General features: G+C 59.1%; 8 protein-coding genes and 1 long non-coding RNA gene across 31 annotated transcripts in view; 6 read left to right on the forward strand and 3 right to left on the reverse strand.

Moving 5' to 3' along the window:
• The first annotated feature begins 1,530 nt into the window (after positions 1 to 1,530).
• Positions 1,531 to 10,664, forward strand: IRAK1 (interleukin 1 receptor associated kinase 1). 3 transcript variants are annotated; one of them, XM_077889487.1, is made up of 14 exons: positions 1,531 to 1,690; positions 1,772 to 1,939; positions 2,050 to 2,184; positions 2,298 to 2,401; positions 2,570 to 2,758; positions 2,984 to 3,048; positions 3,247 to 3,361; positions 4,139 to 4,257; positions 4,787 to 5,054; positions 5,481 to 5,546; positions 7,226 to 7,462; positions 8,056 to 8,476; positions 8,858 to 9,001; positions 9,534 to 10,664. In XM_077889487.1, exons 1-14 carry the CDS (start codon positions 1,555 to 1,557, stop codon positions 9,593 to 9,595), a joined length of 2,229 nt encoding a protein of 742 aa, XP_077745613.1. In that variant the 5' UTR covers positions 1,531 to 1,554; the 3' UTR covers positions 9,596 to 10,664. The 3 variants fall into 3 exon arrangements, with proteins under 3 accessions (XP_077745613.1, XP_077745614.1, XP_077745612.1); XM_077889488.1 differs by having other exon boundaries at positions 4,847 to 5,054; XM_077889486.1 differs by having other exon boundaries at positions 1,538 to 1,939; positions 4,847 to 5,054.
• A 31,710-nt stretch (positions 10,665 to 42,374) lies between these two features.
• Positions 42,375 to 47,276, reverse strand: TMEM187 (transmembrane protein 187). Of its 8 annotated transcripts, none has more exons than XM_077887831.1 (4): positions 47,081 to 47,256; positions 45,527 to 45,641; positions 43,565 to 43,710; positions 42,375 to 43,530 (listed from the first exon to the last, which is right to left on the reverse strand). In XM_077887831.1, exon 4 carries the CDS (start codon positions 43,460 to 43,462, stop codon positions 42,662 to 42,664), a length of 801 nt encoding a protein of 266 aa, XP_077743957.1. In that variant the 5' UTR covers positions 43,463 to 43,530; positions 43,565 to 43,710; positions 45,527 to 45,641; positions 47,081 to 47,256; the 3' UTR covers positions 42,375 to 42,661. The 8 variants fall into 8 exon arrangements, with proteins under 8 accessions (XP_077743957.1, XP_077743958.1, XP_077743960.1 ...); XM_077887832.1 differs by having other exon boundaries at positions 45,527 to 45,697; XM_077887834.1 differs by lacking the exon at positions 45,527 to 45,641 and adding an exon at positions 45,718 to 45,891.
• Positions 47,277 to 47,955: 679 nt separating this feature from the next.
• On the forward strand, positions 47,956 to 72,972 carry HCFC1 (host cell factor C1). Of its 7 annotated transcripts, none has more exons than XM_077887825.1 (26): positions 47,956 to 49,247; positions 55,110 to 55,258; positions 55,477 to 55,637; positions 56,259 to 56,467; positions 57,635 to 57,719; positions 58,222 to 58,328; positions 59,506 to 59,685; positions 59,788 to 60,147; positions 60,413 to 60,573; positions 61,101 to 61,298; positions 61,670 to 61,894; positions 62,037 to 62,141; positions 62,375 to 62,594; positions 63,060 to 63,202; positions 63,354 to 63,492; positions 63,674 to 63,894; positions 64,524 to 66,051; positions 66,266 to 66,429; positions 66,953 to 67,526; positions 67,982 to 68,302; positions 68,477 to 68,595; positions 68,681 to 68,818; positions 69,002 to 69,187; positions 69,738 to 70,038; positions 70,599 to 70,662; positions 70,856 to 72,972. In XM_077887825.1, exons 1-26 carry the CDS (start codon positions 49,055 to 49,057, stop codon positions 70,893 to 70,895), a joined length of 6,291 nt encoding a protein of 2,096 aa, XP_077743951.1. In that variant the 5' UTR covers positions 47,956 to 49,054; the 3' UTR covers positions 70,896 to 72,972. The 7 variants fall into 7 exon arrangements, with proteins under 7 accessions (XP_077743951.1, XP_077743949.1, XP_077743950.1 ...); XM_077887823.1 differs by having other exon boundaries at positions 47,958 to 49,247; positions 66,950 to 67,526; XM_077887824.1 differs by having other exon boundaries at positions 47,958 to 49,247; positions 67,979 to 68,302.
• Positions 72,973 to 74,581: 1,609 nt separating this feature from the next.
• On the forward strand, positions 74,582 to 81,124 carry RENBP (renin binding protein). Its single transcript, XM_077887829.1, has 11 exons — positions 74,582 to 74,737; positions 75,012 to 75,121; positions 75,281 to 75,356; positions 75,557 to 75,632; positions 75,809 to 75,981; positions 76,575 to 76,799; positions 77,537 to 77,618; positions 77,959 to 78,134; positions 78,801 to 78,932; positions 80,795 to 80,882; positions 80,975 to 81,124. Exons 1-11 carry the CDS (start codon positions 74,711 to 74,713, stop codon positions 81,106 to 81,108), a joined length of 1,299 nt encoding a protein of 432 aa, XP_077743955.1. The 5' UTR covers positions 74,582 to 74,710; the 3' UTR covers positions 81,109 to 81,124.
• On the reverse strand, positions 77,150 to 81,211 carry LOC144307815 (uncharacterized). Its single transcript, XR_013374516.1, has 3 exons — positions 80,588 to 81,211; positions 77,956 to 79,986; positions 77,150 to 77,596 (listed from the first exon to the last, which is right to left on the reverse strand). It is a non-coding gene; the product is annotated as an uncharacterized LOC144307815 (long non-coding RNA).
• Positions 81,212 to 81,365: 154 nt separating this feature from the next.
• NAA10 (N-alpha-acetyltransferase 10, NatA catalytic subunit) lies at positions 81,366 to 85,872 on the forward strand. 3 transcript variants are annotated; one of them, XM_077890334.1, is made up of 8 exons: positions 81,366 to 81,542; positions 81,950 to 82,048; positions 82,306 to 82,346; positions 83,187 to 83,232; positions 83,318 to 83,433; positions 83,632 to 83,676; positions 84,964 to 85,048; positions 85,551 to 85,872. In XM_077890334.1, exons 1-8 carry the CDS (start codon positions 81,522 to 81,524, stop codon positions 85,785 to 85,787), a joined length of 690 nt encoding a protein of 229 aa, XP_077746460.1. In that variant the 5' UTR covers positions 81,366 to 81,521; the 3' UTR covers positions 85,788 to 85,872. The 3 variants fall into 3 exon arrangements, with proteins under 3 accessions (XP_077746460.1, XP_077746459.1, XP_077746461.1); XM_077890333.1 differs by having other exon boundaries at positions 81,367 to 81,542; positions 82,306 to 82,364; XM_077890335.1 differs by lacking the exon at positions 81,366 to 81,542 and adding an exon at positions 81,592 to 81,676 and having other exon boundaries at positions 82,306 to 82,364.
• Positions 85,873 to 91,284: 5,412 nt separating this feature from the next.
• Positions 91,285 to 108,499, forward strand: ARHGAP4 (Rho GTPase activating protein 4). Of its 5 annotated transcripts, none has more exons than XM_077887336.1 (23): positions 91,285 to 91,415; positions 92,400 to 92,963; positions 95,766 to 95,973; positions 96,049 to 96,211; positions 96,369 to 96,431; positions 96,675 to 96,875; positions 97,582 to 97,710; positions 97,791 to 98,012; positions 102,780 to 102,881; positions 103,032 to 103,223; positions 103,314 to 103,398; positions 103,605 to 103,632; positions 104,031 to 104,133; positions 104,754 to 104,814; positions 104,925 to 105,002; positions 105,085 to 105,219; positions 105,325 to 105,430; positions 105,525 to 105,758; positions 105,839 to 105,912; positions 105,999 to 106,182; positions 106,352 to 106,444; positions 106,712 to 106,826; positions 108,015 to 108,499. In XM_077887336.1, the coding sequence occupies exons 3-23, from the start codon at positions 95,768 to 95,770 to the stop codon at positions 108,243 to 108,245; spliced, it is 2,805 nt and encodes a 934-aa protein (XP_077743462.1). In that variant the 5' UTR covers positions 91,285 to 91,415; positions 92,400 to 92,963; positions 95,766 to 95,767; the 3' UTR covers positions 108,246 to 108,499. The 5 variants fall into 5 exon arrangements, with proteins under 5 accessions (XP_077743462.1, XP_077743459.1, XP_077743460.1 ...); XM_077887334.1 differs by having other exon boundaries at positions 91,287 to 91,415; positions 92,001 to 92,963; XM_077887335.1 differs by lacking the exon at positions 91,285 to 91,415 and adding an exon at positions 91,820 to 92,211.
• A 193-nt stretch (positions 108,500 to 108,692) lies between these two features.
• On the reverse strand, positions 108,693 to 111,682 carry AVPR2 (arginine vasopressin receptor 2). 2 transcript variants are annotated; one of them, XM_077888017.1, is made up of 4 exons: positions 111,457 to 111,682; positions 110,627 to 110,680; positions 109,387 to 110,268; positions 108,693 to 109,233 (listed from the first exon to the last, which is right to left on the reverse strand). In XM_077888017.1, exons 2-4 carry the CDS (start codon positions 110,649 to 110,651, stop codon positions 109,028 to 109,030), a joined length of 1,113 nt encoding a protein of 370 aa, XP_077744143.1. In that variant the 5' UTR covers positions 110,652 to 110,680; positions 111,457 to 111,682; the 3' UTR covers positions 108,693 to 109,027. The 2 variants fall into 2 exon arrangements, with proteins under 2 accessions (XP_077744143.1, XP_077744141.1); XM_077888015.1 differs by lacking the exon at positions 111,457 to 111,682 and adding an exon at positions 111,074 to 111,191.
• A 19,150-nt stretch (positions 111,683 to 130,832) lies between these two features.
• The window catches only part of L1CAM (L1 cell adhesion molecule), a 23,713-nt gene continuing 20,956 nt past the window's right edge, over positions 130,833 to 133,589 (forward strand). The window contains exon 1 of the mRNA XM_077889490.1: positions 130,833 to 130,850. The gene's annotated coding sequence lies outside the window, so the exon portion shown is untranslated. The remainder of the gene's footprint in view (positions 130,851 to 133,589) is intronic.

Raw genomic sequence — 133,589 nt, forward strand, 5'->3', positions numbered from 1 at the left:
TCTGCCCGCCGTGCCCCCAGGTCCAGAGGCCAGCGGGCCGCAGGCCTTCCACACAGCAGCCCGAATTCCCTGCTCCCGTGGGCCATGGCAGGGGCACGTCGTCTGTCTTCTGTCCAGGTGCTTTTGGAAACAGCAGCCATCCCCCAGCTGTGGCTCCTCCTGGGCCTGTGGCCCGAGACCTTCTTCGCATGGGCTCTGCTCACCCGGCTCCCTGCCACTGTCATCACCGTGGGGTCTGCAGGCCTTCTGCAAACCTGGCACTCAGGAGCTGTCCGCCCCACCACAGCTGTTGTCGCCGGGCTGTTGCTGGGCTGGAGGGAACAACTGCTCAGAGTCCAGCTTCACATGCACGTAAATGTGGGCGCAGCTGCTAGAAGGTGCATTCGAATGTCCTGGCCTTGAAGGTTCAAACGAAGGGCTGAAATTCGACCTGTGCGTGTTGAGCATCTCGTGTGCCGGGCCTGGCCTGGGAGCCGCTGTCCAGCAGCGCGAGGAGGACCAGGCTGTTCCCGAGCTCGGTGTGTGCGTGCATGCTAACTTCCCGTACCAGTCCGCAGCCTCTGTGACGGCCGTGGTCGTGAGAAGCCACTGGGGCCCAGGGTGTGGCTGGCAATGGCTGTGGCTTCTTGGCGGGGGGGCCCCGTGGAGGCCCCAGTTGGGAGCACAGCCTGGAGGGGAGCCCTCTGGTGTCAGGACGGAGGGGGGCAGGCCGGTGACCAGTTGCCTGGCCAGCGGTCCTGCAACTGGAGAGACAAAGGAGGAAGGCGGCGCTGCTGCCTGGGGGGTCTTCCCCCACGTAGCGGGGAGGCAGACAAGGGCATGCCCCAGGGCGCGGGGCTCCCCGGGGAGGCGGCGGGCCTGGGGGCCGAAGTGGCCTGCGGGCGCCTTCAGGGAAATGAGCAGGGAGCAGGGGCGGCCGGAACGGGGGCGCGCGGCACAGCCGACGGAGTGCGCAGCTGCGGAGCCCGGGGGCACGGGGGCACGGGCCCGAGTCCCGCGGGGAGACCTGCGCGCGGCCGGACCGAGCCGGGCGCCCGGGGACGCTGCGCCGTGGCCTCGTCACTCGGGGGCCTGCCCGGTGGGCCGGAAGCACGGAGGCAGCGGGAGGGGGCGCTCGGAGCCCGCCGCCCCACTGCGGCCGCACGTCCCCAAGGGGCCCTCCCGTGCCGCTCCCGAGCGCCGGCGCTAGCCCCTCGCCAGGGCCCCGGCACGGCCCTGCACCCCTCGGGGCCCCACTCGGGCGGCCGCCGCCCCCGCCTCCGGGAAGCCCGCCTCGCCGCCTCTTGGCCCAGGGGCGCGGCCGCCCCGCGCACGGCCTGCCCGCGGCGCCCCCGTGTGGCCGAGGCCCGAGGCGGCGGCGGCGGCGGCGGCGGGCAAGATGGCGGCGGGCCCGGGCCCCGCCCCTTCCGCCCCGCCGGGCGCCGCACGAGGCCGGCTTAAAGGGGAAGTGAGTCAGTGTCCGCGGACCCGCCGGCCAAGGCCCGCGCCCGCCGCGGCCTCGAGAGGCCCCAGGAGGCCCGGCCGGCGGCGGCGGCGGCGGCGGCGGCGGCGGCCATGGCCGGTGGGCCGGGCCCGGGGGACCCCGCGGCCCCCGGCGCCCAGCACTTCTTGTACGAGGTGCCGCCCTGGGTCATGTGCCGCTTCTACAAAGTGATGGACGCGCTGGAGCCCGCCGACTGGTGCCAGTTCGGTGGGTGGCGGCGGGCGGGCGACGCCGGGGCGGGAGGCGCGCGGGCCCCGGGCGCCGGGCCTGACGCCTGCCGCCCCGCAGCCGCCCTGATCGTGCGCGACCAGACCGAGCTGCGGCTGTGCGAGCGCTCCGGGCAGCGCACGGCCAGCGTCCTGTGGCCCTGGATCAACCGCAACGCCCGCGTGGCCGACCTCGTGAGCATCCTCACGCACCTGCAGCTGCTCCGCGCCCGGGACATCATCACGGCCTGTGAGCGCGCGGCCCGGCCCCCGCGACCCCGGCCCCCGGGCGCCTCCCACGGGGCTCCTCCTCCTCCCGCCGCCCGGGCCTAACCGCCCTTTCCCTCCCCGGCGTCCCAGGGCACCCGCCCGCCCCCCTCCTGCCCCCCAGCACCAGCGCCCCGAGGCCCAGCAGCCCCCCTGCGCCCTGTGAGGCCGACGTCCCCCGCCCCCGGAAGCTGCCGACGGCGTCGGCGTCCACACTCCCGTCCCCAGGTAAGAGGGCCCGGGTGTCGGGCTTGACGGACCTTCGCGAAGGGCCGCCCTGACCGTCGCCGCTGCCGGAGACCGTCGCGGCCCGCCTGCCTCTCACTGGTGTGTTTGTGAAGCTTTTCCAGGCTCCCAGACCCATTCTGGGGCTGAGCTCGGTCCTGTCCACAGCCCTGGCATCCTGCAGCCGCCACCGCCACGTCCAGCCCCTTCCTCTACCAAGGTAAGTGGGTCCCACCCCCAGGGGACAGTCAACACGAGCAAAAAAATGCTGCTGGGGACCCCAGGCAGCTCAGGAGGGCCGGCCAGGAGGCAGCTGGGCAGGGGGCGCTTGTGACTCTCCGGGGACGGGCACAGAGGCCCCCGCCTGCTCCTCCATCTCCTCCCACAGCCCAGCGCAGAGAGCCCAGCGTCGCTCCTGCAGGGAGCCCACCCCTCTCCGTTCTGCTGGCCCCTCAGTGAGATCTCCCAGGGCACCCACAACTTCTCGGACAAGCTGAAGATCGGGGAGGGCGGCTTCGGCTGCGTGTACCGGGCGGTGATGAGGAACACGCTGTACGCGGTGAAGAGGCTGAAGGAGGTGGGTGTAGCAGTGCCCCCCACACGCGCACGGAGGCCCTGGCAGCTTGTCCGCACACCCTCACCTCCCCGTGGCCCTCCTTCAGCCCTCTGATTCTCCAGTTCAGGGTCTCCCAGCACCTTGGTTGCGCTGGGCCCAGGACGGGTGGCAGCGAGAGTGGCCATCGAGCCTGGCCGCACGAGCTTCACGCTGCCTCCCCGCCCTCGTTTTCCTTGGGGGCTGCAGGGGGCAGACCTGGAGTGGACCACAGTGAAGCAGAGCTTCCTGACCGAAGTGGAACAACTGTCACGGTGAGCTGGGGGCACCCCTCCTGGCTGGGGGCGCGGGGAGAGTCAGCTGGGGGTTCCAGTGGCCTCCAGGACCACCGAGCATGCTACCAGGCTCCCTCAGGCCCTCAGAGCTTGTCAGGCCCAGCCCACCCCCACGACGTCCACATGGAAAGCGTGGTGGAGGCCGGGGGCCAGAGCGGGTCGCACTCTTTCAAGCAGGTTTCGTCACCCAAACATTGTGGACTTTGCTGGCTACTGTGCCGAGAGTGGCTTCTACTGCCTCGTCTACGGCTTCCTGCCCAATGGCTCCCTGGAAGACCGCCTGCACTTCCAGGTAGACTTCCCTGGCCCGGCACGCCTCCCCGGACCCGCGGCACCCGGAGCACCCGGGCGAAGCAGGGGGCACACAGCCCCAGGCTCTCTGGGCAGGTCCCACCAGCAGGCGAGGTCTGGGCTCAGGCTGTGGGCCCTGGCGGGCCCCCAGTTTCCCTGGCACCGCTCCCTGTGCTCTGTCCCTGGCCGTTCCTGCGGGCCAGGGCGCCTGGGTCATGGCGCCTCTAAGAAGGGGGTGACTGACCCAGTGCCCTGACTCACGCTTGTCCCTGTTGCAAGCAGAGTGGCTGAAGGGTCTGGTCAGCATCGCCCTTGAATAAAGGCGGCCTGGGGCGGCAGACTGCACCGTCTGGATCTGCAGCTGGCCCTCCTCTTGTGACACCCCCAGGACACACGGGGCACGTCCGCTCCCAGGACGAGCACGCCGTGCTGGGGGAGGTGGGGCCAGTGCCCCTGACCACATCCCGGTCACCCCAGGAACGAGGGGTGAACGCCAAGCACGGAGGAGCGCCCAGTTGGATGATGGCTCCGGGAAGCACGTCCCCGGCCACGGGCCCCTCCTCGGCGTGCCTTACAAAGCACTAGAATAGCTTAGTCTCGACCTTCTGGTGAAGTACCTCGTGGAGATTTTGCTCCTTGTTTTCCAGAAGGGGACACAGGCCCAGAGAGTGGAGTGGCTTCTCTAGATGCCACAGTGACAGGCGGAGGGGCGCTTGGGGTCAAGGCACAGTGGCCTCCCAGCCTCTCCTGTGCCCCTTTGCTCCCTCTGCCTCTCTAGACCGAGGCCTGCGCCCCTCTCTCCTGGCCTCAGCGACTGAACATCCTTCTGGGCACAGCACGGGCCATTCAGTTTTTACATCAGGACAGCCCCAGCCTCATCCACGGAGACATCAAAAGGTGAGGGCAGGGGCAGCCCAGGTGGCTCAGCGGTTTAGCGCCGCCTGCAGCCCAGGGCGTGATCCTGGAGACCCTGGGTCGAGTCCCGCGTCGGGCTCCCTGCATGAAGCCTGCTTCTTCCTCTGCCTGGGTCTCTGCTTCTTTCTCTCTCTGCATCTATGAATAAATAAATAAAATCTTTAAAAAAAAAAAAAGGTGAGGGCGGGACACAGCCAGGCCCCTGGGGCCTCCAAGAGCGGTAAGAGCAGAGACTCTGGCAAGGGAATGATGTTCCTGAATCTTCTGCCAGCAGGCAGCAGTGCCACTTGCTCTCTGAGGCCCAAGGGGCCCTGGGTCACTGAGTACCTGGCCCGCTGGGACAGGTGTGGAAGTAGAGGCCAAGGTGGGCCCCGCTGATGAGCGGGGACCAGACTGTGTGAGGGAGCCCCCCCACCGCACCCTGCGGCCGGGCCACCAGGCGGCGCCAGCCACTTTCCATGGGCCAGGTGCAGGCCGGCGGCAGCCCCAAGTCCAGTTTTGTCGGTGCCAGGCGACTGTGGGGTGCGGCGCTGGCCCGGGCCCACCCGACACCGCTCCTTCCCTCCGCAAGTTCCAACGTCCTCCTGGATGACAGACTGATGCCCAAACTGGGAGACTTTGGCCTGGCCCGTCTCAGCCGTTTTGCAGGGGCCAACCCCGGCCAGAGCAGCACAGTGGCCCGGACGCGGACGGTGCGCGGCACCCTGGCCTACCTGCCCGAGGAGTACGTCAAGACGGGGAGACTGGCCGTGGACACGGATACCTTCAGCTTCGGCGTGGTGAGCCACCGGCCCCTTTCCTGGCTTGGGGTGCGGGCGCTATGGCCAAGCAAAGGCAGGAGGGCCCGGGTGGTGCCCTCCGAGGCCAGAGAGCGAGCTGGCAGGAAGCTGACTGCGGCGTCAGCTCCAGGGCCCCTCCGTCCCCGACACCGGCCCCCACCGCGGCCCCGCATCTCGGCCCTTCCCTGCAAGTGGCCCTCCAAACCGCCGAAGCGTCAGCCCCATGACGCGTGGCTTCATCTTTGCTGGCAGCCAGTCCTCGGCGGCCCGTCCAAGGGCCGGGCCCCCGTCAGCCTCGGCCGCCTCGTTGGGCTGGGCGCCCCCGTCCACCCCACAAGCCCCGCCGCACATGGCCCTCCCTGCCAAGGCCCTGGGGCAGCACCATCCCAGGAGGCACTGCGACACTCTCCATCCTGCCCTCTCCAGGTTGTGCTGGAGACCCTGGCTGGCCAGAGGGCTGTGAGGACGCAGGGTGCCAAGACCAAGTATCTGGTGAGCGTTCTGAGCTGGGGCAGGGAAGGACGGAGAGAGGCAGAGGGGAGGCAGGGAAGCGCCACTCCTGATAACCAACAGGTGCAGCCCTGGAGGGTGGAATGATCTGGAGTGCAGTGCCCCACAGAAGCCAGCCCCTGCTACTGCTGACTCATCTCTGGAAGTAGGCAGGGCTCCAGACAGCTTCCCTTGACCTTGCTGAGGAAAAACCTGTCTTTCTTCTGCAGATGCTATGGGCCTTTCCAGCTCCCACCTGGGCTGGGAGTGGGGAAGGGGAGATCCCAGTGGGGCCAGAAGCGCAGGGGAGAAGAGAACACAGGGCCCTGGGGGAGGCTGCGGTGGGAAGTCAGGCGAGCTGAGGAGCGCTGCATACTGGGAGGGAGCTGCCCGGTTCTGTCTGGCTCGGTCTGGCTCACTGTGCGCTGGGACGGGGCCAGGAGGCGGGAGGCCTGGGTTCCGGTCCCGGCCCGACAGTGGTCTTGGAGCAGAGCCCTGCTGGTCGTCGCGGGGCCCATGGCCCCACATGCTAAGAGGCTTCATGCACCTGCCGTGCTCAGATGATTCCAGGGCCCGGAATGCGTTCGGTCAACGTTTGTTCTTTACGTTTTGGGGCTGGTTTACCTCCTGCTGCCCCTGATCCGGGCTTGGGGCTGTCTCTGTCCGTTAGCGAGGCTCGGAGGGTCAGGGCTGGAACTGGGGAGCCCCTCGGGAGCGCTTCCTTCACCTTCTCCATCCATCAGCACATCCCATTGGCACAGTGGGTGGAGCCAGGCAGGCTCCCCGGGGATCCTTCTCTGGTCTTCTTTGGACCCTTCCTCTTTGTTCTCCGTGCCAGGGCCTAAGCGAAGTTGCAAAACAAACAAGAGATAGTGTGGAAGGCTCTTTGCCTTCCCCCTGGGCTTGGGGCGGAGGCCCGATCCCTTAACCACAACTCCCTGGGTCCCGCCATCACCAGTGTCCTCTGTCCTCCAAGCTCAGCTAGCCCTGCTGCCTGCCCCAGCACCTTGGTTCGAGCCTTTCCTCCTGCCCAAAAGGTCCCTTCCCACCCAGGTGCTTCCTCCTGGTCCTTCCAGTCTCAAAACACAAGATGGCCTGCAGTCCCGGCTGCACCCCTGGGTACCTCTCTGTGGGGTGCTCCCCCCCGCCCCCCCTGCCGCTCGCCTCTGACCTCTGGCCAATTTGTGCCTTCAGATCCCGGCGCCCAGGTTCCTACGTGCTACTTGCTCAGGCCCTGATCAAAGCACCGTGGGCCTCTCCATGGAAGTTTTCTTTCTTTTTCTTTTTGAGATTTTATCGATTTATTTGAGAGGGAGAGTGAGCGAGAGAGGGGCAGGGTGATGAGCAGGGGGAGGCAGAGAGAAGCGGACTTCCCGCTGAGCAGGGAGCCGGGCGTGGGCCTCGATCCCAGCATCGAAGGCAGCCGCCCAGGCGCCCCTTCCTCGAAGCTTCCCGTTGGTTTCCAGGCTTGTTGGTGTCTCTTCCGCTCCAGGAGGTCAGCTCCGTGAAGGTGGGCCCAGGGTGCTCCGTCGCTGCACCCCTCAGGCCTGGGGCAGTGCTGGGCACGCCATGGGTGCTTAATCAGTGTCCAAAAAGCCCTCAGGAGTCAGTGATGAGAGCCCGGGGAATGGGGTGAAGGCGCGGCCCCGTCAGCGGCCACGCTCACAGTGTCTGTCCCACAGAAGGACCTGGTGGAAGAGGAGGCCGAGGAGGCCGGGGTGACCCTCAGAAGCACCCAGAGCACACTCCAAGCAGGCCTGGCCACGGATGCCTGGGCCGCCCCGATTGCCAGCCAGATCTGTAAGAAGCACCTGGACCCCAGGCCCGGGCCGTGCCCGCCGGAGCTGGGCTTGGTCCTGGGCCAGCTGGCTTGCTGCTGCCTGCACCGCCGGGCCAAGAGGAGGCCCCCCATGACCCAGGTAGCCCGGGGGGAGCACTGGTGACTGGCTGGCGGCCCCCGGGGCGGGGGGTGGCCCATCAGACACGGCGCCGCCCTGCAGCGAGCCCTGCGTGGCACCTGCCAGGCCTCTTTCTGGGGACAGCGTCTCCAGACGTTTTTCCACTTGCCCTTCAGTTCTGCTGGGGCGGCCCGAGCCCACCCGGCGGGGCGCGCAGGGAAAGGGCCTCGACGGCGCCCCGTGCTGGGTGCGCTGCGCCACTGCACCTGCGTCTCCTGCCCCTCACCTCTGTCCCCTGCCGTCGAGAATGCAGAGGCCCCTGTGAGGGCAGCAGGGCCGTGAGCTTAGCTTCCCAGGGGACAGAGAAGAGCCCTTCTCCGGCCCTGGTTTGAGCGGCCGTGACTGCTCGGCATTCCTCGTGACAGGGCTAAACAGGCGAGGGATGGAGCTTCCCCGGCTGCAGGGTAGGCCGGCCGCGCGGTCCCTGGGGCCCCCGGAAGCCCAAGCCCCGACACAGGCCACAGGTGACCCGGAGCGGCCCTGTGCCCCGACCGGGGGTGCCGGGGGAGCCCCGCTTGGGCCTGGCGCCCTGAGAGCCCCGTCTCCCCCTGCAGGTGTACGAGCGTCTGGAGAAGCTGCAGGTGGCGGTGGCAGTGGCAGGAGCAGAGGCTGCCCACCACGGCCCCCCGTCCCCGCAGGAGAACTCGTACGTGTCCGTCCCCAGCAGCGGCGCCAGCCCACGGCAGCCCCTGGCGGCTCCGTCGGGAGCACCGGCCCAGGCCACGGAGTGGCTCCAGAAAGGCCCCAACCAGCCCGTGGAGAGCGACGAGAGTGTGTCCGGCCTGTCCGCCGCCCTGTGTTCCTGGCACATGAGCCCCAGCTGCCCCCCGGGCCTGGCCTTGCCGGGCAGCCCTGCGCAGGGGGCCACCCTGGGGGCCGCAGCCCCCCTCGGGCAGGCCGGCAGTGCTCGGGGGGGCGCCAGCCAGGAGCCGAGCTGGGGCGGTGGCCCAGGGCCCCAGCTGACAGCTGTGGAAGGTACCTGGGTGCGGGGACCCGGGAGAGGGACCCCCAGCCTTTCGGGAGGAGAGCCCCAGGCGCCCACTCTCCATCTCACTCTGTCCATAGTCGGTTCCCAGCCCTGACCTCCAGGTGGGTGAGACGAGGCCAGGAGCTGACTTCCTGAAAGCCGGGAACAAGGAAGGCTTTATGCGGGACTGGCTTCCTGGCCTAGCCAGGAGCTGGGGCGACAGCCCGGCCCCTCCCAGGCCCTTCCTTCACCGATGGCACTGAGGACTCCTGTCCCAAGGGGGCCAGGAGCTAAGCTGGGGGTGGGAAGAGTGCTGAGGCCAGAAGCGTCACTGAGGACTTCCCAGGGACAGTGGCTGCTGCAGCTGAGAGGGCTACCCCCCCCGCCAGGATCACTGTTGAGCAGCTCCGCGTCATCGCAGCCACCGCAGATCGTCATCAACCCGGCCCGACAGAAGATGGTGCAGAAGCTGGCCTTGTACGAGGACGGGGTCCTGGACAGCCTGCAGCTGCTGTCCTCTAGCTCCCTCCCAGGTAGCTGGCCCCGGCCCCTCTGGGGCCCCTGCTGCTGCGACGTGCTGCAGCTGGATGGCCGGCCTCCAGGGCCGCTCAGGCATGCGTCCTCGTGCCAGCCCCAAACAGCGGAGGGTTTGTTCCAGCCGGGCCTGCACAAGGCCCCTGCTCCCCGAGGGTGTGGGATGGCTCAGAGGCAGGCCACCCCATCTAACGATGGCTAGAAGCCCAGCCTGCCCCCCACGCCTCCCTTCGGGAAGCTGTGTATTCTGGACGAGGCCTTGTGCGAGCGCCCTCACGTCCCCCTGACAGCAACGCCTCCCCTTAGCCTGGGGCTGCCAGCTGCCCCCGCCCCCTGCTTCCAGAACACACAAAGCCCCAGCGGGTATTTTCCCTCCCGGGGACTAGTGGAAGCAGTGCTGCTTAGGAAGAGAAAGCCCTAATTCCCGAGAATGCCCAGGAGCTGAGAAGGAAGCGCGGCCGGCCCTCGAGCCAGGCCTCCCGGCAGCCGGGGGCGCCCCCGTTTCCTAACTGGCATTTCCCCCCTTTGCAGACCTAGGAGGGGAGCACCAGCACAGGCCGCGGCCCGAGGAGAGTGATGAATTCCAGAGCTGATCTGCGCACCTGGCACATTCCCTAAACCTGGAAGTCAAAGTTCTCATAGTCGGAAGTTCTCATGGCTCTCGAATCCTCAGCAGCCCGTGGGCGGTGGGGGGTGGGGGCCGCCTCCTCACAGGGAGAGCAGGTGCTGGAGCCCCCCAGCTGCTCCAGGGGCGTGGGCACGGGCCGGGCTCGGAGCCACCCCGGCCGGCTGCTGGAAGCTGTCAGTAGGGCAGGACAGGTCGTAAGGCCCGCCGTCATTCCATCATTTGGGGGACAGGAAAGCCGTGATCGTCGGAGGGGTGCCGGGGTGTGGGAGGAATGCACGTGTGGGGCTGCGGGCCGCCCGGCCGGGGAGGAGACGTGAGCGGGGTTGCCGGCACGGAGCGGAGCAGGGAGCTGGCTCCCCCAAGAGCTGCGCGGGGCCCACCTTTGCCCTTCTCTTTGCACTTGGCCGGAGCCCTGGGGACAAGTGGCCGCTCTGTAGAGCAGAGCAAACGAGGCCCGGGGCCCTCCCGGCCCCTCATAATTTGGAAAAGTAAGGTGTGGCCATCCCATGGTTCAGCTCACCGGCTCGAGTGACAGTTGTAGGACACCGCAGAGAGGCCAGCAGTGCCCCGTCCCCTCTCACCAGGCCACTGTCTGCGGGCTGCACCAGGGACCCGGGAGCTAAGGCTAACGTGACCGCCTGCTGGCCAGGCCACCCCTGGGTGCGCCCACCGACGGCCGCCAAGCCAGGGTAGGCCCCGGAGGCCACTGGCTCGGTGTCAGGCCCAGGCACTGATTGTGACAGAGGAGCCACGACCCAAGGTGGGGCTAGGCCCAGACCTCGTGCTACCCAGACCGCGCGAAGTCCCAGGAAGTCGGGCAGGTGGAAAGCCGGACGGGGCGGGGGGGGGGGCAGGAAACAAGACGGGACTCACGCGTGCAAAGCAAGTCCACTTTTGTGCAATTGAGCGTGTTCGAAGGTAGCACAGGCTTACGATGATTTCGTGTCCGCAGTCATGAGTCACACTACATGCCCACGAAGCTAGGCGTTGGTGAAGTCCAAGCTGTCCTAGAGGAATAAAAGCTTACGTTTCAATCTGCGGCTGTGCTTTTGGAGTTTGTTGCACTGAAGGGCCTGAGTGTTTCCGATGCTTTTCAGCTCGGGGTCCTTAACCACGGGGCCCCAGCCACCCCCACCCGCACACAACTGAAAAAAAAAGTCTTCTGGAGGCTCTTGTTTCCACCCCCATGTATTTTACGGGCTTTGATGCTATGGTGAATGGGATCTTTATTCCATTTTCTTTCCTTCTTTCTGGGTAGGGGGGGCAGGAGGAGAGGGAGAGAGAGAGTCTTAAGCAGGCGCTGTGCCCAGCGCGTGAGCCCAACTCGAGGCTCGATCTCACAACCCTGAGATCGTGACCTGAGCCAAGATCAAGAGTCCAACGCTCGACTGACTGAGCCACCCAGGTGCCCCTATTTCATTTTCTAATTGATCATCGATAGTTTCTGGAAATGTAATTGAGTTTTTAAAATTTATTTATTTTTCTATGAAGATTTTATTTATTTGACGGACCACAAGTGGGGCGGGGGGGCGGCAGTCAGAGGGAGAAGCAGATTCAGGCTCCCTGCAGAGTGGGGACGCCCAACAGGGCTCGATCCCAGGACCATGAGATCATGACGTGAGCAGAAGGCAGATGCCTACCTGACTGAGCCACCCAGGCGCCCCTGCAATTGAGTTTTTAATAACGGCTTTGCATGCGGTAGCTTCCCTTAGATTCCTTTGTTAGCTCCAGCAGGTTTTTGTTTTCAGGGTTTGGTGCCAAAATCAAGGAATGAACCAAGCTCTGGTGGTTTTTCACTTTTGTTTCTTTGGGTTTTGTTTGTTTGGGGTTAACACCTTGGAATAGTTTACATACACGGTCATTTCTTCTGGAAATAAAGGCAGTTACCACTTCTCCAATCTGTATGCCCTTCAGTTCTTTTTCTTGCTTTTTTTAAATTATTATTCATGAGGGACACAGAGAGAGGGACAGAGGCAGGGACACAGGCAGAGGGAGAAGCAGGCTCCATGCAGGGAGCCCGACGTGGGACTCGATCCCGGGACTCCAGGATCATGCCCTGGGCCAAAGGCAGGCGCCAAACCGCTGAGCCACCCAGGGATCCCCCTTTTTCTTGCTTTATTGCGATGGCTAGAGCCTCTAACCAAATGTTGACTAGAAGCGGTGAGAATGCACATCCTTGCCTTGTTCTCAAACTTGGATGCAAAATTGTCTTTCATGCTGTCTTTCGCCATTGCTAATATCTCTTGGGGATTTTTGCATCTGTGTCCATGAGGGGTGTTGACCTATAGGTTTCTGGTAATGTCTATCTGGTTTTGGTATCAGGGCCCCCATGAAACAAATTGGGAATTTTTCCCTTCTCTTATGTTCTTATAGGACTTCTGTATGCTTGGCATCACTTTTAATATTTGATGAGTTCCCAGTGAAGCCACTTCGAGTCGGAGTTTTCTTTGGGGGAAGATGTTTAGTTACAAATTCAGTACCTTTAGGGATGCCTGCCTGGCTCAGTTGGTAGTGCATGCAACTGTTGATCCTGGTTCTAAGTTTGAGCCCCGTGTTCGGTTCAGAAACTATGTAAAAATAAAAATTTTAAAGTAAATTCTTTCAGATATTTGGGCCATTTGGATTTTCTCTCTTCATGTGTCTGTTTCAGTAATTTGTGTCTTTCAAGGAATTTGCCTGTTGTATCTAAGTTGACATAAAGTTAATAATACCCCTTTATCATCCCTTTATAGGATCTTCACTCCTGTCCCCTGTCATTCCTTCTATTGGTATTTTCTGTCTTTCCTTTTGTCTTGATCAGCCTAGATAGAGGCTTATCGACTTTATTGGTTTTTCTAAAGAATCAAGTTTTTTTTAAGATTTTATTTATTTATTCATGAGAGACACAGAGAGAGAGAGAGAGAGAGAGAGAGAGGCAGAGACACAGGCAGAGGGAGAAGCAGGCTCCACGCAGGGAGCCCGATGTGGGACTTGATCCCGGAACTCCAGGATCAAGCCCTGGGCCAAAGACAGGTGCCAAACCGCTGAGCCACCCACGGATCCCAAGAATCAAGTTTTTGTTTCACTGATTTTTCTCCATCATTTATCCATTTTTCTATTGATGGTTTCCACCCTTTATCCTTTACTTATTTTGGAGTAATAAAACTTATTTGCGGGGCATCTGGGTGGCTCAGTGGTTGAGCATCTGCCTTTGGCTCAGGGTGTGACCCCGGGGTCCTGGGATCCAGTCCCACATTGGACTCCCTGCAGGGAGCCTGCTGCTCCCTCTGCCTGTGTCTCTACCTCTTTCTCTGTCTCTCATGAATAAATAAAACCATTAAAAAAAGAGAAGTCATGCATTTTTTAAAGATTTTACTTTAAAATAAAAATATATAAAGGGGATCCCTGGGTGGCTCAGTGCTTTAGCACCTGCCTTTGGCCCAGGGCGTGATCCTGGAGTCCCGGGATCGAGTCCCACATTGGGCTCCCTGCATGGTGCCTGCTTCTCCCTCTGCCTGGGTCTCTGACTCTCTCTTTCTCTCTCTCTCTCTCTCTCTCTCTCTCTGTCTCTCTCTCTCCTTTCTGTCTGTCATGAATAAATAAATAAAATATTTAAATAAAAAAAAATAAAACTTATTTGGGGCTTAATTTCCTCATCTTTTCCAACTTCTTAAAGTATAACCTTAAATCATTTATTTTATTTTACTTTTTTAAGGATATTTTACTTATTTATTCATGAGAGACACACAGAGAGAGGCAGAGACCCAGGCAGAAGGAGAGGCAGGCTCCATGCAGGGAGCCTGATGTGGGACACGATCCTGGGACCTCAGGATCACGCCCTGAGCTGAAGGTAGACGCTCAACCGCTGAGCCACCCAGGTGTTCCCAAATCATTTATTTTAAATCTTTTTCTTGGGGTGCCTGGCTGCCTCGGGCAGGGGAGCATGTGACTCTTGAGCTCAGGGTCATGAGCTCAAGCCCCACATTGGGCATGGAGACGACTTAAAATCTAAAAAAATAAACCTTTCTTTTTCTAACATAAGCATTTAAAGCTATAAATCGCTTTTGAGAACATCTTTAGCTTCATTCTATGCATTTGGATATGTTCTATTTTCATTATCATTGAGTTCATAATGTTTTCTGATTTCCCTTGTGATGACGTCTTTAAGCAATGACTTCCTTAGAAGTGCATTTAATTTCCAAATATTTGTAGATTTTGCCTCTATCTTTCTGCTGTGTGTATGTGTGTTGTTGTTTTTTTTATATTGTAGTACAGGGAATTTACTTGGTCTGATTTCATTTCTTTTAAAATTATTGAGACTTGTTTTATGGCTTAGCATATGGTCTGGCTTGGTGGATGTTCCATGTTTATTGGAAGAGTGGGTATTCTGAGTTGGGTGGTGTATTCTATAAAAGTCGATTTGCTCAAGGTGGTTGAGAGAGTTGTTCACGTCTTCGGTATCTTTACTGATTTTCTCTTCCAGGTCTCTCTGGCAGACTGAGAGAGAAGTATCACAGTCTCCAAATGTGGTTGTGGATTTGTCTTTCTCCTTCTGATCCTGTCAGATTTTGCTGCATCAAATTTGAAGATCTCGTGTGTGCATACACATTTGGGACTGTTGTGTGGCTTTTTTTTTTAAAGATTTTATTAATTAGGAAGAGAGAGGGTGAGAGAGCACAAGCAGGGGGAGTGGCAGGGGAAGAGGGAGAAGCAGGCTCCCCGCTGAGTGGGGAAACACAACGCTGGGCTTGATCCCAGGACCCTGAGGTCACGACCCGAGCTGAAGTCCCACATCTAACTGACTGACTCTACCACCCAAGTGCCCTGGACCATTGCGTTTTCTTCATAGATTGAGTCTTTTTTTAATCTGGAAATATTTCTCTCTATCTCGGGTAATGATCCTTCTTTTGACATCTGCTTTGTCTGGTACAGCCACTCCAACTTCCTTATGCTTAGTTTATTTCTTGATGGAACTTTTTTTCCATTCTGTTCTTTTAACTGGTCTGTGCCTTTTTTTAAAGATTTTTTAAATGCATTTATCCATGAGAGAGGCAGAGACCCAGGCAGAGGGAGAAGCAGGCTCTGTGGGGAGCCCGATGCGGGACTCGATCCAGGGACCCCGGGGTCACACCCTGGGCCGAAGGCAGACGCTCAACCGCTGAGCCCCCCAGGCGGACCTTTGTCTGTGTCTTTATCTGAAATGCATCTATCGACAGCATGAGGTTTGGTCTTTTTTAATCTCTGCCTTTTAATTGGTCTCTTTAATTCATTTACATTTAATGGTTGGGTTTAAGTCTACCATCTTGCTATTTGTTTTCTGTTCATCCCATCTGTTCTCTGTTCCTTTTCTCCTCCATCCCTGACTTCTTCTGGGTTAATCACATGTTTCTGGTCTTCTATTTGTTTCCTCCACTATTGGCTTGTTAGCTCTAATAACGGAGACCACTGATTCTCCTCAGGAGACTCCTTCCTGTACCATGATCTGAAAAGTGCCTTGAGGCAGAAGTCCAGGCTGCTCACTGGGGTCACTACATTTACTTTCCTTCTCATCACAGCCTGGCACTGCCAGTTGTTTTCAAAATTTTGCCTAGTATTTGAGTTGTTCACAAGCAGAAGGCTATTCTGGTATTTGTTATCTCACCGTGACCAGAATGCCAGGTTTGTCTGTTCTGAGCGATTCTTCACTCCTCAGGTCACTTCATCTTTCTCCTGCATCATCAGGCATGTCCCAGTAGCATCCATTCTTGAAGAACTCCTTTGACCCAATACCTCTCCCCAGTCACAACCCCGATTCTTTGTTCCTCTTGAAACTGTTTTATTTTATTTTGGGGGAGAGGGAGGGGCAGAGGGAAAGGGAGACAGAGAGACTCTGAAGCGGACTCTATGCCCAGTATGATGCCCAACGTGGGGCTCTATCTCACGACCTTGAGATCATGACCTGAGCCAAAATCAAGAGTTGGATACTAGGGGCACCTGGGTGGCTCAGAGGGTTAGGCGTCTAACTTTGGCTCAGACCATGATCCTGGGATCGAGCCCCATGTAAGGCTCCACACTCAATGGGGAGTCTGCTTCTCCCTCTGCCCCTCCCCACACCTGTGCAGTTGCTCTCTCTCACTCATTCTCTCTCTCTCTCAAATAAATAAATAAAATCTTAAAAAAGAGGGACGCCTGGTGGCTCTGTGGTTAAGCATCTGCCTGGAGTCCCTGGATCAAGCCCCTCATCGGGCTCCTTGTGTGGAGCCTGCTGCTCCCTCTGCCTGTGTCTCTGCCTCTGTGTGTGTGTGTGTGTCTCTCATGAATAAATAAATAAAATCTTTAAAAAAAAAGTGTTGGATGCTTAACGGACTGAGCTACCCAGGCACCCCGTCCCTCTTTATAGCTAAATTTCTCAAAATAGTTGTTTCCTTCTCCACATTGTCTCTTCAACTCATTTAAAAAAAAAAAAAAAACACATACACACATAAAGATTTATTTATTTATTTATTTATTTATTTATTTATTTATTTGAGAGTGAGAGCATGAGTGGAGAGGAGGGGCAGAGGGAGAGGGAAAAGCAGACTCCCCACTGAGCAGGGGGCCCAATGTGGGGCCCAGTGCCCGGGATCATGACTTGAGCCCAAAGCGACACTTAACTGACTGAGCCAGCCACGTGCCCCTCTTCAACTCCTTCCAGTCTGGCTCCACCCCACCCCTCCACCAGAGTGGTATGTCAAGGACACCAGTAATCATGTTGCCAAATCAAGTGGCCCCTTTGACTTCATGGTCAAAATGGGGGTCAGCCGGCCCTCCTCTTGCGACCTCTGCAACAGTCCCCCCTGTTTGTAGAGGAGTCCCCGGGGGAGCACCCTGGGCCCACTCAGCCCTGTGCTGACCTCACTCATTCTCAGGGCTCTAAACACCACCTGTTTGGGTCATTCCCAAATGACATCCCCAACAATGAACTCTCCCCTGAGCTTTCCTCCCAGACTTCCAGCTGCGTACCAGACACGTCCTCTTCGATGTCCCGCAGCTATCACAAGCCGAAATGAGACAATGGAAAGTTGGATTCCCAGTCGCCGGAAGCTTCCTGTCTCAGTGGGTGGCAGCACCGTCACCGTCCACCTTCCCATCCAAGCCAGATCCTCAGAAGTTAGGCTTTTGCGATAGACGTCATTAAGCAGGTACAACTGAAAAGTCGAGAAGTTCACAAACTGTACCTGCACAGCTCAGTGACTTTTCCTGTGCGTAGACAGCCGTCGGCAGGCACTGGGTAGACTGCGCAGTTGTCTATCGCTATGTACCACTCCGCCCCAAAACTTAGGGGCTGAAACAATGACGTTTATTTGGCCCACAAACCTGCAATGTGGGCAGGGCTCGGACAGGATGGCTCATCGGCTAAAAAAAATAAAAAATAAAAATAAATAAAAATAAATTTAAAAAAAAATTAAAAGGATGGCTCATCGGTTCCACTCCATGGCGGCTGGGGTGGTCTGAAGGCTGGGGGCTGGAACCATCCAGAAGCTCCCCACACATGTCTGGTAGTTGATGCTGGCTGTCAGCTGAGGACCCTGCTGGGGCTAAGACACCTAAACATACCAGGTGGCCTCTTCCCAGCACGGGAGCTGGTTCTAAGGGTGTCTTGAGAGAGCCTGGGAGGGGCTGCGTCACCTTTCGTGGCCTGCATTCTGCCGCGCTCTTCCTTAGAAGCTGGCTGCTCAGGCCAGTCCGTACTCTAGGGGAAAGGCAGTACAGTCCAACTCTTGGTGGGAGGCGTGCCAGAGAACACATGGGCATGTTTAAAACCAGTACAAGGGCACTTCTGACATTCCAGAAAGATCCCTCACACAAAAGAGCCACATACATACATCAGTTTTGCATGGTTTTTTAAAAGATTTTATTTATTTATTCTTGAGAGAGAGAGAGACCCAGGCAGAGGGAGAAGCAGGGTCCATGCAGGGAGCCCAATGCGGGACTCGATCCCGGGTCTCCCAGGATCAGGCCCTGGGCCGAAGGTGGTGCTAAACCACTGGGCCACCCGGGCGGCCCTGTCCCTTCTCCCGTCAATGGACGTCAGGGTTGCATTCAGTTTGGGGCTGGGGTCAATAAAGCTGCCATGGACACGCATGCCCTGGTGACGTGAGCCCCCATTCCTCTTGGGTGTTGCACCGGCCTCGGTCTGCGAGGTAGACCCGCCACAGGGCAGAGGGTAATCGTGCAGGTGACACCTGTGTCACCATATCCATGAGCTGATGGCGCGGGTGGTCTGCAGAGCCAGGGTGCGCCCTTCATCACGAACTCGTAGGACACCTGGCCTGGAACGAGGAGGTCGGCCCCTGCTCCTGGTGGGCACGTGGCCCCCAGCAGCCATCAGGGCATAACAAGTGCCTACTACCTCACTCCCACTCACCAGACCCCACGCACGTTAGTCCTGTGGCCGGACATGGGCAGCTGTGTACGTGGCAGGAGTGGGCACGCCGGGTCAGCGGTCACCGGGGTGGCCTCCCGGACGGTATCGGAAGCGGCTGGGCCCCTTTCCTCCCCCGGCGGTGTGCGGAGCTCTAGATGCTGCACGTCCTCGGCAACACTTGACCTGGTCAGCGTGTTCGACCTGCGGCCACTCGGACAGGGTGACGGGCCGTGTCGCCGCGGTGACCCCACATTTCCGCCACGACCGATGACATTGAATGCCGCGTCCTTTGCTCACTGGCCCTGTGTGTGCGGGAGGCGCGTGCACGTCCCTGACGCTGCACGGGGGGGGGGGGGGGTCGTCCCTCTTGTTAGCGGGTCGGACCTCAGTGAGTGGCCAGGACATGGCTCCTGGGTGACCCGTGTGCCACGGACGCCAGATTTCGCCTTTTCCCTCTCCTAGCGCGGCCTTCCGATGAATCGTCCTTGATTTCAGTGGGGCCCACCCTACCAGCCTTCTGCCCCCCATTTAAGAGAGGTTTGCCGGGCGGCCCGGGCGGCCCAGAGGTTTGGTGCTGCCTTCGGCCCAGGCTGTGATCCTGGGGTCCCGGGATCGAGTCCCCCTTCGGGCTCCCTGCAGGGAGCCTGCTTCTCCCTCTGCCTGGGTCCCTGCCTCTCTCTTTATGTCTCTTTGTGAATAAATAAATAAAATATTTTAACAAATGAATAAATAAATAAAATTTTTTTAAAAAAAGATGTTTGCCTACGCCAACGTCTTGAAGATAGTGTCCTTTGACTTCTAGATGCTTCGCTGCTTGAGCTTTTAAATGTAGGTCTATGCTAGGTGTCCAAGTGACTTCTGTCTCTGGCGCAGGCTCACATTGGACGCCCTCCTCCACGTGCCACAGCGGGTGGGCAACACTGTCTTGCCCCACGAACCAGAGAACCTTCTGGGCTCAGTCCTGCCGCACGCACACCACGAGCTTTGGTACTGTGACCCTACGGGAGGTCTGGGGTCTTCCCCATGACCACCTCGGGCAGTTCGGGTGGACAGACTTACATGCTGCCCTATAGACCTGGGCCCCTGGACACCCCCCCCACGCGCCCCGTGTCAGGTGGTTCCCCGCTCCGGAGACCGTGGGGCAGCGCAGTACCCCGGGCGGCGACCGGCCTGTAGGACGCACCTCGCCATCCACACAAAGTGGTCGCAGGGGCTCTGGGCACAACACCAGACGGCGGCAGCCACCCCAGTGCACAGGAGGCGCCCGGACGAGCAAGGATGTGTCCGCACAGCGGAGGACCACTCAGCAGTGGGGGGGGACGCCCCGCGGTCACAGTGACCACTCAGGGTGACAGCAGCGCGTCCCCACCCGCAGCTCTGGGCTGTGCAGACTTCTCTCTTGGGACACAAAGCTGCTCAGCAGCTGCCTGGGGGGGTCGGGGGCTGCAGGGAGGGGCTCCCCAGAGCCAGGAGGAAACCAGGAGGAAACTTGGGGGGATGATGCTTTCCCAGACCCCCCCTCACAGTGTGCACTTTAAGCACCAGCGCGGTTTTTCTATATCAGTTCTACCTCGAGCAACTGTTTTTGTTTGTTTGTTTTTTTAAGATTTATTTATTTATTGGGCAGCCCCGGTGGTGCAGTGGTTTAGCGCCGCCTGCAGCCCAGGGCCTGATCCCGGAGACACGGGATCGAGTCCCACACCCGGTTCCCCCCAGGGAACCTGCTTCTCCCTCGGCCCGTGTCTCTGCCTCTCTCTCTCTGTCTCTATGAATAAATAAATTAAAAAGTCTTAAAAAAATAAATAAAATCATCTTTAAAAAAAAGATTTATATATTTATTCATGAGAGACACACAGAGAGAAAGACAGTGACACAGGCAGAGGGAGAAGCAGGCTCCATGCAGGGAGCCCGATGTGGGACTCGATCCCGGGTCTCCGGGATCACGCCCTGGGCCGAAGGCGGCGCTAAACGCTGAGCCCCCCAGGCTGTCCCTCCATCAACTGTTTTTGAAAAATACAGTATCTCAAAAAAATAGGCCGCATCTTCTAAGCAGCATTTTGTTGGGGTTTTTTTCCCCCTTCAATCCAGCCTTGCGATCCTCGTTTGTCCATTGACATTTTATTTATTTATTTTTTTTCCATTGACATTTTAATGTATTTACCAATATGGGTGTGTGCGCGTGTGCGCGCGTGTGTGCCTATTGTAGCCAAATACACATGACAATACCCATCATTGGAATGTTTTGGATACAATTCAGCAGCACTAAATATTCACAGTGCGGCACAGCCACCAGCACCCTCCACCCCAGAACTTTTCCGTCCTCCCAGCAGGAGCTCTGGGCCCCATCTGCTCCTGGTTCCCCGCCTTCCTCCTTTTCCCGTCTCGGTGTCCCTGTGTGATGACTGCAGGGTGACCATCATGCAGCCCTGCGTTTCCCTCTCCCCCTTGCCTTTGACACTGTTCTTTTCATATATTTCAAACCCCCAGAGGCGTTACCCTGTTATTTTATTTTATTTATTTATTTATTTATTTTTTATTTTTTATTTTTTATTTTTTTTACCCCTGTTATTTTAAACAGTCCATTTTTACTTCCATTTACTCACATATATTCCTCGGGTCGGTTCTTCCATCCTGGGTCCCTCCCTCCTTCCCCCCCTTTCATCCCCAGATCGCTTCATTTCTTGGCAGAAAATTGGGTCAAGAAAAGCAGCACCGCTCTAGGAGACCTTAATGAACCTTCTGACCTCGGCTGCCCCTGTGGACTCTGCCAGAGCCCCTCTCCGGGTCCCACCACGTGGACATCAGCGTATTTCAAGTCACACGTGCGTGACGAGCGCGCTCCGGGGCACACGTGCGTGTCCTTCCTGAATTCCTCAGGAGGGCCGAGGGCACCTGCGAGGCTGTTGAGCAGCTCCATGAAGATATGCTCCGTCCCACCAGCACCGCGAAGAGGCCCGACTTCCCCTGTTGTCACCGCCGCTCGGCACTGTGCATCCAACTGATGACAGCCACCTAGTGCACGGCCCTAGGGACCGATGGTGCAGCATCCTTTCAGGTGTAGGGCCATTCCCCTCATCCTGAGGAACACCCGCAGCCCCATCCTTGGCCGGAAACCTATTTCTTTTGCTTCTATGTATGCATGTATTTATTCACTTATTTTTTTTTTATTATTTTTGCCTTCATTTGGAGAGGCCACTCCTCTGGGTACAGACGTCCACGCTGGCGCCTTTCTGTTCCAGCCCCTGAGGGACACTGTGCCGTCCATCACCTGTTGGCCTTTGCGCTGGGAGGGCGGCCGGGGCTCACCGGCCTGTCACCGGCTCCCTTGGCCGGTCCTTCCCCGTCCGAGACTCTCCGCGCCTTACCTGCGAGGTGCCTGCCTGTCATTTGCTCCACGGCTGTGCTGTTCAATGTCTGTAATGCTGTGACCTCCTCGAATCTGGGGTTTCGGAATATCCTCGGCCACGATCTCTCCAAGTATTTCTTCCGCCCTCACCTCGGGTCATGCCTTCGCTTCCTGTTCTCCAAAATGTACATTTTGTCCAACTTTTTAGAGCTATTTTCTCTAAGGATTAGTCTCCTGTGCCCTCTCGGGGCCAGGATCCGATTCTCCCCCCCACCCCACGCACAGCCAACACCAAAGAACCAACACATCTTGCCTTCTTCCTTGCGTATCTCTCTCCCATTTGCCCGGTGCCATCTGCGCGGCCCGTACTGGGCCCAGGCCACTGTCATCTGTCATCGCACCGCAGGCACCCACCCCTGCCTCGCCCTGCGGCCTCCTCTGCGGCCCTGCAGGGAGCTCCGCACGGTGCAGCCTCTGGGCCCTCGGTTCTGTCAACATGAGCACAGCAGGGGCGCTTCACACGCAAAAATAATAATAAGATGTTGATCGGTGCCATTGGTTCACCCTCGTTTAGGACAGATGTGTGCCCAGGCCGTGAAAGAAGTCGCTTCCCACCTGTGTCCCTTAGCCTCTCTCTCGCCTGGTCAACGAGCCATATTCGGTTCCACCACTAGTGGCGGGTGGGTTGTTTTGGTTTGCTTTCGTTTTTTTCTAAATATCTCCCAGAGCCAAGCTCCTGGTGGATCCGCCACCAGTTGCTGTAGCAACCTTGGGGAAGCTTTACACTGGCAGCAGGAGGGTCTCGAATGAAGGCTGTGTACTAAGCAGAGCCAAAGGACAGGCTGGCACAGAGACGGGGACCGTGGTGTCCTCGGCACAGGACGACAGAGAAACGGTGCTCGCCTTGGGAGCACCTGGGGAGGGGGTCGACTGCTCTCCCCCCTGCATCTTGCATGACCTCACCAGGCTTCAAATGTGACGCCACAAGTCCTCCCCCGCTGTTGTTTTTGCAGAAGAGAACGAAAGTCAGCAGTGAATGGAGACCTCCCTCTTGGGTTGGCTGTTCTGCTGAGTCACTGCCTTCATGGCTACCCGAGATAACTGACTCCCCCACTTTTAGCTGGTTTCTAAGGCAACCAGTGAGCAGGCTGGGAGCGAAGCCAACCTGGGATCACAGGGAGTCCCATTCCCGGCCACCATGTGGCCATTTGTTTTTTCTAGCCAGAACATTTTTAGAGTCCTTTTTTTTTAAAAAAAAACAACAACTTTTCCTTTTAAAAATACCTGTGCATTACAAAGACGTCCAAACAGTACAGAAGAAGAAAAACCCTCTCTCCCTTTCCCAGCCTGGACTCTCCCCCAGCAAGAGTGGCCACACGAGCCTTCACCGTCGCCTCCCATGACTCAGGCCACACTCACAATCCTGCACCTTCCAGGCTCTACTGAGGCTGTTCCCCGTGGCACAGATGAACCTTACTTTTGTCCTCCGGCAGAGCAGATGCTGTGTGAATGCAGCATATATAGATTCGACCGGTACCCTGCGGAGGGTCAGGTCCTTTTCAGTTTTTCTTTTTTTTTTTAATTTTTAAAGATTTTATTTATTTGTTCATGAGAGACACAGAGAGAGAGAGAGGCAGACACACAGGCAGAGGGAGAAGCAGGCCCCATGCAGGACTCGATCCCGGGTCTCCAGGGTCACGCCCTGGGCTGAAGGCAGCGCTAAACCAGGACACCAGGGCTGCCCCCTTTCCAGTTTTTCTGTTTGTGCTTTTGCCATCCTAAACCATCCAGGAGCTCCGGGCGTGTATTTTTGCACACTTAAGCAAGGGCATCTCTAGCTGAGAATTCTAGAAGCCGGATTACTCAGTCATTTTGCTGGATATAGCCGAAAAGGCCTCTGAAACACTGGGTTTGGGCCAAAGTTTCACCTTTGTAACTCGAATCCATGAAATAGCATAGTTTGCTTTTTACTTGCATTTCTTTCAGTACGAAAGAGGTTATGCACGCCTTCACTGTCTTCACCGGACTTCGAAGCTGCTTTCTCTCTTTGTAAAGAATTATTTATTTGAGAAAGAGCACGTGTGCACACATGCGAGGGGGCGGGGTGCAGAGGGAGAAACTCAAGCAGGTTCCCTGCTCAGCACGGAGCATGACGTGGAGCTCGATCTCATGACCCTGAGATCATATCCTGAGCCGAAGCAAAGAGTCAGACATTCAACCGACTAAGTCACCCGGGAGCCCCGAAGTTCCTTTCTGGGCACAATCTAGTCATTTCTGTGGTCAGATTTCCACAACATTTTCTTTTTTTTTTTTTTTTAAGATTCTTAAAATTTATTCATGAGAGACACACAGAGAGAGAGAGAGAGGCAGAGACCCAGGCAGAGGGAGAAGCAGGCCCCATGCAGGGAGCCAGATGTAGGACTCGATCCTGGGACCCCAGGATCACACCCTGAGTCAAAGGCAGATGCCCCACCACTGAGCCCCCAGCTGCCCCTCCACAACTTTTCCTTATTGGTAGGGAGAGTTCTTTCCATACTCGGGAGCATAACCTTGATTTGTGCACACATGGGTTGTGCATATTCTATCCCGGCTTGTGATGTGTCTTTGACTTTGGTTGTGGTGGTTTCCATGCAAAAATTTACTAATCTGTTTCTTTACGGCTTCTGGCTTGCGATATCAGGCTTCAAAAGGCTTTTCCCAGTTCAAGATCATTTTGAAAGGTCATCCGTGTTTTGTTATGAGTTTATCTTTTAACGTTTAAATGTTTTAGGTAAAAGACTAACGTTGAAAAAAAAAAAAGACCAACGTTGATCCGATACACAGAGAATTGTACCCAACGAACAGAGAATACACGCTTTTCAAGCATACACATAACAGTCGGAAAAATACCACGCTGTTTGCCACCGAGAAAATGTTACCCGATTCCAAGATATGGAAATGCGACATGTCACCGACTGCAATGCAAAGAAATTAGGATGAACCGGGAAAAGATAGTACCTCCTTCCTGCGGAATCTCCAACTGGAAATTTTTTTAAAAATATTTTATTTACTTTAAGTAGGCTCTGCATCCAGTGGGGATGCTCAAACTCACAACCTCGAGGTGAAGAGTGGCATGCTCTTCCCACTCAGGCAACCAGGCACCCCTTCAACTGGAACTTTTAAAACATCCTTGTAAATAAAGTTTGGGTTGAGGAAGAAATTCAAATAAGGGATCCCTGGGTGGCGCAGCGGTTGAGCACATGCCTTCGGCCCAGGGCGTGATCCTGGGGTCCCGGGTTACGTGCACGGAGCCTGCTTCTCCCTCTGCCAGTGTCTCTGCCTCTCTCTGTGTGTCTCTCATGAATAAATAAATAAAATCTTAAAAAAATAAAAAATAAAAAAATAAAGGGCCAGACAGGCACAACCCATGGTCGAGTTAAATAAATGGTTCTCGGCTTGCAGAGAGGCAGTGACTCCAGGTGGCGAGCCCGGGAAGCCTCGAGTGTTAGAAGAACCGACTCTTCCGACACCCGGAGGCCCTGCCCTGGCTTTGGACCTTACTCTGCATCTTTGGCTAATTAACTTGGGAACCAAACACAACCGACTTTGAGGACGTATATGGTGTCTTTCTACCTTGTGCACAGCCACCAGAGCCACCAGAGCCATCAGAGGTCATAAAGGGGGTCCCCGCCTCATTTTCCGGTTGTACCTATTGGCCATGGGGCCCCTGAAATGACCACCGGAAAAACCTGTTGATCAAGCCAGGCTGAGTTTCTCGGACTCTCTGCAATGAGGAAGAACACCGCCTCGACAGAGGGAAGGACAAGAAACGCTCAGAGCCGTAGAGTCCGGGGTTATGACATCATCACAGTGGCTTGGTGGACGCAGCCTAGAGCATGAGTCAGCAGGCGCTCCAGAAGCGTTGGGCCGCAGGCTTATCTTCCGGGAATGAGCGTGTCCTGGCGCCAGAAGCCAGTTTACTTTGCTCTCACCCATTTTGACGACGGCATGAGAAGGGACACCTGTCCTGGACGTGTTCCTCACGGGGACAGGAAGCCACGTCTGCTGCCACCGTGGTTTAACACAGGCCTAGGAGAGGATGGTGGTTTCAGATCTCTCAACTGAGCCCCCTGGGCCCGTGCTGGCTCCCGCTCCCCTAGAGGCCAAGCAAAATCAAGCTTCTTGGAAGTGTGAGGTCAAGGGTGGGGTGTCTCTAATTAGGGCTGTTGGGCCTGGTTTAAGGTGGCAGCTTCCATGAGCGCACGTGATGGGCACTGGGAGAAGCTGTCCCAGATGGGTGGACGCTTCAAGGCACGGGCCCTCTGAAAACCCCACTGGGCGAGCCCGTGTTCTCCTGTGGGACGCCAGGGTATTACCCTGATGAGGGCTAGTTGAATAATTTCATGTTTGGATAAATGGATTTTGGGGAAGTTCCTGAAATAAACAATCAAGTTATTTTCAACTTCCTCTTCCCAGACGAGAATTTCCTGGCCTGGTGAAGGCATGTGAGTACTGGGAGACCAGAGGCTGGGTGATCATCTACGGTTTCAGTTCTTGGCCGGGTAGCTCACATTCTGAGGTCAAAAGCTGCTGCGTTTGGGGGGGCACCTCTGCTTGGAGCTAGCTGAGGGGTGTAACGGAGCAGAACTGGCCCTCCCGACACCACCAGCTGTCACACGCGCATCCTGACAATGAGGGGCGTCAGCTGGTGTGACTTTGAGGGGAGTGAATGGGGAGCTTGCCCCCTGCTCGAGTCCCCCTGACTCATGCAGGCGTGGGAGAGCTCCCAGGGCCAGGGGGCTGCAGCCATCAGCGGCCCCGGAGGGCCCAGCCCCCGTTTGGCAGGAGGTGGTGGGTTTCAAGTGCTTGTCTCGCCGGCTCCTACCCACGAGGATCCCCTACTGAAGGGCCACCAGCAGCAAGGACTGTGGGGTAGGCAGGGCCGAGGGGTGAGGCAGGGGAGTGCTTTGCACTGGGTACAAGGGTCATGTTTGAAAACAAACACCAAAAAAAAAAAAAAAAAAAAAAAAGAACACCACTACAATTAAGAACCAGAATGAGAATAACTACAGGATCCTGAAAAGCAGTGGATGTGGCCTCTGTTATCTTAGGGGGGATCATAACCGAAGGGAGGGGCAATTAATCGCCGGTAAAACTTAAATCATCACATGTGTCTGCTTCTACAGAGTTGAGAGTCCTCCCAAGACTGGGTAAAGGGGCCAACCCGGTGCCACCATCCCACAACCCTGGAGAGCAAGTGGGGTCCAGTCTCAAGTTAGGCCCAGTGGAGAGACGGGAGCCCAGGCTGGCAAGATGGTTCTAGCACATGGGACCACGGGACCCTGCCCTGGCTGATAAGGGGCGCCCGCCGGGCTCAGTGCCACCACAGTCAGAGCTGGGGCAGGGGACGAGCCCCTTCCACGGGGTCACCGACTGACATCTCACCCAATGGCACTTGATCACATACAAACCTCAGCTCTCTTGCGTACTGGTTGGTTTTTCTCGTTGGTGGTGTTGCTACAGGAAATGGGTACAGAATGGGGTCCTCTGCTACATTTTCTAACTTTTTTTAAAGAATTTATTTATTTATTCATGAGACACACACACAGAGAGAGAGAGAGAGAGGCAGAGACCCAGGCAGAGGGAGAAGAGGCCCCATGCAGGGAGCCCGACGCGGGACTCGATCCCAGGACCCCGGGGTCACGCCCTGAGCCGAAGGCAGGCGCTCAACCGCGGAGCCACCCAGGGGCCCTGAAATATATATTCCTGAAAAAAATATGGCTGGGACGTCATCAAGTCTCCTTGACCCTGGGCGGGCCTCTCTGTGCCTTGGCTACATGGAGTCTGGCCAAAGGGACACTAGTGACTTCCAAGGCCGGATCCTCTCACGGGCCGCTCTCCCTTGGAGGGGAACACGGTGCTGTGAGGAAGGCCACATGGAAAGGCGCATGTGCCCCCCACCTTGAGCCCCGGCTGAGCGCCGGCCGACATCCAGCACTTCTTGGCGACGGCAGCTGCGGCCCTCTGGGAGCTGGGCCCGGCTGTGCCACCCACGGCAACAGGAGCCCTGCTCACTCTGTACATTCGCAAGCGTAACAAAGACTTGGCGTTGTTTTAAGCCGCTGTTTGGGGGGGGGTTGTTGCAGCAATAGTCACATCACTGATTCCTACATTGTTAAGAGAAGCGAATTTCATCAAATACCTTTTTCTTCTGTTTTGTTATTGGGAGAAAATATGCATGTAAAATTGCCTACTTGCACCATGTGGAGCTGTACGGGTCAGCGGCATTGAAGTTCGGGTCATTCACCTGGTCGCGTGACCATCCCCACCATCCGTTCCCTCAATGCTTGCATCTTCCCAAACTGAAATCTGGCCCCATTAGACATCTGCTCCCCACCCCCGGCCCCCGCCCCAGCCGGGCACCCACCGTCCTAGGTTGCCTACTGCAGGCACCTCACAGAATGCAAGTGCACACTGCGCGTCCTTCGGTATCTTGGCTTCTTTCACTTAGTATGTTTTCGAGGCTCATCCCTGTTGAAACGTGTATCAGAATTCTATTCCTTTTTGGGGGCCCTTGTTGGCTCAGTCCGTAGAGCACATGACTCTTGATCTCCGGCTTGGGAGTTCGAGCCCCACATTGGGTGTAGAGATTACTTTAAAATAAAATCTAAAAAAATAATAATAATAAAATAAAATCTAAAAAATAAAAAATAAAATAAAATAAAATAAAATAAAATAAAATAAAATAAATAAAATAAAATAAAATAAAATAAAATAAAATAAAATCTAGGGGATCCCTGGGTGGCTCAGTGGTTGAGTGCCCGCCTTCGGCCCAGGGCGTGATCCTGGAGTCCCGGGATTGAGTCCCACGTCGGGATCCCTGTGTGGATCCCACTTCTCCCTCTGCCTGGGTCCTTGCTTCTCTCTCTCTCTCTCATGAATAAATAAATAAAATCTTAAAAAAAAATGAAATCTATCAGGGGATGCCTGGGTGGCTCAGCAGTTGAGTGTCTGCCTTCGGCTCATGGTGTGGTCCCAGAGTCCCAGGATGGAGTCCCACATCGGGCTCCCCGCAGGGAGCCTACTTCTCCCTCTGCCTGGGTCTCTCATGAATAAATAAATAAAATATTTTTTAAAAATAAAATAAAAATAAAATCTATCTAGTTAAAAAGCCTTATTTATTTATTTATTTATTTATCTATTTATTTATTTGAAAGCGAGACAGAGAAGGGGGAGGAGCAGAGGGAGAGGGAAAGGGAAAATCTCGAGCAGACCCCTGGCTACGCATGGAGCCTGACGGAGGGCTCAATCCCAGGACCCTGAGATCAGGACCCGAACTGAAATCAGGAAAAGCGTCCCCAAGATAAAGTCTGTTTTTAAAAAGGGAATTTTATTCCCTTTTAAGGCTGAATCACATTCCATTGTCTGTCTCTATCCCATTTTGTTTATCCATTCATCAGTTGATGGACACTTGGGTGGCTTCCACCTCTCGGCAGCTGTGAGTCACGCTGCTGCGAACACTGCTAAGTCTCTGTCCCAGGCCCTGCCTGCAACTCGTTCCAATCTACACCCCGAAGTGGAATTGCTTCAAATACCTTTGACATCTCCTGATGTCATGTTTTCCTCCTCCGACACATTAATATTACTAATGATAGTAACATCATGCCTCATTGAATCATCCGGGCACTGTCGGAGTGAACTCTGATTGTGCTTGCTCGCTCGCTTGCAATCGTGCCCTTTTATCATTTTTAGAAGTGTCCTTCTGGGGCAGCCCGGGTGGCTCAGCGGTTCAGCGCCCGCCTTCGGCCCAGGGCGTGATCCTGGGGTCCCGGGATCGAGTCCTGCATCGGGCTCCCTGCATGGGGCCTGCTTCTCCCTCTGCCTGGGCCTCTGCCTCTCTCTCTCTGTCTCTGTGTCTCTCATGAATAAATAAATTTAAAAATCTTTTTTTAATTTAAAAATCTTTAAAAAAATAAATAAATAAAAATAAAAATCTTAAAAAAAAGGAAGTGTCCTTCTGTAGATGATAAATTATCTGGGCATAGTTCAATACAGGGGAGCTACAGTGGTTATTTCTACTCTATAGGTGAAAGGGGAAGGTTCAGAGAGGTTAGGTGACCTGCTCAAGGCCACGCTGCTAAGTGCGCAGAATTTAGCCAGTTAAAATAAAGGTGCGTAGCAGGCCAGTGTTACTTCTGCCTGGAGTAGTCCCTCTCCTCCCACCCACGACACAATCCCACGCTTGATATTTGCACGTGTGTGTGTGTGTGTGTGTTTATTAAATCCTCTCCTCTATTAGATCAGCAGCCCCAAGGGAGTCCGAACGAGGCTGGTCTCATTCATGACCGTGCGGCAAGATATATTCATTTCTTTTTTTTTTTTTTTGATATATTCATTTCTTAATCTGCTTTTGGATCATATTAACGAATATATATTTTTTTAACGAATATTTTTATTTTCAAAACGTGCATCAATGCTCACGGGTGACAGTGATCTGCAGCTTTCTTTGTGGGGTCTGTGCAGGGGGCTGTTATCCTTGTCAGGTGTGGAAAGCAGTTTCCCTTATTCGGTCGGCCTGGACTCCTGGGACGAACCCACAGAGAGTAACTGTGGCTGCTGGTGTTCTGGGAGGGGAAGGCTCTTCTGGTTTCATAAAGCACATTTGGAAGCTTTTCTTTATTTTCTTTAATGCACTAGAACGACCTGTTTCTGAAGGGCCTGAGGCTGTTGCAGGGGTGGCTGTCTGGTGTCTCTCCCCTGTTTCCTCTCTGTTCAGCTGTTCTCTTTCTTCCAGGGTCAGTTTTGGCCACGCAGCTTCCCTGCTCTCCTGGCTGTCCCACGATGGAGTGGGAGTGAGCCTGAAAGCCCTGCGGCCCACGGGGCCTCCCCACCCCCAGCCAGGAAGCCTGGAGCAAGGGCGGCAGGGGCCCCACCCAGAGCCCATGGCTCTCCCCTGGCTCAGGGCCACGGACCCAGAAGGCAGCTCGCCTCCAGTTACTGCGGATCCAGAGTGGGGAGCCCGCCCGAGGCCCCCGTGCTTCTCCCTGCGGGGCTCTCGGCCCCCCGGCCCTCTCCTTCTCTGCTGTCCTTGCCTCCGGCCCTCCCCACTAGGGCGGACAGAGAGGAAGAGATGCCCGACCTCCTCATCAGTCAAGGGGACATGCAAGAGAAAAGCAGGGGACAGTGACACACACACAGACACAGACACACACACACACCCCAGAATGATTCCAGTAAAAAGACTGGTCATACTAAGTATCGGTGAGGACCTGGAGCCAGGGGAAGGGTAAATTGAGACAGTCACTATGGATACCACGGATAACTGTTGGGAAGTTTCTCTTTTTTTGCTTTTTTCTTATTTTTTTTAAGATTTTATTTATTTATTCATCAGAGAGAGAGAGGCAGAGACACAGGCAGAGGGAGAAGCAGGCTCCCTGTGGGGAACCGGGTGTGGGACTCAACCCCAGGACCCCGGGATCATGCCCTGAGCCACCCAGGTGTCCCAATAAAATCTTTTTATTTTATTTATTTTTTAAAATATTTTATTTATTATGAGACACAGAGAGAGGCAGAGACACAGGCAGAGGGAGAAGCAGGCTCCATGCAGGGAGCCTGATGCAGGACTCGATCCCGGGTCTCCAGGATCACGCCCTGGGCCCAAGGCAGCTCTAAATCGCAGAGCCACCAGGGCTGCCCTCTTTTCTTTTCTTTTCTTTTCTTTTCTTTTCTTTTCTTTTCTTTTCTTTTCTTTTCTTTTCTTTTCTTCTTTCCTTTCTTTTCTTTTCTTTTCTTCTTTTCTTTTCTTTTCTTTTCTTTTCTTTTCTTTTCTTTTCTTCTTTCCTTTCCTTTCTTTCTTTCCTTTCCTTTCCTCTTTCTTTCTTTCTTTCTTTCTTTCTTTCTTTCTTTCTTTCTTTCTTTCCTTCGGACCTAGAAGTTTATTGAATAGACCACAGAGGAGCAGAGGGCAGGACAGCAGAGCAGGGGCTCTCTGTTGCTTGGCAGTTTCTTACGATCTTGACCTTCACCCCAAGCAAGCAATTCCACTTCAAATTTTTATACCAAAAAAAGAATGGAAGCATATGTCCACACAAAGACGTGTGCGTAAGTGTCCGGAGCACTTGGAAACAACCCAAATGCCCAACAACAAAAGGAACAAATCCACAGAACTGCCCAGTACCCACACTGATGCGGGCCGGGTGGATCTGGGAACCCAGTCAGGGGCCCTAAGACCAGGCAGGAGGGTCCTCGGCTTTACGCAGGATAGAAACCCAATGCGAGCCAAGAGAAAGTGAGGGTAGAGTTCATTGAAGACCTAAGAGAGGGGGGTGGGGGTGACTGGGTGACGGGCAATGAGGGGGGCACTTGACGGGATGAGCACTAGGTGTTATTCTGTATGTTGGCAAATTGAACACCAATAAAAAGTAAATTTATTATTTAAAAAAATAAAATGATTATTACTAAAAAAAAAAAAAAGACCTAAGAGAGTCTAGATACAGGTAGTGTCCAGGAGACTCAGAAAGGAAAAGGGAATGAGTCTCATGCTTGCTTGGGGCCGGGATTTTTATTGAGGACGGTAGGCTGGAGCACGGGTCTTTGCAGTAATCAGGGAACAAAGAGGAGTGTTTAGGTGTCCTCCTTAAGTCTCGTACGCACTGGAGCCAGGGGTCTTGATGACTCGGTGGGCTTGGAGAACGTTCTCGACAGCCCTGCCCAGTCCCCCCTTACGCGCTATCCGTTGCACTGGAAGACTCCAAAACATCACCACCTCCTTGACCTTCACAAGGAAGACATAGACTATCTGTTCCGTAAAGCGTGTGTGAGGGGCAGGTATAGGTCCTAGCAAGAACAGGAGCAGGAAAACCAGCGGGAAAGGCAGTTTTTCATGGGGTCCCTTTAGTTTCCCTGTGTCAATACGGTGGAATGACACTCGGTGATAGAAAGGAATGTACGTGCTGTTATGAGTATGATGGTCGCTCGGGACACGCTGCCATTTCTGTGAAGTTCCAGAACATGCAAAACCAATCTGTAGGGGATCCCTGGGGGGCTCAGCGGTTTGGCGCCTGCCTTCGGCCGAGGGCGCGATCCTGGAGACCTGGGATCAAATCCCACGTTGGGCTCCCTGCATGGAGCCTGCTTCTCCCTCTTCCTGTCTCTCTCTCTCTCTCTATCATGAATAAATAAATAAATCTTAAAAAAAAAACAAAAACCAATCTGTAGTGATGGAGGTCACCCTAGTGTTTACCGTCGGGGGTTGGTTTGATGGGGCCTTCAGTGTGCATATGTGGAGAGTTCCGGTCGTCCCCCTAATATGCTCATAGAAAGAATTTCTGTCAGCTTCTAAGGCCGTAGGACTCACTTGACGCGCCATCAGCCACCAGTGTCATTATGTACTTGTTCCTATTAAGGTGGTTCTAAGAATCTTAAAATTCTCATCACGACTTTTAAAACTTTGCCATGTACGGCAATTGCATGTGCGCATGCTATGCGCCTCCGACCTAATTGCGCTGAGCTCCAAGAATGTGGTCTAACACCAAGTCTTTCTTTTATGTTTTTTTTTTTAAGATTTGATTTATTTATTCATGAGAGACATAGGGGGAGAGGCAGAGACACAGGCAGAGGGAGAAGCAGGCTCCCTGCGGGGAGCCCGATGCAGGACTCGATCCCAGGACACCCCCCCACGCCCCAGGCGTCCCGGTCTAACACCAAGTCTTCAAACTTACTTGCTTCTTGCTTTGTGGCCACGATGCTATTCTTGGGTTTCAATGCCACTCGTGGATGTGGGGGGACGTGGGAGGCCGCCTGCCCGTCAGAGCGCCCTGAGTCACAGGCTTGTTCACATTTGCTGCAACTCCACAGAGCTCTTGTCTCCTTGACCCGCACACCTTTGAGGGAAGCCCATAGAAACTTCCATCTGGGATGCTACATCTGTCTACTTCTCCCTGGAGTCCTGTCAATTTTTGCTTTGTGTGTTTTGAAAGTATGTTAACGGGATCCCTAAAATGTTCTTGCAGCGCATTTTATCCCATAGCTGTGCCAGCTCTCTGGGTTAGCAGGCGCCGAGGTAGATCTTCTTTCTCACTCGTCCGCGTGTAATCTTGCACAGTCATGTTGTAGGTGTGTCTCGAGTAAACAGCATATGCCTGGACATCGTGGTTTTGATACAGTCTGACAATGTCTGACAGTGTCCCCGTCTGAAGTCCCCTCAGAGGTGACATCTGTTGTAAGTGGTGGCTGTGGCTCAGTCCCTTGGGGGCGTCACAGGCTCGGCTCCTCTACCTGTTTGGGATGTGCCATATAAGCAACAATCATCTGGGAAAACAGCCCATCCCAATGCAGAGATGAGTTTCATGGGGAAACATCTCTGACTAACTCGCCCGGCCAGGGCAGGGTTGTCTCCAGTGGAAGCGACGTTGGGGGACTCCCGTGTCCACTCCTGGCCCCCAGCCCTTGCTAGGGCACCTACTGTGGAGGTTCTGATTAGAGGCTTTGGAAATTTCAGAATGAGGGGCACCCGGGGGGCTCAGCAGTTGAGCATCTGCCTTTGGCTCAGGTCATGACCTCGGGGTCCCGGGATCGAGTCCCACGTCGGGCTCCCTGCATGGAGCCTGCTTCTCCCTCTGCCTGAGTCTCTGCCTCTCTCTCTGTGTGTCTCATGAATAAATAAATAAAATCTTAAAATTAAAAAAAAACTCAGATAGTGTTTTCAAAGCTTCACACCCACTAGAATGGCCATAATGAAGCAATAGTAACAAAAGCCGGGACGGAATGGCGGTTGGTGGCTGGTAGGAAGCTAAATGGGCTGCGCCTGTTGGAGACAGTGTGACGGCTGGGACTTCCACTCGCAGCCAGACACCAAGGGAAGGGACAACTTCTGTGCTCAAAGACATGTATCCAGAAAGGTTCAAGCCGCGGTCCTCCTAAGAGCCAAGAGGTGGAAACAGTGTGTCTGACGAGCAGATAAGTGAAAGTGGCCTGTGCACGTACTGGGGTACGATAGGGCCCTACGGCCAGGGGAATAGGGACGCGCTACAGAAGGAACAGACCTCGCGCCCACGCTGGGTGAAGGGAGCCTGACTCCAAACACACTGAGCGGTCCCGTTCCTATCAGGTGTCCGTGACCGGCAAGTGCACAGGCGCAGAGCGCAGCTGAGCGGTGTCACGGGTGGGGGGGAGGGAACGAGGAGTGACCGCTCATGGGTCCTGGGATTCTTTTCAGGATGGTGACAACGTTCTGGAATGAGACAGTGGTGACCGTTGTACAACCCTGTGACTATACTAAAAGCCATTGAACTGTACCCTTTAAAAAGGCGAATGGGGGGCACCAGGGTGGCTCAGCGGTTGAGTGTCTGCCTTTGGCTCAGGGCGTGATCCTGGGGTCCCGGGATCAAGTCCCGCGTCAGGCTCCCTGCATGGAGCCTGCTTCTCCCTCTGCCTGTGTCTCTGCCTCTCTCTCTCTCTCTCTCTCTCTCTCTCTCTCTCTTTGTCTATCATGAATAAATAAATAAATCTTAAAAAAAAAATAAAGCCCCGGAGCAAAGCCCACCTTGACTACTTCCCACCTCCAGGAACTTGACGGTCCTTCGACGTCTGTAACTCACCTTCCTGGACAGTAAGCCCTTGATTCAGAGCTGTTAGCTCCGCCGGTCGGACCCCTGTCTCCCGCCCCGGGGCAGCCGCAGCGGTGCCGCAGCGTGTGCCGGGCTGATGGCGTGGTCGCCTCGCCAGGTGTAGACGCTGCCTAAGGGCCTGCAAGCCCGCGGCCGCACAGGAGCGGCAGGTGAGGCACACAGAGCTCACAGAGCCCACCCACACTCGTGAAAGGCAAAAATCAACACTGATTTTTTTAAATGTGGTTAGGGGGCGTCTGGGGGGCTCGTCGGTTGAGCGTCTGGCTCCTGGTTTCGGCTCAGGTCACCATCTCAGGGTCCTAGGATCGAGCCCCGCATCGGGCTCCGGGCCGGTCTTGCAGCCTGCTGGAGGCTCTCCCCTCCTCGACTCCCCCACGCAACGCTCACTCTGTGTCTAAAATAAAAATGTGGTTAAACCCCGAGGACCTCAAATTCACCATGTTAACCATGTGCACGGCGCGGTGGCACCAAGAGGGTCCCTATTTTGTGCAGCCGCCCCTGCCACCCTGCCCCGGCACCTTTCGGACGTCCCCACTGAAACCCTGTCCCGTGAGACACGGACGCCCCCTCCGCCCCCCCCACCAGCGCGCCCACCGTCCCACGTCCCGTCCCTCCGAATCCGACTGCTCCGGGCACCTCGTAGACGCGGACTCCCGCGCATCTGTCCTTTTGTGTCTGGCTTCTCGGGCTCAGCAGGATGTCTCCCGCGTTCACGCGTGTCATGTCGCAGCAGGTGTCTGAAAGTCCTCCCTCTGGGGGACCGCACGGCGTGCCATTGCACCGCCGGCCACATCGGGCTTATCCCCCCGTGCCCCCGGGGCCCTGGTGCTGCTCCTGCCTTTTGGTTTCTGTGAATTGGACTGCACTGCGTGGAGCACGAACACGAGTGTGCAAGCCTCTCTTCAACCCCCCACTTTCTCTTTTTTTGGGGAGACACCCAGAAGTGCCATTGCCGGCTCCTATGCTAGGTTTCATTGAAGCAGGCAGCCTCAATTTTAAGCCGGGAGAGGCAACCAAGAAGGAAATGACATTCCAGGCCCCCCGCGTTAGATCGGCCCACGGTAAGGCCTCTGACAGCACCCCGTGCGGGTGTGGACGGGGAGCGGCGGGACCTGTGCGGGGCAGTCATTCCAGCAACCTCTTCGGCGATGGATTTGGCTCCTCCGAGTCACGCGTGGCTTGCGAAGGGCTTGCACGTGAGAAGAGAGGCGTGGACGTGGCACCAGAGGAGGAACCCCCTGGGTGGGCACCCCGGGAGCCCCGGGGGGAGCCTGCCGGCGATCCACATCTGCAGCCTGCGAGAGAAGGGGGGTGGACCATGCGGTGCGTGTGTAGACAGTTGCAAACATCGCCAGTGCGCGGCCCCAGACACGGGAAGGGGCCAGGGCACGTGGGGAGCAGCCTGGATGGGGGTCACCTGCGGGGCAGGAAGGCAGGCCTGGGGCTCCAACCGAATCGGCCAGGTTTCATGTCTTTTTAAAAAAATATTGTAGTTATTTATTCATGAGAGACACAGAGAGAGAGAGAGAGAGGCAGAGACCCAGGCAGAGGGAGAAGCAGGCCCCTCGCAGGGAGCCCGACGCGGGACTTGATCCTAGGACCCCAGGATCACGCCCTGGGCCGAAGGGAGACACTCACCCGCGGAGCCCCCCAGGCGCCCCATGGTTTCGTGGTGTCGGGGCAGAGGGCTGAGCTGGCCGGGGCGCAGGCCGCCCACACGCCGTGGCGGAGGCCCCGGTGGAAGTCAGGCGGGGCCCAGAAAGAAGACACAGAAGTAAAACCAGAAGTCAGCGATTCTGAAGAGAAACAGAGGGCAAAGATCAAAGCGAGGGGCAGGAAGTGGAAGAAAAGACTAGAAAAACACGACCACGGGTGAAGGACCTGCCATGCGACCGTGGCCCGGGCCGCAAACTGAGCAGGCCCTGGAAGTCAGGCGGCCGGCGGAAAGGCAGCGGGCCCAGGGCCGCCGGGGGTGGGGGTGGGGTGGGGGGAGCACACCGCCTCTGGGCACCGGGCACGGGGGTTCCGGCAGGACCAGGGGCCCCGCCTCCACCGAGAGGCGGGGAGGTGCGCCCCAGCCACGTTGGTGTTTGGGGGCTCATAAACCGCCCGGTTCCGCTCATCCTAAGATCTCACCTGCTGGAGATCTCCCGGGGCAGGGGGCTGCTCTACCTGTTGGAAGGGCTGCGTCCCCCCAGGCTTCGCGGAAACCCCGGGCACAGAGCTTTGGGATCGCCTCGCCTCGACGGGACGTGACCCCAAGGAGCGCCGGCTGACTACTACCGTCCGGCAAACTGTCACGCAGACAAGAACAGCTGAACAGTGTTATTTCTAAATGTACTTTTTAAAATTTTTTTTAAAGATTTTTTAAATTTATTCAGAGAGAGAGGCAGAGACCCAGGCAGAGGGAGAAGCAGGCTCCATACAGGGAGCCTGATTCGGGACTCGATCCTGGGACTCCAGGATCATGCCCTGGGCCGAAGGCAGGTGCTAAAGCGCTGAGCCACCCAGGCGCCCCCGTTTTAAGGATTTTTTATTTATGATTACCGCTTTAAATGATTTTTGAGCGTACTCTCTATGCCCCACGTTGGGGAGATGACTTTCACGACCCTGAGATCAAGAGTCGCAGACTCCACCAACAGAGCCAGCCGGGCGCCCCTGCCTCTCCCGGTATTATAGGGCAGATTTTATACTGAAAAGGATCGGAAGCAGCTGTAGGAGATGTTAAGATTTGACAAAGCTGCCTGATGAGTAGACAGTAGGCACCTGGGAAAGCGTCCGAAGTGAGACCAGAAACAAAAGCTATGTAGAGAAACACAGCCGTGGACACGTAGAGGGCCATGGGAACCTCCAACCCCGTGACTTTGAAATATCCACAAAGTCCAAAGACAGATGATCAAGAAAACATATTCATCATCTGCACGCCAGGTGAACGGTTAATGTTTATAATATAAAACAGAGTTCCTACAAATCAAGAAGAAAAAAGATCAGGGCCTGATCCTGGAGACCTGGGATCGAGTCCCACGTCAGGCTCCCTGCGTGGAGCCTGCTTCTCCCTCTGCCTGGGTCTCTGCCTCTCTCTCTCTCTCTCTCTCCTCTCTGTGTATTCTGATGAATAAATAAATAAATAATCTTTAAAAAAAAGAAGAAGAAGAAAAAGATCAATAATGAGGAGGAACAGACCCAAACTTCCAACAGACAGAGGCCTGAGCCCTGGCTGCCTCCAGCCACACGGCTGACACGCGCTGAGTGGGGACGGAGCCAGGGCCCTGCGTGGGGGTGCGACGTCGGGGGAAGGCGCCCGGAGCAGCCCTGGCCACCGACACCTCATCACTCAAGCACGAAGGGGCCTGGGGCAGCATCTGCACCCAGCACGCAGGTGCAGGGGCGCGCGGCCCCGTGGCAGGGCCCCTGGAATCCTGACAGGCCTCCCAGGGGGCTAGTCCCCCCCCCCAACATGCAACCTCACCCCAACGAGCCCGTGTTACCTCCACGGTCAGCAAAAGCACCCCAACTACTTTCACTGGGGGGCAAGTGCCCGGGCTGTGGGCTGGGAGGGCGAGGCCGCGGCGCCAGGGACAGGTGGGGGCGCAGCGGGCAGGACCCCGGGCAGGGGTGGGATGTGGGGTTTCTGGTGCAACTGTCGGCCAAGTCCAACTTCTAGAGTTTCCGTTTCTCTGAAACTCGGTGTGGGGGGGGGGGGCGGACAGCTCTGCAGATCCCTCCCAGCTTAGGGACCTCTGAACCGCTAGGGCCCAAAGCAGGGAGGGGGCCCCGCTGGTGCCCAGGGGCTTCTCGGGCTTCTCGGGCAGGGGCGGGCGGTGGTAAGACGGAGAAGCGAGCGCACGGGGCGGGGAGGACATGAAAGTGCCGCAGGGCCCAGAGGGGGTGGGGGACGGGGTGGGGACGGGCGGGGGTGGCACCGCCACCAGCCTTCTTCCTCTAGCGCCTCCAACGTTGCTCGCACCCTGGAGCCCAGGGGCTGGGTGGGGGCGGTCAGCCCCGGAGGGGATGCAGGAAGCCGCGTGGCCCATGCTGGCCACACTTTGAGGAAACAGGGGGCAGGGAGAGAAGGTTCTGGGCCTCCGGGTTCGGTTGGGTTAGCTGATTGAGCAAATAAAAGTGTCTTTTTTGAGTGCACCCAGTTAAATCTGAATTTATTTATTTATTTTAAAGATTTTATTTATTTATCCAAGAGAGACAGAGAGAGAGAGAGAGAGAGAGAGAGAGGCAGAGACCCAGGCAGGGGGAGAAGCAGGCTCCATGCAGGAGCCAGACGTGGGACTCGATCCCGGGTCCCCAGGATCACGCCCTGGGCCGAAGGCGGTGCTGAGCCGCTGAGCCGCCCGGGCTGCCCTAAATCCGAATTTAAGATAAACAACGGAACAGTTTCTTTTTTCTTTTCTTTTCTTTTCTTTTTTTTTAATGCAACAGTTTCTTAGTATAAGTGCGTCTGGTGGTATTTGGGACACGCTTCCTTCGTGGAGCTGCACTTTATCTGCCAACCCGGATGGGAGATGGGAGGACGGAGGGTCTGGCCTTCGGGAGGTCTCGCCCCCGCCCCGTGTGCCTTCCACAGCAGTGTACACTTCGGGTGCCGTCCACCCTGCCCAGGGGCTCCCCGGGCCCCGGCGCTCCCCCACCCCCACAGTGGCGTGCATACTTCTCCATGAAACCGTCCTGAGTCACCCTAATCTGAGCATGCCACCTGTTTCCTGTGGGGACCCAGCCTGACACAGGGGTGGAATGAAAACCAGAAGGTTCTCGAGCTTATTTATTCAGTATTGGTAAGAAATGAAATGAAGTAGAATGAAAAGTCATTGCTCAATGAACAAGGCCGGGCGGAACCCCAGCCGCCCTCAGGGGACCTACTCCTCGATGCGGCAGACAGCGGCTGCGACAGAAACAGCCCAAGGGGGGAATCACCAGCTATTAGGTGGAGAGCCCACCCCGTGTAAGACCCCGGGGCCCTCTGCCTGCACCCCCATCCTCATCCCTAGCTGAGCCCCCCAAGCGGGTGAGTCTTCCCCTCGCTCCCGCCAGCCTCGCTGAGGTCAGGGTGGCCTCCCTACGGACACCCATAGCCTTTTTCCTCTTCTTTTTTTTTAAAGGTTTTATTTATTCATTCACGATAGACAGAGAGAGAGAGAGAGAGAGAGGCAGAGACCCAGGCAGAGGGAGAAGCAGGCCCCATGCAGGGAGCCCGACGCGGGACTCGATCCAGGAACTCTGGGATCGTGCCCTGGGCCCAAGGCAGGCACCAAACCGCTGAGCCCCCCAGGGATCCCCTTTTCCTCTTCTGAAGCATGCGGAGCCTTCAGAGCTGCTTCCCCGAGCAAATGCCGCCCTGCTCCTCACCCACTAGCATGCCTCGCCCCCGGGCCCCACACCCTGAGCCGGGCCACGCCATACGCCCAGGCTTCGTGGGCCGGGCAGACGCTGCTTGGCTGCTGCCCAAGCGGAGGCGCGGCTCACGGGCCTTCCCCTGCGGGGTTCCTCAGGCAAGGCTTGGTTCACTCCCCACCCCCCTTGAGAGGTGCTCGGGTGGGGCAGGACGTCCAGTCCCAAAAGCTTCTCAACGCTCATGGCAACGGTCTGCGGGCCAACCTGCAGGCTCCAGGGGGAGGGGCCTCGGGGGACACGGAGCAGGTGCATGTGGGCAGCCCGTCCTGAGATGCCACTGGGCACAGACGGCGTCCTCCTTACCTCCGCCTTTGTCTTCCAAACTTTTTTTTAAAGGATATATATATTTTTAAGATTTTATTTATTTATTCATGAGAGAGAGAGGGAGAGAGAGAGAGAGAGGCAGAGGGAGAAGCAGGACCCACGCAGGGAGCCCGACGTGGGACTCGATCCCCGGTCTCCAGGATCACACCCTGGGCCGAAGGCAGGCACTAAACCGCTGAGGCACCGAGGGATCCCCCAAACCAGATGCCCTTCTGAAGACGGGATGGAAAGAGCGTGTAAGGGCGTAGTAACACGCGGGAAGAAGGAACATGGCGAGAAGAAGGAACACGGCGCGGGTGGCCCCCAGGGGTCTGTAGAGGGCAGAGATCCTCAGCATGTCTTCAGCCACGGCGTCACCCCTGCGCTCGCTGCTTCAAATATTGTCACCTGCATGGCAAGCACGGCAGGGGGTTTCAAGACGCCATCCGGACACCATGGCTCCTAAGGGCCTGGGGTTGGGGATCCCCGGGGGGCTCAGCGGTTTAGCGCCTGCCTTTGGCCCAGGGTGTGATCCTGAAGACCCGGGATCGAGTCCCACATCGGGCTCCCTGCATGGAGCCTGCTTCTCCCTCTGCCTGGGTCTCTGCCTCTCTCTCTCTCTCTCTCTCTCTCGGTGTCTCTCGTGAATAAATAAATAAAATCTTAAAAAAAAAAAACAAAACCCTAAGGGCCTGGGGTGACAGGGAGGCAGGGCTTGCTCAGACCATGCTCTGGGTCTCTCTCCAATGGAAACAGCCACACGACGCTTCAGTGACCCCTGTCGCTAAGAACATCTCAGCCACCGCCTGGTTCTGGGGGCGACGTTCCGTTGAGAACTCATTCTTTAAATTTTTATTCTTTTATTTTTTTAAGATTTTATTTATTTATTCATGAGAGACACAGGCAGAGGGAGAAGCAGGTCCCCACGCAGGGAGCCCGACGTGGGACTCGATCCCGGGTCTCCAGGATCACGCCCTGGGCTGAAGGCGGCGCCAAACCGCTGAGCCACCTGGGCTGCCCCTAAACTTTTATTCTTTTAAAGATTTTTATTTATCCATTTGACAGAGAGAGAGCAAGAGAGCCGATGCAGGACTCAATCCCAGGGCCCTGAGACCATGACCCGAGCTGAAGGTAGACACTGAACCCCCTGAGCCACCCAGGCGCCCCTCTGTTGAGCATTCAACTTTTGACGTTTGTGTTTCCTTCATCTAGACCCACCGTGCCCTGCCCCACAAAGGAGCTGACGTGGTGTGGCTTCTTCTGCGTGACCTGCTGTCAGCTTGGCAGTCACACTGTTGATTTCCCCATCAGTCTGCTCACCATGTGTCTGATGTGACTCGGTCTCCCTGAACGCACTCGCCTCTGGGGACGCCCGCTGGCATCCCCGCTGCCTGGCCTGGCATGCGGGCCAGAAGCTACCCTGCATAGTGGTCAGCAGCCCACGTGCGTGACCTACAGCCTGGAGCTATTGCGGGTCACCATTTCTCTCCAACTGTGACAGCGATAGATTTCTTGGGGGTCATTTGCCCCCAACATTTTATTTTGAAAAAATGTCAAACTACAGAAAAGTTACAAGATTAGTACAATGCCCCCCACATCCCCTGCACTTGGATACCTGCTCTAGCTCTTTGAAAGTTGCCGACAGCATAACATTTCACCCCTAAATATCGAAGCCCGTAACTTCGAGGGGAGGGACAGTCTTTCATGTAAGCCTCATGTCTTTTTTTTTTAAGAATTTTTATTTTATTTATTCATGAGAGACACAGAGAGGGGCCGAGACACATGCAGAGGGAGAAGCAGGCTCCACGCAGGGAGCCCGATAACTGGGTGCCCCTTTTCTTCTTCTTCTTCTTCTTCTTCTTCTTCTTCTTCTTCTCCTTTTTCCTCCTCCTCCTCCTTCTTTTCCTTCTTCTTCTCCTTCGCCTTCTTCTTCCTCCTCCTCCTCCTCCTCCTCCTTCTCCTTCTTCTTTCTTTTGTTTTTCTTCTTTAGGTTTTCCTCTCCACACTTTAGTGCACCTTCCCCTCAGGAGGAAGTCTTTGGCCAGTGTTTAAATTTGTCAGAAACAAAAATGCAAAGTGGAACTGGAGCACGTCACAGACTTTGGACCAGAAGTGGCCCGTGAGCCGCTGGAAGGGGTACCAGCGCGCGAGCCGATGGTCACACAGCTTGAGGACCACGAAGCCCAAGCAGGAGAGCGTGCCCAGAGCCAAAGAGGTTCCTGAGGTGGCACTGCCATAGCGCCTGTGAGTACGCAGGGCCTGGCCCACGACAGCTATGATGTGGGCGCCCAGCGCGACCTCAAAGCCATAGGGGTGCAGCAAGGCGAGGCCGTAACTGCCCAGAGAGAGACACTCGATGGCAAGGAGCAACCAGGGCTCCCAACCCCTGTCGAGGGAGAGGCACCAGGCCACCGGCCATGCGAAGATGGGCAGGGTGAGCCACTGGTCAAGCACGGCGGCGTGGTGCAGCTGCGTCGCGATCCGCAGCCACTGAACCGGGCCGTAGACCAGGGCCATGCTGGCAAAGACGTCCTTCAGGTAACGAGCCCTCCACACCTCCACGGCGCGCCCCGGGGCCCTGGCACGTCTCCGTAGCCAGTACATCCCCAGGAGGACGTAGGCCACGTTAATGAGGGAGTTGAAGGGCATGGCCAGGAAGGCGGGGAGGCTGGCCACCGGCGCTTCGGCATAGTGCTCGTAGCCCACTTGGATGAAGATGCCATCGAACACCCCGGCGTAGACGGTGGCCGTGCAGAGGCAGCTGGCCACAGCGACATGCAAGAGGGCCTGCCTGGACTCGGGCTGCATGTGCAACCCCGGGTATGGCTCGAGGCGGCCACCACTGCTGGTTCAGAGCTGAGAGAAACCGCTGCTGCGAAAGGCGCCGCGGCCTCCCCGCCGCTCCCCGCTGAGCCAGCTTCTCCGGCAGGAAGACGTCCCCGTGATTTCCGATGCAGATGCCGCGGCCTTGCCCCAGGGCGGCGGACGCCGCGAGAGAGACGTCGTGGTCCTGCTGATTGGCTGGCAAGAGTGGAAGAGCGCGCTGCCTTTTTCCTCTGTGGTTACCAAGAGAGTGTGGTTAGAAAGCAAAGCATCCTAAAGACAGGCCCCGTCTTCCCCCCCTCGGCCTCAGGAGCCGCCAACAGTTTTCATCAGAAGAAAACAGACGTAAGAGTGAAGCGATACCCACAGCGCGTTCACCTTCTGGAAGCTTCTAGAATCGTCTGTCCCCTAGGGGCTTCACGCCTCTCTCCCCTGCCAGCCTGCTCATTGCACTAGTCCCCTTAGAGCCACTGCTTTTGGAGACTCAGACCTTTCCTAGGTCTGTCGTTACACTGCAGAACGGGCTTTCCCGCCTCAGCGGCAGACAGAGGAGGGGCATCACCCCTCTGCTTCTCAGGTGCGAGGCCAGGCAGCGCAGGCAGCTGGTCCCCAGGCCTGCCACCTCGGCCAGCCCTCCTGCCCTCCCCTGAGGTGCCACACTGTCCCAAATCACCTTCTTTCCTTGGCCCACGACAGAACCTTCCATTTCCTGCAGCTACAGAAGCAGAAGGTGTGAAAGCGGCGTGCACTTATCATTCGCTGTCAACTGCTTTGGGACCAGCTGTGGTGTGAGTTGGCCTAGTGGCCGAGAAATGTGTCACCGTCGTAGAGAGAAAAGGTCCAATGCTCTGAAATTGGCTCAGAAGCCAAGGTGGTGCCAGGTGGGGACGAGAGGGACTGCAGCGCTCCAACTCCGGCTCCCGCCACCTACCGATCATGTGCCCTCGGGCCTCAACTGGTCTGGGCCTCAGTTTGCACACCCGGACGGCGGCGACGCCGCCAGTGCCTCCCAGTGGAGTCATCGTGTGGATTAAGTCAGTTCTCAGACGTGAAGACCACAGAGCAGTGTCTATTTTGGAGGCATTACAATGCCCACGTCCCCTCCTGCCACTTAGGCCTGGAAAGGGCAGGGCGGGCTCTGACTCTGCTCTACTTCCCCGGCGCTCAGCGGACCCCTGCTCAACTCCAGTCCAATCCAATCGAAGCTTCCACTGGCACATTACCATTTCGCTTCCCACGTGGGCCCTGGGCATCCCCCTATATCCTCTGGGGAGGGAGCGGCTGCGCCTCCCACGGCCGTTCCCATCATGCCTTGGGGGTCCACTGTGGAGGAGGGCCACAAGGCCCCGCATTTCCACCAGTGAACTAAAGCCCTAACCTCGACTCTGCATCTCACTGACCATAAGCCTCCATCGCAGCTTGTGGCACTGTCACACACCTCCCCCAACCCCCTCTCTAAGGAGTTTCCAGGTCCAGGGGGCTGCCCCTGCCCTGGGGTTCCCATTTCCAGGCTGGCCACTGCCAACGTGGTCTGCGCACAACAGCCCCCAGTATCGTCCTCAAGTATCTCCGACGGGTTCGTGCCAGGTCCCGCTCAACACGGTTCAGTGGCTGGCTCTCCACGCCATGCACGAGCACACCCCAATCTCTTGGCCACACATCAAAGTACCATCCCCAGGGAGCCCTGAAAGCTCCCTAGGCCCAGGCTGTCCTTCAGCTAGGATGAGACTCTGCAGTCGTCATTCCCTCCTGCCTCGGGTCGGCTAACACCTTGAACTTGGCTTCCCCATTGAGCTCCTGGCTCCAGCTGGGACACCTTACCTGCACGTATCTGGGGCCTGGCTCTGTGGCATGAAGTGCCGGGCCTTTGGGACCTCCTGTCTGCCAGCCAGTATGGATGGGAGCCGGGGACAGGAGTCAAACAGTGTCAACTTGATAGAGAAGGAGGGCAGGAAGGGCGTGGAGAGTGAGTCCTCTCTCTGGCTGTGGGGCAGAGTCCACCTGAGCCCTTGTGCAAGCTGAGAGTGACATGTTATGAAACCAACTCACCAAGTTCACCAAGAAGACCAGTCTGGGTACTTTCTGACCTAGCTCCTCCGTCTACCTGAAGTGCCACGATGCTTGTTATGTGACACTACAAGTTCTTCACAGATTTCCTCAGCACCTGGCACACGAAGGCCAAAGGCACAACAGCATTGGCTTGAAGTTTTGGGGGAAGTTCTGCAAAGCATGACAATCACCTGGCTCAGGGGTTCCTTAGAGTCTCCTGATTCCTGGGATCCCTGGGTGGCTCAGCGGTTTGGCACCTGCCTTTGGCCCAGGGCACGATCCTGGAGTCCCGGGATCGAGTCCTGTGTCCAGCTCCTGGCATGGAGCCTGCTTCTCCCTCCTCCTGTGTCTCTGCCTCTCTCTCTCTAGGTGTATCATAAATAAATAAACAAATCTTAAAAAAAGAGTTCCCTGATTCCTGCAGCTATATGCCTTTAAGCAGGAGTCACTGTCACCCATCACAGTGGTGGCTTCTTTCCTGTAGTGTTTATGACAATAGCAAGTCGTGTCCCCTTCCTGCACATGAGGGGATGCCAGCCCGAAGGGTGTAATGTGTGGCACCCCCAGTGGGTGAGGCCAATCTGGGCCACCTGGATACCTAAGAAGCCTGGAGCAACTGCAGTGACCCCTGAACTCTAGGGAGCGAATAGCTGAATTCGGGCAAGACCCTTGGAAACCAGCAGCTTTTCTTCTTTATTTTACCGGGGAGGGCCTTGGGGCCACAGAGGTGAGGTGGATGCCCAAGGTCATTTAGGGTGGTTGGTGGCACGGCTATTTATAGGAGAGGGCTCTTGTCCTTTGGCAGTCCCAGGTATCTTTGGCTTTTGTCAAAGAAATCCTTCCAAATACATAAAAACATAGAAGTACACCATAAACTTAGTACATGGAAAGGTGATACAAAAATGTCTTTGAGGGACACCTGGGTGGCTCAGTGGTTGAGCGAATGCCTTTGGCCCAGGGCGTGATCCTGGAGACCCTGGGATCGAGTCCCACATCGAGCTCCCTGCATGGAGCCTGCTTCTCCCTCTGCCTGGGTCTCTGCCTCTCTCTCTCTGTGTCTCTCATGAATAAATAAATAAAATGCTTTAAAACAAAAAACAAACAAAAAAACCCCCAAAAATGTCTTTGAACATGACTACGTAACATGCGCTGCTCGGAGAGCATCTCGGAAGAAGAGTAACTACAGCCTTTGCAAAGCAGCTACTCTGCCCTCCGGGCAGATCCTGCTACTTTGGTTATCTACAGCGCACCTGCAACAGTCAAGGATGTGTCACTTGCACTGGTAACAGTCACAAGGCTAACACGCTCTACTTTGAAGCCTACGGTGGTAATTGCGGGAAAGGCCACATTTTCATCAGCAGTTGGTGTAAAAAAAAAGGTACAATAAAGCTGAGCAAAAGTGGAAGAAAGCCGGGGTTCGCCTGCAAGCTCCGAGACCCGGGCGCAGGCCGCCCGCAGGCGGCCCGAGGTGACAGCGCACGGAGGCGTCCCGCACGGCCTGGCCCGCGGGATCCGCGCGGGCACCCACCTCTCCAGGCGGCTGCGACAACTTACAGTATTGGCGCGAAAGGCCAGGGATCACCATCCGGGTACTTGCCTCTCTGTATCTGCTGGGGAAAATTCAAATCTCGGAAAAGGGCGGACCCGAAGGGCGGCCCCGCGCCTGCGCGCAGGGGCGGGACGCGGGTCTGGGAAGCAGGCGGGGCAGGGTGACGCGAGGTGACGCGAGGCGACGCGGAGCTCTCCCGCGCCCGCCTGCGCCGCCCGGGGACCGCCGGCCCGGCTGCCCGCCCTGCAGGCGGCGGCGCGGGGACCGGGGAGCGACGCGGGCGCTCGGCCCGGCTCCCCTCGGCGCGCAGCGGACGGCGCCGCCGGCTCCCGGGGGCGGGGCCCGCGAGCCTGGGAGCCGGCGCGTCTCCGCCCCCCGCCCCGCCCCCGGCTCCCCCGCGGCGCGTCTCGGGCCGCCTCTCCCGCGGCCGCTGGGTGTGGGGACTGCGAAGGTGCCCGCCCCCGGGCCCGAGGCGCAGCGGATGTCTCCCGCCGGCCTCCCCCGGCAGTCCGTGCCCCGAGCCCACGGCTAGTGAACGGCAGCCCCTCGCGCGTGTGTTCCTTCAGCGACCCGGGGGACTGTTCCCAGGGGGGCGGGGCCGAGCTCGTTTGAGGCTTTCGCATCCGGGCACTCAGCAGATGCCTCGACCGCCATCTTTGTTTTGTGCTGAAAGTCGCTATTGACGCCCGTGAACGGCCGGGCGAGGGGAAGTGGCAAGATGGCGGCTCCCAGGGCGGAGGCGTGAGGGCGCAATGAGGGGGGTGGGCCGCGGGGCTGGGCGCGCCTGCGCCAGACCCGAGAGCGGCCAGAACCCAAGCTAAGTGTGCGGCGGCCCAGGGCCCTCGCCGCGGGGCAGCGCGGGGGTTCTTTAAGAAGCCTCGGCTCACAGAAGCTGCCGTGCGAGGGCGGGGGCGGGTGTGTGTGGGGGAAACAGTGACGTAGCCAGACTCCGCCCCCTCGCCCGACCGTCGCTGCCGCCATGTTTAGTTGTTACTTCTTCACACAAGATGGCGGCTCCCAGGGAGGAGGCATGAGCGCCCTGCCGTTACCGCTCCTCCTGCCGTACAGTTGCCACTTCGGGGCCTAACTCTGGCTCTTTGAAGCGGCTCCTGTGGGAAGGAGTCATAAGGAGGGAAGCGAGGATCGGACGCTGCCTTGCGTTTGGTTTGCAGTGGAAGAACTGACCCAGGAGGAAGAGAATAGGGGGGAAGGGGGAGTTAGTCTCAAGATGGCGGCTCCCAGGGCGGCAGGCGCAGTCTGAGCAGCTGAGGCGGGCTCGGGGAAGAGGTTCGAGACCTCACAAGCTGTACGGCGCGAGTCTCCGAGCAGCCCCCGAGAGTTCGAGTTCGTTCCACCGGCCTCCGGCGCGCCTCTGTCCCTTACGAGTGTCGAGGCTGTTTCGGGAGCGGCGGCTGCACTAAGCGCTGGGCGGGGAAGCGGGACGGTCTCAAGATGGCGGCTCCCACAATTGTGGTGTGAGCGCCGGCGGGGCTGGGACAACCGCGGTGCTTGTGGCTCCTTTCCACCCGCCCCGGAAGCCGGCCAGTGCAGGGGACTTGGGGGGTGTGGGAACCGGGCCGGGGCTCCGCCATTTCCGGCGGGGGAGGGCTACGACTGAGGAAGGGAGGAGAGAGAGGCGGCTCAAGATGGCGGCTCCCAGGGCCTCCCGCCCGAGCTTGTAAGCGGGAGCGCCCGGGCGAGTAGTCAGGGCGGCGGGACTTGGCGGCCTCCAGCTTCTCGGGGCTAGGCGCTCGAAAGTTTCGGGAGGCTCTTGAAGAGACGGGGTGAGCTAGAAGCAGGGGAAGAGCCAAAGGGAAGGAGGGTAGTTAAGATGGCGGCCTCCATGGAGCCGTCCACCGCTGTGTGAGGAGCGCTTCTCCGTGAGAGCTACCTTAGACTGAAGGGGGTGTGTGTGAGAGCAGTTGGGGGGCTCCTTTCCCGCCTGGTGACTTTTTTCCACCGCGGCCTTTCCCGCAACTATGGCTTCGGCCGTGTCGCCCGCCAACTCGCCAGCGGTGCTCCTGCAGCCTCGCTGGAAGCGAGTGGTGGGCTGGTCGGGTCCAGTGCCCCGGCCCCGCCACGGCCACCGCGCCGTGGCCATCAAGGAACTCATCGTGGTGTTTGGCGGCGGCAACGAGGGGATAGTGGACGAACTGCACGTGTACAACACGGGTGAGTGCAAAGCCCGCTGGGTCCTGGGATCTTTCCCTCCCTCCATCTCCTCCCTCTCCCTCTCCCTCTCCTTCCCTCCCTCCCTCCCTCTCCTCCTCCTCCTCTTCCCCCACCCTCCTCCCCTCCCTCCTCTCCCCCTCCCTCCCCTCCTTTCTCTTCCCCTCCCCTCCTGCCTTCTCTCCCTCCTCCCTTTCCTCCCTCTCCCTCTGCACCGATCTGCTCTCTCCTCTGTTCTGCGACCCTTTGCTCAGCCCGGCTTCCCTGCCCCCCCCGTCTCCCCGTCCCCCCCCCGCTCTCGCCCCCCTCCCGCTCCCCTGTATTTGAGGGGCGCTTTTCATTATCAGAAATTCTCTAGTCCGCTTGGTGAGGGGGCGGGGGCGTTGCCGGCGTTGACTTGAGACCCACACCGTTACCCGCCGGGCGGGCTGGCGGATGCGTCCCTTTGGCGCAGGGAGTCCCACCCCTTTCCTCCCTCCTGCGCCTGCTCGGCTCTTCTTCATCTTTGATGCTTATTCGGGAGAAATGACAGCTTCTAGATTACGGATTAGGGGCAGAGTTGAGCAGCCTAATCCCGACTGGGTAGGGGGCGGGGAGGGATTGTGTGCCCGGCTGGGGAGCCCTGGGGACTGGAAGATAGGGCGGCATTGCCGGCTCCCCCCTTCGCCATTTACTTCTGTACTATTTTTCTTTTCGGGTTGCTTCTTTTCTTCATCTGGGGGCTCCAGTGTAGGAGCTGCATTCCAGGGATCCGTAGTGCGCTAGGTGGGCCCTTAGCTCTTCTGCTTCTGGGCTTGACGTTATCCTCTCCATTTTCATTTCTCCCTCAAACCCGAGGCGTTGTTGATTGGGAGGAGTGGGATTGTCGGACACGGAAAGACCTAGCGTCCTTGCTAGGTCTGGGACTGGGCCGCATATTCCCCTCTTCCTGCGGCCACTGGCCTGTAGTGGCCTCTTGGCCTGGTTTGCGCGCCATGTTGCTGCCTGTTGTAGGCACGTTGGCCCACCGCACCTTGCCTCGCTTGGAAGGAGGGCTAGGCACTCTCCCTGAGGCCACTGGGCTTGCAGGCCGTCTTTCTGAGGAGAGCCTGACAGACCAAGACACCCTGAGGGGAAAGCACACGATGGCTGGCGCGCGTGCACGCACACCCACACGCCTGTCAGCGGTCTTTTAGGAAGTTCCCCTCTGCAGCAGGGGGATGCGTTCGGGTTGGTGGTGGCCAGGAGCTGTTTTCCAGCTCTTCCTCCTGACATGACACCTAGCAGAGTCCACTTGCTCCAGATCCATTCTTTCCCACGGCTCTGGCAATACCAGGTTCTCGAACCCGAGCACCTCCTCCCAGCTTTGAGGTTGCTCTGGCGTGGGGACCTGGCGCCCAAGGGAGAAGGTGGTTAGCATGGTGAGAACTGGGTGCTCCTTCTCCCTCCCCTGAGGCAGAGAGGGCAGCTCTCTGTGCTCCCGGTAGGTTGTTGCCCCTACCAAGTTGACTTTCAGAGGCTGGTGGGGTGCTGGTGACCCTTTGCATTCCGGGACTCAGCACCTGTTGCCTCCAGCAAGGCTGTGCTGCTTGGTGGTGCTCCATGCCAGCTCAGACAGCTGCTGTGGCAGCAGTTAGCTCGGTAAGGTAAGGCCGAGGGGCAGGGCTGTTTTTAGAGAGGCCACTGCCCTGAGCAGAACCTTCTAAACTCCTTGGACTGACTTTATTCTCATAAGGCCTGGAGCAGCCTCCTTAACAGGGAAATACAATTTTAGAAAGTAGGGCAGGGGCCTAATTACCATCCGCTCTAAAGTCCACTGCTTCCAGGGGCTTGTGCATATTCATTAGTTTATTAAAATGAATTGGCCACTTTGGCATTAATTCGTTCCCCATCTGCTAGGGCATGTCATGTACTAGAGGGTAGGCAGCTTCCAAAGGGCTGCGGCCCTGGATTCCTTCAGGTTAGCAGTTTGGAAACTGCGCTAATCAACTCCTTAGGCGACTTCTCAGGAGAGCCGCTAGCTGACCCAGCTCCCCGTTCCTCGCCAGGTGTTTACCCGTTATTTGAACGGAGCAGGAATTTGGCCTGTGTTTGGTGTCTGCTCCTGGTTCTGGTAGTGGAAGGTTTTTGAGTTCTTGGGAGACACCGGGCTCAGTGTTGCCCCTCTTCCCCCTGTGGTGGCACAGATGCACGTGCCCGTCAGCCCGAGCTGTTGCCTTGACAGATGCCCTTCTGCTTACCGTTACTGTTTCCAGGCGGGTCAGAGCACGTATTCCTTAGGCCTCTTCTACTTTGCTTTCTGTGGGATGAAAGACCTTTTGGAGAGAGAGCTGATCTGCCTGGAAACATTCCCTGTTGCTAAGATTAAGGGCTCCAGGGGGCGCTTTCGGGTGTATGTGAGCACTTTGCTGCCTTGGTTAGCTCAGCGATCTGGGGGTGACACTTGAAGTGTGTGTGCTTCCTCTTTCGCGACAGCTATCACAGCGGCTGGGGGACACTTGTTTGGCCTTTGGGAGGTCTTAGGGTAGCTACTGTGCTTGGCCTTAGGGAATTTTATTTCATCGTAGCCAAGTGGATTACCGAGAGGACCTGGTACTGACAGTGGGGTGCGCCCTGGCAAGGGGAGGGTGTGGCTGGCCACCGAACCAGTTGCCCAAGGCTGGTCTACCTCAGTGGTCCTCTAACATCTGGTGACTGTGACAGCTGCAAGGAGCCTTGGAAAACATGTAGTAGAACTTCCTTGTTTTTGCACATGAGGAAATCGGGGTCCCAGAGGGGAAGTGACAGGTCTAGGGTCACCCTACCAGCTGGCGGTAGGGTCACGCGGAAACGCTTGGGGTACAGATCTTCATGAAGACCGTTGGGCTGTCTCTTCCTTCAGTTAACAGGCACAGGCCACCACCTTGGCAGTACCTCCCTGTGCCTCTGTCCCTGTAACTAATTGGCCGCTAAGTTAGGTTTGTGTCAAATCTGTTTGCCCTCTATTCCGAGACCTCCTCTCTTCTCACTTGGCTCTTGCAGTCACTTCCTGATTGGCCCTGTTAGTTTCATTTGTCAGGAAATCCTGTTCACCCTTCAAGGCCTGGCTCCAAATTCACCTTTTCTGAGAAGCCCCCCTTGCCAGATGCCCTGTTCTGTGCTCCCAAGGTTTGGGTGTGGTGCAGAGAGACCTCTCCCAGGCTGCTGTTCCCCTTGCAAGTGGAGGGCATGGCAGCCTTCCTACTAGGTTGGGAGTTCGAGGATGGGAGTGGTCTTCTCTGTCCCTCCCCACGTTTGGCATTGCGTCTGCCACACAGGAAGCGCCCCGGCATGACAGAGCGAGCAAAACGGGCACCTGTGGACTGTCTCCCCAACTGGGTGGTACGGTCTCTAGGGGGTGATGCGTAGAGGTTGACAGGAGCTACTACAGATGGGTTTTGGCGAGTGTGGAAAGGGGTGCGGCAGCTGATAAAACCCAGAAACTGTGGTTTCAGGCTTGCTGAGGAAAGAAAGGGTGGAGTCATGTTTCTGGTCATCCCATGAAGGGTCCTGCATGCAGGTGGCCTCGTCTCCTCAACCCCCCTCCCCCCCCCCCCCCAGCTGAGAGCACTGACAAGCCAGACTGAATGGAGGATGCGGGATCCAGAGGGGGTTACGAGATGCCCTGCTCGATGAGCTAGAGATAATATGATTACGGGACAGCTGAGCAGCAGGTGTGTTTGAGACGGCGGCTGTGCCATCTCGCGGGCAGAACCGGGCCTGTGGCTTCACACCAGAAACAGTGCTCGCTGACAAGACTGTTCTTGACATTGGCGTGGAGGGTCCCGGCCCTGAGTGTTCTAGAGCATCAGCTCCTCTTAAATGAGCTGGCGATTGTGAGCTCTTGGGACGTCACAGGTCACTTCCAAGCTGGCCAGCTGGATCAGTGATTAGAGCGTGATGGAAAGCTGTGGGTTGATCCTGTTTGCCATGTGGCTTTGTCCCAGCCCTGAATACTGGGCCCCTAATGGCCCCAGAGCTCTGTGCAGCAGCCGTGAGGGTGCTCAGGTGAGTGAGGGCGGCCGATGGGTCTGGGTACATGGGGCCCTTGGGTGGGCACATAGTGATGACTTTGAAGTTGGTGACAAGGCTCTTGTCTGTCTATTTTGCTCTATGACCTCAGGTAAGTCACTTGCCCTCCTGGCCCTGTTCCTTTATCAACCGCGGGGTCTTGGCTGAGGTGGTCTCCAAGGCTTCTTTCAGCTGTTATCTTGGTAACTTGGGTGGAACCCCACCTCTTCCGATGTGTGCATGGGGGTCTGCCTCGGCGGCTCCACCATTGTTGCTTTTCACATGCAGTAGGGGTGACAGCAAGGTGGGGGGGGGGACTGGGGCCTGGGCGCATGCGTGTGCCACAGGCACTACAGCGCTGCACCCCCACCAGGAGAATGGCAGGCGGAGAGTGGGGGCGGCTTGCTCCTGGGTATCCTGGAGTCCTGGTGACTCCACTGAACCGTGGAGGAGGGATGGGGGTGCTGCGGAGGAGGATCAACAGCCTGTTCCAAACTGACTTGGAGATTTTGGGTAGCGGTGAGTGTAGGGGCACTTCTACCCCAGGAAAGGCTGTCAGAGTCTCAGGAGGTACAGTGTGCTTTTAGATGAGGGCAGGAGGCCCAAGTGTACATGGGGATTTGGGGTGGTGACATAGGACTTGTCACCTAGCATGCAGGAGAGAGCTGCTAGAGACCCGGTACGTGCCTATAGAGAAAAGCTGAGAAGCAGATGAGCAGCTGGGGGCTCTCAGGGCCCTCTCCATGGGAGGATCCTAACCCCCATTTGGACGCAAGGGCTGCTCCTTTCATGCTCGGGTCCCTTGCGCACCCCCCCAGGCACCTCAGTCTCAAGTCACTCTCATTTGACCACAGCCTGTTTAGGGACGTAGGATCAAATGTGTGTCAGGCACCCAGTTTTTGGAGAGAATGTGGTTTGTTGTTTAGGGACAGTTCTTTAAATAATTAACATGTAATGAAAAGGACCCCTCAAAAGAGGAGGATGTGTACTCTGACTTTTCTGGGAGGCCCTGGCTTGGCAGGTGTACAGGGAGCTGAAACCAGGACACAAGCCTGGAGTGGAGGGGAGGAGTGGGGTGATGGGTGGGGCAAGGGAGGACTTCTCATTCACCTTCTTCGGTGGTGGCCTCTCCACTCCACCCCCATTTAGAGATGATGGATTTGGGGGAAGCTTCCACAGCCAGCAGAAGCTGTAAGGCTGCCATAGAAGCTAATGCTGCTGCCACCACTTCTGGCTTTCAAGAATATTCTAGATCAGTATGGGTGTGGCACGAGGGGAGGGGTGGCTGGTTGTGGACCATCACCTAGGAGACGCCAGCAGAGATTGATTCTTGCCGCTGCCCCCCCACCCTCAGCCAGCAGGCTGGGCTGCTGTGATTGGTCTCCCTCACCTGCTCCCCCCCCTCCTGCCACTAGCACCTGCAGGGAGGGAGGGCCCTGGCTGGCCACAGTCACTCTTTGAGCCACTTAGAGGTGTAGCCCTGCGCTCCCATAAAGAGGTTCACACAGCCACTGAAGGGTGTTTTGGGTATTAGACATTTCTTTCCAATATGGGTCCTACTGAGCAGTGCGGGAAGGAAGTCAGTGGCCACATTCCCAGAAGCTAATAAATTATCTTGGTTAGTGACTTCCTGCTTATTAAGACAGGCTTGATGAGAAACGGGTGATTGCAGGCTGTTTTGAGGTGGCCTCTGAGGTCAGGGGGCTTAGAACTCTAGGTGGCTTGGAGGGAGGGCCAGCCCCTTCTTTCTCAGACTATGTTTGGCAGGCTGCTGGATTCGGGGAGTAAGAGGAGTGGGGACTCTGGTTCTTAGGAGTTCCTGAAGTGTTCTGACTTCTGCTTCCTTTCGTTCCCCAGCAACTAACCAGTGGTTCATCCCAGCCGTGAGAGGGGACATCCCCCCTGGGTGTGCAGCCTATGGCTTCGTGTGTGACGGGACCCGCCTGCTAGTGTTTGGTGGGATGGTGGAGTATGGGAAATACAGCAACGACCTCTATGAGCTCCAGGTAACGGCCCACACTGTGTTCTCAGTGTTTGAGGGGGAGGTGAGGCTGCCCTGAACACCCCACCCTCAGGAGAGGGGGCGACCCTGCGCTGCCCAGGACCTTCCTACTCCATTCGGGTGCCTACCTCCTCCTGCCTGGTTTCTCCCTCTAGGACAAATGGCCCAGGCCCCAATGGGGGCCAGTTCATCCCTGATACAATCCAAATCTTGATTTTACAGGCAAGCCGGTGGGAATGGAAGAGACTCAAAGCCAAGACGCCCAAAAATGGGCCCCCTCCATGTCCTCGGCTTGGGCACAGCTTCTCCCTTGTGGGCAACAAATGCTACCTGTTTGGGGGTCTGGCCAACGATAGTGAGGACCCCAAGAACAACATTCCAAGGTGAGGCTTTGTCCTCTTCATGTGGAATCATGGGGGTGGGTGTTCTTAGCTACGTGCCAACCAACCCCACCGTGCCAAGTCCCTTTCTTCTGAGAAATGAGAGGGTGACAGTAGATGCCCCATAAGGAGCTTTCTGTCTCAGAGGTCTCTAACGCAGAGGAGGTGGCATGGCAGGAGGGCTGGGCCAAGAGGTAGAAACTCATCTTGCCTTTGGCTGACCCCTGCTCCTCAGACCAAGTTAGAGCTGGTGCTTTCCTTCCTAGCTTTTGCTGCCTGCAGACTTAGCGATTATATTTTCCAAGGCCGGTGGCCGAGTGCCTTTCTGAAGTCTGAAGGTAGTCCGAAACCAGCACCCCTCTTTACTCCAGGAGGCCTTAGCATAACGCCCGTTTTGTGTGCGAGGCAGCCCTGCACACCCCATCCCACTGCTCCTCTTGGACTCCCACTCATCCTTGGGAGCTTCTGGCAGCCCCTTCTTAGGACCAAGGGTAGAAGAACTTGCAGTCCATGTGGACCTAGCCCCTCTTTATCTCCTGCGGACTCTGCTGTTCACCCCTAGAAGCTGGTGAGGCCTCTGGTGCAGGCAGTCAGGGCTTGCCATAACTGACTTTTCTTCTCCAGGTACCTGAATGACTTATATATCCTGGAATTGCGGCCAGGCTCCGGAGTCGTAGCCTGGGACATCCCCATCACTTACGGCGTCCTGCCTCCACCCCGGGAGTCACATACGGCTGTGGTCTATACTGAGAAAGACAATAAGAAGTCCAAGCTGGTGATCTACGGAGGGATGAGTGGCTGCAGGCTGGGGGACCTCTGGACCCTGGATATTGGTAAGACATGGGTGCACCTGTCCCAGGAGCCTTGGAGCACAGCTAGTCTATGGGGTGGTGGGCGTAGGGTGGGTTTGTGCGGAGATGGAGTGAGCATGCCACTTAGCTGCTCCTCCTCTTCGTGGCAGAGTAGGAGCGGGACCCTGTTTGCGGCTGTCATCTTTGCCTTGAGCTTGTGGCATTGCTTTTCAGAAAGAGTAAGGCTTCATTGACGGAGTTGGTGACTATCTTAGAGGAGGATAAGGGAGGAGATAAAGCTCTCTCTAGGGTGGTATTGGCTGGGTGAGGTAGCGTTCGTCTCTCTCCATTCGTCAGAGGTCAGACTAACGGGAATGACACACCTTGGTCTCTCACAGTTAGACCGGATATTGAGAGACCATGAGACCTGCAGGGGCTACTTGGGATCGTAACCAGAGTGGGTGTCAGGAGTGGTTGAGAGAAGTTCAGGTTTTTGGCCTGAAGGAAAGCTGAGGGGACGAGATGGCTGATGACACATCTCTATAGGGTTACGTCGTCCTGTAGGTCAGTGTTGGCACTCAAACCATTTACCGTGAGTGAGATTCCTAGCAGCACGGCGCTTCCCAGAACTCGGTCTTATTTTTTTTTTTTTTTTAATTTTTATTTATTTATGATAGTTACAGAGAGAGAGAGAGAGAGGCAGAGACACAGGCAGAGGGAGAAGCAGGCTCCATGCACCGGGAGCCCGATGTGGGATTCGATCCCGGGTCTCCAGGATCACGCCCTGGGCCAAAGGCAGGCGCCAAACCGCTGCGCCACCAGGGATCCCCAGAACTCGGTCTTAGACAGTGGAGGTGGAATGGGGGTGAACGCATTTTATGGAGAGTAGGGCGTATGAAGTGCGGTGCCTTTTGAGGATGTGCTTTCCGCTCCTACCCCAATCCCTGAGAGCAACACTGGCTCATAGCAGGTGCTCAGTAAGTGTTGGAAGAGATGCAGTTGCCAGGATAGTGAACCGAGCTTGGGAAATGCTGGAACCTGGTCACTAGAGGGCCTCTTGTGCGCTGTAGGGAGGCCAGGCATGGAATTCTTGAACTGGGTGGGCACCCACCTTCCAGAGCCTTCCCTGCATCTGGGGACCATCTTCTGGGGTGGAGGGCCTGGTTCTGACCTAGTGTAGCTAATCCTCCCTTCTCCATTGCTCTGCAGAGACCCTGACGTGGAATAAACCCAGTCTCAGTGGGGTGGCACCTCTTCCTCGAAGTCTTCACTCAGCCACCACCATAGGAAACAAGTGAGTAGCTGGCCATGGCTCCTCTCTTCCCAGCCCACCCCCGCTCCAAAAGGGCTCTCAGTGTTCGTTCCTGCAATTCCTAAGGCCCGAGGAGGCCTCTTCCTGGCTGGGCTAGCATTCCGCAGCCCCGTCTTTACATTACGACCCTGGGAGACCAAGACAGACTCAGGGTAGAGGGGCGCAGACTGTTCTAGATACTCTCCACGAGCCGGTGGGTGTCTTTGTCAACACCAAGGTCCCAAAGCACATATGAGAATGATGGGGACTGAGGTGAGCTTTAGGTGAGCTAAGGAACGGTGCCACGTGGTGGAGGTGACACAGTTCTTGTGAGGGCTGAGCCACCTAGGAGAGGGCTGCATCGAGACCTTTCATGCGTCCTGGGGGACTCTCCTGGGGAGAGCTGGAGGACCAAGCGTGTTTAGAACTTTCTGGATGGAAGAGGTGGCCTCTAGCTTGGCACCTCCTCTACAACCCTCTCCTACTCTTCCCTCCCTCGTCCCAGAATGTACGTGTTTGGTGGCTGGGTGCCTCTCGTCATGGATGACGTCAAAGTGGCCACACACGAGAAGGAGTGGAAGTGTACCAACACACTGGCTTGTCTCAACCTGGGTATGGCCTCCTCGGGCTTGGAGTGGCCTGCGGAGGGCTGCGGGAGGCTGGCCCTCCTCAGTCCCGAGAGCTGTGTGGGGTGTGCAGGGAGTGAAGCTGCTTCTAAGGCCTGTGCCTCTAGAATCCACGAGCGGTAGCCACTGGTCAGAGCACTCTGAGGATGCTCCTCGCTTTCATTTTTTGAATAGGCTCTTTCCCTACACATGGTCCGGCATCTGAAAGCACGAAAGCTTAACTGTGCAGAGCCTCCCTCCTGCCTCCCATTCTGCAGAGACAGCCACATTGGTGGCTTCTCGTCCACCCGGCAGGGACTTTTCTACATATACAAGCACCGGCTATAGGTTCCCCTATAAACAAACCCACACCACGGCAGCCTGCTCTCCGCGGCGCTGCGCCTGGCCTTTTCCGTTTACTCTGTCTTGGAGACCATCCCATCCCATCCCCGCACGGCGAGCGGCCTCATTCTTTTGAATTGCTATCAAGGTGTTGAAACTTGCACAGACGCTACTCCGTGAGTATTCTTGCACCATTCTCGCCTACGTGCAAGTGCATTTGAAGGGCAAAAACCTAGAGGTAGAATCACTGTCGAAGGCTGTTGCCCAGCCATCGTGTGCAGAGCTTGTGCCCACGTAGATGTCCCTGGCAGTGCGGGCCCGGCAACCGTCAGACTGCACTTCAGTGAGTCGGATAGGTGATCGACTCTCCCCCCGCCCCCCGGGCCAGCCCCCGCCCCCCGCCCCCGGCTCACCTTGAGCCCCGGCTGCAACAGGCTCGGGAATCAATGCCAGGCGCCTTACGGTTTAAGTGCATTTCTCTTATTTTGAGTGAGGGTATGTATCTCTCTCTAGATCCTTCTGTCGCCTGTTCTGTAACTCGCGTTCCTCTTTGCCCATCTCTTTCTAGAGGCTCTTGTGTTGTTTGATGTGCAAGAAGTGAAACCTTTGGCTGTGCGTTTCAAATAGTTTTCCCAGTTTGTAGTTTGTGGTTTATAATTTTATCTTTTATGGTCTTTTTGCCATACTGTTATTTTTCGTTCGTTTGTTTGTTTTTAATTTAGTAATCTTTGATGACTTCCTGTTTTTAATTCCCCATCCCTGACAGCGAAAGGCCAAAGGGCCACTGGGGGTTATGGGTTCTTCTGCCCCCTTGCTGACCTCCCCCCTCCTGCCCTCCCCAGATACCATGGCCTGGGAGACCATCCTGATGGACACGCTGGAGGACAATATTCCCCGGGCCCGAGCTGGCCACTGTGCCGTAGCCATCAATACCCGCCTATACATATGGAGTGGGCGCGACGGCTACCGAAAGGCCTGGAACAACCAGGTCTGCTGCAAGGATCTCTGGTACCTGGAAACAGGTAAGGCAGCTGGATCGGGGTCATAGGCCGCCCCAGCACAGCTGCGCCACAGGTAGGGGTCTTATGCTGAGGCCCCTTCTCACCAGCTGTGCTCTATTGCAGAAAAGCCACCGCCCCCCGCCCGGGTACAGCTGGTGCGAGCCAACACCAACTCCCTGGAGGTGAGCTGGGGGGCAGTGGCGACAGCCGACAGTTACCTTCTGCAGCTCCAGAAATATGACATTCCTGCCACGGCTGCTACTGCCACCTCCCCCACACCCAATCCAGTCCCGTCTGTGCCTGCCAACCCTCCCAAGAGCCCTGCCCCAGCAGCAGCCGCACCTGCTGTGCAGCCGCTGACCCAAGTAGGCATCACGCTCCTGCCCCAGGCTGCCACCGCGCCCCCGACCACCACCACCATCCAGGTCTTGCCGACAGTGCCTGGCAGCTCGATTTCCGTGCCCGCTGCAGCCAGGACTCAAGGTGAGCTGGGGGCCTGGCAGTTTACCTGAGGGTAGGGGCTAGCCCACCAGGAGTTGGTGTCCCTGAGTGAGGGCTGCTCGAGACAGCACACCTGGCGGTCGTTAGCACCAGGGCTGGGAGAAAGGTCAGTTGTGCCTACGGACACACTCACTGAGGGTGTCTAGAAGGAGCAGACATGAAGCACGAGCAGGCACTTCACGTTTGCACGCTGAACCGGGCAGAGGCCTGGGACTCTGCTGATGTGGCCGCTTACTTACCTTACCAGGTGTCCCTGCTGTTCTCAAAGTCACCGGTCCTCAGGCTACAACAGGAACCCCATTGGTCACCATGCGACCTGCCAGCCAGGCTGGGAAAGCCCCCGTCACCGTGACCTCCCTTCCTGCAGGCGTGCGAATGGTTGTGCCAACGCAGAGCGCCCAGGGGACGGTGAGGATCCATTGAGTAGGGTGGGACTTCTTGGTGATCCGTGGTGCCGACTGGGCTTAGACTTTACCCAGCCCCAGCACCGTGCAGCCTGGGCTTTTCTTGGCTGCAAAGCACTGATGAGGCAACCCGTTGTTACCGAGTTAATACAAGTTTGTAAGCTGTTGCCTGAGAAAGACTTCCCTGTTGTCTGAATCTATTTCGATGAAGGCGTCTTAAAACGTGAACTTTCTTGTTAGGAAGCCTGAGGGGAGAATCTAGCCAGGTAGGGTTTGACCCAGGCTCAGGAGGAGAGCGCTGTATCTGACTCCGTGGTCTTTAGAAAAGATCTAGAGTTTCTGGCAGACTCTGGCTGCTGGGTTGCCGCACCTGGTCAGTGCAGGAGGCCAGGTTGGGGCCAAGAGATGCTGCTGAGATGAATGCTAAGCTGGCAGGGCTGAGCTGCTTGATGGGGTTCCCTGCTATGGGGACTTCAGCAGAACCCACCACTGCTGCTCTCTGTGGGCTCACACTCCCCGTGCCCACCACAGGTGATTGGCAGCAGCCCACAGATGAGTGGCATGGCTGCGCTGGCAGCTGCAGCTGCCGCCACCCAGAAGATCCCTCCTTCCTCAGCACCCACTGTGCTGAGCGTCCCGGCGGGCACCACCATCGTCAAGACCGTGGCCGTGACACCTGGCACCACGACCCTCCCGGCTACTGTAAAGGTGGCCTCCTCACCAGTCATGGTGAGCATTACTTGGGCCTGCTTCTGAGCCAGCAGCCTTGGGGTGAGGGCCTCCTGGGCACTAATAAGACAGGGCTCACTCCTTTCGGGCTTTGGACCAACCTGCAGGGCTGTTGGCCCACATGGCTGCTTGCCGTGGGCTGCGGCGTCAGTGGTTACTTTTGGGGGTGTGCTGGCCTTAGGCTAGATGTGCGGTCCGTATTCTCCCTTGCTTTACTAAAGAAAAGGCAAAGCAAATTGAGCCGTTGTTCAGGTGGCTTGGTAGGGGCAGGTAGGAGAACAGGCAGGTGGGAGCTGTCGGCCTGCCGGGACTTTCTGGGTGGAGGCTCGGCCTCTCTGTCCTGCTCATCAGCTCTTCTCTGCCCCTTCAAGGTGAGCAATCCAGCCACTCGAATGCTGAAGACTGCAGCCGCCCAGGTGGGGACATCCGTCTCCTCTGCTGCCAACACATCCACTCGCCCCATCATCACAGTCCACAAATCAGGGACTGTGACTGTGGCCCAGCAAGCCCAGGTGGTGACCACGGTGGTGGGTGGAGTCACCAAGACCATCACCCTGGTGAAGAGCCCCATCTCTGTCCCAGGAGGCAGCGCTCTGGTGAGTGACAGGTTCCACTCTGCTGCATGTGACAGCTACCAGGTCGTGGCACTGCCCTGGGCCTATGCCAGGAGAGCCCGAACCCAAGCCATACTGTTGCTTGGTTTCCAGATCACTCCTTGCTCCATCCTTTCCCTTTTAGATTTCCAACCTTGGCAAAGTGATGTCAGTGGTTCAGACCAAACCAGTTCAAACGTCAGCGGTCACAGGCCAGGCGTCTACGGGCCCGGTGACTCAGATCATCCAGGTGAGCTTGTGGGCCCCAGGCTGCAAGAGGGGCTTGTATCCCTGCCTAGAGCAGGTCTCTCAAGCACGTGTGGCACAGAGTCCCATGGCTTGGTCCCGTCACTCATGGTCTCCAAACATTCCCTGAGTGCTCAGGCCACCAGTAGAGAGGAGGCACAACAGACTTTGTGCCAGACTTTCCATGTTGGCAGTGATGCCAGTTCCCCTTGCCTTCTACCTGTTTGACTCTTGCAGACCAAAGGGCCCCTGCCAGCCGGGACCATCCTGAAGCTAGTGACCTCAGCAGATGGCAAGCCCACCACCATCATCACCACCACGCAGGCCAGTGGGGCTGGGACAAAGCCCACCATTCTGGGCATCAGCAGCGTGTCCCCGAGCACCACCAAACCTGGCACGACCACCATCATCAAGACCATCCCCATGTCAGCCATCATCACACAGGCTGGCGCCACAGGTAGGGGCCTCCCCTGATGACAGAGGGTGTTGGGAGGCTGACGCTGGATGCTGGATGCTGGGTTAGGGCGTGCTTTTGGTTTGGTTCTGTGTTTCCTCTCTTCCTCTCTCTGCCTTTTTTTTTTTTTTTTTTAAGATTTTATGTATTTATTCATGAGAGAGACAAGGCAGAGGGAGAAGCAGGTTCCATGTAGAGAGCCTGATAAGGGACTTGATCCTGGGACTCCATGGATCACACCCTGGGCCGAAGGCAGGCGTTAAACCACTGAGCCACCCAGGGATCCCCCTCTCTTTGCCTTTTATTTCACCTTTGTAGGGAGGCAGCAGGGGTGCGGCTGTAATTGGTACTTGGTTTGAATCAAGGGGTGGTAGAAGGAACTACTTTCGAGAGGGCTCAAGGGAAATGGGGAATGGGCACTGACGTGGAGAGGAGCCCCAGAAGCCAAGCTGTCCCTCTCTTGCCCAGGTGTGACCAGCAGTCCTGGCATCAAGTCCCCCATCACCATTATCACCACCAAGGTGATGACTTCTGGAACTGGAGCACCTGCCAAAATCATCACAGCTGTCCCCAAAATCGCCACTGGCCATGGGCAGCAAGGAGTGACTCAGGTGAGGCATGCCTGCCTCTCCCCTCACCCCAGTGTCCAGTCCAGGACCCCAGCAGGCCACATGTGTCCTCCTGAGGGGCCCGGGGGTGGGGGTGGCACGGGGTCTGGGCAACGTTGGAGTGACATGGGGGTGCTTTCCTCTGGCATTCCAGGTGGTGCTAAAGGGGGCCCCTGGACAGCCAGGCACCATCCTCCGCACCGTGCCCATGGGGGGTGTCCGCCTGGTCACCCCTGTCACTGTCTCTGCCGTCAAGCCAGCTGTCACCACGTTGGTTGTGAAGGGCACCACAGGTGTGTAGCCTAGATTTCTGGGCCCGCCTCCCCACGGGAGAGGTGCCTTCTCCCAGCCTTCTGTTCCCATGGAGTGTGTTCCAGAGCCCCCAGTGCCCTGGCCCCACCAGGTGAAAAGTTGCGGGCAGGGGTAAGGCCCCAGCTGAGGGCCTAACCCTCCCCGTGCCCCCTCCCCTTCCAGGTGTCACAACCCTCGGTACAGTGACAGGCACCGTTTCCACCAGCCTGGCCGGAGCTGGGGGCCACAGTACCAGCGCCTCCCTGGCCACACCCATCACCACCTTGGGTACCATTGCCACCCTCTCAAGCCAAGTGATCAACCCCACTGCCATCACAGTTTCGGCCGCGCAGACCACACTGACGGCGGCCGGTGGGCTGACCACCCCCACCATCACCATGCAGGTAGGGTGCCTGCGTGCGTGAGCGTGCGGATGAGCCCCAGCCCGAGGCTGTCCCTCTTTTCCTCCCCTGTGTGGCTCCTTTTCCTTCCCTGTTGCGCCACTGCGATTCTTAGTCACCATCCGATAGTCTGTTGCGGTGAGACATCAGGTCTCAGGCGGTTACAGGTTTTGAACACTGGCCAAGTGTTTTTTCTTACGGCGTAGAGGATGCAATCGATAGTTCATCTTCGTGCGTGTATAGCGTTTTTCTCTCTTTTGTGCATCTTAAGCTGAACTGGTGGATGGCAAAAGTGGCTGTTGCTGGCCTTTGTGTGGTGCAGGGTGGGTGGGGCTCCCTCCCTCCCTCCCTCCCTCCCTCCCTCCCTCCCTCCCTCCCTGGCCAGGCGCTAGCCTCAGCCTCTGCCTCTGACTTGACCCCACAGCCCCTTCCCAGTCCTCATGGCCTTGGAGGTGAAGCCGTGCCTCTTCCCTGGTCTCTGAGCTGGGCGACAGGGCGAGCAGGTCCTGCATGTACTAGGGCTGTGGCTTTAGGAGCCAGCACGGGTGACATGATAGGATGGTGGGAAGGCCAGACACATGACAAGCTGCAGAGGTGTACAGGTAACTCTTCTCTTCTGTCTTCTGCCCTAGCCTGTCTCTCAGCCTACACAGGTGACTCTCATCACGGCGCCCAGTGGCGTTGAGGCCCAGCCCGTGCATGACCTCCCCGTGTCCATTCTGGCCTCACCTACTACAGAGCAGCCCACGGCCACAGTCACCATTGCCGATTCAGGCCAGGGGGAGGTGCAGCCAGGCACCGTGACGCTGGTGTGCTCCAACCCGCCCTGCGAGACCCACGAGACGGGCACCACCAACACGGCCACCACCACCGTTGTGGCTAATCTCGGGGGGCAACCCCAGCCCACCCAAGTGCAGTTCGTCTGTGACAGACAGGAGGCAGCCGCTTCTCTCGTGACCTCAACGGTCGGGCCACAGAACGGCAGCGTGGTTCGCGTCTGCTCCAACCCGCCGTGCGAGACCCATGAGACGGGCACCACGCACACGGCCACCACCGCCACGTCCAACATGGCCGGCCAGCACAGCTGCTCCAACCCGCCGTGCGAGACCCACGAGACGGGCACCACCAGCACCGCCACCACCGCTATGTCCAGCATCGGCACCAACCCACAGCCAGACGCCCGGCGTGCCTACGTGGCTGGCAGCACTCCCGCTGTGGTCCGGATTGGCGTGGCCCCTGGGGCGTCAGAGGGAGCCCAGGGTTTTGTCAAGCCCTTGTGCCAAACCCGCCAGACCAGTGTGACCAGCACCACAATGACTGTGATGGCCACGGGAGCCCCATGCTCAGCTGGCCCACTCCTTGGGCCAGGTCTGGCCGTGGAGTCTGGTGGCCGCGGCACCACTTTTGTGCAGCTGGCTCCCGTGAGCGGCCAGGTCAGACCCAGCGTTCCTGGTGGCAAGGACACCCCCGTGGCCAGCCTGAGTCAGCTGGTGTCCGTGGGGCGCCAACTGGAGGCCCATCACACCCACACAACCAACACCCCCACCACAGTCCGCTCCACCATGGGTTCCGGGGAGCCCAGCGAGGCCCGGGGGACCCCCATGCCCGCGTATGAGAGCTCACCTGGTCCTGCTGTGACTGTGACAGCCCTGGAGGCGCTGCTGTGCCCCTCGGCCACCGTCACCCAAGTCTGCTCCAACCCACCCTGCGAGACCCACGAGACGGGCACCACCAACACCGCCACTACCTCGAACGCAGGCAGCACCCAGCGGGTCTGCTCCAACCCACCCTGCGAGACCCATGAGACAGGCACCACCCATACACCCACCACCGCCACGTCCAGTGGGGGTGCGGGCCAGCCCGAGGGTGGGCAGCAGCCCCCTGCCGGCCGCCCCTGTGAAACACACCAGACCACTTCCACCGGTACCACCATGTCAGTCAGTGTGGGTGCCCTGCTCCCCGATACCGTCCCCTCCCACAGGACCCTAGAGTCGGGCTTGGAAGTAGCGGCACCACCCGCCATCACCCCCCAGGCTGGTGCTTCGTTGCTGGCTCCTTTCCCGACACAGAGGGTCTGCTCCAACCCCCCTTGTGAGACGCACGAGACGGGCACCACGCACACAGCCACCACAGTCACCTCCAACATGAGCTCAAACCAAGGTGAGTGAAGACTGGCTTGGCGTTGGTGGTCTCCCAGAGCCCAGGGCTCAAAGGCTGAGGGAGGTGACCAGGATCCACCTAGGTAGAGGCCAGTAGTCAGATTTCTTGGGGCTCGGTGTTCCAGCACAGATCCAGGCAACCGAGTACCTGGAGGCTCTGGGGCTCCTGCTGGCCTAGTACTCGTCACCCTCCCATTTGCCTCCTTTCCCTACAGATCCCCCACCAGCGGCCAGTGACCAGGGAGAGGTGGAGAGCACCCAGGGTGACAGCGTGAACATCACCAGCTCCAGTGCCGTTACAACGACCGTGTCCTCCACACTGACGCGGGCTGTGACCACTGTGACACAGTCCACACCGGTCCCAGGTCCCTCGGTGCCGGTAAGAGCCCCAGGATCCCCTGTGCCACCTCCCTGCCGCCCACTGCTTTCGGCCTGTGCTGTTCCCGAATTGGACACCAGGTGTCGCTCTTGCACCAGGCACGGGCTGCTCCTGGGCCTTCTTCCTGACCATAAAAGGGCAGCCTGCGGCGCACGCGCTCCCTGGGCCAGGAGGCGGGGGTCTCCCAGGCCCCAGCGTCTCTGAGACGCTTTGATTTCCGTGGCTTTTTCCCATCGCTTGTCGTTTGGCTGTAACCTGTACGAGTGACGCGGCGGGAGCTGGAGTGCCCTTTTGGCTAGACCAGGAAGCCTCTCTGAGGATGGGCGAAAATCGGCCAGCAGGTCCCAAGGGTCTCCCTTGCTGCGCCCCTCGCTTCTCTGTCACCTGCTGCCCCTTCCCATCGAATGGGGTTACGCTGGCCCACGGAGAGTGCAAATCCAGGTCTCCAGGGAAAGATGAAGGCTGCCTGGTTCTGGCCGCCCTCTCCTCCCCTCTGACGGGGGCTTCTCTCCCTTTCTAGAAGATCTCATCAATGACTGAGGCTACCCCAGGGGCTCTGACCACCGAAGTCCCCATCCCGGCCACGATAACAGTGACCATAGCCAACACAGAAACTTCTGACATGCCCTTCTCTGCTGTTGACATCCTGCAGCCCCCAGAGGAACTCCAGGCCTCGCCAGGGCCTCGCCAGCAGCTGCCGCCACGGCAACTCCTGCAGCCTGCCTCCACACCCCTGATGGGGGAGTCCGCCGAGGTCCTGTCAGCTTCCCAGACCCCTGAGCTCCAAGCCGCCGTGGATCTGAGCAGTACAGGGGACCCGTCTTCGGGCCAGGAGCCCACCAGCTCAGCTGTGGTGGCCACCGTGGTGGTCCAGCCGCCCCCGCCCACACAGTCCGAAGTAGACCAGTTGTCCCTTCCTCAAGAGCTGATGGCTGAGGCCCAGGCGGGCACCACCACCCTCATGGTGACGGGGCTCACCCCTGAGGAGCTGGCGGTGACTGCCGCCGCTGAAGCGGCTGCCCAGGCCGCAGCCACAGAGGAGGCCCAGGCCCTGGCCATCCAGGCGGTGCTCCAGGCTGCACAACAGGCCGTCATGGGTAGGTGCTGGTCGGGGTGGGGGTGGGGTGGGGGCATGGAAGAGCTAACCACAGCATCTTCAGTCTGGGCCAGATGGGAGCCCCAAGGGGAAGATGGGTCCCTCAGGAGGAGCAAGGACTTGGGGTTCTGGAGCCTCTTGCTGACCGCCCTGGCTGGGTGGCTACAGTGATGGGCAGCCCCAGAAGAGGAGGCTCGCTCCCTGCCAGAGTGGCAGGAGTTGGATGTGAACAGGAGGATGGGCCCAGCGAGTGGGTTGGGCTTGGCACCCAAGAAGTAGGCAGAGCGCCTCAGTCCAGGGAGGGCCAGGAGGTGGGGCCCACGGCCATCACAGCTGCCCCCAGGTACTCGAGGCTAGGAGGGGAGCGGAGCGGTGGCAGGAAGTGGGGCTGGGCCATGCCGTGTGGCACACCTCTTGAGTAGCACTCCTTGCCCCCCGCTCTCCCCACTGGAGCAGGCACCGGGGAGCCCATGGACACGTCCGAGGCAGCAGCAGCTGTGACGCAGGCGGAGCTGGGCCACCTGTCGGCTGAGGGCCAGGAGGGCCAGGCCACCACCATTCCCATCGTACTGACACAGCAGGAACTGGCGGCCCTGGTGCAGCAGCAGCAGCAGCTGCAGGAGGCACAGGCCCAACAGCAGCACCACCACCTCCCCACTGAGGCTCTGGCGCCCGCTGACAGCCTCAACGACCCGACCATCGAGAGCAACTGCCTCAATGAGCTGGCCGCGGCTGTCCCCAGCACTGTGGCCCTGCTGCCCTCCACGGGCACCGAGAGTAAGCAGGGGTGGGGGCTGGCCTAGTGCGCCCTTCCCGGGGAGAGAAGGTCTGCGGGCGGGCGGCTGGGCCTTCCCCGCAGAGATGACAAGTGTGGTCCGGCCCCATAGAAGGGCTCCCCCGCAGAAGCCAGGTGTCCAGGGTGGCTCCCGCTGACGTTTTCCTTCCTCGCAGGCCTGGCCCCCTCCAACACCTTTGTGGCCCCCCAGCCCGTCGTGGTAGCAAGCCCCGCAAAGCTGCAGGCTGCGGCCACCCTGACCGAGGTGGCCAACGGCATTGAGTCTCTGGGTGTGGTGAGTGTGCTATGATGAGGTTTCAGGGGGTGCTGCCTCTGGGCCCCAAAGGCTGAGGGTTTGATCTTTTCTTCCCACCTTCCAGAAGCCAGACCTACCGCCCCCGCCCAGCAAAGCCCCCGTGAAGAAGGAGAATCAGTGGTTTGATGTGGGGGTCATTAAGGGTACCAACGTAATGGTGACACACTATTTCCTGCCACCAGATGATGCTGTTCCTTCAGACGTAAGTTTTCCTGGGAGCTGATGCCCTGGGGGCGGGGGGGGGTCGTGGCTGTGAGGCAGGTATTGGGACTTGTGGGAACTTCTAAAGTTCCCCAGGACCGTCTTCCAGTTTGAGGCCAGCCCGACGACAGTCACGTGGAGAGCGTGCTCCATATGCTTCCTTTGCCTGTGTCCCTTTCCCCAGGATGACTCGGGCACCGTCCCCGACTACAACCAGCTAAAGAAGCAGGAGCTGCAGCCGGGCACAGCCTATAAGTTCCGTGTTGCCGGGATCAATGCCTGTGGCCGAGGGCCCTTCAGCGAGATCTCGGCCTTTAAGACGTGTCTGCCTGGTTTCCCAGGGGCCCCCTGTGCCATTAAAATCAGCAAAGTGAGTGTGCTGTGGGATGACCGTGTGCCCAGCCGGAGTAGAGCAGGCCTAGGCTGAGTCCGTGCGCTGGGAGTGCCCGTCTGAGGTGCAGCTTCTGGCCGTCCCCCTCCCCGTCTCGGACACTAGTCCGAGCTGCTAGTGTTCAGTGAGGGTCTGTCACCTGCCATGTTGCACGTGTTTTTTTATGCAATCCTTCATCATCTTGAGGAGGTCTGGGATCTCATGAGGAAACTGAGGCGCCAGGAGACTAAGTGCCAAGTCGCACGGTCGGTGGCAGAGCAGGTGAAGGAAGGCTATGCTTTCAGTCCCTGTTCATTGTATTTCGCCGTTCCGTCAGGCCGCCTTCCGGGTCAGGGCAGGCGAGGCCATGTCCTCAGAGGTCCGTACGTCTGCTGTGAAATAGCTCTGTTGTGTCAGGAAGGGGGGTGAGGTATGAGCAGTCGGTTCTGGAAGCTGTGAAGCGTTCTCGCTCCTGTTCCTGGACAAGCAGAGTGAGATAGTCACAAAGGCCACAGGCAGCATGGCTTGACCTCTGGCCCCTTGGTTCTAGAGTCCGGATGGTGCTCACCTCACCTGGGAGCCGCCGTCTGTGACCTCCGGCAAGATCATCGAGTACTCGGTGTACCTGGCCATCCAGAGCTCGCAGGCGGGTGGCGAGCCCAAGAGTTCCACCCCGGCCCAGCTGGCCTTCATGCGGGTGTACTGTGGGCCCAGCCCCTCCTGCCTGGTGCAATCCTCCAGCCTCTCCAATGCTCACATCGACTACACCACCAAGCCCGCCATCATCTTCCGCATCGCCGCCCGCAACGAGAAGGGCTATGGCCCGGCTACTCAAGTGAGGTGGTTGCAAGGTGGGTGTCATTCGTCTGGCTCCTTGGGCGTCACGACATAGGGTGGGTGCCCGGACTTGGAGCTTTACCGTTGCAGGAGTTAAGGGAGATAGCCTGAGGTGGGTGCTCCATGGTGGAGGAGCCTGGGCGGGGGGCACCTTGCCTCATCCGTGGGTTCAGGGAAAGTTTTCCAGGGATGTTTGAGGCGAGATGAGGGATTGCAAGAACTTGAAGGGAAGGAGGTACAGGGTGAGGCCCAAGTCCAGGGGGCAGGGTGTGGAACGGACATCGTGGCATGCCCCGTCGGGCTTTGTGCCAGTTCCCATGACGCTGACTGGGGAGAACAGTGAAGGCCTCTGACCTGGGCCCAGGACGACCGCAGGAGGTGGCACATGCAGGTGGCACACATCAGTCTCCACGTGCCTGCCGGTGACGGCGGGGCCAAGAGGCTTCTCTAGGGTGCAGGCAGGGTGGCCACATCATGTCTGCTCTCGTCCTCTTGGCTGGTGGACTGCTGTGTGGCCGAAGTCGTCCTGCCTGCCCACCTCGCTGACCTGCCCATGGCTCCACTTTCCTTGCAGAAACCAGTAAAGACAGCTCTGGCGCCAAGCCAGCCAGCAAGCGGCCCATGTCCTCTCCGGAAATGTAAGCAGGAAACCCCTTTCGGGAGCCTTCTGAGGCTGGGGGTAGACAGCTCCTGGGAAGAAGCAGCATCGGAGGGGGCTGCTAACGGGGTGTGAGGTACCGGCCCGGGGGAGGCCCACGCGAGGCCCACCTGTGCTTTCCCCGCGTTGTCAAGATCCACGCTGATCCTTCCTTTTTCTTCTCTTCTCCCAAGGAAATCCGCTCCAAAGAAATCTAAGGCAGATGGTCAGTGAGAGGCAGCTCCCCTGCACCTGGATTCTTCGCCAGACCCCCCCTTCTGCTTCAAGAACGCCACCTGCCAGGGCCCACCCATCCTACCCACCCGGCGCTCACACTTCACCCTCAGGAGCCACTGGCCGCCACTCATTCTCTCTCTCTCTCTGTTTTTAAAATACTCTCAAGAAAGCACATCTTACCATTGCTGTGGGAGGAAGCAGAACGCCGATCTGGAAGAGCAGTGAGCAAGTGAGACAACAGTGTGCCCTCCTCCTCTCTTCTCCCTACCAGTGCCGTCCACTGGGAGCCGAGCGAGCCCGGAACTCCGAGGCCCTTGAGGGAGCTAGACAGACACTTCAGATGAAGCAGACACGACGCAGAGAACGGGAAGCACGCGCCTCCAGTACCCGCACGCCTCTTGCAGTTTGTCACCTTGGTTCCGAGGGGGCAGCCAAGGGTGGGAGGGGCTGCAGCATGGAAGCAGAAGAGAGGCGCCCCTGGCCCCCCTCCCCTGCCTCTGCTCCGAGAACGTTGGCGGGGCGCCCGCGCACTAGATGTCCACCTGGTTCCGTTTTACTTTGTTACCTTTACATATCCCACCACCTCTTGGCCCCGGGCTTCAGCTTTGTGCAACCCCGCCTCGGCGGCCTTCGTACTCCGACCCGATTCCCCTTCCTTCTTTCCCCATTAGAGAGCTAGAAAATGAGAAGAAAAAGAAAGAAAGGGGGAAGAATGAGCCCACGGTGGCCTGAGCAGCGTTCCGTGCAAATCTCCTGACTCCCAGCGGGGTGCAGAGCAGCCCCCGCAGAGCCTGGCTTTGGCCCCTGGGTCGGGGCCAGGGGCCACACCACCAACTGCTGCATTTGTTGTATTTTTTTTAAGTTGGAATTGATGAAGTTAACATTTTTATTGTAATTTTAGCCTTAGCGTGTGGGGTTTGTCCCTTTTTTTTGTTGTTGTTGTTGTTAGCTGTGTACAGAATGTGTATCTTTTTTTTTCCTTCCCCCTCGCCCCTCCCCCCCCTAACTTTTACTTTTTTCTCCTTGGCTAAGCCTTGGCAGGGACCTTTCTGGAAGAAAAGCTGGGGGCAGCCGGGACAGGAGAGGCGTGGGATCTTCCCTGCGGGCCTGGCATTTGCTGCCTGGCCCAGTCTCCTCTTGATGGCCCCTGCCATCCGCCCCTTCGCTTGTCCCTGGGCTTCTGGGACAAAGGAGGGGTGAGCTGTCAAACCTCACTCCCCATGGGTGATTGCTCTTTACCTGTAAGATTGAACTTGAGTCTGCTGGAGCCTAAAGTCAGGTTTTTAAGGAGCTGGTCCTGGGTCCACGTGCTCTCAACACCCCCGCCCCCAGGGTCCCTCCTTGGCCAATTGGCTTATAGTATCGCCACCCTCAACTGCTGCTTCCTGCAGCCACCCACTTCAGGCAGCCTTGTGTCAAAAGGGGTGGGGCGAGGGGATGGAGGGGAACTGGGTTTCGGAGAGCAGATATGTGTGGTGTCATTCCTGATGGACCCTGGGGAAGACGCGGCCCCTGGGAAAGACACGGACCCTGGAGAAGAAGCGGGCTAGTAGCACCAGTCACCAGTTCTGTGAATTTGCAGGGCTGTGCCCATGTTCCCAGGACCAAACCTGGGAGGCTCGGGCTCTGCTTAGCGTGGCTCCTGAGTCAGCTTTTTGCCCCACGCCCAAGCTTTAGGAGCTGAGCAAGGCTTGCCAGCAGGTTGTGCAAAAGAAATTCAAGCGAGCAGCCAATCTTTCCAGATCCCCCATCTCTGCCCTGGAGATGCAGCTGCAGTGAGGGGCCCGGCCTCCGCAGACCCCTGCCACTGGCCCACAGCTCCTGGGGCCTCTGGTCTGTTGTACTATAGTATACTTCGCTGTGGAAAATGTCACGTTTAGTCAGTCACCTTGGAGCCCACTCGCCTGGTCCCGTTGTTTCCCTGCCCTTCTCCTGAGCGCCCTTTGATTTCTCTCGTTTCTGAGAACAGTACATCCGTTCATCTATTGTAGAGTAACCCCCGTGACTCAATATTACCATAGTGCGATGTCGTTTTGTGCTATTTTGAACAATTAAAAGACTTTTTTTGAAATAACTACCTACTCTTTGACTGTGTCTAGGGCTCCCGGGGAGGAGGCTAGAGGTGTGACACAGCCGTCCACCCCCGTGGCTCACCGACACCCCCCCGCCCAGGAGCTTCTTGCTCCGAAGGGCAGTGAGCAGGGTTCCCGATTGCCTCCCAAGCTTCAAGGCTCCAGTGAGGTCAAGGGACTCTGGCCAGCTGCTGCCCATTCCTTGCCAAGAGACTGGATCACCTTCCCTCCTGCACCCAGAGGACGGAGGACTGGGATAAAGGACTGGCAGGTCACTAGCCACCAGCCACCTTGGACAAGTGGGGAGGGCTGACCTGGGCTCTTTCCACTGAGAGCTCAGGCCCCTGGAGCGTCTGTTCCCTAGGATAGACCTGGATCGCCTACGGGGTGGCTCTTGGGTCTGAGGCTTATTAGCAGGCTCTGTAGGACCGAATACCATGCACACACAAGTCAGGCCCCCAAAAGAGAAGGAGCAGAACTTTCAACTGTTGGCGGCGGCATCATTGATGCGGGTGGTACAGCCAGGGTGAAACGGATGGGCTTAGTGCCTAGCGCCACCTGGTCCGGAGGAGCAGCGCTCTAGCCTGGCACTCTGGCACTCGTGCTAGGGACCCAAGGGCCTTGTTACCCTCTCATCCAGTCGCTCCATCTCCGCTCTTTGGGTGCGTGTACCCATGCAGTGCCAGCGCACGGCCACCTCTCGGAAAGCCTCTGAGGGCAAGCTTCTCTCTCCCTGGTGCTCACTCCAGTGGGCTCACAGTGTCCCGTGTGGGGTCCTGCCCTGTTGATCTTGATACCAGGAGCCGTGGGCTCTGTCATCCCCACAGCACCAGTTCTCATCTGATTCGGAGCCCAGGTCTGGTGGGGAGGGGGTGCTGACATGGGCCCAGGGGGAGGGGAGGGCACACACACACACACACACACACACACACACACAAGCCGGCCAGCTGGTGCAAGGGGCCCGTGGGGGGCTGGCCCCAGGAGGGGAGGGGCCTGTGCAGGTCTGCCGGCTGTTGGAGGGCTGCAAGGATTCCTGCCTCCCCCCTACACCATCCCTCCGCTTGCCTGCCCCCTGCCCCGCGGTGGCCCGCAGGGCACTTGGGGCCAGGCCAGTGTAGCAGCTTTGGGGCCGCGGTCTCCCGGGGAGAGGCCTGTGCGTGGGGAGAGCAGCGGTACCGGTTCTCTGCCTCAGGACTGGCCAAGGCCCCATCCACTGGACCCAAGGCCAGGGTGCTCACCCACAGGAACCTTAGAACCTTCCACATACCAAGGCTTGTCCCTGGCTAGGCATGAGGGAGACAGAGTCCAAGGAAAGCAGGGAGAGGCCGGTCGGGAAGGGGTTTACCGTAAATAAGGACACGCATCTGTGAGCAGGGCGGGTGAGCCCACAGTCCCCTGCCCACTGCCCCCTCAACTCAGTTCGACGGTGGGGAGAGGTGGCTTGGAGGAGCGGGTGTCGGGGAGCCAGTCCCGCCGTCCCGCCCCAGACCCGCCCCAGACCGTCCCGGCTCAGCCAGCGTTTCCCATCAGCAGGATCTCCAGCCTGCTGCGCTCCGCCCAGCATCGGGCCCGAGGGGCGGGGCCGGCGAGCGAGGGGGCGGGGCCTGCGACCGCCGAGCCCCGCCCCCAGGCCCTACGGAACCTCCCGGAGGAGGGGGCGGGCGGGCGCGGCTGGGTCAGCTGAGTGACAGTCACGGGACCCAGACCAGCTCGGTCTGGCTTCCTGGAGGAGAAGGAAGGATGAGCGGGGGTCTCCGAGTGTGGCAGGCCAGTGGGGGGGGCCTAGTGGGGAGGGTGTTGTCCTGGAGGACTCCCAGGACGGTGGGGTCATCCCGGGGCGGTCCCGGGTGGGAGGACAGCCCCGTGCAAGGGTGTGGGGAACCCTGAGGTCTGGGCTCCGAGGCCTGGGGGCCGAGGGGAGACGGCTCAGGCAGCCTTGGGGTGACCTGGAGCACAGAGGAGCCTGTTCGGGAGGTTGGGACCTGGGAAGATGGGGAGGGCTGTGGGGAAGCTGCGCTTCCAAGTCCCGAGTCCCCCCCAGGACATGGACAAGGAGCGGGAGGCTCTGCAGGCCTGGAAGGAGCGCGTGGAGCAGGAGCTGGACCGAGTGGTGGCCTTCTGGATGGAGCACTCGCACGACCAGGAGCATGGGTGCGCCTCGCCCTTCCGCCGCCCTGAGCAGGGGTCCTTGCCCCTCCTGAGCCTGCACCTCACTCTCAGCTGACTCAGATCTGCTGAGCCCAGCAGAGCAGTGGACCGAGGGCTGGATGCAAGGCCCCTTCCCGCCTTTCAATACCGTGCATCCCACAGGGGTTTCTTCACGTGCCTGGGTCGAGACGGGCAGGTGTATGATGACCTCAAGTACGTCTGGCTGCAGGGGAGGCAGGTAGGGGTGTGCCCAGCCCGGAAGCTCTCCCAGAGGCAGAAGCCGGAGGCCGCCTGGCCTGTCCTCAGTGTGCACACACAAGGCCGGTCATGTCCACACTGTCCCCCCCATGACGGGGGCCCCTTGGGACTCCCTCTCATCCCAGCCCTGAGAACCCCCGCAGCTCCCACTTTAGCCTTATTCCCTCCACTTGCGCACAGGTGTGGATGTACTGTCGCCTGTACCGAAAATTTGAGCGTTTCCGCAGCCCCGAACTTCTGGATTCAGCTAAAGCAGGTGCCCTCTCCCCCCCCCCCCGCGCCCACCTCCGCAGAGGCGCCTCCCAGTTTACTCTAGTTCCTAGAGAGGTCCGGAAGCTGTCCAGGGCCTGGGGGCACTCGCGAGCGGAACGAAGGCAGGGGAAGGTGGGGTGTCCTCACCTGGGTTTTAGCGAGCTGACTTCCAACCACCAGGTGGCGAATTTTTGCTGCGTTTTGCCCGAGTGGCACCTCCTGGCAAGAAGTGCGCCTTTGTGCTGACGCGGGACGGCCAGCCCATCAAGGTGCAGCGAACCATCTTCAGCGAGTGTTTCTACACCATGGCCATGAACGAGCTGTGGAGGGTGACTGGGGAGGCGCGTTACCAGGTGTGCGGAAGGAGGGCGGCCCCGTGGGTCTCCGTGCCCTCACTCGAGCCGGAAGGGGCCACCTGATGCGTCCCCGATCTGCGCAAGCCACCTTCCTGGGCTCTGGCCGCAGGCTGGGTTGCTGCCCGTCCTGTCTCTGGGCCTCTGTGGCCCCAGGGCTGCTGGCAACGCCCCCACCCCAGCCCCGCTGTGCTGTGTTGTCATGGGTGCCCCCTCCCTGCCGTCTCTACCTCTGAACCCACGGTAGAGGGTAGAGCACAGGAGCACAGAGGGACCAGTCCTTGCAGGGCCCTGGCTGGAAGGGAGCGCTCCCTCCGCCCTGAAGCCCCCCCTGCTTTCTGGCCTCGCTGCCTGGGAGTGGCCTGCAGCCACACACTGGGAGCCCGAGGCAGGGTGGAGCAGAACCCCTCGGGGGCGAGGGGGCCAGCACCCAACCCAGGGCCGGGCCCGGAGTAGGCCCTTGGTGGAGGTGTCTCCCTGTGCATGGGTGGGAGGACGAGGCTCTCCCAGCCCAGGTCAGGACCCGAGGGACCACACTGCACGGAACGCAGCCTCGGCCTGGGCCTCCCCTCGCCTCCTTTCTCCCCACCCAGAACGAAGCGGTGGGGATGATGGATCAGATCGTGTACTGGGTGCGGGAGGACCCCTCAGGGCTGGGCCGGCCCTGTCTCCCGGGGGCCCCCGCCTCTGAGTCCATGGCGGTGCCCATGATGCTGCTCAACCTGGTGGACCAGCTCGGGGAGGCGGACGAGGAGCTGGCGGGCACCTACGCGGAGCTGGGGGACTGGTGTGCCCAGAGGATCCTGCAGCATGTCCAGGTGGGGGGCACACGGGGGGGGGCGTGGATAGGAGGCTGACACTCGCCTGCTGAACGGGGCCTGGGAGCTGGGGAGTGGGGTGACCCCAGTCCCCACTCTCTGGGGCACCTCCTGTGCCCACACCCACACCCCCAGCTGGGTCCTGACGGCCCCCTTTACAGATGGGGAGACACGGCGGGAGGGGAGAGCTCGGCCTAGACCCTGGGAAAGGTGGGGACCCCGGGGAGCCCGGTAAAGGGCCTCTGGCACCTTAGAGAGCAGGAATCCCAGCCAGATCCAAGGCCTTCTGGGCCTCTGGGGGCAGCCCAGCTGACCAAATCTGTCTTCATTCATTTTTTAAAAGATTTTATTTATTTGAGAGAGAGACAGAGAGAGGGAATGGGTAGGGGGGCAGGGCAGAGAGAGAAGCAGTCTCCCGGCTGAGCCACCCCTGGACCCTGGGACCGTGACCCGAACCAAAGACCCCCAACCAACCGAGCCCCACCCAGGCACCCCCGAAGCCCCCATTGGGTGTGCCGCTCTTCTCACCTCGGGGGCCCAGGCAAGGGTCAGAACTCAACCAGGTCCTCGGGCCCCTTCTCAAGTAACCCCTCTGAGCCAGGCCTGCCCAAGACTGCAGATCCCGGGGTGGGGGCGAGGGCGGGGGGACGGAGGGACAGAGGGACGGAGGGCCTGCCTTTCCTGGTTGGACGGGCAGGAGCTGAAGGCAGATTTACCTTCTGTTCCTCTCTTGGCAGAGGGATGGACAGGCTGTGCTGGAGAACGTGTCAGAGGATGGCGGGGAACTTTCTGGTTGCCTGGGGAGGCACCAGAACCCAGGTGAGGAGTAAAGTGGGCTGGGGCTGGCCCAGGAGGAAGGGAATGCTCGGTCTGGGGTTCTGTGCTTTAGCTGTGGGGAGTGCCTGGGGTCTGCCTTCCTCCCCGCACCCTCCACCTGCTGCTGAGGACCAGGCAGGGAAGCCGGGACAGGCCTCCTAGGCTGGGGTGTCCCCAGCAGGGACAGACCCGGAGGGCAAACTTCCTGCGGGGCGGTGGCTATCGTGTGAGCTCCGAGCAGCTCCCAGTGGAGGAGGAGGGAGGGAGGCACAGTGCTCAGCACGGGAGGTTGAGCCCCCGCCCGGGAGCATCTGCTGCCTGCCTTATCTGGAGCACTCACCAGGCCATGCGCTGGAAGCCGGCTGGTTCCTGCTCCGTCACGCCATCAGGAAGGGTGACCCCGAACTTCGAGCCCGTGTTATCGACAAGTTCCTGTTGTTGCCTTTCCGCTCTGGATGGGACCCTGACCACGGAGGCCTCTTCTACTTCCAGGACGCCGATGGCCTCTGCCCAACCCAGGTGGGGATGTGCCCAGGGCCACACGGTACCGGCCTGTTCAAGGCTTTCTTCCCTGGGAGGTGGGTGCCGTCATCACCCGGGTGGGTCATAGAGGCGGCCTGGGTCTCAGAGCGAGGAACTTGCCCAGTGAGACCCTGGGGGTAAACTCCTGACTTCGACACCAGCCACCAGCGGCCCTCGACCTCCTGTGCATAGGGAGGCTGTTAGGGAAGGCAGACAATGCCAGTTCTGAGACCTGTGTCCCCTTCATCTGTGAAAGGCTCTCAGGTGGGTGACTGCAAGGTGTCAGTGGCGGGGGCAAATCGCTCCCTTATGTCTGTTGCCTCTGATCGCGTTTTGATCCTGCTGAGATCCGCGGGGGTGACTGACCCTGCCACCGGCAGGAGCTGGTGTCCAACGGGCTTTAGACAGACAAGACATGGTTTCGAGTCCAGGGTTAAAGGGGAGGTCACCCCGCCCTGGCCCTTTGGAAGGGGCATCTGGTCAAGAAGCTAGTCCCATTCAGACGGGCCATTCAGACCCTCAGGGACATCCATCCCATGACGAAGCTCCAAGTGCTTGGGCCGCGCGGAGTCTGAGCCATGATCTGGAGGATGGGCTGAGAGTGGTGGCGGGCGGGGTGGGGGGCGGCGGGTTCTCAGACACCTGCCCCTGCTCTGCTCTCAGCTGGAGTGGGCCATGAAGCTCTGGTGGCCACACAGTGAAGCCATGATTGCCTTCCTCATGGGCTACAGTGACAGCGGGGACCCCACCTTGCTGCACCTCTTCTACCAGGTGGCTGAGTACACCTTCCGCCAGGTAGGTGCTGCTTCCTGGTCCAGAGCCCTCTATGGGCTCAGGGTGGGTGTGGATGAAACGGCAGGCAGCCACTCCTCTCCAGGTGGGCCTCGGCCAGGCTTCCTTGGGCTGTGGGAGGAGGCTAGGCCCCGAGGGGGACGCTCATCCCACACCCCCTTCTTCTCTCCCTCACTGGGCACGGTCCCTCAGCTGGCCTGAGTTCCTGGAGGTCCAGCCTCTGCTCCTCTGGAGCTGATGTTTTGGTTGCGGGGTGTGTGTGGGGGGGTGGGGGCAGACTATAAACAAGTAAACAAACATATAGACGGTAATGACAGCTTTGGAAAACAGATCAAGGTCAGGGAACTGGGGGATGAGCAGGAGGCAGCAAAGGCAGAGGGGGTTGCCCTGCACAGAGGAGTTACCTTGTGGGATTTAGGCATTACTGGGTCCTGGGGCTTCGGGAGGGGAGTCTATAGAACATGGGCAAAGGCAAGGAGACAGGAGGCCAGTGAGGATGGGGGCCTGGCCTGGGGTGTGAGCTGCAGTGGGCAGAGGGGTCAGAGTCTGCACTGGCCACGGTCACTTGGGTATTTTTTTTTTAAGATTCTATTTATTTATTCATGAGACATACACAGAGAGAGAGGGGCAGAGACACAGGCACAGGGAGAAGCAGGCTCCATGCAGGGAGCCCGATGTGGGACTCAATCCCGGGACTCCAGGATCATGCCCTGGGCCAAAGGCAGGCGCTAAACAGCCGAGCCTTCCCTCACTTGGGTGTTAGAAGGAGGTAGAGGATACTGTGAGCTGGGAGGCAAAGTAAGCTTTTGGGTACAGAAGGGGAAGAGAAGAGAGAATAGGAGACAAGGATCAGCTGTGAGGTAGGAAGGAAGCCAGGGGTCCCCCAGAAGCAAAGCCCTGTGAGCGGAGTGATGTACCAGCTGGTGCTCAGGGGTCACCTTGGGTGCAGCGCCTGCCGATGAAGACTCTTCATGTGTTTCTAACGCCGTGATCCCCTGGCTGGTCAATCCCAGTACAGTAGGGACGCTGTTATTCTGGGGTGTGTGGGCTTTGAAACCTGGGAGAAAATTATACCTCCATTTGCACCAAATTGGAACCCAGCGTTCGCTTCCACAGTGGTGTCAGTGGTGCCAGACTTTGCCATCAGTAGAGGTCCCCAGTGTGTTCACATTACAAGCATTGCACAGACACACATCACTGCTTCCAAACACAGGAATCCGGAGACCTGAGGCTGTTCATATCGAATGCACTGCTAAAGAGCATGTGTTAAACAGCACCAGTTTTAACTGCATGAAAGGGGATTTAAGGAATACTTTTTTTTTTTTAAGATGTATCTATGAATTTGAGCGAGGGAGGGCCAGAGGGAGAATCTCCAGCCCAGGCCTCTGTGGGGGAGCAACTTGCTTCAAAGTTACATGGAGGTCCCCGCCTCCACCAGGGTTCTGTTTCTTTAAATCATTTTTTATTTAAATACAATTTATCGACATGAACTGTGTCCACCCACTCAGCTCAGCAGAGGGGACAATGTATGCATTTGTAACCACCAGGTCTGGAACATTTTGGTCATCCCCAAACAGGGTGCTTCCCAGTCCCACTTGTGGGGTGTCGAGTCCGAGCCCGTGCCCCCCCCCCCCAGGGTTATGTAGCTGCACACTCACATCCCCGGGCAGAAAGGGGAAAGCCCCACGCCTTCATCTCGGCCCTGGACGCGGTCTCGCCTTGAAAAGCGCTGATTCTGGAGCCACCTTCCTGAGCCGTGACCGCGGGGGAGCGGTGCGGTGGGGACGGTGAACGCCCCTTTCCCTGGCCTTGTGGCCCCAGGGAGACTCCTGCAGACCCTGGCTGTCACCGTCTTGTGATTGCAGTTTCGCGATCCTGAGCACGGGGAGTGGTTTGGCTACTTGACCCGGGAGGGGAAGGTCGCTCTCACCATCAAAGGGGGTCCTTTCAAAGGTGAGTGGGGGACGGCAAGGGCGGCGCCGCAGGGGCTTGGGGCCGTCGGCTGCCCCTCGGCCTGCGACCCGCTGTCCTGCCTCTCCCCGCAGGCTGCTTCCACGTGCCGCGGTGCCTGGCCATGTGCGAGGAGATGCTGGGCGCTCTGCTGGGCCGTCTCGCCCCGGCCCCGAGCCCCGGCCCCGGCTCCCCCGCCGCCGTCCCCGCCCGCCAAGCCGCGAAATAAAGCTGAGCCTGCTCCACTGGCCGTGTGCGCGCGTCTGTGGGGTCGCGGGGAGGGGGCGGCCGCCCACCTGGCGGCAGGGTACCTGCGGCCCCCGCCCGGCCCCGCCCCCGGCCCGGCCCCGCCCCCGGGCGCCCGCCCCGCGCCGCGGCCATTGGCTCGGCCCCGCTCCGCCCCGCCCCGCGGACGGGTCCCGCCCCCGGTCAGCCGCGGGGGCGGGCTCGGAGGCGCGCACTTCCGGCCGGTGGCGGGGCCCGGCGCGCACCGCCCCTTCCGCCGCCGCCCCCGCGAGCCCCGAGACCCAGCTCCAGCCCCGGCCCCAGCCCCGGCCCGGCCGCCCCGGCGTCGCCTTGGAGCGCGGCGGCAGCAGCTGACTGCGTCTAGACCCGCTGGGAGCCGCGAGCCCCGCCGCCGTTATGAACATCCGCAATGCGAGGGTGAGGGGCGGGGGCGGGAGGCTGTCCGCGCCGCGTGGGTGCGGGGCCCGGGGCCGCGTGCGCATGCTCCCGAGGGACCCGGCCGGGCCCCGGGCGGCTCGCCCCGCACGCCTGCGGCCTCGGGGCACGGACAGGTGAGGGCCCCCGTCCCCGCGGCGTGGACGTGCCGCAACGGGGATGTCGGGGCGCCCGTGCACGGTGTCCCGGAGCCTCCCGGCGCTCCCGGCCGTCCCTGGGACCGAGGAGCTCTGCACGGCGGCTGTGCAGACGGTGACGGCGCCCGCCCGGCCCCGCGGGGGCGGGGGTCGGGGAGGAGAGCGACGGGGAGCTGGCTGCTAGGGCGGCTGAGGCCTACTCGGTCACCACGGCCCCTGGCCCGACCGCGCTCCCTGCCCGCCTTCCCGCAGCCGGAGGACCTGATGAACATGCAGCACTGCAATCTCCTGTGCCTGCCCGAGAACTACCAGATGAAATACTACTTCTACCACGGCCTTTCCTGGCCCCAGGTGGGCAGCTCGGAATTTCGGGAGGGGGCAGAAACCAGGCCAAGGAAGATCCACGTGGGAGGAGCAGCAGTGGGCTGTGCGGCAGGCAAGCCAGCTAGTGGACCTAGGGGTCGGGAGCTGTCACTAAAGCCACCCCTTGACCCGTTTCTGTCATGCACCCAGTGACAGGCCAGCAGCGGGACCAGGGGTCTGCCACGGGCTCGTCCAGCTCTGACAGGAAGTTATTTTCTGACTTCTTTCTCTTCCTTGTCACCCAGCTCTCTTACATCGCAGAGGATGAGAACGGGAAGATTGTGGGGTACGTGCTGGCCAAAATGTGAGTCACCAAGGACGGAGACAGAAGCCTGGTGCCAGAGTTGGGAGTGGATGGCGGGAGGGTGAACGCCAACACCACGTGTGTCTGCTGGATGCTGCCCTGCCTCGCTACTTCCTGTTTTAAGGGATTAATATACTAGTCTTCACTTCACTTTCCAATTTACAAAAAACTGGGTGGGAAGGATAGACTTCCTGGGTACTCCTTACCCTTTGCCCCCTAGTTTTCTCGATCGTTAACATCTTGCAGTACGTTTGTGACCGTGGATGAACCGGTATTGCCACATGACGGAGATGTGCTTTGTGTTGTACTTTCTGTGGATTGGGGCGTGTGTCTAAGAACGCGTATCTGCTGTTCCACACGCAGGAGCTTCAGTGTCCTAAAAACCTTCCGGGTTACTTCACTTCTCCTCTCCCCACACCCCACGGGAACCACAGACATAGTCACTTACCACGTCTGTAGTTTCTCTTCTCCAGAATGTCATAGGATGGGAATCCTACAGTATGTGGCCCTTTCACGTTGGCTCCTTTCGCTTAAGTCTTGTGCATCAAAAGTTCCCCCATGTCTTTTCATGGCTTCGTAGGTCAGTTCTTTATGGCACGATCAGCATTCCCATTGTACCGCCCCAGACGCTGCATTTGTCTTTGGGCCACTGTGTGGGCTTGTGAGCGTCCCAGCTCTCCTCCCTCTGGGGTCCAGGGAGCGAGGGACTTCGGAGCCACCAGAGGACTTTGTGCTCCTGCTTGGCACGCGCCCCGGGAATGTGGGGTGGTGACTGCATCTGCACCAGGCTCCTTTCTAGCCTCTCCTTTCTTCTTGTTCTAGGGAAGAGGACCCAGATGATGTGCCCCATGGACATATCACCTCCCTGGTACATGAGGCCTGCCCAGGTCCTGGCATGGGTGGAGGTGGGCTTAGTTGAGGCAGCCCTCAAGGTCCCACTCTTCTCCCACCAGGCTGTAAAGCGTTCCCACCGGCGCCTTGGCCTGGCTCAGAAGCTGATGGACCAGGCCTCCCGAGCCATGATCGAGAACTTCAATGCCAAATACGTCTCCCTGCATGTCAGGAAGAGGTGGAAGCCAGGCTGAGGGAGGAAGGGAGGGGTGGGGGGAGGAGGTACTGTCTTCATGTGGGTCCTGGGGTGCCTTGGCTCTTGGAGAAGATCTGGGACTAGTGGGGAGGGGGGCACAGGGAGGGGGGGCCAGGCCTGGACGTGCCGTCCCTGTCTGGCCCAGTCTGTGCAGCTCAGCAGCGCCTTGTTCCCCTGCAGTAACCGGGCCGCCCTGCACCTCTATTCCAACACCCTCAACTTTCAGTAAGTAGATCAAGATTTTTCTAATGGAATGGGGTGGTCCCAAGTCTGGCACATCCAGGCATCTGAGACAGGCTGAGCTGCCTTCCAGGTGGAAGGATGTGGGCGACTGGGGAGAGACCTGGGCTCAGCTGAGATGGCGAGCAGGCCATGGACTTCCAGACATTACCAGAATGTCTCCTTCAGGCTCTGTGGGGATGACAGCTGCCTGCTGCAGTCTGCTCAAAGCACGTTGTGATGCAGGAGTGTTTGGTGTGGCTGGTTGTGTCGCTCGATGCCGGCTAGGGCTAGGTGGAGGGCCATGTGGTGAAGCGCAGTCTTCTCAGTAGAGGTTCGGGAGTAGAGGTGAGGGCCCGGGACATGAGCAGAAGCAGGGCTCAAGGTGGCCTGGCACCTAGAAGCATCTAAGAGCAACCAGGAGAAAGGAGAGTGTGGTGCTATGGAAACCTAAGCACGTCCAGGCAGGTAGAGTCATCGGCAAGAGCAGTGGACGGATGCAGAGCCCTGGGGTATCCTGGTGGATGAGGGCAAGCCCACTTGAGGACATGGGAGTCTCTGTGTGCCTGGCGCAGAACAGAGAAAACCTGGCAGGGAAGTGATGTGGTGGAAGCTGCTCGAAGGGGAGGCTGGGGGTGGAGGACCCCCAGAGACAGCTTCAGCTTCAGTTTGCTGGGGGTGAAGAGGGACCGCCAGGAAAGGCATTCAGGGAGGGGTCCTGATCTGGATATAGAGTCTCTGGTGGCCAACAGTTGTGGGGTCTCGGGGCTGGCCAGCTCTCCTAGGCCATCAAGTCCAACACCCTTCCAGTGGCAGGGTACCCGAGTGTGTGCATCCACCCTCCACTGCAGGCTTGGCCCCTAAGGTCCTCAGAGCAGGGGTCACAGGGCCTGGCAGTGACTGTCAGGAACCAGAGGTCCCAGCTCCCGTCCTCCTCCATTCCAGTGGCTAGGCCCAGGAGTCAGCCTTGGTTGCTCAGTGAGTGACAGGGAACAGGGCATGGAGGGAAGGGAACAGCTAATTCAGGGCTTGGGCTTACAGCAAACCACAGAAACAGATGTGTGGGAGCCAGCTTAGGGACACAGGACAGTGGGACCCCCCAGAGGGTGCAAGGCGCTGGGTGCTACTTGCTGCCTACTGCTGGCGAGCGCAAAGGGCAGGCCGCGTCGGAATGGGCTTGCTGTCTCCGTCGGGGAAGACAGACGTGCCGCCGCACTAGCGCAGGATGCCAGAAGACTGAGGAGACTTGACCCTCTGATTTGGGTCGTTCTTTTCTGCTCCTCCTGCCCCCAGGATCAGCGAAGTGGAGCCCAAGTACTACGCCGATGGGGAAGACGCGTACGCAATGAAGCGGGACCTCACCCAGATGGCTGACGAGGTGAGTGTCCCTTGGGGTGCCTGAGGCTGTCGGAGGCCCTCAGAGGCTGTGCTGCCCAGTCGGCGCCCCTTCCCCTCACGTTCTCAGCTGCCAGGCAGGGAGCAGGCCATGGCCGGGCTGGAAAGGAGGTATCACCCCAATGTTCCCTTCTCTGCCAAAGCCTGTCCTGTCTGAGGCGTGATGGCAGAGGAGAGGGAGGAGGCTCTTGGAAGCGCCCAGAACTTGGTCCCCTGGTCTCAGGGGTGAGACTCGGCTGGGCAGAGGAGAAAGTCAGGGTCCTGCCCCAGGCTCGTCAGGGGCCAGGGCCGTTCTGAGGGCTTGGTGGCAGCCCGTGTGAGGGAGGCATGTGCACGCTCACTCAGAGGAGATTGCAGGGCCCAAGAGGTCTCCTGCCCCAGGCCTGCCGCCCTTCATCCCCGGTGTGGGGGGCGGCGGAGGGCCTGCGTGCTCAGGAGACTTAGGTCCCGTCTCCCCTTCCATCCCCCCGGGCTCCTGGCGGCAGCTGCGAAGGCATCTGGAGCTGAAGGACAAAGGCAGACACGTGGTGCTGGGCGCCATCGAGAACAAGGTGGAGGGCAGGGGCAGCTCGCTTCCGAGCTCTGGAGACGCCTGTCGTGACGAGAGAGGCCTGGCTGCTGACGATAGCGGGGGCGACAGCAAGGATCTCAGCGAGGTCAGCGAGACCACAGAGAGCACCGACGTCAAGGACAGCTCAGAGGCCTCTGACTCTGCCTCCTAGAGCCCGCACTTGCTCCTCACCCCACCCTGGCCTGCCCATCCTGTGCTCGCCCCTCGAGGTTTCCCAATAAACTTCCCCCAGTGGCCTTGGGGAGTGTGTGTGTGCGAGTATGCACATGGGGGGCGGGCGGGGGGCCACCTCTCTCCAGCCACTCTGTGTCCCTGTGGTTATGGACATCACAGCCTTTCAGCACCGCATGCCCTCCAGAGCCAAGTAGAGGGGATTTGGAGGTGGGGCTCCCATGTCTGATGGCTTTCGGCACCTTTGGGCCCGGGAGAGGGACACCCTGGAGTTCTGGAGGCTGGTCCCTGCCGGGAGGCAGATGCTCTGCTGCTGCCTTGCTGGGCTCCTGATGCCTAGAGTCCAGCTGCTCACTGGGCTTATCTGGTGCCGTCCTGTCTTGTCATGGCCCAAGCAGCCACCCAGTTGCTCAAGTCCTGGCAGCTGTCCTTGATTCCTCCCTCCCCTGCCACCCAGAAGATCGGGAAGTCTGGTGTGTTCGACTACCGTAATACCCATGGAATCTGTCCCCTAACCTAAGCCTTCATTTGGAAATAGTTGATAAACTTTATTTTTAGTACAGCGTTAGGTTTACAGAACTGAGCCATTGGATAGTTCCCTGGAACCTCCCTCCGGCCTCCTTCACCATCCCTGAGTTACTTTGTATCAAATGTTATATTTTGTATCAAATGTTACATGAGCCAACATTGATACATTATTAGCCCTAGTCCAGGACTGATGGTTCCTTTTTCTGTTGCACATTCTGGTTTTGGACAAAGGCATAAAGTCATTTCCTTTTTTAAAAAAGATTTTATTTATTCATGAGAGACAGAGAGAGAGAGGCAGGCAGAGACCCAGGCAGAGGGAAGAGGAGGCTCCATGCGGGAGCCCGATGTGGGACTCGATCCCGGGTGTCCAGGTTCATGTCCTGGGCCGGAGGCAGACGCTAAACGGCTGAGCCATCTGGCCTGCCCTTTTTTTTTTGTTTAAAGATTTTAATGTCATTTTTAAAAAATTCTTTTGAAAGATTGATTTGGGAGAGTGTGAGCATGAGCAGAGGGAGGAGCAGAGGGAGAGGGAGAAGCAGACTTCCTGCTGAGCAGGGAGCCCCATGTGGGGCTGGGTCCAAGAATCCCAGGGTCTTGACCCGAGCCGAAGGTAGATGCTTTACCTACTGAGCCACTCAAGTGCCCTGCACAGGGTCATTTCATACAGAACATGAGCCCTGTTTTTTTTAAATTGGATTGGTCGGCATAACAATGTTAGATCAATTTCAGGTGTAAACAGTGCTGCGCCACGTCTATAGGTGATGCTACGCTCAGCACAGGTGGAGCTCCCATCTGTCACCACGCGCTGCTGTTACGGTGTCCTTGTATTCCCGGTGCTGTGCCTTTTATTCCCCATACACTCATCCCACAACCGGAAGCCTGTATCTCCCCCTCCTCTTAACCCAGTTTGCCCATCCCCCTTCCCCTCTGGCAACCAGTTTGTGCTCGGTATTTTATTTTTTATTTATTGACAGAGCGGGAGCGGCCACACGCAGGGGGAGTGGCAGGCTCCCCGCCCAGGGCGGGTGCAAGCGGGGCTCGAGCCCAGGACCCTGGCATCACGACCTGAGCCCGAGGCAGACGCTTCGCCAGGCGCCCCGCGCTCTCCGTGGGCGGGCTTCTGTAAGCCGTCCGTTTTCCGTGGCTTTACTCCAGCCCGGAGATTTGCTCCCGCGCCTTTGTCCCCGTCCCCGTCCCCGCCCGGGGCTGCACAGCGTCCCCCGCGGCGGTTAGGCTCGGGCAGGCTCTGCCTGGGCTGGCCGCCGCGGCGGGGCTCAGCGCCCCGGAGCTGCCCCTGTGCTCGCTGCGGCTGCCGGTGCAGACGGTGCGCGGCTCCCCGGCGAGGCCCGCTAGGCCCCCCCGCCCCCGGCGGCAGCTCGCTGCCCTCTCCGGCGCCGCCCGCCACGCCACGTGACCGCCGCGCAGCCGGAGCCCAAAGCCGAGGGGGCGGGGCGCAAAGCTGCGCCTGCGCCAGCCCGCCCGCCCGCGGCGCCCCGCCCCGCCCCGCCCCGCCCCTGCGCCTGACGTCAGGGCCGCCCGCGTCGCCCGCGCGGCCGCCTCCTTTCCCAGGCTCTGAGTGGCCGGGCGGCGGCGGGGCGGGCCTTCCCGCGCGGGGCGGGCATGCGCACTGCCTCGGCCGCGCCCCAGCGCGGGGCGGGGGCCCGCGGTCGCTCCCACGGCGCCCGGCCGCACCCTCCCCCGCCGCGGCCGCCCGGGGCCCGGCCCGCCCCCTGCCCTGCGTGCCCCGCGGCCTGGGGCGGCTGGGCGGCTTCCCGCGGCCGGGTTTCCTGGGCGGAGGTGGGGGCCGCGGCGGGGGCGGGGCGGGCGGGGGAAGCCGCAGGCCGCCGGCCCCTGGGGCCCAGCGCTTCCCGCGCCTCTGCGGCCGCCGCCCGTGGGAGGAGCGGCTCCGGGGCGGGGCGGCGCGGCGCGGCGGGGAGGCGGGCCCGCCCCTCCCTCCTCGCCGCGGGGCTGGGGGGCTCCGGGGACGGCCCCGCAGGCGGAGCGCCCGTGCGCCTGAAGCCCCATCGCTGGCGCCTCCTAGAGAGCTCGTGGGAAAATAGGGGCCCCGCGGCGTCTCCCGTGGGACCTTCCCTGCCCGCTTAATGCTCCCCCCCTTCTCGCTCTGACGCCCAGGCTTAACGTGGAGCTCGTGTCCCTCTGGCCCATCCTCCGCGCCGCACACCTGACCACGGCGGCCCCGAGGTCGCCCTCAGGACCCAGTGTTTACTCCGCTCCTCAGCTCCTGGACCGAGGTCCCAGAGGTCCCATCGGGTCCTCGCCCTCTGCAGGATAATGGGCTTTGGGATTCTTTGAACGGGAATGGAGGGGCGTGAGGATGGAGAAAGCGCTAGGCCCTCAAAGGCCAAACAAGCGTCCTTTTTTTTTTTTTTTTTTTTTTTTATTTAGTCATGAGACACGGGGATGGAACTGGAGGGTATTATGCGGAGTGAAATAAGTCAGTCGGAGAAGGTCAAACATTGTATGGTCTCATACATTTAGGGAATATAAATAATAGTGAAAGGGAATAGAAGGGAAGGAGAAAAATCAAGTGGGAAATATCAGAAAGGGAGACAGAACACGAGAGACTCCTAACTCTGGGAAACGAACTAGGGGTGGGGGAAGGGGAGGAGGTCGGGAGGTGGGGGTGACTGGGTGGGGCACTGGGGGGGCACTTGATGGGATGAGCACTGGGTGTTATTCCATATGTTGGCAAATTGAACACCAATAAAAAATAAATTTATAAAAAATAAAAATAGTCATGAGAGACAGAGGGAAAGAGAGAGATAGGCAGAGGGAGAAGCAGGCTCCACGCTGGGAGCCCAATGTGGGACTCGACCCAGGACTACAGGATCACAACCTGGGCTGAAGGCAGGCGCTAAACCGCTGAGCCACCCACGGATCCCCAAACAAGTGTCCTTAAAGCCAGGGCTTTTTATGTCAGTTTTATTTTTAAAGATTTTATTTATTTGTTCATGAGAGACACAAAAGAGAGGCAGAGACACAGAGGGAGAAGCAGGCTCCCTGCGGGGAGCCCGATTAGGATTCGATCTCGGGACCCCAGGATCATGCCCTGGGCTGAAGGCAGATGCTCAACCGCTGACCCACCCAGATGCCCCCCCTTTTTAAAAAGATTTTATTTATTCATGAGACACACACACACACAGAGGCAGAGACACAGGCAGAGAGAGAAGCAGGCTCCATGCAGGGAGCCCGATGTGGGACTCGATCCAGGACTCCAGGATCACGCCCAGGGCCGAACGCAGGCACCAAACCGCTGAGCCACCCAGGGATCCCCCTCCTCCTTTTTTTTAAGTCAGTTTTAAAGCAGCGGCCAAATGGGGCATCGCATGAGTATTTCTGGAGCCATAAAAGGATAGAAGAGAGCATTTGAAAGTAGGGGCTGAGGCGAGTTCAGCAGCAGTTTCCTGTGGGCTTGCCCTCCGTGCATGGCTCTGCTGGGTGGGCGAGGGACTAAAGGGGGCCGGTCAGGGCACAGTTGGAGGGTAGGGGCCAAGGCATGTTGGGGTTAGCTTATGAGGTATGGGGCATGGGTTCCTGACACAGGAACAGGTTTGGGGGCGGGAGTGCCTGGACATGCTTCGGGAAGGGGTAGGAGGCTCGCCTGCCTTGCTGGAGGACTCCCAACAGTGGTAGTGCTGACGTCAGCTCCTGGAAGCCCAGGTCCTGGGCCTGCTGGTGTCTTGCCAGCCCCGGAGCCTTCCAACCCCAGGCGCCTTGGACGCGTGGTGTCTTAGAGAAGGGCCTTGGTCCTGGGTGGGAGTTAGGGTTGTAGGGCAGGGAGGTGGGGAGGTCTGTTTTCCCCTTCTGAGCAAGAGGATTGCTCGTAGCTTACAGGCAGGAAGTGCCTGCACAGTCTCCCCCACTCTCCCTCCCCCTAAGCTGCGGGTCGAGGTCCCATGTGCCCACATTTGCACTGAGACTGACTTTGACATCCTTGCACACACGTGTCTACATGGAGTCCTTGCACTAGTGCTTATAGGCTTGCCTCACCTCCAGGGGCACAAGTCTGGAGTTCAATTGCCTGGCCCCTCGCCCCCCGCCCACCATCTGTACCCCAGGGATTCCCTCCCACCCAACTGAAGACCGTTGTCTGGTCTGCTTTGTCAACTGCCACCTGCATCCTGCCTTCCCAGTTTACTGGACCAGATCCATTGCCCTTTGGCTTCAGGTTGGCAGAGAGGGGTGGAGGGCGACTCCAGCACCCCCGGATGAGGGAGGCCCCCAGATTGGCCCCCAGGCTTGCTACAGCTTTGCAATGGCTGAGGGGGGGAGGACGAAGGCTGAACCCCCAGCCCCAAGCCTAAGACAGGGCAGGTGCAAGGGCAGGCCAAAGAAGGCAGAAGAGGCTCTTCCGGCAGCAGGAAGTGGTAGGAAGTGGTAACTACCTATGGGGAAATGAGGCTTGTTCCTCCCTATGGGGTTGAGCAGAAGGGGAACCTCAGCCATGGCCTGGGCTCCCCACCATGAGGGGGCCTGAGGGAACCGTGGCTGAGGTTCTGATCCCTGGTGGTGCCCTTCCTTCCCTTCCCACCCCGGGCGTCCCAGCAGGCTCCTAGCACTTGGCTCGCTCGGGTGGGGCAGGGTGCGTTGCGATCGGGAGGTCCGGCGCGATGTCCGGGGGGAAGCAGGTGGCCCGGGGCGCCCAGGGCCTGGAGCAGCTGTGGCATCAGTGCCCGCTGGCATCCAGGGCCCGGGGCGGCGCGGGAAGCGTGCGGCTCGGGGCGGGGGCGGGCCGGAGGGTGCCAGCCTGCTGGACGCCGGGCGCTGGGCGCGAGGGGGCGGCAAGGTCCGGCCGCCGGGGACCCCGCCGGAAACCCCTCCCGGCGGTGCCAGGCTGGGGGGCGCCCCGCCCCGGGGCCCGCGGCGGGGGCGGGGCGGGGCGGGGCGGGGCCGGCGGGGCGGGGGTGCGGGCGGCAGAGCCCCAGGGCCGGCCCGGCGCGCTCGCGGCCGCGTGGGAGCAGCGGGGCTCGACGGCGCGGCCGCCCGGAAGCCATGGCCGCGCACGGGAAGCTGCGCCGGGAGCGAGGGCTGCAGGCGGAGTACGAGGCGCAAGTGAAAGGTGAGAGGGCGCGGGGCGCTGCGGCGCGGGTGCCTGCGGAGACCCGGCGTCGGGGGGGCCCCCCCAGGCCCGCCGCGCCCGGCCGCTGCTCGCCCTCCCCGCACCCCGAGCCCCGCCGGGCCCCTCAGCCGCGGGCTGTTTCCCTTTCCTCCCCCCGCTCCCTCCCCCCTTCCTTTGGTCGCTCTGCCCTCCTTGCTGCTCCCTGCACCTCACCCAGGGAGGGAAGGGGGCACCCGCTGCCCCCCAGAAAGTGACATTCTAGCCAGAGTGAAATGGAGCACCTTGCTTTTGCTGAGGAGGTCCAGGTAGGGGAGCCTGAGCGCCTCGAGCGCCTGGATTGGGGATAGCTTGGCCTGGAAACCGGTTCCTTTGCCCTCTCTTGGGCACTGAGGTGGCTGGGAGCTGAGGGCCGCCGTGTCGGGGTCTCGGGGTCTCGGGGTCTCGGGTCGCCGCTTAGAGATTCAGCGGGCCAGCTTCAAAGCCTGCGGGGCGCCGACCTCCTTGGGTTCTGATAAACACTGTGCAAATCACATGCAAATCAGCTTCGCAAACCCTTGGGCGACAGCTTCTGCCCCTCTTATCCAGGGCGTGCTAACTCTTGCAAACGAAAGAAGGTGGCATCCAAGTGCCCGCAGTTGGGGCCCTAAAGTTTCCCTGAGTCTTCAGATGTGTGACCCCATATGTCAGTGTCATTCGCTCCGGTTTACCAGTGAAGGAAGCCAAAGCTCAGCGAGAAGGGCCTTGCGCTCGGTCACCCAGCACAGCCCCTTCGAGGGAGAAGGAAATGACCCTCGAGGTGCCTGCCCGACCCACAGATGCGGGTTCTAACGTAATTTCCCAGTTCAAGCCATTTACACCAAAGTATGCCTGAGTCCTCCCCGTCTGGGAAAGGTGGCCTGCTGCCCGGAGCCGGCCTCAGGTGGCCTGCGGTGGCTCTGTGCGGGCCGAGCTGCCCCTCCAAGCCTTGCCCTCATCCTTTCGCAGGTGAAGACACTGCCCCCCATCCCTGCTTCCCCCAAATGTCAAGAAGCTGGAGGACTTTGGAAACTCTTCAGTCGGCAGATATGGATCAGTTAATTCACACTGAAAAACTGGGGATCCGAGCAAGGCTGTCTTTAAAAAGTTTCTTGCCTGCTCCGGACCGCCAGTGACTTTAGCTCCTGAACCCTTCCTCTCCCCAAAGAAACTTCTTACCATGCTAAAACAAACAAACAAACAAAAAACCCAGGACCACTGTCTTGACACCCTAAATTCTGAAAGGTCAGCACAGTCGCGGTTTGGGTGGCCATCTTCTCTTCTGCTTTATTTGTCAGCAGAAGTGAGACCGTACGCCTTGCTCACAGGAAGTGTTGGTGGGGCCCAAGACCCAGCCGCGCAACTGAAGCAGATGTGGAAGGCTTCCATCCTTCCTTTCCACAGATGTTCTGCGCGCGTCTATTCTCTCCCAGGCCCTGGGAATACAACCCTGAGCAAAAGACCCAGGCCCTGCCCTCGTCCGGCTCGCAGGTCCTGTGACGGAGGGAGACACGTAGCAGACGACCCCTGACGGTTAGGCTCGTGTATGATGACGCCCCCTGTAAAGGGAAAGCACGGATGTCAAGAAAGGAGGGAGGAGGGCCAGACCCAGTTGCAGGGGAGGTCCGGGAAGGGTTGATGACGGGGTGCATGGGAGCTGAGATCTGACAGCTTGAGGGTGACGGCCCAGGGGCTGGGGGCCGTGCACCAGCTCACTGCACTCCGGGGAAGCTCCGTCACGGGTGTTCTTGACACCAGCCAGTGTGGGAGTCCGGGTTGGAGGGTTGGAGGGCAGGCCTCGCAGAAGGAAGAGCCCCCCCCCCCCTCCCCGGGAGCTGTTGTCTTCACACCGCTCAGCTGCCATTGGTCTCCAGGGACAGATTGCTTGGGAGGGCGGGGCAAACACCAGAGGAAGGTGAGGTGAGCTGGGACCTCTCAGGTCTTCCTGAGAATGAAATGCGAGGTCCTTTTAGCCCCCAAATGGTACCCTGATTCGGTGACGAATGTCCAGACTGCGAGGGGCATAGAGCCCACTCACCTGGCCGGGGAGCTGAGCGCCGGAGCCGGCCCCGGAGGGGACAAAGAGGCTCTGGGTCGCTTGGCGCTGCCCTCCCCTGCGCTGCTTTCACTGTCGGAAGGGAAGGGAGCAGCTGCCACCGGCCACCTCTGGCTCCTCTTCACCCAGCTCCACCCCGCCCTGGAAGGAGCACTCCCTCAGTAATCCCCCGGAAGGCGCGAGCGCTGTGGCCCTGGCCCATCCCTGAGCACTGCTGGGGGCGGGGGCAGGGGCTGGAGGACTGTATGTGGGTGCAGCCAAGGCCAAATTGGAGAGAGGGCCGGGCAGGAGGAAGGATGCCTTCTCCAAACGGAGAGCAGAGGGGGCGATGGGGATGCCGGGCAGGTGCACCCCTGGGAGGCTGCCCCGCGCCCACCGCCCCTGGGAAGTCGCTGGCAGCACAGAAATGCCATTTGTCACCCCCTCCCAGGCCCGCTCCCTGCTCTGAGCCCTCGCTGACTTCTGCCTAGACTGGTTCAGGAGGTGCCAGCCTGGCCGGGCGCTTTCTGTGTGTCACCCGCCCTCTGCCTGGCCTCCCCGCAGCAGCCCGAGGGAAGCCCCACCGTGTGGCCCAGCTGCTGGGGCTCCTCCTTCCCTCGGCGACCTGCTGCACATCCTCCCCTGACCACGGGCCTCTCGCAGGACTCCGCTTTCCCCCTGCAGCCACACTGCTTCCAACAGCCTTCTCTGTTCTCTCGGCCAGAACACTCTTCCCGAGTGGCCCCGTGGCCCCTCTGTCACCTGCTCACTTCCTGGCCACCTGTTCTAAGAGAACTCCTCCCCGCCCCCACCTGCCACTCTGACCTCACCTTGCTGTTCGCCTCCTCAGCGCCCCTTGCTCCTGGACATTCTAGTGTATATGTGTCCGCTTGTGATCTGTTTTTTTTTTTAAGATTTAATTTATTTATTCATGAGAGACACAGAGAGAGAGGCAGAGACCCAGGCAGAGGGAGAAGCAGGCTCCATGCGGGGAGCCCGATGCGGGACTCCATCCTGGGACCCCCCCGATCATGCCCTGGGCCAAAGGCAGGCGCTAAACCGCTGAGCCACGCAAAGATCCCCGTCTGTTTTTTTTTTTAAAGATATTTATTTATTGGAGAGAGAGGGAGAGAGAGCATGTGCATGTGTGCCTGAGCGAGAGGAGGGGCAGAGGGAGCCAGAGAGGCAGCCCCCCTGCCCCCGCCATGAGTGCAGAGCCCAAATCAGGGCTCGGTCCCAGGACCCCGAGAGCATGACCTGAGCTGAACTCAGACACTTAACCAAGAGAGCCACCCAGGCACCCCCACTTGTGGTCGGCACCCCCAATCCCATCCCAGCTTCACGGGCACAAGCTGCTGGTCGGCCCTCTTTGCCGCTGTGTCTCCTCATGTGGAACATGCCCGGCCAGACTGGGTATGTCATCAACAGTCTGCAAGATGGGGAAAGCAATCAGTGTGCCTCCCTGGGGACGTGGATGGGGTTAGTAAGCAGGCGACCTGTTTGCCGGAAATCCAGACAGTGCATTATTCCCCGGGATCCCCCGTGCGCACCTGGGCACCCAGTGGGCGGCAGAAGTGTTTGTAGCAGGTTGCTTAAACCTGCCATTCAGGCGGTTCTTTGCTTTGGTGGGGAAAGCAGTGTTGCCAAATCGAGCCAGCGATAAGGTGTCAAAAGCCAGCAGTGTGGGGGCCCCGGGTGTGGCTGTCTCTGGCGGGGGGTGGGGGTGCCCTGTGGATGGGTGATGCCGAGTGGAAATGGGGGACAGAAAACAGGCCTGCCCTGTCCGTCCCTTGGCTTGCCAGCTCCAACCAGCCTGCTCTGGCCATCGGCCCTCACTGTGGGGCTGCCCTTTCTCCTTGGGGGGCCGGGGGCAGGGTTCCCAGCTACTAAGGCCACGAGTTCGCTGCGGGTTCGGCAGGGTGCCGTGGCAGCCTGTGTGTGTTTGCAGGAGAGGCCACCCTGCCTGGGGTCGTGGGCACCCGAAAGGCAGGAAGTGGCAGGGCAAACAGCTCAGGGGCTTTCCAGGAACCAGGGAGTGATGGGAAGCCGAACTGAAAGGCACCTGGCCAGGGACAGGGCGACGCGGGGCTGGGGCCGCTCTGGGTTCCCGCCGCCAGCGCAGGCCCCAGCCCTCCCTCTGCCCCTGGAACAGCAGCCTTCCCGTCTTCCCCGGCTGGGTCCGGCCCGGCCGTTAGCCGTAGCCCAGAGCTCCCTTTCCCCGAGGGCTGTGCCCAGCACGCGTCCCCGGCCTCGGGCCTGGTCCTGGGCCGGTCGCGGGCCTGAGCCGCCGTCCCCCGCAGAGATGCGCTGGCAGCTGAGCGAGCAGCTGCGCTGCCTGGAGCTGCAGGGCGAGCTGCGGCGGGAGCTGCTGCAGGAGCTGGCCGAGTTCATGCGGCGGCGCGCCGAGGTGGAGCTGGAGTACTCCCGGGGCTTGGACAAGCTGGCCGAGCGCTTCTCCGGCCGGGGCGGCCGCCTCGGGGGCAGCAGCCGCGAGCACCAGAGCTTCCGGTAGGTGCTCGCGGGGCAGGGTGGCCCGGCAGGCTGCGGGGCCCCGCTCCCGCCCTGAGCGCCCCTCTGCCCCAGGAAGGAGCCGTCCCTCCTGTCGCCCTTGCACTGCTGGGCCGTGTTGCTGCAGCAGACGCGGCAGCAGAGCCGGGAGAGCGCGACCCTCAGCGAGGTGCTGGCCGGGCCCCTGGCCCAGCGCCTGAGTCACATCGCAGAGGATGTGGGCCGCATAGTCAAGAGGGTAAGGCCGCCTTCGCCCTGGGCGCGGGAGGCGTGCACGGCGTCGGGGTCCAGGGAGGCCCGTGGGTGTCGGGCACAGGGAGCTGGAGGAGCCTCGAGGGCCGATGGGTGGCAGCGGGGGCAGCCGCACTGGGGCTCACGCTCGGCCTCCTCGTCAGAGTAAGGATCTGGAGCAACAGCTGCAGGACGAGCTGCTGGAGGTGGTGTCGGAGCTTCAGACGGTGAGGACAGGGCCCGCCCGCCCATCCCGGCTCCCCAAACTCCCCAAGGCCGGCGCACGAGGACCGAGCGCCCGGGAGAGGCCTGGGTGGGGGCACGGCAAGCACAGCCCCTCTCCCTGCTCTGGGCACGCGGTGGGGATGGGCCAGCCGTCGGCTCCGAGCCCCAGATGCGCTGGGGGGGGGGGGGGGCTGGCCGCGGCCTTGGACTTCAGGAGGGCGGCCTGGCCCCGGTGCTCCCTGCAGGCCAAGAAGACGTACCAGGTGTACCACATGGAGAGCGTGAATGCTGAGGCCAAGCTCCGGGAAGCCGAGCGGCAGGAGGAGAAGCGGGCGGGCCGCAGTGCCGCCTCTGCGGTCGCTGCCGCCGCCGCCACCGCCACCGCCACCGAGGCGGGGCCCCTGCGCAAGAGCTCCCTCAAGAAGGGAGGACGGCTGGTGGAAAAGGTGGGCCTGGGGCACCTATCTGTCTTCGAAGGTTCTGGTTCCAGCCTTTGTCCCTGGAATCCCCAGCCCTCGCCTGCCGGGGCCTGCTGGGAGGTGGGGCTTGGAGGCAGAAGGCAGGGCTGGGGAGAGGAGAGCCACGGCCCTCTGGTAAGGCTGGGCCTAGTCAACTCTGCTGGCTTTGGAGTGCTCCCCTAGCGGGGTGGGTGACGCGACGGGAGGGGGGGTGTGTGGTGGAACAGTCTCCCCCCCACGCTCCTACGTGCTCCTAGCTCTCCCCCACCGGCCGGAAGAGAACTTCCGTGCTCCCAAGTTAGGAAGCCTTCCCCGCCCCCCACCACCCCTGCCTCACGCAGTGCTCTCAGGTGTCAGAGGGGCAGCAAGGCACATAGGATGGGCGATTGGGTGATGTGCACGGAGAGGAGGCTGGAGGTTGCCCCCAGAGGTTGGGGAGGTACCAAGCCAGGAGGAGTTGATGCAGAACTGGGGCTACCGGCCCGGGTTGTGGGGTGTGTGTCCGTGGCAGGGTGCGGCAGAGTGGGGCAAGGGAAGAAGACATTGGGACTTCTGGGCCATGTGGTGGGAGGGGCCTGTGGGACGTCGGCTGCAGGTGTCCCCGTGGAGGTGGAGATTCTGTGGAAGGCCGCAGATGGGGGCTGGCCTGCTGGCCGAGTAGGTGACCCTGCTGTACTTGTGTGGCCTTGAGCAGCGTCAGGCCAAGTTCTTGGAGCACAAACTCAAGTGCACAAAGGCGCGCAACGAGTACCTGCTCAGCCTGGCCAGTGTCAATGCTGCTGTCAGCAACTACTACCTGCGTGACGTCTTGGACCTCATGGACGTGAGTACTGGGTGGGCAGGCAGGGGCTTGGGCCCGTACTCCGGGGGCCCACCCGAGCCACATGCTTGCCTCCTCCCCAGTGCTGCGACACAGGATTCCACTTAGCCCTGGGGCAGGTGCTCCGGAGCTACACGGCTGCTGAGAGCCGGACCCAAGCCTCCCAGATGCAGGGCCTGGGCAGCCTGGAAGAGGCCGTGGAGGCCCTGGATCCTCCAGGGGACAAGGCCAAGGTGTTGGAGGTGCATGCAGTCGCCTTCTGCCCCCCACTGCGTTTTGACTACCACCCCCACGAAGGAGATGAGGTGAGGGTCACTGCCCCGGCCCCTAATGCCCCAGGCATTGGCACAAAGGTCTTTGCAGCTCTCTGGCCTTCATTGTGACCCTCCTTAAGTCCAATGAATGCCACTTTGCAAAGGAGTGGAGACTCCTGAAAGCAGCTTATTTCTCCGACCCTCATTCAATGGCCTGGAGGCGAATGAGGCTGTCTAGAAGTTTCTCCACTGGCATTTGAAACAAGCAACCTGCAGTACTGCCAATGAATGCACCCCTCCCCCACCACAGCAAACACAGTAAAAATACCGCCAGGTGGACGCCAGATAGTAGGTGGGCATCTAGCTGTTCATACATTTTTCATCCAAATGTTCTGCATGTTTAGACATTTCATCATGCCAAGTTGAGGGGAAATAAACCATACAAGCAGTAGAATGTAGCTGGCATCCTTTTACTTGTTTACAATTATTCCTTTTCTTTCCCCAGTTTGTCCACATGGGCATTGTGAGTGGACAGGGGTTTCATGGAGCTTTTAGCTTTTTAATCTATATTTTGTTTTTTTTTAGCTTTTCTTTTTTCTTAAGATTTTATTTATTTATTCATGAGAGACACAGAGAGAGGCAGAGACACAGGTGGAGGGAGAAGCAGGCTCCATGCAGGGAGCCTGACGTGGGCCTTGATCCCGGGTCGCAGCTAAACCACTGCGCCACCAGGGCTGCCCTATTTTTTTTTTTAAGATTTATTTATTTATTCATGAGAGAGAGAGAGAGGCAGAGAGAGAAGCATTAATCTATTATTTTGATCCGAGTCATATTTGAAAGAGTCAAGTGTTACTCAAGGCTCACGATGGCACATGGCAGTTCTCTGATTCACCTTTTCTGTTCTCGATTCCGCTCCTCACAAACGCTACTTCCCAGTCTCCTAGCTGCTGCTTCTGGTGCTTCCCTCCCTGGGTTCAAATTGCATAGCACGTGGCTAGTTGCTTTTCAACTGACTTCCTTCCACTCAGGGCTAACCCTAGCGCAGCCCGGCCCCCGGCTCCTCATCTGTGACTTCTCTTGTCTGAAAATGCCTGGATTCTAGCCTTCAAATTGATTGATAGTTTAGCTGGATATCGAATTCAGAGTTGAAAATCGGTTTCCCTTTCGACCGTTGGGCATCGCTCCAATGCCCTTCTGATTTCTGATCCTTGGTGTGCGACCTGCACATTTTCTCCCTAATGTTTTCAGGAGTCTCTTTCCTGCCTGGTGAAATTTTATGATGATGCTCCTCGGGAGATCCTTTTTCCTTCACGGTGCTGGGCAGCCGGTGGGCATTGTCTGGAGTGGTGTGGCCCTAGGTTTGGGGATCATATTATTGCTTTGATTATTTCCTCCTCTTAATTTTCTTTTCTCTCACTTTTAGGAATGCTTATAATTGGATGTTGGACCTCATGGATTGATTCTCTAATTTTCCTCTTTTCCCTTTCCTATTCCCTCACCTCTAGGCCTTTTAGTTCTGCTCTTTTAGAGATTTCTTCAACTATCTCTTTCAACCCTTTGTTGAATATTCTAAAAAATTTACTTTTGTAGTTTTTGTTTCTGAAAAGTTCGGTTTTGTTTTCCAGGTTCCTATTTAAAATGATGCTTTGGGGGTCCCTGCCTGGGTGGCTCAGTCAGTTAAGCATCTGCTTTGCCTCAGGTCAAGATCCTGAGATCTTGGGAGGGAGCCCCATGTGGGCTCCCTCCTCAGTGAGGAGTCTGCTTCTCCCTCCACCTCTGCTGTCCCCCATGCTCATTCTCTCTCTCTCTCTCTCTCTCTCAAATAAATAAATAAAAATCTTAAAATAACCCTTTGTTCTTGTTTTGTGGACATATCATCTCAAATCATTCTGAAATGTTCATTTTTGTTTTCTGGACATTTTTCTCTGCTCCCTGCATTTTCTAGTTTCTTTGCAGTTAAAAAAGAAAGAGAGAAAAGCTTGCTTTCGCCTTTCTCTTTCATTTTAGAGCTTCCCTCAAATGGCTGGCAATTCTTGGCCATCAGGTCATATTTCAGAGGAGGTGCTGAGTGGTGGATTAGATATCCGATGTGCTTGAGCAGAGCTTGTCAACAGGAGACTTCCCCTCGGGGACTTGGACCATTGCTTTGAGGGAGACCCCCATGGTGGGGAGCGTGGGGCATCCTGGTAAAACGGTGCTAGAAAGGACTAGTAGGACCTGGGCTGAGACTAGAGGATTTGGGGGAGGGACCCAGCTCCAGCTCTGGCCTAGATACTGTGGGGAAGCAGGGGTAACTCTGATTGGATGTCTTCATAAATCTTGTCTAGAAGGCAGGAGGTGGGGGGGGGGGATGAGGGACGCTAAAGCAGCAGTCACTCCTGTTACCTGAACAGGGGGAGGTTTGGTTATTTTTGAGGCTTGGATAAAGTTCTTGTTTTTGTCTTCACCTCTCATGGCCACCGAGTGACCTTGTCTGATGCTGATGCTCTGTGACATTCCTTATGTTCAGTAGGATAACACCAAGTCCCGTCTGGACAGCTCCAGATGGCAGCGGCTGCTTGCTTCCTTCGCGTCAGTAGGAATTTGTTTCTCCTTCTTTAGCTGTGACTAGTGTCCCCAAGTCCAGAAGCCCTCTGATTTATCCTTTCCAGAGGCTACATCTCTAGTTTTCTGCTAACTGTATGGGTTGAGGGGAGGTTCTTCTAATGTTAATGTTCCCTAGGACCTGGAGAGACTTTTTTTTTTATGATTCTGGTAAAGCATATATAAGATTTACCATTTTAACTCTATATGTATAGCTGATTGTATATGTGTGTGTGTAGGGTTTCTTTGTTTTTTTTTTTTTGTTGTTTTTTGTTTTTTTTTTTTTGTTTTTTTTTTTTTTAGTAATTCCTGTAGCCAATGTGGGGCTGGAACTCAAGACCCCAAGACCAAGAGTCACATGCTCGGATCACTGAGCCAACCAGGTGCCCCCATTTAAGCCATTTTTACCATTTTTAAGTGTGTTGTTCGGTGGCACTAAGCACATTCACACTGTTGTGGAACCCTCCATCTCCAGGACTCTTCCATCTTCCCAGACTGAAACTCTGTCCCCAGGAGACACTCACGCCCCCTCCCTTTCCCCCAGCCCTCCAGCGCCCACCAACCTACTTCCTGTCTCTATGAATCTATATCAAGACTACTCTGGGTCACTCATATGAGTGGAATCATCTGTGATTTGCTGGTTTTGCTCGGCATAGTGTCCTCGAGGTTTATCCAAGTTGTAGCCTGTGAGAGGATCTCCTTCCTATTTTTTTTTTTAAGATTGTATTGAGTCACCATGTACCTCAGTGCTCTGAATGCAATCTGAAATAGCCTTATGTGCTTCTCTATTGCCTGGGCCGCCCTCCTGGCACTAGCCTCCCCGAGCACAGGGACCATGTCTGTCTGTCTTTTTTTTTTTTTTTAAGATTTTATTTATTTATTCATGAGAGACCGAGAGAGAGGCAGAGAGAAAAGCAGGCTCCCTGTGGGGAGCCCAATATAGGACTCAATCCCAGGACCCCGGGATCACGACCTGAGCCAAAGGCAGATGCTCAACTGCTGAGCCACCCGGGCACCTCGATCTTCTTTTTAAGGCTGAATAACGTTCCGGTGTCTGGACAGAGCACATTTTGCTTATCCATTCATCCCTTGATGGGCACTTGGGTTGCTTCCCGCTTTGGGCTGCTGTGAACACGAGTGTGCAAATCTCTCTTTGAGCCCCTGCTTTCATTTCTTTGGAGGATACACCCAGCAGTGGCATTGCCGGCTCGTGTGGCAGGTGTAGGTGCAGTTTTTAGAGGAGCTACAGTATCGTTTCCCAGACAGACTTGAGCCGCTCCCGGCCCCCTGCGGCCCCCTGCGGCTCCCTGCGTGCCCCTGCATCGCCGTGACCTGGGCCTTCCCGCACCCCTGTAGGTGGGGCCTGCAGAGAACAGAGCGGGGTGTGTTTAGCCTCCCGTGGATAAGCCACGTCTTCACTCTCAATTTTCACCTGATGCCAGGGCTCTCTGGATCCTTAAATGTTCAGAGGAGACGAATTTCTCGATTCTGGGGGCCTTCTCCCCCATCCTCCACTCTCCCCACCTCGCCGAGCCACTCACGTTTTGCCTCGGGAATCTATTTCTGCCTGATGAGAGGGGGCCGTTCTTCTGTCTCAGGCCCCAGTCCTCCTGATTATGTTTTCAAAAATAATCAACAGCGTTGTTGAGGTCTGAATCACCTGCCGTGTAATTCGCCAAGTTGAAGCGCACCATCCCATGTGTTTTGCACTATTCGCCGAGTTATGCAACCATCACCATGAGCTCGTGGCAAAACACGTCTACCCCCCGAAAGAAACCCTGGGCCCATGAAGCAGCCCCCACGCACCCCCTGCCCCAGCCCCCCGCACCCGCTCGTCTCCTTTCTGTGTCTCGCTTTGCCTCTCCTGGACCTTCCGTGGCAATGGGCTCGTGTGATGTGTGCCTTCTGTGGCCGGCTCCTTTCACTGAGCAGAATGTTTTCTAGGTCCCCCCCAGCCCCCCGTGTAGCGCCCATCAGCCGGGGGGCCACTCGTTTTTGTGGCTGAGTGACATCCCCTCGTATGGACGTGCTGCTCTTGCTTTTCCACTCATCAGCTGCTAGACACTCGGCTCGCTTCCGTCCCCGGGCCCTTATGAGTAGCGCTGCCGTGGGTGTCGGGGCACGAGTGTCAGTGGGCGAGAAGTGCTGGGGTCCCGCGCGGGGCCGCCCCCCGCCACGCGCCCCCGCCTCTGGGCCCGGGCTCAGCCTCGGCGCCCTGCACGCTGCCCTGCACAGGTGGCCGAGATCCGGGTGGAGATGGAGCTGCGGGATGAGATTCTGCCCAGAGCCCAGAATATCCAGAGCCGCCTGGACCGACAGACCATCGAGACGGAGGAGGTATGAGCACCCTGGCTCGGGGCGGGGACACGGACCCGGACCCCTGGAGCCAGGGGGCAGCGGCCTCCACGCCCCCTTCCTCCCGACTAGGCCTTCCTGTCCCTCGCTCCTGCCCCATTTCTTCCGGCCCTGGTGCTGTCCTCTCCCCAGGTGAGCAAGACTCTGAAGGCCACACTGCAGGCCCTGCTGGAGGTGGTGGCATCGGAAGACGGGGACGTGCTCGACTCCCTCCAAGCCAGCCCCTCCACCGAGTCCCTCAAGTCCACCAGCTCGGACCCGGGGGCTCGGCAGGCTGGCCGGAGACGAGGCCAGCAGCAGGAGACCGAGACTTTCTACATCATGGTGGGAAGGGGGGGGTGGGGGTGGGGGGCAGGCCACAGGGAGGGGCCAGAGCTGGGATTAAAACTTCGGACACTTCTCGGGGCTTCGCAGAAGCTGCAGGAGTACCTGAGCGGACGGAGCATCCTTGCCAAGCTGCAGGCCAAGCATGAGAAACTGCAGGAGGCCATTGAGCGAGGTGGGCCCTGCCTCTGGCCCTCGACCCTCCTGCGTGGGGACCCCATGCGGCCCATGCTCCTCTCCGCCCGGAGAGCTTGGCGGGCATGCTGGCAATACCCCAGCAAGGGTCCCGGCCCCTACCCTGTGAGCCCGGCCCCTTGGCGCTGCCCAGGGCGGTGCTCACCTCCTGGCCTGAAAAGCTCATCAATGTTTTCTACTCCCCAGGTGACAAGGAGGAGCGGGAGGTGTCTTGGTGAGTGCGTCGTGCAGGGCCGGTGTGCTCTTTTTTTTTTTTTTTTTGATTTATTTATTCATGAGAGACACAGAGGGAGAGAGAGAGAGAGAGAGAGAGAGGCAGAGACACAGGCAGAGGGAGAAGCACGTGGGACTCGATCCCAGGTCTCTAGGATCACACCCTGGGCTGCCCCAGGGCCGGTGTGTTCTTTGCAGTGGTTGTTCCGCGGGGGCCAAGCTGCAGTGTCACCAGCCCACCCCTCCTCGGGGCCCAGCTCTGCTGCTCACGGTTCTATCTCTTAAATTTGTCACTTGGCCCCGTGGGTTCTGGAACCACATCGCGGGCTCCAGGACTCGGGGTGGGACAGCCTTTACTCCATGCCCGCTCCCCTCAGAGCCAACTTCCGTTCACCACAGGACCCAGTACACACAGAGAAAACTGCAAAAGAGCCGCCACCCCCGCCCCAGCTCCCAGTATAACCAGAAACTCTTCGGGGGAGACATGGAGAAGTTTATCCAGGTACTGGCTTTGCCTCACGCTCCAGCTGAGTGCGGGCGCTACCCCGCATTTTGGTTTCTGTCCAGCCCGGTGCTTGTGACCCCAGTGTCGCCTCCATTGCCAACAACTGGTCAACCGTCCTTCCTGGATGGGCCTTTGTCAGGTCTCCACTGATGGAAGGGAACGTCCTTAGCTAGTAACAGGCATCTAGAGCAAGCCTCAGGCAGGCGCATGTGCGACGTGGAACCCACAAGCCCCGCTTCTGGCTGACGTGGTGTGGAGGGAGGGTCCTAGAGGTCAGGGTGCGGGGGGCGAGAAAGGTCCAAGAAGAAATAGCGCTAGCCTTTGTTATGAAGCGACTATGCAGTCCGTCCGTATTCAAAAGAGCCAACGGACGATTTAAATGAACAAATTTGAGATTTGCAGTGTCACTCGATTCGAGGTCAACACGCAGAAGTTGCTTGCAGTAGACAGACAGCAAACAATGTCAGGCGCTGCCTAAACTGGCGGATGTCACAAACCACACGCCAACCTCGTTGCCGATACCCATGGCTTGTAAGAGAAAGATACAAGGGAGCGAGTGACACGGAGGGACAGTGAGTGACACGGAGGGACAGTGAGTGAACCCCCTCTGTCCGCAGAGCTCAGGCCAGCCCGTGCCCCTGGTGGTGGAGAGCTGCGTCCGCTTCATCAACCTCAATGGTAAGCCAGACCCAGGCCCTCCTGCTGCCGGCCTGGCCCTCGGCCCTGGCACCGGCCCCGGACCGGCTGGAGAGGGGACCCGGCACCCACCGGCTCTCATCCTCCCTCAGGCCTGCAGCACGAGGGCATCTTCCGGGTGTCGGGCGCCCAGCCCCGGGTCTCTGAAATCCGTGAAGCCTTCGAGAGAGGTAGGGACAGGCAGGATGGGGCAGGGGCGGGGGCATCGCCAGAGCCGGCGCGATCGCCTCCTGCGCCCCGTGCCGCCCTCAGGGGAGGACCCACTGGTGGAGGGTTGTACGGCCCACGACCTGGACTCGGTGGCAGGGGTGCTGAAGCTCTACTTCCGGAGCCTGGATCCCCCGCTCTTCCCACCGGACCTGTTCAAAGAGCTGCTGGCTTCGGCCGGTGAGGCCGGGGCCTGAGGCTGGCCGGGTGGGAGGGGCCGCTTCCCTGTGGCCGTGGCCACACTCACGGGCTTCTCTCCCCACGGGGGGCGGCCCGGGGCCGCAGAGCTGGAGGCCGTGGCCGAGCGGGTGGAGCACGTTAGCCGCCTCCTGGCCCAGCTGCCCGGACCGGTGCTGGTGGTCCTGCGCTACCTCTTCGCCTTCCTCAACCAGTGAGTGCTTCTTGGGGGCGAGGGGGGCTGGCGCTGGGGGTGCAGGGGACCCCAGCTGGGGAGTCCCCTGCCTGTGACCCGCGTGTGCCCGCAGCCTGGCTCAGTACAGCGATGAGAACATGATGGATCCCTACAACCTGGCCGTGTGCTTTGGGCCGACCCTGCTGCCCGTGCCCGCCGGCCAGGACCCAGTGGCCTTGCAGGGTCGGGTGAACCAGCTGGTACAGACTCTCATCGTGCAGCCCGCGCGGGTTTTCCCACCCCCGACCCTGCTGCCCGGCCCCATCTATGAGAAGTGCATGGCACCGCCTTCCACCGGCTGCTTGGGGTATGCCCGTCGCGTGCCAGGGTGGGGGGTCCAGCAGGGGGAGCCCTCTCGTCTACTCAGATGCCTCGCTCTGACCTCAGGGACGCCCAGCTGGAGGGCCTGGTTGGGGAGAACGAGCCGGAGCTGGAAGCCGGGACCTCGGCCCAGGAGGATGGTGAGGGGGAGAGGAGGAGGGCCCCGTCCTGTCCCCGCCCTGGGTGCCCACTCCCCCTCCCAGCTCGGACCCCCTTCTCTCCCCAGACCTGGACGGCGGCGTGGAGGCCGTGGCCTGCTTTTCCTACACGGGCCGCACGGCCCAGGAGCTGAGCTTCCAGCGCGGGGATGTGCTGCGGCTGTACGAGCGGGCGTCGGGCGACTGGTGGCGGGGCGAGTGCGCGGGCGCCCGGGGGCTCATTCCCCACAAGTACATCACGCTGCCCGTGGGGTGAGTGAGCTGCTTCTCGTTCACCCGGGCCTCTGGCCCTTCCCCTGCCCGAGTCCTAGCCTCCCTAGGCCTGGGCGCCCCAGACCCCTTCTGGCCAACACTGGGCCCGCCGGCCCCCAGAGCCTGGCCCGGAAGGCGCGCTTTCAGCAGGCTGTCCCTCTGACCCTAGTGCAGAGAAGCACTCGGCGGGCCAGGGGCCACAGGTCGCAGCGGAGCTGGTGAGCAGTCCAGAGGTCCTCCTGGCCGTGGAACTTGGCCATCGGTGAGCGAGGGGGAGACTCATGTTGGTGGCCCCACTTGCCCACCTCGGCCTGAGCACTGCTGTTGGGGAGTGAAACCCGTCCCAGGCAGCAGGTGCTGGGCCAGGTCACAAGGGGTGGGCTCTGACTTTGGCCACGTGCAGAGGGGCCCAGGTGGGGGAGAGCCGTCCAGGTGAGGGACCCGCTGGGCCGGCCTCGCTCTTCCCCCTACCTTGGCAGTGCCCTGCCCCGGGAGGGGCCCCTGTGGGCTCACTGTCTGTACCCTGCAGGCCAGAGCCATGCACCCCGCCTGAGGCCCCCCTGGGCATACCCGGGGGGCCCTTCGGGCACAGACGACACTGCTTGGTCCCCACCTCCCCGGAGCGATACGTGGAGGTAGACAAGGTGAGAGCTGGGACTGGCTGTGTGGCAGGTGGGGGGGGCGGGGGACACCTCTCCCGGGGAGTCTGCGTCACTTTAGAAACCAGACTTTTTCCTCCTGATGCTCGGGTCTGCCCTTCCTGGCTCCACACCTGCTGGCTGAGCCCAGCCCAGGGAGGGGCAGGCCAGTAAGGGGATGAGGCCAGAGGGGAAGGACGAGCCCAGAAGCAGGGTTGAGGGGCACACGGGGGCTCCTGCGGTTGGGCTTCACGTTCTGGAGTGGGGAGTGGCAAGTGGGACTCGCAGGCAGGCATGGCATCTAGAGCCAGGGCGGGTGACAGGCAGTCACCCAGCAGGTGCTTGGTGCCCGAGGAGGATGAAAGGGCCCGGGGGAAGAGATGCCGGAGTGGGTGGCCGCCTGGGAAGCCCGGCAGGGTGCTGGTTCTCAGTGCGGGAGACCGCGGGTGTTGAACATGGCCCCGGCCAGGGGGCACCCTGGGGAGACACGGCTCTCTGCTCTGGGGAGCGCGCCCACCTGTGGGCTCCCAGTGAGCACCGCTGGGCTAAGACAGAAGCCCTGGGGACATGCGCCAGGGAGAGAGCCCAAGAGCATGCGGTGTGCCGGCGGAGGCCCAGTGGCCCGGCCGGGAGTCGGGGACCAGGGGGCGAGCTAGGTCACATGGCCGCTAATGCCAGAGAAGCCAGAGTCAGGCGTAGGGGAGGGGTGGGCAGCCAGGACATGGAAGGGGGGTGCAGGCAGCAGGCAGCGCCAGGTGGGGTGCGGGTGGACGCTGACCCGTGAGGCTCCAGCACAGTGGTGCTCCCGGGGGTCGGGGGTGGCTGTGACCTCAGCCAGGGAGAGAGTAGGTAGGAGGAGAGAGGGGACCTGGGACTCAGCCAGAGGGACCCCCACGTCAGGGCTGGGCTGAGAATTGCCGTCCCCAGAGGTGGCTGTGACCCACCCCCCCACCAAAAGCGGCAGGAGGGAAACCAGGCAGGGAGGAGGGGCGGCGGCTTCGGGACCGGTGGGTAGGAGGGGTGTGGTGACAGGAAAGTGGCCAAGGACCTCGGTTGTGGAATGAGAACGAGTTCCAGCGGACGCTTGGGCAGCAGAGGGAGGAAGGCCCCACGTGTGGCTCGGGTGGCGACAGCCTGACCGGAGGGTGGGAGAGGGGGCTCTGCAGATGCTGTCCCTCGTCTTCTGTCCTCTAGGCTGTGGCACAGACCATGGATTCCGTGTTTAAGGAGCTCCTGGGAAAGACCTCCGCCCGCCAGGGCGCGGGGCCCGCGTCCACCGGCTCCCCTGGCCCCGGGCCCTGCAGCCTGAAGCCTCCGGCCTCCGGCCGCCTGGGTAGGAGCAAAGGCTTCTCCCGCGGCTCCGGGGCCCCGGCGTCCCCCTCGGCGTCCCATCCCCAGGGCCTGGACTCTCCCCTTAAGCACTGAGGCGCTGCCGGCCGCTCTGCAGCCGTCCCCCCCCCCGACGTGGCCACCTGTGGCATCTCCCTGGCCCTGTGTGGCCGGTGCCGGGCTCCTGCTCTTGCCCCTTCGCAGAGGAGGAGACGGCTGCCCCGACGCGCCCCTGCCTGCCCCGACCCTGGCTTTGCTGTGAGGGCTTGGCGGTGGCTGCCGGGCGCTGGGTGCGAGCCCGGTGGCGGCCGGCAGGTGCTGGCTGCCGTTTATAAAGGCCTGCGTGTTGACCCCCGTGCAAGCCAGTCCTCTGTCTCGGGGGGCAGGCGGGGGCACGGCCAGATGCGGGGCGCTCGGCAAAGGCGGCGGGGGTCTCGGCACACGGCCGTCCGAGCGGGGGTCCGGTGTCCGGTGGGGGTCCGAGAATGCCGTTGCACGCTGCCCGACAAGCGCCCTTACCCTGATCCAAGGAGACCCGCTGGGTGGAAAAAGAGCTGGATCTTTTATTAGGGACAGAGTGAGAGGGGAGGGCAGAGGGGGAGCAGAGAGGCCCCCTACCCCTTTCCTTCCTCCCGGGCTCCGGGGAGCCTCCATGTCAGGGGCAGGCACCCGCTGCGTGGAGGCCTTGTGCGCCCCCCAGACGCGGCCCCCGGCTGCCGCCCTAGCCCCCCCACGCTCGGCCCCAAGGAGCTGACCTCTGGCTCCTAGTCCCGGAGCCCCCTCCCAGAGGGTCTCCTCCCCCCAGGGGTCCGAGGGCCAGCCCCAGGTAGGCAGCCGGGCCTCGCAGAGCCTCTGGAAGGAAGGCGCCCCTTGGCTCCTCAGGAGGAAGTGTCCTTGGCCAGGAAGGAGCTGGCCGTGGCGCAGGACTCCTCTTGGGGCCCCGGGCTGGGTGGGGCCCGACTCCGGGCCCAGCAGAACAGGCTGCGCAGCTCGGAGGAGACGCTGCTGCTGAAGAAGGCGTAGATCCAGGGGTTGGTGCAGCTGTTGAGGCTGGCCAGCAACATAAGCAGCACGAAGGGGGCCCCTGTGGGCGGGGAGAGTCCGGGCTGGGGCTGAGGGTGTCCACGCAGAGGTGCAGTGACCCCGTCTGCTCACTGGGGCGTATGTCTGCGGGGTGAGGGCGCGTGCGCGGCCCAGCCCGAAGGTCCCCCACCGCCCTGGCCGCAGCCACACCCACCTTCCAGGGGTGCCTGCGGGTCCCACGCTGCCCACAGCTGCACGAGGAAGAAGGGCGCCCAGCACAACACGTAGACGATCACAATGACCAGCGTCATCCTCACCGTCTTGGCCATGGCTGCGGACACCCGGGCCCCCTCGCTGGGGCTGCCGGTCCGGTGCCCTCCACGGCACCCCCCAGCCCTCTCTGCTGGCCCCGGCACCAGGCTGGCGTGAATCTCCCGGAAGATGAGCACCTGGCAGGCCGCGATGCCCAGGGCAGGTGCCACAAAGACCATTAGGGCGATCCAGGTGACATAGGCTCGGAGGCCCCAGGGCTCAGCGAAGTGGGCCCAGCAGTCAAGGACCCCACTGCCATTTCCCACGTCACGCTGGGCAAAGATGAAGAGCTGGGGCAGGCTGAGAATGAGCGAGAAGGCCCAGGCCACCAGCACCGGCCGGTTCCAGCGAGCTCCACCTCCGTGGCGGTATGCCAGCATGGGGCGGCAGATGGCGCGGTGGCGGTCCAGCGTCATGGCCAGGATCATGTAGGAGGAGGCATACATGCCCACCATCTGCAGGTACTTGACTGCCCGGCACAGGGCATCAGGCCCACGGAAGCGGTCCGTGGCATCCCACGCCAGCTGGGGCAGTACTTGGAACAGAGCCACAGCCAGGTCGGCCAGGCACAAGTGGCCAATGAAGACGTGCATGGGTGCCCAGCGACCCCGCCGGACCCGGCGCGCCAGGGCCCCCAGCACCAGGCCGTTGCTCAGGGCCACAGCCACGAAGACCGTGGAGAGCAGGGCTAGCTCGGCCTGGACAAGCAGCGGGTCCCGGGTGTCCAGCAGCTCCCTGCTGCCGTTGCCAGCTGGAGTAGGTGGAGAGAGGGTCCGGGGCACAGCTGGGCGGGTGGAGGAAGAGGCCCCGTTAGGGTATGTGCTCTGCGGGGGGCCCTGGGCCCGATGGCAGGGCCAGTGGCTGAGCCGCGTCAACCTGGGCCCCCGCTTCCCTGCCGCCTCCCAGGCCCCGGCCCGAAGCGGAGCGCTCACCACTCCTGGCCCGTGTGGGGGGGCAGCCCCCCCCATGAGCACGCAGGGCCGTGCCCGCGCCTCCCCGCACTGGCAGCCCCGACAGGGAGGGTGAAGGAGTCTCCGAAAGGGGGGCTTCTCTGCTTCTGCAAGCCCACTCGGCCTACCTGGCTCGTCCCCGAGGAGGGATTGGTGGGGGGACAGGTTGGGGCCCGGGGGCTGGAACCTTACCCGAGGTGGTGGATGCCAGGAGCATGGTGGGGCCGGGGCAGGTGTCTCGAGCGCCTGGGGGACACAGGGTATCGGGCTCAGCCTCCCAACCGAGGGGCCTAGTCTCTCGACAGGCGCCCCTAGAGACTGGGTGCCAGGGTGGCGGGGTGCCTGTGTGGGGGGGGGTCCCAGCGGTGGGGAGGCATGCTCGGTCGGATGGAGGTCGGTGAGGTCATGGATCCCGGGCCCCGCTGTGCTCCCCAGTACCGAGCAGGTTAAGATAGAAAGGAGCCGTCGCGCAGATGCGTGAGCGTGTCCTAGGACCCACGTCGCAGCCCGCAGATCCGGAGCACACGTCCAGACCGCCTCCCCCCACGCACCCTCGCACAGCCCGGGAGAGGCGGCCGGCGGAGGGCTGGGGCTGGGCAGGAGAGGCCACTGTCCCCGGGGCCCCCCGAAGCCCCTTACCTGGCTCGGCTCTCTGGGCTCCGGGCAGCTGGGCAGTGGCGGCTGCGAAGGTGGCCCAGGAGCTCAGATCTGCTCCCCATCCCCTGCCCCGCCCCAGCCCGGCCTCTGGGAGTGACCTGCCCAGGAGGGGACTTCCTCTCCCTCCCCGCCCCCACGTGCCTCTCCTGGCCTCCTGCCTGGGGCACCGGGAAGTAGGCTCCTGGCCTCCTGCGCTGCCCTTCCTGTCCGGGCCCTCCTGGGTCTGTCCCCAGGACGCCTTGCCCCCCACTCCCGGGTGCCTGAGCCCTCCCAGGCTGGTCCCCGGCTAGGCCTGGCTGTGACCGGCAGGCAACCGACACCCCCAGCCGCCGCCTGTCCCCCCACTCCGTCCCCACGGGGTCCACCTTATTGGGAGGTCAGGTCCGGCGGGGTTCTGGGAGATCGCTCAACTCAGCAGCTCTGCTGTAAAAGTGGGGAAACTGAGGCCAGAGATGGCTGAGGCTGACTGAAGGCCACACAGCTTCTTGGTGGCACGGCGCGACTCCTTTCCCAGCCAGGTTCCTTCTGTCCCTGCTGGGCCCCGGGGAGGAAGGGGTGAGAGCTCGTGGAATCCCCACTACGTGAGTGCTGGTGCCTGCCCCTCCTCAATTAGGGCCACCGGAGATGAGGGACAGGAAGGGAGGGGGTGGGGCGGGTTCAAGCCAGGGCTTAATGCACCCCTGTGACAGCCAGCTTCCTCCCCAGGATCCTGTGGGAGCCAGGGACACCCCCACCCTCTTCCTCCCCCCCCACCTGCAGCTACCTGCCCTAGGAGGGGGCGGGCTGCAGGCCTCTGTCTCCCTCCCGCACCGCCGGACGGCCACAGGGGCGCACGCACTCGGCACCCACACAGGCACGGATGGGCTCACGTCCGGGCACGCGTGTGGAGGGGCTTCCCTCCGGGGGCTCCAGGGCGGGGCCTGCAGCCCACCCACCCACCCACCAGGGCTGCCCCTGCAGCCCACCCTCTCCCTGCTGTCCCGGGCGCCCTCTGCCCGCCGACCCTGCTCTCGCCGCAGAGCCTGGCCTCGCTCCGCCAAGGCTGGTGCAGCCCAGCCCCGCGCCGTGGCCCGCTCGCCTCGAGTGCCAGGCCCTGGGCCCACTTGGCCCTGTTTTCCTGTTTGTCCGTCTTCTCTAATGACCTGCAAGGCCGGAGGCCAAGACAGCTTCGCGCTGACCAGGCCCAAGTATGGCCAAGACTCGGGCCTCGCCTTCCTGGCCAGAGAGCCCGGGGGGGGGCAGCCGGGGGGGGGCGGCGTCTCGCACACTCACACGCACCCACCCCTGCAGGGGGCACACGTACCGCATCCACACGTGCTGCACATTCACTACAATCACACACACACACTCTACCCCACCCCCCACCCCCCCACCCCCGCACAGTGCACACGCATATTCCAGTGGTTTCCGCTGCACCATTCGGACGCAGGTTGCAGAATGCTGACACCGGGCATCGGAACCCTTCACTCACACCTCCTGAGACCTAGAGCATCGTCACTCTCTCCCCTGTAACCACTTGCCGTTATTGACCTAGCAGCGTAGAAACAAATTTCTTTTTTTTTTTTTTATTTTTAAAGATTTTATTTATTCATGAGAGACCCAGACAGAGACCCAGGCAGAAGGAGAAGCGGGTCCCTGTGGGGGACCCGGTGGGGAACTCGATCCCGGGACCCCGGGGTCACGCCCTGAACTGAAGGCAGATGCTCAACCGCTGAGCCCCCGGGCGTCCTAGGAACCACTTTCTGCCACTGTCCGGGTGGACAGGAATGGTCAGAAGGGGAGCTCCTGGGAAGACTCTAAAACAGATTATTCAAGGGAAAGTTTTGAGCCGCTGGTAAAAAGTCACAGCACACCCAGCAGCCTTTGTCACACACACACCCCCCCCCCCCCCGCCCCGGTGCTAGCCTGGCCGGTGAGATGGGACCTCCCTCGTCTGCCGGAGAAACTGAGGCACCTGCGCACCACACATGCTCACCTTGCCCCTCTACAGCTGCGTGACCCTGGACAGCCTAGGCCCAGCTCCACTGGGGTCTCTGAAACGGGGAGCCCCCCGCTGAAGGCTGCCGGGGACAGGACGGGCGAAGGCCTGGAGCCGAGCCCACGGAAGAGCCCACTTTCACGGCGCCCGGGGCCCGGCCGGAAGCCAGAGGCCGAGCCCCCGCACCGCGTCCCCGCCCAGGTCCCAGCGGAGAGCTGGCATCTGTCGCCGGCCCTGCTCCCCGCACTCCTTGTTTCCTGTTGCCGAGTCCGGGGCAACCCCTGCAGGAAGCCCCTGCCCTCCTCGGTGCTGTATCCCTGAGGCAAGGGGAGGCGGCGGCGCCCAAGGCCACCACATGCTCCAGGGACATTGGGCACGCGGAGTGGCTGCTGGCGACTCCCGGAAGAACCGAGAGGCCACCAAGGCAAGAGAGAGGCTGGGGCCTTCGCCCAGAGCCCCCGGGCCTGGGGGACCCACCGTGCAGGCGCAGGTGCCCGTGGGCACTGGGCCAGGCCGGCTGAGTCACATCGCCTGCAGCGAGGAGCTGATCAGAGGTGACAGGCCTGTCGCAGGCCCCCCGCCACCCCCAGGGGACTAAAATGGGGCTGGGCAGCAGTTCATGGGGAAGAAGGCTGACAGGCGCACTCACCGGCAGGGCCACAGGGGGCTCGTGAACAGGGCACGGCTGGGGGCCCTGCAAGACACGCAGGTGGCAGGGGACCCCGGAGACGGCAGAGAGGGATCCCCGACCAGAGTTTCAGGGGGCGGCCGGAGGCACCCGCACTCCCCGCAGGGAGCACCGGAGGCTGGTTGGGAAAGGCCAGAGCAAGGGCCGGGGCGCAGGGCGGAGCACACCCCCAGACGAGCCTGCGCGGCAGAAGACACGAGGCCTGGGGGGGCACCGACCATCCCAGGCGCCAGCACCAGGGCAGGGCATCAGAGGCCACCCTGTCTTCCCCTAGCAGTGGCTCTCTGTCCCCACAATCCCTGGCTCAGGGCCCCCCGGGGGCTCGGGCGGTGACGCGTCTGCCTTCAGGTCAGGTCATGGTCCCGGGTCCTGGGATCCAGTCCGTTCTCCCTCTCGCCCCTGCTACTGTCCTCTCTCTCCCGCAAATTAATAAATAAAATCTTAAAAAAAAAAAAAGGACCCTTTGCTCAGCGAACAGCAAGTGCCGCAGGCCCCGGAAGGAGCCAGTCCCTGCCCCCGTGCGGGGCCCTGTGCGGGTCTGGGCTGAGCGGGCTGCGCGGGGAGGCATCGCCTGGCAGAGAAATGGTGACACGCCGCTAGCTGGTGGATGCCACGGCGAGGAAAGACATTTGTCGGGCTCCTGAACAAATGCTCAAGGGACATTTCGGGGATGAGAGAGGAAGAGGAGGCAGCTAGACGCATGGAGAATAGGTGATAGAGCCAGGAGAGGATCTGCCCAGGAGGCCGGGGGCAGAGGTGGGCATCCTACGGGAAGGGCGCAAGCAGAGCCGCTGGGGGGTATCGGGCGATGGGGGGACCCCGGCTATGCATCTCTCCCAGTGGGGTCCTCGCTGCAGACGGCTGGTGCTGCATGGCAGCCTGAAGTGATGAGCAAGGAGCGGAATGAGGAGAGCCTGATGTCAACCAAACACCCAGGAGGGGCTCCAGTGGGGTGACAGGGCACTGGGGCACAGGGTGGGACCCAAAGGGGCAAAATACATTGAATAAAAATGTGTGTGTGATATAAAAAAATACACAAAAAATGTGTGTGTGCGCACGCCCACGGGGACCCCAAGACGGGGTGTCCACTCACCTGAGGTCCAAATTCGAGTAAATAATAATTTTGAAAATTAGACAAAGCCTGCTTGCAAGCTTTGGGAGGGAGGAGACTGGTCCTTGGATTAGGACCCCGAGGCTTGGGAGCGGGGGGGTCCCCAGCAGCCACTGGGAGCATCCTCTCTCCTGGGCTGAGGACCCGGGGACAGAGGCCGGGGAGCTGTTGACGGCTGTGCCCCCAGATGACCAGGAGGTCCTCATCTGGCGGGAAGGCAGCCTGACAGAGGCGCCTCCTTTTTGGTCAGGGTTGTCCCGGCCTGCGGTGGAAAGGGCCACCGCCACGGGCAGGCCCTCCTCCTGCCAGCCTTCCATGCATGGCTGCGGCTAGGGCCACTTCAGCGTTGCTCAGCGCTTCCACCATTCTTTTTTTCCCTTTTTCTTAAAGATTTTTATTTATTTATTCATTCATGAGAGACACAGACAGAGAGAGGGACAGAGACCCAGGCCGAGGGGGAAGCAGGCCCCACGCAGGGAGCCCGACGCGGGACCCGATCCTGAGACTCCAGGGTCAGGCCCTGGACCGAAGGCGGCGCCAAACCTCTGGGCCATCCTGGCTGCCCGCTTCCACTCTTCTTACGGCCACCACCCGGGCAATGATTTCTCTCCTTGTCCCGCCTGACTTCTTAAAACCAGACTTTTTGAGGTATGATTCGTAGCCAGGAAAATGCACAAATTGTTTCATGAGATCTGGCCCGCGTCTACGGAGGCGTGCCCACCAGCATAATCATGATGCGGAACATTTGCCTCACTCCGGAAAGTTGCCTCGTGGCTCTTTGCCATCTCCTCTCCCCACCTGGAGCCTGGCAACCACCATCCATCACTATACATTGGTCTTTTCTCGAATTTTCTATAAATAGAGTCATAGACTATGTAGTATTTTGTGCCTGACGTCTTTTACTTAGCAGAATGCCTTTGAGTTCACATCTGCTGGTGTGTGTATTAGGATTTTGTTCCTCTCGTGTGCTAAGTAGGGTTCTGTTGTGGGGATGGGCCACAGATAATTGATTCCCTTACTAGTTGCTGAACACACGGGTTGTTTCTAGTTTGAGGCGGTTATGAATAAGGCTACTCTGAATCTTGAGTACAGGCCTTCATGTGTGCGTGTTGTACGTCCTTAGCACTGAGGCTGCTAGCTCTGTTGCTTTGCAGCTGTGCCACCACTTGCCTCTTTATTTTTTAATTTTTTTAAAGATTTTTATTAATTTATTCATGAGAGACCCAGAGAGAGAGAGAGGTAGAGACCCAGGCAGAGGGAGGAGCAGGCTCCATGCAAGGAGGCCAACGTGGGACTTGATCCCGGGACTCCAGGATCACGCCCTGGGCCGAAGGCAGGCGCTAAACCACTGAGCCACCCAGGGATCCCCCTTCTTCTTCCTCTTTTTTTTTTTTAAGCACATACATTTATGTAAGTTTTACAAGACACAGGAACCCTTGTAAATAAAGGAAGACTTGAAGAAATGGTGAAACCACGTGCGTCTTTATTTTTTTTCTTTAAAGATTTTATTTACTTATTTATTTGTTTGTTTATTTATTTATTTATTTGAGGAGGGAGGAGGGAGTGCATGAGCAGCGGGAGGGGCGGGTACAGGGACAAGCACACTCTGTACTGAGCTCGGTCTCATGACCCTGGTATCACGACCCGAGCCAAAATCAAGAGTGAGCCGCTCAATTGACTGAGCCCCCCAGGAACCCCTGCCAATGGTACTTTTAGTGGCATAATTTCTGGGCACCTGGGGGGCTCAGTGGTTGAGCGCCTGCCTTTGGCTCAGGTCATGATCTCAGGGTTCTGGGATCGAGTCCCACGTCGGGCTCCCTGCAGGGAGCCTGCTTCTCCCTCTGCCTGTGTCTCTGTCTCTGTCTCTGTGTCTCTCATGAATAAATAAAACCTTCGAAAAAAAATAAATGTCATAATCTGTGATTGGTTGTTGCTAGTATATTGAAATACTACTGATTTTTGCATATTGACTGTTTATCCTGTGACTTTGCTAAACCTACTCAACAGTTCTGTTGGTTTCTGTAGATTTCTTAGGATTTTTTTTTATAGGGATAACAATGTCATCCTGAATAAAAACACATTTCTTTCTAATCTATGTGCCTCTGTTTCTTTTCCTTGCCTTATCGCACTAGCTAGGATCTCCAGTGAGTAAAAGTGATGAAAGATATCCTTTGTTCCTGATCAAAAGAGAAAGGCAGTGAGTGTGTCACCATTAAATATGATGTTAGCTGTGGGTTTTTCATAGATGCCCTTTATCAGGCTGAGGAAGTTTCCCTCTATTCCTACTTTACTGAGAACTTTTATCACAAGTAGGCATTGAATTTAGTCAAATATTTTTCCTGAATCTATTAAGATGATCATGTGCTTTTTCATTTTTGTTGTTGCTCTGTTTTTTTTTTTAAATTTTATTTATTTATCCATGAGAGACACAGAGAGAGGCAGAGACACAGGCAGAGGGAGAAGCAGGCTCCGTGCAGGGAGCCCGAGGTGGGACTCGATCCTGGGACTCCACGATCAGGCCCTGGGCTGAAGGCAGCTCTAAACCGCTGAGCCACCTGGGCTGCCCTGTTGTTAATATGTTAATCTGTTAATATGGTTGATTACCTGGCATAGGTTTTTCCCGGTGTTCCCTTATTATCCTTTTAATATTTGTAATGTGTAGTGATAGCTTCCCTTTCATTTTTCTTCTCTCTTTCATTTTTTGATATTGGTAATTTGTATCTTCTCTCCATTTTTTCTGATCAGACTGGCTAGAGGTTTATCAATTTCATTAATCTTTTCAAAGACAGCTTTTGGTTTCATTTATTTACTATATTGTTTTCCTGTTTTCTATTTTTTATAAGATTTTATTTATTTATTCATGAGAGATACAAAGAGAGGCAGAGACCCAGGCAGAGGGAGAAGCAGGCTCCCTGTGAGGAGCCCAATGTGGGACTCGATCCCAGGACCCCGGGATCATGACCTGAGCTAAAGGCAGACGCTTAACCACTGAGTCACCCAGGTGCCCCAGAATGTATATTTTCTTGTTATTTTCTTGATTTATAAATATCAATTAAGTCACTTTGGTTGATAGTGTTGTTCAAACCTACATTCTTGGGGCAGCCCGGGTGGCTCAGCGGTTTAGTGCCGTCTTCGGCCCAGGGTGTGATCCTGGGGACCCGGGATCGAGTCCCACGTCGGGCTCCCTGCGTGGAACCTGCTTCTCCCTCTGCCTGGGTCTCTGCCTCTCTCTGTGTGTGTGTCTCTCATGAATAAATAAATAAAATCTTTAAAAAAAAACCTACATTCTTACTGATTTTTTCCCCTCTCTGTTTTACTAATTATTGAGAAAGGGATGTTTTAGTCTCCAACTATGTTTGGAGATTTGCCTATTTCTTTTTCCTTTTAAAGATTTTATTTATTTATTTCCGAGAGAGAAAGAGCGAGGACACACAAGCATGAGCAGGAGGAGGGGCAGAGGGAGAAACAGATTCCCTGCTGAGCAGGGAGCCAGACGTGGGACTGGATGCCAGGACCCTGGGGTCTTGCCCTGACCCAAAGGCAGATCATATTTAACATTATTTATGATTTTCTGACATAAATATTTAAAATTAAAATTTAAGATTATTATGTCTTTTTGATTGTTCCTCTTTATCTCCGGTAATATTCTTTGTCTTAAATTCAACTCTGATATGAATATCGTCATACCAGCTTTCTCATGCTGAGTTGGCGTGATGTATCTTTTTCCATCCTTTTACTTTCAACTTGTCTGTGTCTTTATGCTAACGGTTGGCTTCTTCTTCTTCTTTTTTTTTCTTAACAGTAGGCTTCTTGTAGTAACATAGAGACATTTTATGTGGCCCGACAGTCTCCGCCTTTTAACCGGTGTGTGTGGCAGACCGTGTTTGTCAAAGGCATCCCCGACAATATCTACCATTCTTCTGTTCTGGGTCCTTGCCATTTTGCCATCAGAAGGTGGAATTTGGGGCACCTGGCTGGCTCAGTCGGTGGAGCACGCAACTATGGACCTCGGGGTTGTGGGTTCGAGCCTCACATTGGGTGTTGGGATGACTTAAAATCTTTTTTTCTTTTTGATAATTTAAAATCTTAAAAAAAAAACAGGTGGAATTAAGCCTCCCTCTCCCCATAATTCGCAAGCTTGTGACTTGTTTGTCATCAACGTAACATGATGTGAGTGATGCTGCTGGATCTCTGAGGCTGGGTCAGAAAAGGGGGTGCAGCTCCTGCCTCGTTAGCAGCCTTTAGCCACCGCAGTCCAGCTTCCCCGAGGCTGCCGGGCTGTGAAGAGGCCCACGGTAGGCCTCGTGAGAGACTGCACGCAAGGGCTCTGAGATGTGAAGAGAGGGAGATGCCCAGGCAGCTCTAAGGTGCCCGGCTCCGCGCCGTCCCGGCTTCAGCTACCGCAACCACAAGAAACACTCAGGCAGGGCTGCCCGGGGTTGAGCCCTTCCTCAATTCTTCTTCTTCTTTTTTTTTTTTAAGATTTATTTATTTATTTATTTATTTATTTATTTATTTATTTATTTATTATAGAGAGAGAGAGAGAGAGAGAGAGAGAGGCAGAGACACAGGTAGAGGGAGAAGCAGGCTCCACGCAGGGAGCCCGACGTGGGACTCCATCCCGGGTCTCCAGGATCATGCCCTGGGCCGAAGGCAGGAGCCAAACCGCTGAGCCACCCGGGCTGCCCTGCTTCCTCTCTCTTAAACAAATAAATCATTTTTTTAAAAAATTGTGCATTTGTGATCGTAGTGCCTGGGGATATCTTTCTTCCAGCTCCGCCTCACCCCTAGACTTCAGGGGATCCAGGAACTTGGGCCCCAGAGCATGTTTCGGGTCTTCCGGCTCGAGTCCTGCCAGGCTTCGGGGTAGGACTTCGGGCGCCTGGCAGGTTTGCGCCAGGCCTCCTACCTGCCTTGAGTCCTGTATTTCCTCAGCCCCGGCGTGACCTGTCCCCTGCCAACGCCCCTGGAAGGCCTGCGGTGGCCTTCCTCCCAGATCTCCTGCCCTGCACGCAGGCTTCAGCACCCCTAGCACGTGGGTGCCCCAGAGACAATAGGGCAGCCCCCCTGGGCCGCCTGCAGACTTTCTTGGTGAAGCCCACGGAGAAGAGTCGGTGGGCGAATGCCAGCTCTTTGTGTCTGAGGCCCCTGGGGACTCAAAATGTCATGCCATCCCCTATGTGGCCTCTACAAATGTGTTACTAGTTCCTGTTTTCTTTTTACCCGAGCCTATGGCAGTTTCCTCCTGCTGCTGCCGCCGCTGCCAGGGACAAAAGTGCCAATGGGGCTTTTTCCTAGGAAGGGCCTGCTGTTTTTATAGATTTGAGCCCACTTTTTTTTTTTCTTTTTGGCAACTTCAGCTCCCTGATAGGCTTAAGACAAAAACAAACAACAACAACAACAAAATCTGTGCTTCTAATATCTAGGAATGGAACCTTCCGCATCCTGGGGAGAAGCAGGAGATCCGCGTACACCGACTTCCTAATTCATCCTACCCAGGAAGCTCTTACTTGTTCTTCGAATGTGCCCTCTCGGAGCACCCTGCTCTTCGTGAATACTCACATTCTATTATCTCCCTGAGGATGCGAAGGAGTTTTTAAGAAATCTCCTTAAGGAATTTTAAGCAAATACTTGTTATCCCTCAGGGTCCTGTTTCCCACTGATTGTCTCGTCTTCGTTTTGATCTCAGTTAGAGGCTTCCTCGGAATGATCCTTCTCGTCCTCTTATCTTTAAGAATGCGTGTTGGGGGCCCCCGGGGGGCTCTGTGGTTGAGCACCTGCCTTGGGCCCAGGGCGTGATCCCGGGGTCCCGGGTTCGAGTCCCGCATGGGGCTCCCTGCATGGAGCCTGCTTCTCCCTCTGCCTGTGTCTGTGCCTCTCTCTCTCTGTGTCTCATGAATAAAAAAAAAAATTAAGACTGCTTGTTGGGAGCAGTGGGTTGCCACCTATGGCCTCCAAGGTAGGATGATGTGCTTGAGGTGTTTTAGTGGAAAATCCCAATGTCACTGTCTTTAGTATGTTTTTTTTTTTTTGAAGATGTGAAGGAGGGAGTGCTTATGGGGGAGCGGGTGGGGGGGCAGGGGAAGATCACTGTCACCCACACGTCCCCCTCAGGATCTTATGCTTCCTGAGTCCCGAGGCTGCTTCCGATGACACTGCTTCCTTCCACCTGTGGGTGCGTTGGCAGGTGCTGCACGTTGCAGCGGCCAAGCGCGCGTGGCGAGGGCTCGGGCTCGGGCTCGGGCGGCTCCTCCTGGGGCAGCCCGGGGCTTGGCCTGCGGCGCGCGGGATTCGGGTCGCGCAAACATCTCCAGGTGGTCCGGGCACTGGGGGTGGAGGCAGCTTGTAGGCCTCTCGAGTCCTGCTGTTGGTGACCCCTGAACTCCCATCGTGGGGCGGGGGCAGCGGGGTAAGCTGGGCCACATTCGGGCTCGGGGCATCCGCAGGCCCGCAGATCGGCTGGACGAGGCCGGGTCCACGCTCCGGCCACACAGCTTGACGGCGCGGCTGTCGGGTCGCTGCGGCCCAGGAGTCTGTCGGCCACCTCCGTCCCCCTTTCCTCCGCTGGGCAGGGAGGCGGCCGCACGGCCCTTAGCTGGGGACTCCTCTCCAGCCCACATGGCGGGGTGGCTGTGGGCGCGGGAGCTGGGAGGGCAGAGGGGTCAGTGCTCGCCTGCCCCAGCTCCTGTCCCCAGCATGATGTGCCTCAGCTGTCCCCGGGGCTGGCCAGCCGAGGCACCCTTTGTCTCCTCGTCTCCAGACAAGGAACTTCCCCTTCTGCTGGGACGGAGGACAGCGTGGGGGAGACTGGCTGCCCCTTGAACAGATTTTGGCCCCCGTCGTCACTGTGACCCCTCAGTCGCATGTGAGCCCTGCCCTGGGACTCTGCGCCTCCGGCCTGCAGCTGCTGTGTCATCTCCTTTGCTTCTGTCCTCGGCAATGTTTGCTTTTAAAGAGTCTTTCAGGGCAGTCCAGGTGGCTCAGCAGTTTAGCGCCGCCTTCGGCCCCGGAGTGTGATCCTGGAGACCCGGGATCGAGTCCCGTGTCGGGCTCCCTGCATGGAGCCTGCTTCTCCCTCTGCCTGTGTCTCTGCCTCTCTGTCTGTCATGAATCAATAAATAAAATCTTTTTTTAAAAAAAGTCATTCGCTGTCATTTTAGGAGAAAGTCAGTGCCTGTGCTTAACTTAGGTCCGGGCAGCAGGTTGGAGGGGGCCCGCGGCAGCTCTGCGGGGAGCCCGAGTGACACCCGTCCCGACGCGGCACTCTGCGGGGTGGGGGGGCAACCGCACGCGTCCAATGGGCAGTTGGGTTCGAAGAATCACAAGAGCCACAAGAGCAGAGGTGACCTAGGAGCACCGAGGCTCCCTGCCGCGGAAGCACCTCTAACCAGCGGCTGGCACATGGGTGCTCTCAGCCGGCTCGAGCCGCCGCAGCGAATACCCTAGACCGTGTGGCGTGAACAACAGACATTTGCTTTATCACAGCCCTGGAAGCAGGTTCTGACAAGGTTGCTTTCCTGGTGAAAGCTCTTTTCCTGGCTGGTAGATGGTTGTCTCCTTGCTGTGCCCTCACATGGCAATGAGAGACAGAGAGACAGAGAGGAGTCTCTGCTATCTCTTCTCACAAGGACACTAGTCCTGTGGGATCAAGGCCCCACCTTTAGGACGTCATTTAACCTTACTTTCCTAGAGGCCCCATCTCCGGATATACTCACATGAGGGGTTAGGGCTTCAACACATTAATGGAGGGAGTGTGGGATGCCCGGGTGGCTCAGCGGGTGAGCGTGTGCCTTTGGCTCAGGGCGTGACCCCGGGTCCTGGGATCCAGTCCCCGCATCGGGTTCCCCGCAGAGAGCCTGCTTCTCCCTCTGCCTGGGTCTCTGCCTCTCTCTCTGGGTCTCTCATGAATAAATAAATAAAACCTTTAAAAAAAAGAATGGGGGGAGTGCACAAAATTCAGTCCATAACAGATGGCCCCACTGTATACCCCGTGGCCTCCCCCAGCTGTGGCCCCAGCTGCTTGGACCACGAGCAAGCACCTGGCCAAGCACAACTGGAGTTTCCCCGGGGCCCTGCCCATCCATCAGTCTACCTGCACATGAAGCTCCTCCCACCTAAGGATGGTGACTAGTGGGGCCAATCAGCTTCTTTCTTACTTAAACTGCAGTGAGGTCAGAAGCCAACCGACCTGGGGAGAAAAGGGAGCCTCTAACCGACCCGAAGCAGCAGAAGCCAAGTGGAGGCAGAAATTAGGATCAGGCAGGGGCACCTGGGGGGCTCCTTGTCGGCTAGGCCTTGGGCACAGGTCATGATCTTGGGGTCCTGGGATTGAGTCCCTGCTCAGCGGGGAGCCTGCTTCTCCCTCTCCCTCTGCCTGCTGCTCCCCCTGCTTGTACACACGGCTCCCCTCAAATAAATGAATAAATAAAATCTTTATTTTTTTATTTTAAAGATTTTATGCATTTATTCATGAGAGACACCAAGAGAGAGGCAGAGACACAGGCAGAAGGAGAAGCAGGCTCCCTGCGGGACTCGATCCTGGAACCCCAGGATCATGCCCTGGGCTGAAGGCAGACGCTCAACCACTGAGCCACTCAGGAGTCCCATACGATCTTTTTAAAAAAAGAAATTAGGATTAGGCAGAAGCAAAAAGATGAAGCAGGGGTGCCTGGGTGGCTCGGTCGGTTGGGCATCTGCCTTTGGCTCAGGTTGAGATCTTGGGGTCGTGGGATCGAGCCATGTTGGGCTCCCTGCTCTATGGGAAGCCTGCTTCTCCCTCTCCCTCTGCCCCTCCCCTAGCCCATGCCCCCCCCAATAAATAAATAAATCTAAAAAAAAAAACGATGAAAAGAGAGACACACAGGAGGGTGGGAGGGAGTTGGCTGACGGTGGTAGAAGCAGCAGGAGCTGAATCACCGGGAGAGCAGCTGAGCGGTGGGAGGTGTGCCCTGCAGATAGGATCACCTGGTCCCTAGAGCTGCTTAAAACCCCACTTCCGACTCCCCAGAGCTCAGGTGTATGACTCTGCCTGGGCTCCCGTCCACACGTCTGAGATTTTTTTTAAAGATTTATTTATTTATTTATTTATTTATTTATTTATTTATTTATGATAGACATAGAGAGAGAGAGAGGCAGAGACACAGGAGGAGGGAGAAGCAGGCTCCACGCAGGGAGCCCGATGTGGGACTCGATCCGGGTCTCCAGGATCATGCCCTGGGCCAAAGGCAGGCGCTACACCGCTGAGCCACGCAGGGATCCCATGAGATTTTTTTTTTTTAAGATTTTTAAAAAAGATTTTTAATTTATTTATTCATGAGAGACACAGAGAGAGGCAGAGACGCAGCCAGAGGGAGAAGCAGGGTTCCTGCGGGGAGCCCCATATGAGGCTTGATCTCGGGACCTCGGGATCACGCCCTGGGCCCAAGGCAGACGCTCCCCCGCTGAGCCACCCAGGCGGCCCCACACATCTGAGCTTACCATTATGATAGTTGGATTTTATGTGTCAACGTGACCAGGCCACGGGGTGCCCAGAGATTTGGTCAAGCATCACCCTGGTGTGTCTGTGAAGATGTTTCTGGGTGAGATGACCTTTCAATAAATAGAGTGAGTAAAGCAGATCACCCTCCGTAATGTGGGTGCGTCTCCTCCAACCCACTGAGGACCTGCAGAGAACAAGGAGCCTGCTCCAGCCGGGACACTGGCCTCTTCCTGCCCTTGGACTGGAACTTTCCCCAGCTTGCTGTCTAGATCTTGGGACTTTACAGGCTCCATGGTCCCTCGAGCCAATTCCTTATAATAAATCTCTTCACACACACACACACACACACACACACACACACACGTATCCTGTTGGTTCTGTTTGTCAGGAGGGCCCTGACTAATGCAAATGGTATTCCTCATTCCCCACTAATGGAGAGACTGGAGCGTGTCGAAGACGTACACCGTGAGGCATGAGTGGGACGTGGAAGAGAAGGAGGCCCGGTGGGATCTGATAGACTGGGTACAGGGGTCAAGGGACTGGAAGGATCTAGTGAAGGCCAAATGCAGGGGCGGTACAAGGGAGGACATCGGAGAACTTTGGAGAACAGGAAGGAACGCCCTGGAAGCCAGGCCCAGAGACTTGGCATTTGGAACGTAACGCGTCACAGCGATTCTGTGGATGATGACGATCTCTTTAGGGCATAACTGTGAGAGGGGGAGGCTGAGGTGAGGTCGAGGTCTTTGGAGATAAGAAGAGCAGGAAACAGAGGGGTAGGCATAGGCATGCTCTGTGGGTGAGGGGAAGGTGGCGAGCCATTGGTGGGTGAGGCAGGGTGAGGGCACAAGGAGGGGCAGCGGGTGGCCAGGCCCACGGACAAGAGCCTCAACGGAGCCTCGCCATAGGGCTGCTGGGTGCCCTCACAACATGGCCACGACTTGCCCCAGACAGAGCAATCCGGGAAAGAGAACAAGGAGGAAGCAGCAGGACCTTTTATGATTCCCCAAGGTTGCCCACCGCCACTTTTGTTTCATTCTACTCCTTAGAAACGAGTCATCAAGGGGTGCCTGGGTGGCGCACTCGGTCGAGCATCTGACTCTTGACTCTGGCTCAGGTCATGATCCCAGGCTCGTGAGACTGAGCCCCACGGGCGTGCTCCCAGCTCTGCAAGGAGTCTGCTTGGGGGTTCTCTCTCCCTCTGCCCCTCCCCACCTCCTCAAATACACACATACATGCATCAATCTTTAAAAAAAAAAATGAGTCATCAGGTCCATCCCATACTCAAGAGGAGGAAAGGAGGCAGGACCTCTCGAAGTGAGGAGAATCAAAGAATTTGTGGCCATAGGTTAAAACCACCAGAGCAGAGATATTGATTGGCTTTAGGCTTTATTAGGAATGCCCGCTGAAATACCTACAGTAACTACTAAAAAATTCATACAGTGCTTCTAAACAGAAAGGAAAATGAAACGAGAAGACAAATTCAATCTGTTTAATGATGACCAAGAGCAGAGGGAGGGGCTGGGATCGTCTTTTAATGTCTTTTTTAAAAAATATTTTATTTATTTGTCCATGAGAGACACAGAGAGCGGCAGAGACACAGGCAGAGGGAGAAGCGGGACTCGATCCCGGGACTCTGGGGATCACCCCTGAGCCAAACGCAGGTGCTCAACCACTGAGCCACCCAGGTGGCCCTTAATGTGTCTTTGACCTTCCTGTGCAAGCGCCATTTGGGGCTGGTCCCCGCGGGCCAGGCTCTGGGAGGCAGGCTGGCGGTCCCCAGTCAGGCACACTCCCCTGCAATCTGGAAGGCTGAGGAAGAGGCCACCAAGTCCGCCGCGCAGAGCTGTCCTGCTCGGGTCCCAGGACGAGGAAGCTCGGGGCTTCAGCTGCGTGGCTCCTTCGTCGGGCCTCCCCTTCTTGTGGCACCAGTGACCTCCTGGGCCCGGCTCGCTGGCCCCTGACTCTCGGCCGTGGTGGGGTCTTCCCGAACCCCGCATTTACACCGGGGGGCCGCCTATTCCCCACCTTGCTGACGGTGGCGGGGGCAGCTCCTCCGGGGAGCTGGATTTGAGGTGCTGTTCCGTGGATCCCGCCCGATCACCCCCCTCGGGCCCCTCCAGTGGTTATGTTCCCGTTCTTAGGCTTACAAAATCCCTTTCTGGTCCCTTGAAATCCCTTGATTTCTGCTTCCCGCCCTGAACTTTTGCTGATGGAAGGTGGGGGTGGAGAAAGAGACATCTGGAAAGCAGGGCAAATAGAAAGCATGTCATAGGGGGAGGCTGGGATGGGAACATTGGCCTCCCCGAGAATAAAACCACATTTTCTACAAAAAGAAAGAAAGAAGAAAGAAAGAAAGAAAGAAAGAAAGAAAGAAAGAAAGAAAGAACGAACTTAATGAGCAGGCAAGGGGCAGCTCGGGTGGCCCAGCAGTTGAGCACCGCCTTCAGCCCAGGGCATGGTCCTGGGGTCCCGGGATCGAGTCCCGCGTCGGGCTCCCTGCATGGAGCCTGCTTCTCCCTCTGCCTGCGTCTCTGCCTCTCTCTCTCTCTCTCTCTCTCTCTCCTCTGTGTCTCTCATAAATAAATAAATGAAATCTTAAAAAAAATGAGCGGGCAAGAACAAGCCCAAGCCCCCAGCACACACCACCACCATGATCAGGTCAACCCTATGGGTAAAAAACGACGGTAGAAAAAGGCACCGAATCCGCCAGCAATCCCACTCGTTGGTCGGGACAGAAACGCGAGCCCGTCGACACAAAAACCTGTATGTTGATGTCTAGAGCCCTCTATTCAAAGTGGCCAAAAGCTGGAAACCGCCCAGCGGGTGTGTGGCTAAACAAACTGGGATCCATCCAAACACTGGCATCCTACTCGGTAATAAAACAGAACGAGCTGCTGACACATACACATGCGCAGCGACATGGATGACTGAACCTCAAAAACTGCGCCGCAGACCGGTGGGGCCCAGGGCCCAGGGCCACACCGCGTGCTTGCCTTCAACAGGGTATGAGGGAATTTGGGGATGTGATGGAAACCTATATCCTTTATCTTTTTTAAAGATTTTTAGGGGATCCCTGGGTGGTTCAGTCGTTTAGCACCTGGCTTCGGCCCAAGGCCTGATCCTGGAGACCCTGGATCGAGTCCCGTGTCGGGGTCCCTGCATGGAGCCTGCTTCTCCCTCTACCTGGGTCTCTGCCTCTCTCTCTCTCTCTCTCTCTGTCTTTCATGATTAAATAAATAAAATCTTTTAAAAAAGTAAAAAAATAAAGATTTTATTTATTTACTCATGAGAGGCACCGAGAGAGGTAGAGACCCAGGCAGAGGGAGCAGCAGGCCCCATGCAGGGAGCCCGATGTGGGACTCGATCCTGGGACCCCGGAGTCACGCCCTGGGCCGAAGGCAGATGCTCAACTGCGGAGCCCCCAGGCGCCCGGAAATGTTCTATATCTTGATTTCAGTGATTGTTACAGGACATTTATCAAAAATCATTGAGCCGTACCCCTCCAAAGGACAAGTTTTACTGTATGTATATTATGCTTCAATAAAGCTGATTTAAAAAGAAAAAAAGCCAAGTGTGCTTAGGCTGGATCAAACTAAACCCAGCTGTGTGCTGTTTTAAGAGACACACCTGAGGCAGGACGACACAGAAAAATTGAAAGGAGAAAAAGAGAGAAAGATGTCAGACTTCCCAGTCCCCCGCCCTTAACCTGCTGGCACCGTCTTCCTGCTCCCCTGGCTTCGGGGACCCCCTCCCTCAGCACAAGGCCTCCGTCATGTGGGGGTGGGGGAAGGTCTGGCCAGACCCTGGGTGGCTGCCCGAGCCCAGGCACCCACGGTGGCTGCGAGGAGCTCTGGGGGTGCACGGGGCTGAGGGGGCGACACCCAGCCGTCGGGCTCCGCGGCGAGCGCGTGGCAGTGAAGGTGTGGTTCGCCCCGTGTTCGGGGCCCGTGTTCGGGGCGCTCTCATTCCTGCTCGCACCCCCACCGGCCCCCATCTGGGCGCTCAGAAGTGGGAGGAAGGGCTTCGAGAAGCGGGTGCAAATCCCGGCTCTGCCCTTTGCCTTCTGGCCGACCTTGGGTCAGTCACCTGAGCCGTCTGAACCTCAGCTTCCTCGTCTGTGAAACGGGGGCAACACTGCACCTGCTCCACGAGGGGTGAGCGGCCGCGCGTGGACGGCTCAGCAGCGCCGCTCCCAGCTGCCGGCCGGCCTCCCTGGACCTCGGGCTCCCGGCCTGGAGACAGGATGACAACCTCCGTCACAGGGACACGCGCAGGTGCGACCATGTGGCGGAGAAAGACAGGCCCTTTCCGGCTGTGCTCCCGGGCACATTCCTTGAGCTCTGGGCACTTTGGTCTCCTCACCTGTCACATGGGCTACTGAGCGACCGAGGTCCCCGACTGCTGTGCTCGGTAAATGACTTGAACCATGCTCCGAACGACGGATGGCGACGGCTCAAGAAATGTGATTGAGGGCAGCCCGGGGGGCCCAGCGGTTCAGCGGCGCCTTCAGCTCGGGCGTGATCCTGGGGACCCGGGATCGAGTCCTGTGTGGGCTCCCTGCATGGAGCCTGCTTCTCCCTCTGCCTGGGTCTCTGCCCCCCCCCCCCCGTGTCTCTCATGAATAAATAAATAAAATCTGTAAAAAAAAAAAAGAAAAGAAATGTGACTGAGCGTCATCATAGGAAGGAGTGCTCGGCTAATCAGGGGGGCTGAAGCCATCATATGCGTTTAGGGGGTGCGAGCTCAGGGCTCCGCATTTCCTCCCTCCTGTCATTGCCGTCCCAGCCATCAGCCTCCCACCCGACCCTGGATTCCCGAAAGGAGTAAAGGAGCTGTGGGGTCGGGGGTGGAGGGGGAGGCCGGGATCTCTGTGGGGTGAGCGGGAGGCAGAGGAGGCCAGAGCGGAGAGAGGCTAGGCCTCTCAGAGGTGGGATCAGAGCAGGCGGGGAGCAGCTAGCAGCTCAGGGCCCGTGGAAGACGCTCCCCTCCCGCGCCCAGGGGGGCCCTCCGAGCGATCCCCGCTGGCCTCCGGCGCCCCAGCGTCTGCCCTGCTCCTGAAAGGGCTGCGCCCCGGGCACAGGCGCGCTGCCAGCACTCCCACGCTGGGTGTACTGGAACCAAAGGAGGTGGGGGTGGGGAGGCACTGGCAGCCCTGGGGGCGGGGCAGGGCTCCCTTGGCTTGTCCTGCTCCCCAGCCCTCCATCCTCACTCAGGAGCCTGGACCCCTCAGCGAGGCTCCTAAAGGCCCCTTGGAGCTTCGCCTCCAGACCCCACTGAGGGTCCCCTTCCAGGGGAAAGGGAAGCTGGCGCCTGGGCCAGCGGGAGGGAAGTCCAGGCCAGGATGCCCGGGGCCCTCCCACCTGGGCCTCCTGCGGGCTCGGAGGGTCTCAGAGGCTGAGTGGAAGGCCCCAGAATGCTTCACTGGGCAACAGGCATGCTCATAAAAATACCGTGGCCACCAGGGCTGCAATCTGCCATCTGGGCCCTAGGCCTTCCTTGCCCTGCGGCCGGCTCGGCTCAGTCCGGAATAGCTGCGCCCTCCGCCTCCCGACGGAGGTCACGGCCGGGGTGGGGGTGGGGGAGGGGCGGGGGCTTGGGGGGCGCTCTGGGGAGGAGCTCCTTCCAGGCTCCCAGTGCCAGGCTGCCGGGGGCAGCGGGGCCTCCGGGAAAGGTCGAGATGGGGCCAACCCCCGCGACAAAGAAAGAAAACGCGGGCCGGGGAAGCTGGCAGGGAGCTGGAGGGGGATCTAGGAATGGAGAGTGGCAGCTCGAGGGGCTCCCTTCCCGGGACCTCCCCGCCCCCGGCTCCGGGCCCCCTGCGCCCCCGGAGCGTCGTTAGGGTGGGCTGAACTCGAGGCCCGCGCGCCCTACCGGACCGGGTGGCCAGGATGGGAGGGATTCGGGGAGACACCCCGGGGACTCGGGAATCTTGTCCCTGGGTGAGGGGGCGCGCAAACACCCCGCGACAGGGCGCGGCCGGGGACTGCGTTGCGTGGAGGCGCCCACCGCTCGCCACCGCCCTCGAGGGCCGGGGGAGGCCCGGGGATGTCTCCCCACCGCCCAGCCCCGCGCCCCGGGGGCACCCCAGGCCCGCGATTGCTGCCCCGAGCCAAGACTGCGGCGCGGGCGCTCCCGGGCCGGGGACTCCGGGGCCGCGGGCGCAGGTCCGGGGGGACCTGGCGGCGGGGGTCGCACCGAGCTCCCGCGGGGGGCCACAGGCGAGTCCCGGGCCGCGCGCGGCTCAGCAGCCGGGGTCCGCAGCCGGGGTCCGCGGGGACGAGGGGCGAGGGCGCGGCGGGGCGGGGCGGGCGGCGGGGGAGGTGATCTCACTCCCTCCTCCCCCGCCTCCCCTGCGCTCCCCTCCCCCTCCCCGGCGCGCACGCCCGCCCCGCCCCGCCGCCGCTGCCGCCGCAGCATCGGCATCGCAGACGCGCTCGGGCAGCGGGTCCGAGGCCGGCGTGCGCGGAGGCTGGGCGGGCGGCCCGAGCGGCAGCCGCAGCGCAGGTAAGCGGGCCAGGCCTGCCCTCGCGCCCCGGCTGCGGCTGCGGCTGCGACGCCCCCGGCCCCCCGCTCGGCCCTGCCCGGGCGGCTGCCCGCACTTGCGGGCGGGGTGGCCGGAGCCCCACCCAGGCCGGGCACCGGGCTCCGGGCCCCGCGCACGGGAGCCGGGCGGGGGAAGGAGACCGGGGGCCGGAGCCCGACAGGTGAGGGGTACCTGGGCGACGCCCAGAAGGCCGACCGGGAGAGGGACGCCACGCGGGGAGCCAGGCAGGGCCTGTGCGGGCAGGTGGGGGCTGAAGTTGGCACGTCCCTGCGGGTGTGCGCGGGGGTGAGGAAGGGAGCGCGGTGGGGACCGGTGACCCCCCATCGGCCGCCGCGGGGTGTGGCCCTGGGCGTGGCTGCCCCTCTCCCCCAGCCCGGGGCTCCGTTGGGCTGAGGATCCGGCCGCCGGCGTCGTGGGGGTGGCCGGGCCGCCCCTGCCGTGGGGGAGGGGTGGGGACGGGGCTGGGCGCTGCCCGGCCCTCCGCCCCAAGGCAGGGTGGAGGGGGAAGGGGGGCTTTGTTCTCCTCCTCCTCCGTTCCAAACCCCGGCCCGGACTCCCCGGGGCTCCCCCGCACGCCTGCTCCGGGACCGGGGTCCCCTGCGGAGGCGCAGGGTGTGTCTGGAGCCTTAATTCCTGATAGGCTCTCGTGGCCAAGAAAGGGTGCGCTGCGTGAGGTCAGCCTGGGCGCCCGTGGGTGTGCGGCAGTGCACTGGGGTGCAGAAGGTGGGTCGCTGGAGGCGAGGCAGGGAGGGTCTCAGTGGCTCCGGGCCAGGCTGCGGGAGGCGAGCTGCCCAGGGCGCTGTCCCTGCCCGCCGCCTCCTTCCCCGAGCCGGTCCCCGAGCCGGTCCCCCAGCCGGTCCCGAGCGTAACCGCCGGGAGGGGCCTGTAATTCTGCTTTCCCCCTCCTCAGGGCAGACTTTTGGGATCTCTTGCTTGGCAAGGGTTGCACAGAGCACCTAGTACAACCTGCTGCCCCCTACAGGGATCTGGAGCCCCGCTCATCCCTGCCGGTCTTAGGAGGCAGCCCCGGGGCCATCTGCCAGCCCCGAGGAGTTGGAGGCCTGACACCCCCTCCAAGTAGGTGCCCCGCTTCCAGTTAACTCCACCCAACGGGCAGGGGCTTCTGGGCAGCCCAGTGTCATCTCTGCTGACTCACGTGGCCCTGACAGTGAATAAGCCAGTCAGCCTTTCTTCTCATGAACGGCTGCCCAGCATCATCTTTCTTGTCCCTTGTGGGGCGACTGGGGCACAGCCCTGTCTGGGGCCTCTCACTCCTGACCAGCTCCTTGCTGCAGGTGGTGGCACTCAGTCTGGCCCAGCCTCCCTCCTGGCACCGCACCCGTGCAGCACCCACACGTGCACCCACGGGCTCCCCAGCCTTCAGGGGCTCTCGGCTAGCTGTGGCCACAAGGCAAGTTGGGGTCAGGGCTGAGACCCGGAAGGTCCTCCGGCTCCTCGTCCTTTCTCTTTGCTGCATTCTGGTCTCCCCCTTTCCCTTCATACCTGTGTCTGCGTGGTACCCTTCAAATACACGGAAAAGAACAAAAGAAATTAAGGATTGCTGGCGATCTGATCGCCGCTCAGCACACGCCAGCCTCAGTCTCCCCGGTTTGCTACCGCCCGCTCCCCAGAGGCTCCTCCCCCAGTGCCCAGCCTCCAGCCCCCCCTGCAGAGCCCCGGGTGGGTGCACAGCGCCCCGAGGCGGCCGGCTCCCCTTTCTGCACACCGATGAGCCCCTCCCTGCCCAGGAGCTCCGGCCGGCGCGGGCGGCCCTCGGCCGGGCAGCTGCTCACTGCCAAGCGCCCACTTGGGCCGGGCTCCGTGCTACCGATGGGAAAGCCCGGCACAGACCACGCCGACACCGTCTTTGTCCTCAGAGGGAGTGAATTGGTTTTCTTTTTTCCTTTGTGACTCTGAAGGGAAGAGGGAGGCAAGGAGTGACGGGGGGGGCCCGGTCCGAGGTCTCCTCCGGCGGGTGGGGCGTGGGCTCCTCTCCCAGTGGCCTCGTCCTGCGGCCGTGGAGGGTGGCTTCCGTGGCACGCACTTGGGCAGAACCGGCTGGGGAGCATGGACGAGGCGACCCACGTGCCATACCTTTCATTCCCCAGCCCAGTGACTTGGGCCCCCGGTCCCTTCCCTGCTTGGTCTCAGCCCTCTTGGCTGCACAGGAGGGCGCAGACTCGTCCATCTCCAGGGTTCCTTCCGAGGCAGCCTCTGTGCCACTCTAAATGGCCGCAGCTGTAAGAACGTCTCGGGGCGCTCTTGCGGCCAGCGGGGGCTGCGTGGCCTCGCCGAGAGGCCCAGCCAGGCCATGCCAGTCGTGGCCCACCGTGCCAGGCCAGCTGCCAGGAGAGCCAGGGCAAAGGTGATGGCAGCTTTTCCTGGACCCCCTTCTTGAGCAAAAGATTAAACAGTTCTGGGGCGAGGGGGATGGGTTTGTAGGGTTGTCCTGGGCTTGGCAGGGAGGCGGTAGGGGAGAATGGAGTAGAGACGGGGGTCCTGTGCAGAGGTGGGCCGAGACGGGCATCTCGGCCAGCCACCCTGCTCTGCAGGCTCCCCTCTGCAGGTGTGAGGTGGGGAGATGACAAGCCGAGTGCAGTCCCAGGGGCCCCGCCCCAGCCTGTGATTCAGACAATGGGGCACGCAGGGGGTCTGATCCTTCCCTTTAGGGTCCCAAGCAGGCGGCTGCCTTTCCCTGC

This window comes from Canis aureus, chromosome X (genome assembly GCF_053574225.1).
Source record: "Canis aureus isolate CA01 chromosome X, VMU_Caureus_v.1.0, whole genome shotgun sequence".
Classification (NCBI taxonomy): domain Eukaryota; kingdom Metazoa; phylum Chordata; class Mammalia; order Carnivora; family Canidae; genus Canis; species Canis aureus.

Coding starts and splice junctions, on each gene's coding strand:
- HCFC1 (XM_077887822.1), top strand. CDS start 49,055: ATGGCTTCGGCCGTGTCGCCCGCCAACTCGCCAGCGGTGCTCCTGCAG. Junction 61,299..61,669: donor TGGCCTCCTCACCAGTCATG/GTGAGCATTACT, acceptor TGCCCCTTCAAG/GTGAGCAATCCAGCCACTCG. Junction 63,493..63,673: donor GGTTGTGAAGGGCACCACAG/GTGTGTAGCCTA, acceptor CTCCCCTTCCAG/GTGTCACAACCCTCGGTACA.
- AVPR2 (XM_077888017.1), bottom strand. CDS start 110,651: ATGCTCCTGGCATCCACCACCTCGG. Junction 110,269..110,626: donor CCTGGCATCCACCACCTCGG/GTAAGGTTCCAG, acceptor CCACCCGCCCAG/CTGTGCCCCGGACCCTCTCT. Junction 109,234..109,386: donor CCCGCAGGCACCCCTGGAAG/GTGGGTGTGGCT, acceptor CCCCGCCCACAG/GGGCCCCCTTCGTGCTGCTT.
- TMEM187 (XM_077887836.1), bottom strand. CDS start 43,462: ATGCAGCCCGAGTCCAGGCAGGCCCTCTTGCATGTCGCTGTGGCCAGC.
- ARHGAP4 (XM_077887333.1), top strand. CDS start 91,349: ATGGCCGCGCACGGGAAGCTGCGCCGGGAGCGAGGGCTGCAGGCGGAG. Junction 102,882..103,031: donor AGACCATCGAGACGGAGGAG/GTATGAGCACCC, acceptor TCCTCTCCCCAG/GTGAGCAAGACTCTGAAGGC. Junction 105,759..105,838: donor CCTTCCACCGGCTGCTTGGG/GTATGCCCGTCG, acceptor CTCTGACCTCAG/GGACGCCCAGCTGGAGGGCC.
- IRAK1 (XM_077889486.1), top strand. CDS start 1,555: ATGGCCGGTGGGCCGGGCCCGGGGGACCCCGCGGCCCCCGGCGCCCAG. Junction 5,055..5,480: donor ATACCTTCAGCTTCGGCGTG/GTGAGCCACCGG, acceptor TGCCCTCTCCAG/GTTGTGCTGGAGACCCTGGC. Junction 9,002..9,533: donor GTCCTCTAGCTCCCTCCCAG/GTAGCTGGCCCC, acceptor CCCCCTTTGCAG/ACCTAGGAGGGGAGCACCAG.
- RENBP (XM_077887829.1), top strand. CDS start 74,711: ATGAGCGGGGGTCTCCGAGTGTGGCAG. Junction 75,633..75,808: donor TCTGGATTCAGCTAAAGCAG/GTGCCCTCTCCC, acceptor TCCAACCACCAG/GTGGCGAATTTTTGCTGCGT. Junction 78,135..78,800: donor ATGGCCTCTGCCCAACCCAG/GTGGGGATGTGC, acceptor CTCTGCTCTCAG/CTGGAGTGGGCCATGAAGCT.
- NAA10 (XM_077890333.1), top strand. CDS start 81,522: ATGAACATCCGCAATGCGAGG. Junction 83,434..83,631: donor TCCCTGCATGTCAGGAAGAG/GTGGAAGCCAGG, acceptor GTTCCCCTGCAG/TAACCGGGCCGCCCTGCACC. Junction 85,049..85,550: donor TCACCCAGATGGCTGACGAG/GTGAGTGTCCCT, acceptor TCCTGGCGGCAG/CTGCGAAGGCATCTGGAGCT.